Source organism: Arvicanthis niloticus, chromosome 5 (genome assembly GCF_011762505.2).
Source record: "Arvicanthis niloticus isolate mArvNil1 chromosome 5, mArvNil1.pat.X, whole genome shotgun sequence".
NCBI lineage: Eukaryota > Metazoa > Chordata > Mammalia > Rodentia > Muridae > Arvicanthis > Arvicanthis niloticus.
This window is the reverse complement of record NC_047662.1, coordinates 96879898-97017398: the sequence shown is the minus strand read 5'-3', so window position 1 is coordinate 97017398 and position 137501 is coordinate 96879898. Positions and strand designations below refer to the sequence as shown.

General features: G+C 42.8%; 2 protein-coding genes across 3 annotated transcripts in view; one reads left to right on the top strand and one right to left on the bottom strand.

Moving 5' to 3' along the window:
• Positions 1-26704: 26704 nt before the first annotated feature.
• On the top strand, positions 26705-82239 carry Tgfbr1 (transforming growth factor beta receptor 1). Of its 2 annotated transcripts, none has more exons than XM_034502329.1 (9): positions 26705-26963; positions 59457-59702; positions 60897-61127; positions 63845-64075; positions 70087-70254; positions 70648-70804; positions 72693-72817; positions 74104-74234; positions 77999-82239. In XM_034502329.1, exons 1-9 carry the CDS (start codon positions 26879-26881, stop codon positions 78122-78124), a joined length of 1500 nt encoding a protein of 499 aa, XP_034358220.1. In that variant the 5' UTR covers positions 26705-26878; the 3' UTR covers positions 78125-82239. The 2 variants fall into 2 exon arrangements, with proteins under 2 accessions (XP_034358220.1, XP_034358218.1); XM_034502327.3 differs by having other exon boundaries at positions 26784-26963; positions 60885-61127.
• A 51856-nt stretch (positions 82240-134095) lies between these two features.
• Alg2 (ALG2 alpha-1,3/1,6-mannosyltransferase) overlaps positions 134096-137501 on the bottom strand; it is a 4612-nt gene continuing 1206 nt past the window's right edge. Inside the window, exon 2 of the mRNA XM_034503568.2 lies at positions 134096-136756. Coding sequence (XP_034359459.1) covers positions 135857-136756 — 900 coding nt within the window. The 3' untranslated portion in view covers positions 134096-135856. The remainder of the gene's footprint in view (positions 136757-137501) is intronic.

The following is a 137501-nucleotide window of genomic DNA, read 5'->3' as shown; positions in this document are numbered from 1 at the left end:
AGGTGTAGAACACCCAGAACCTTCTCCAGCACCATGTCTGCCTGGATGCTGCCATGCTTCCTGCCATGATAATGGACTGAACCTCTGAAACTGTAAGTCAGTTTCAATTAAATGTTGTCCCTTACAAGAGTTGCTTTGGTCATGGTGTCTCTTCAAAGCAATGGAAACCCAAACTAAGACAGTGCATATGTTTGAATACTTTGTCCCCAGTTGGTGGAACAATTTAGTAAAGAAGGTGTGACCAGCCCTGTTGATGTGCCACTGGGAATGGTCTCTGAGGTTTCAAAAGTCCTTGTCATTCCAGTTATCTATCCCTCTCTCTGTCTCTGACTTGTGGATAAAATGTAAACTCTCAGCTACTGCTCCAGGGCCATGCCTGCCTGTCTGCCTGCTGCTGTGAAAGTCGTGGACTCTAACCCTCTAAAACTGTCAGCAACCCCCATTAAATGCTTTCTTTATAAATTGCCTTATAAAGGTCATGGAGTCTCTTCACAGGGATAGAAAAGTAACTGAGACAGGATCTTACCAAGAGTTGACGTCACGACGAGGGGTTGCACTTATCCAGAATCCTGAAGTAGTCTCAAGGCAAATGACCATGACTCTGTCTCTCTCCCTTTACTCCTGTCCCAGGTTTCTCATGAAGGTTGGACAATAAGCCCAGGGAGCTGTAGTGGGTGTTATGGTGGGCAGGTGTAGTCGTTATTTTTCTCAGAACTGTTTCATGTTGGTGTGAACAAATACCCAACAGAAACAAGCTAAAGGAGGAGAAAATTATTCTAGCTCATGGCTTCGGGGCATAGAGTCTATCATGGTGTCGAAAGTGCAAAGGTTTGAAAGATTCCATTGTGGTGGAGGGAGCACAGGAAGGCAGCGCCTCCAGCCTTGCCTTGCCACATCAGGAAGCAGGGTGCCATAGCTAGAAGCAGAAGCACATATCACCTTCAGAGCCTACCCTCAGTGACCTATTTCTGCTAGCTAGGCTAGACGACCCAAAGATTCCACAGCTTCCCCAAACAGCGTGACCATTGATTGGCTCACCATACATGATAGTCTTTCAAACACATGAGGGAAATTTCAGATCTAACCATGACAATAGATAGCTATCTTGAGAAGGCATTTTACTGACAGCCATTTTTTTTTTAGTGATTTTTAGATAGGATTTCCAGACAACAGGAGAGGATGGTGGAATATACCTACTTTTGAACAATGGAGAAGAGGAAGGTTCACAATGGTTTCTCTAAGAAGTGTTATTTATAGCTTTTATAATTAGACTTATTTTTTAAGTGTGTGTGGGCACTGTGTGTCTGTATGTTGGGGGAGTGTCCGGGTACCTGCAGAAGCTGGAAGAAAACTCCAGATCCCATGAAGTCAGAGTCACAGATGATTGCCAGTGCTCTGGTAACTAAACTAGGGTTTTCTGGAAGAACAGCATGAATCCTTAACCACTGAGCCATCATCTCTCTAGCTCCTGATTGGTTTTGAAGTGTTGAACATTAAACTAAGACCTTATGGTTGCTGGACAAGCACTCTTCCACTGGAATATATCTCTAGACACCCCTCTCTTTAATCTGAAATAGGGTTTTACTAATTTGCCCAGACTACCCTTGGACTCTATATACAGTCCAAGCAGAACTTGAGCTCATGAAACCTTTGCCTCAGCCTCTCAAGGGACTAGGATTATAGGAATATATCACCAGACACGGCTTTGTTTTATTTATTTAACTTTATTTGGGGCTTTGTCCTAGATAGGGTTACTATTGCTATGATGAAACGCCATGACCAAACAGCAAGTTGTGGAGGAAAAGATTTATTTGACCTACACTTCCAGATCATAATCCATCACTGAAGGAAGTCAGGACAGGAACTCAAACAGAGCAGGAAGCTGGAGGCAGGAGCTGATGTAGAGTCCACAGAGGGTTGCGTACTGGCTTGCTCCTCATGGCTTGCTCATCCTGCTTTCTTATGGAACCTAGGACCACCAGGTCATGGATGACACTATCCACAATGGACTGGGCTCTCCCCAACAATCACTAAAAAAACACCCTACAGACTCCCATACAGCATACAGCCCAATCTTATGGAGGCCTTTTTAAAATTGAGGTTTCCTCCTCTCCGATGATTTTTAGCTTATATCAGGTTGACATTAAACTTTCCAGCATTGTCTCTCTCCAGGGTCTCATGTAGCCCAAGATAGCCCTGAACTCCTGCCTTTGCTCTTCCTGCCTTGACTTAACAAGTGTTGTGATGACAAACCCACACCACCACGCCTAGCTCCTTATGCAATTTTCTATTGTGAGAAAAACAAAACTCTCCTTGGCGCTTTCACACCTGGAGACTGTCTCACAAGCCACACACCTTGAGTAACGTGAATTTTATTTCTGAGACAGATATGCCAATTTGGCTGTTAGATCTCAGCAGAGCTGTTGGGTTTAGTAGGACACGAACTGGTGTTTGTTTGGGGTGACCAGTGTGACTTCCCTGTGCTGCTGGGACTGTGGGGGAGAAATGGAACAACTGATTAACGGTTTCAATGATGCCCCTGAGAGCTTGTGAAGATATCTTAGGCTAGGATGAAGCAGAGGAGGTGGGAGAAACAGAGAGAGTCGGGTTAAATCAGAAAAGAAAACTTGCTGGAAAGTCTTGGTTACCATACAACAATCCTGGGCTTCAGGCCTGGCTAGCTGCCCGAATGAATAGTGATGCTATTTCCTGTGACTCCACGAGGGTGAAATTTGCTCATACTTCTGTTTTGTTTATTACCCTATCCCCGGGGTCTGGAAGAGTGTCTGCCAGTTAGTTGCTCAATAAATGAACGCTGAATAACGGAGAAGTCATTTGATCAGGACGTAGTCTGTTGGGCATATACATTTGCCACCTAACACCAAGGGCATGTTGAACCATTCCCTGTGTTTGCCAAATCCACTTGAAAGGTGGTGGGGGTGGGAGTGAATTTCAGTTGTTGTAACTGAAAACCACTCCAGGCCTTTTGAACAAGAACAACAAGACTCACTTTACTTGTGGGAGAGAAAGCTCTTCCTGTCTGCCTATCTGCCCCGACCCTGGGAATACTGGGAGAATCCACTGAACAACCAAAATCTTACTCGCATGCTTCTTAGTGTAACTCTTACTTTCCCCTATAGCTCCAGAGGAGGGCCCATTTCCCATCAGCTCGGCTTCCTGGCCTCCAGCGTTTCAGAGCTCCTAGTGACTACTGACCTAGGCCATGCTACCTTAAAACAAAGCACTCCTCCTTTGCTCCCTAGAAACATCACTTCCCCATCACAGAACATCAGTTTTGTAGTCTTGAAGGACAAAGATCCGCAATGTCCCTGCACTCAGAACCTTGCTGCAGGGAGGAGCCTCTTTATCCACCTACTGCTCCCTCCTGCTTTCAAACAGCCTCGCTTTGATCAGAGTCCTCATCCAATCTTGGTGCCTGAGTGTGATGTTGTATTTGGGTTTTGTCTATGGTTCCTGGCTCATAATCCTCTCCTTGAGACAGGCTATAGAAACTAGGATCTCTCTTCCTCAAAGTAAATCATATGCCCCCACCTTCATCTGAGCATCTGGCTTTGAGCATGATGGTATATACCCATAATGCCAAGCACTTCAGTAGTAGAAGCAGGAGGATCCTGAATTCCAGGCTATGAGGAGTGGATATGTGAAAGGAACTCTGATCTATCCTCCTCACAGCAGATCATAAGACCTGAACTTGAGAATGGGTCCTACTTCATAACCTTGAGCAAGAGATGCAATAGAATCTGACAGGCAGCTTCCTGAACTGCCTCACCCAGGCTAGTCATACCAGAACACAGCTTTGTTTTTACAGGTTTTTTTTTTTTTTTTTTCTGCTTCAATAGTACCCATGCAATAAAGTCTCCATGAAAACCCAACAGGACAGAGTCCAAAGAGCTCCCAGACAGCTAAAGAAGACACAGAATCCCGGAGGGTGGTGCTACCCATGGAAACTCTGCATCCCTCTCCCACTTCTTATTTAGGTTGCAAAGCAGTCCATATAACCAGAAAATAGCACAAATTGTACTAAGAAGGATTTCTGGTGGTCAAGTTAAAAGCCAACATTCCTCAGGAACTTGTGAAACAGGATTTTTTTTCTGTCCCTTCAAAGGAGTCTTTTCCTTTACCTCTGGCAGAAGGGCTATACAGTTCTCTGGTGGACACATACCTGTGGCGGCTATCAGCATATCAAAGCCCATGCTGTCCTCCAGGTATCCTCAACATCACAAGGACTTGGTACACATTTCAAAGTCCACCCTGGCATCCTTTCACTCCCCCCTCTTCACTCCCCTCCCTTCAGCCACTCATCCTTCTGATAACTCAGATAGCTGCGCTATTCTCTCTCTCTCTCTCTCTCTCTCTCTCTCTCTCTCTCTCTCTCTCTCTCTCTCTTTCTCTCTCTCTCTCTCAAACACACACACACACACACACACACACACACACACACACACACACAAACACAGAATGCTCTAGTTTCAATCTCTTGCTATTTGCTATCTTGATGCCTCCGCTCTTCTCCCCCTCTCTGCTCCTTCACATGCATCTGGTGCTAAACCCCTTAATGTCTTTTACCTACAGCCTTCAGAATGGTCTTTATAACAATCCCAAGCATTTCCTTGAGTTTTGTGAGATGCTCAAGCCAACTAATCAAAGCTGAGTAGGTGTCGGTGGAAATGTCACTTTATAGGGATGGGAAGAGAAGCACATCTTTCCTAGAGCTTGCAGCTGCCATCTGAAGGAGAGGTTGGGGTGTCAGTTTGAGAACCATCCTTCAACCTGTGAGGTGTAATGCTATTTTCAGATAGATAGTATGGGAATGATTGAATTAGAGGACACAAGTTGAAGGGTCTGATGAACAGTTCATTGCTTGCCTTCTGATTAGGAGAAATCCCACACCTTCTGGGCTCACAGAATGATCTGAGTGATAAGCATACAGTAAAAGAAACTGAGTCTTATCTTTTGGTTTGTCTCCTACCAGGTCTACAGAGCAGAACTGGCCATTGTCTTTGTAGCCTGGTATCCAGAATTTCTAATTGGCCACTGCACCTCCCCCAGCCTCTCACCAAAGAAGAGGGATGAAGGTAAGGGTGGTCCTAGGAAGAGAATGAGAGGCAGAGCAGGCAGGCAGCAGAAAGCCCTCTTAGAACAAGTCAGATAGAACATGGCATGTGGGAACAAGTGAGCAAGTTTTTGTTTTCTCCTCTAACTTAAAGAGAGCAAATTAGTGAGGAGGAAGTGACTGCTGACCCCTTCCTTTGAAGGGAGCTGCAGGAAGAGGGGGCAGGCCCTGCCTTTGTCACCAAGCACAGAGGCTCTTGGAGAAGGAATTCTTCTTCAGGTAGTGACTCAGCCTGGTGTGCCACGCCTTCCTCGGTCCTGCTCTGTCCAATTCTCCAAAGCCAAGCAAATAGGAAGTGTGGCAGACGGACCCATTTTAGCAGCGGTCCACTTGGGGTTGTTTTGATGGGCATGAGTCCACTGGAAAGCAGCTCTTTTCCCTTGCATCTCTGCTGCAGCAAGGAAGCACTTTTAAAGAGTGATTTTAAGAGAAGTGATATTGCTTGAACAAAACGGACCCACTCACTGCCAAGTTGGATGGGCTAAATGTCACGACTTGTTCTAATTGTGGGATTTAGTAGAGCCCTAGTGTGCCAGAATCAAAAGGTACCTCAAGACCAACCCTCTCACCCTCCAGGAAAAGAAACTGGATGCCAGATATGAGTCTGTGGTGACTTAAAGCATCAATGAGCTGGAGGTAGAGCAGAGGCTGACTCAGAGGTCTTTCAGATTGCTGCACCACTGTACTGCCATCTTGTCAGCCAGTGGTGCTTGCTAAGTAAATAATGGAAGGCTTGGGAATTTGCTTCCTTGAAAACATGGATGGAAAATTCCAACCTGATGCTACAAGTAAAATGGTTATGTGAGTTCAAGTCTTACATGCCAAAAATATCCCTCAAAGAAGCAGCAATATATAGATGTTGTTTGGATTTACACATTGAGCCCTTGAACTTAGCCGTCAAGGTCATGGCTTTGCTCAAAGTAACCTCGTTTCCATTGGAGTTTTCAGTTCCTAAATATCTGAGGTCTAAAGTTGTCTTGATAGGCAGACTTCTCTTTCTGTGTTTTCTACCATCTCTGATCTCCCCATGCTCACCACCATGTCCTAGGATGCTCAAGACTGGCCCTTGCAACTCCCCCGTTCCCTAACTGTGAGTCAGAGTGTAATTAGCTCTGCATCTCCAACTTGACCCCCACCCAATATAACAGAAGTCCATTGACTTTCATTTCAGTTCAGTCAACTGCCTAGAGGTGGAAGGGAGAAGAAATGAGTTCAGAATACATATTTTCCAGTTATCTGTGATCTGTCTGTGGGACCTTCAGGGATGGCTTGAGAAGAACACCTGTCAAGCAGCCTCACCTTGCCCAGAGTTCAGCCCCCCAAATCACAACAGCTCTCCCTTCTCTCCCTGTCCCAGCACTGGGAAGGGGGGGTGGAGTAAGACCTGCTGATGCTGGTACTTTAATGATCCCTTTTGGGTTCTGGGGTCTCCCCTGTGGCTTCTTCTCAACCTGTCATTCCTTTTTAAAACAACCCCTTTATTAAACTTGCCTCAAATTACCTGCCACCTGTTCAGCTGGATATTACTCCAACCTAGAGCATTTTCCCCCACCCTACTCTCTGGGACACAGTCAACCCAGAGAGAGAGAGAGAGAGAGAGAGAGAGAGAGAGAGAGAGAGAGAGAGAGAGAGAGAGACAGAGACAGACACAGAGAGAGACACAGAGAGAGACAGAGAGAGACAGAGAGACAGAGAGAGAGAGAGAGAAGAAAGAGGAGAGAGGAGGGGAGAGAAAGAGAGGAGAGAGAGAGAATGGTCTAGAGACCATTTTAAAGAGTCACAGTGACTAAAAAGCCCTTGAACTTGGACTCCTCATCTTCATCACAAGTTCCTATCTTACTCTTAAGAAGGATCCTCTAAAACTAAGATGGAGCCTTTGTATGGGTATGGCCAAAGGCCAGGAAATCAGACCCTGTCTGAGCCAGCATTAGGTGTCTCTTGCAGCAGAGGAGCAGACACTGAGTCTGGGGATGTGAAAGGAGTGTCTACCCTGTTAGCATCAGAGGTAGATTATTTTTTCCTTGGGTGAAGAGATCTGGGGAAAGAGCATGTGTGGTGTGGTGTGATGATACATGTCCAGAACTTGGGAACTAGAGGCAGGAGGATTAGAAATTCAATGTCCTCCATGGCTCTTTAATGAATTTGAGTCAGACCCAGACTACTAGAGACTCTGTCTCAAAACAAAAGCAACAGCAACATAAAGAACTGGGGAGGGAACCTTGGTTTGTGCTTAGGCCTAGGCACGAAGAGTGCAGGTGATAATGGTGAGGGCTGCTACCAGGACTGAAGGGCTCTTAACAAGGTGAATTATAGTCCTCTCCCCCATAATCTACCAGCTCAAACTCATCCCCTCTTGTCTGGCAGTCCCAAGTTCTCTTAAGCAGCAAGCCCCCATTTTGACAATGACAAGCTATTCAGCAATAGCCACGGTCTTTATTTCCATCCCTCATCGTGCTAGACACAAAATATGTTAGATTGAGAATAATTTATAGTCACTTACAACCTGCTTCCTTCCGACTGCCACTTGAGTATAAAACTGTGTGGATAGCAGTTTCACAGAAGAAATAGACAGTTAGCTGCAAAGCTACCCAGAGTGATAATATTATCTCACATTTTTTTACAGTGTTTCACAGTTTGTCAGACATTTTCTCATGCATTATGTATATTAGTTGATTCTCATAATAAACCTACTATATATGTGTGTATGTGTGTATTATATATGCATCTATGTAAATGATATACACATATACAGATATATGTATGCTATGCATAATGTGTCTAAAGAATAAGGCTTAAGAAAGAAAATTACTTACCCAAGGTCATGTAAGCAGGCAGAAGGAATTTCTCTGGATATACCTTATGGTCTCATTGTGTAATACAATAGCTATGATGATGTCTGTCTCCTGTATCTGTGAACTCATTAAGCATAAAGTCTGTGGAGGGGTTTTGTTGTTGTTTGGGTTTTTTTGTTTTTGTTTTTTTGCCATATACACTGATGTTCACGTCTATGTATGCCAGGAACTGTAAGTGATTATATACACTAAACTACACCCTATGGCCCACCTCTTAGATCAGGACATGAAAGTTTTCCTTTACTTCAAGACTCTTTTATTCCCTTCTATGTCTCTTGTTTTTACTCCTCTGAAACTCCCAGCCATTGTTGTGAATGTTGCCTTTATCCCATGAAAACACCATCAAAAATATGGCATTTGTTTGTGTGTGTCACTGAACTCTACATGAATGGGCACATGGCTCATTCATTCTTTTCCTCGGCCCCCATGCCTTCCATTTACACAGCTGTCTAACAAGGTCCTGGACTGCCTTGATCACTGTCACTTCCTAGATGTTGAAAATGTCTCGTCAAAGTGACAAAACATCTTTGAATGTTCAGTTGCGTTGCATGCCCAGTCTGCCAACAGAGAAAAATCCTTCATAGCCACAGAGCTGGTCTAAGCAAGGAAAGGCTCGACTGAAATGTTTCACTATTGGCCTCTGCAGTCCTGGTGAGGAATTTAGATGTCTTCTGTTGCAAGGTCTTCCTTCTGAGATTCCAGTGACAAGTACTGCCCACTCCTGTCCATTAACCCAACTTCCACATTTTTACACACTTCTCTTTCAAATTTCTGGAGTGTTTATGCTACATTTTTTTTACAACAATTTCAACAGCAAGCAGCTTTTGCAAAGGCAAAGAATAGTGTTAGGGGAGAAGCCACCTTGCTGAGCATCTCGGCTCGATCCCCAGAGATACATGGGATTGGAGAGAGGCATATTCAAATTGTGGGTCGTGACCCATTAGTGAGTTATGGAGTCTAGAATAGAATTCTTTTAAAGGGCATTACTTTCTGCAGCTGCCAAGACTACAAAAACATCAGAATGCATTTCCAATAGCAGGTGGCAAATAATACTTTGTGAAAATTTTGCTGTATGTGTATGTATGTGTCCCCATCCTAGGTCACAATGTAAGATGTTTCTGCTCCTGTGGGCCATGTTCAAAACATCTTCACAAGCCACTGCTCAAGAGGAACCTTGCAAGGACAGTGGCTACTTACTCACCTATACCATCTATCTCCTCTCTTCACCGTAGTAGCATGTTCTGTGGTTTGGATGGGCCCCAAGAGCAGCCATGGATGACCTAAACCAGCAACAATATTCTTAACTCAGTGAGAACCAAACCTCACCTAGACCAACAGGGTGAAAAATATATATGACCAATTAATCTAGATAGCCATCTTTTGGGGAAGCCAAGGAAATCCTTTCATGGGCCTGTGAATCTTATAAACATGTTCTTTAGAGAAGCCCTGTCTGGTTAGAGACACAGAAAGGCTGCTTACCACTTCCCAACTCCTACCTGAAAGCAGAGTTTCTGAGAGAAGTGACAAGAACAATAACAAACATGGCACAAAGTGACTTCCAAGTGACAGCATCAGAAACCCACTTATAAAGTCATAATTTTGCTTCTCCCCAAAGAGCTTTGTCAGCTGGGCATGGTGGCACACGCCTTTAATCTCAACACTTGAAAGGCAGAGGCAGGATGATCTCTGAGTTCAAAGCTAGCCTGGTCTACAAAGAGAGTTCCAGGACAGTCAAGGCTACACAGGGGAAAAAATATTAGGGAAACACAAACTGTTAGGGGAAGTATGCTTAGAAAAGAATAAATTACATTAAAAAAAGAAAGAGAGAGGGGGAAAGAGAAAGAGAGAGAACAAGCAAGCAAGCTTTGTCAGTGACCACGAGTCTTCCTCAGTCTCTGACCCCATAAAAAATAGTTCAAATATTGGAAAGTCTTACATACGTGGGAGGCTGAATTCCTAGGGAGAGAGCCAGAGACTTGGGAGTCATGCACTTGTCCATGCTGGTAGAAAGCAGGGAAGCATTCGATTGTTTAAGAGGAGGTATAGGACAGAGAGAGATGGCCTAGAACACATTGGTGAGGAGCAACAGTGCCCACCACCACCTCCAAGGGCAGAGGGAAGAACAGTTGAAGATTACTACATCTGAATTCTTGCCTCATGGTAGACACAACAGAGAAATCTCCCCACCTGCTCTTCTCTACTGAGCTGCCAAGATGGTCTCCACTCATCTGCTTGACTTCCAGAGCTTTCACAATGGAGCCCTGAGTGGTGGGGAGGTGAAGGGGGAAGGCCAGCCACAACACTTTCCTTACAGTGTCCTGAGGCCTCTCTAAAGGAAAGAGAAGGTACTGACCTAAACCACTCCTGGAGAGAAACCTTACATATAAACTCTTCGGGAACCACTAAAATTTGCGTCTTCATCAACTTAAGTGACTTCAGTGCTTGGGGTGAGTGAGACTGTCATTCTTTAACGAGTGAGCTAAGAGGGTGACTGGCTAGATTGGCGTTACAAGGTGAGACAAGTGATTGATTGTGTGTGGCCATCTGCCTTGAAAAAAAAAAAAGAGAGATGGGCTGAAAGGGAGATCTGCGGATGCTGAAGGGAGAAAGGAGGAAGACAAGAACAGGTGAGTTCTTTGATTTATTTGGTCCTATCTCTGCAGGGATATTGCCTTCCCTTCTCCCACGCTCTTGAAGACCAAGGAAGAGAGAAAAGCACACCCAGAGAACTAGCCTCCCCCACTTGCTATTTTTTTTAAGCAATTCATCTAAGAGAGATAAATAAATGGAACTCTAAAACAGGATGCAGAGCAGAACATTCTAGAAGTCTAGCCACTCATTCTATAAGGCCAGGGGACCTCTGGTAGTTTCTTCTAGTTCCTGTAGCATCAGGACTAAATTCCTTTGGAAAGTACCTAAAGTAAACGTCTCAACTATGTTATTGCAAATGAGGAAGGGCTTAGGGTTGGTTACTTGGGGGATTTGCGGGAGAGGAACACAAATGTTCTTTGGGGTTGCATAGGATGACTGAGGAGTGGAGTTAGAGGTACTGACATGAGCTGCCCCACCTGAGCAGTGTGGTCATTTCTCAGTGAGCTGCTCTGAAATCTATCCCAGGAAGGTATCCTGCCCAGACTTGGCGTTTGCTCTACTGCTGTGGGACTGCTACTCAGCTTAGCCTTAGTCCCATGAAGATGCTGGAGCTCTTCAACAGAAATCCCACCTTCCTCTCTTTTTTTTCCCTCCCCAGAATCCTAAGATGGCTAAGCTGCTGGCTTCTCAGCTCCTTCCTAAACATCCACATGACCTAGTTCTGATAGGCTTATGTGCCCCAGATACTGCATGCCCATATATATTGCCTTCTGACTTTAGCTTGGTCTAGCAAGGTTCTAAGTCTAAGGGCTGAGTCCCACATACAATGAACACATTGATACTCTTGGAGATTGTAGGGCATGGAGCACATGGAGGGTGTGTGTGTGTGTGTGTGTGTGTGTGTGTGTGTGTGTGTAAGAGAGAGAGAGAGAGAGAGAGAGAAAGAGAGAGAGAGAGAGAGAGAAAATCAAGGGACCCCTGTTGCCACAGTGGAATGGATGGTTTTCAGCTGGATGCAGGAATTAGTTGCTGAAGGTGATTGGTAGGAGGAGAGAGGAATAGTCTTTTTCTCTTGGGAGCATTTGCCTCCCCTCACCCCCCCCCCCAGAGTGTAGCAATCAGCAGCTGTCAGTATTTGTCTCTAGAGCATCCTTTCTGAAATAGGAACCCTGTGACAGTTCCTTTGGGAAGAACTTCAATTAACTCCTCAGCCACTGGTGCCACTGGGTCTGGAAAGTTACCAAACACAACACCCTATCTGTCCTGACTCCACCCAAGAGAAGGCAGACACCTGTGCTCAGCTAGTCACAAGGCCTCAAACCCCTGGCTTCAGTGGGAGTTTTCAATGAGAGGCAGTGTGGCACTCTACTCACTGGGCATTAGAAATGGGGAAGTGTTTTCATTTTGGGGTGTCTGTTGTCACAAGGGTGATAGATGTTTCTGGCATTTAGTGACGAGAAGTATCAAATACCAAACAACAACTAGCAGTAATCTACCCAATTCAAAAGATTATTAGCTTCTCCATGGAGCCACCCTATATCAAAAGATGAATACCCTGTCTTTGCTGGGCCAATCCATCTGTTCCTGGGATTTTTAAAATATCTGGCAAGGGCTGGAGGGATCTCCTGGTAGTTAAAAGGGCTTCTGGGCTCTTTAGAGGACTTGAGTTGGGCTCTCAGTAGCCACATCAGATAGCTTGAAATAATAACTTATATTTAATACCTTATATACTAGCTATATATTATATATAATTATTAATATAGTATTAAATTTTATTAATTTGTTTTAATAATGTATCATATTATACTTTATACTACTACATATTATAACAATACTTTATATACTAGCTCCACAAAATATAACACTCTCTTCTGGCCTCTGTGGGCACATGCACACATATAAGCATACTTTAACACACACACACACACACAAATAAACATAAACAGAAATTTAAAATAAATTTTAGAAAGAAACTTCTCTACTTCTGGGTTCACTAGTTAGAGTAAGTCTCAGACAGCTTGGCCACCTCCCACCTCCCAAATCAGGTAAGATGTCTGAAGGAGAGAACAAGGCTAGAACCCAGAAAAGGCTGAGATGAGCCATGAAGAGGGTATGGGTGAGGGAGTTTGTCAAACCATCTGTCCTTGTCCTTTTTGTTATGACCAACAATATTAATTTTTCAATTTTAAATTATAAATTTTGTTTATGCCCTTTTGATCTGGGTTCATTTCCAAAGACCCTTGTAACCCAAAAAATATTGACACTACTGATGCTTCAGAAATCAATGGCCCTCCTCCGTGGATGACAGATGGTGTGAATGTGGGGCTGAGAGATGGTTCGGTGATTAAGAGCACACTTTGCTATTGCAGAGGACCTAGGTTTGGTTCCCAGCACCCACATCAGGCAGTTCACAATCGGCTGTAACTGTGGCTCCAGGTGATTTCTTCTGGCCCCACAATACTTACACACATGAGGTATGCATACTTATATTCATGTAAACACAATAAAATAAATATTTTAAAGGCAGCTTCTATTTTTCTATTTCTAAATTTCTATTCCTCCCACCTCTCCCTTATAAGTATCTAAAAATAGAGAAAACAGTCCAGGGAAGGGTCACATATCAAATTAGGGACAGATGTAGGATCTCAGCACCATGTGCTTTAATAAGATAAAGCTGAAACTGCTGCATTCAGGTGGAGATGTGACTAGTCCTTACCACCCCACCTGGCACTCTGGAGAATGCCAAAAATCAGGTTCTCTGGGAACAGGTAGCTGGGATCACCACGGCTACATAGATTCCATTGCTTTGGCCTAAATAAAGACTGGGATGTCAACTGGAAATGGAAGTGCAAGAGATATGGATGAAAGGGCAGAGAGATGCTCGCCCGCTAGAGGGGGTTTTCACGTGGGATAAAAAGGAACCAGGCAGGGTTCTCTAGGGGAATATAAAGTGTGTGTGTGTGTGTGTGTGTGTGTGTGTGTGTGTGTGTGTGTGTAATAAAAGGAGATTTTACTGGAATGGATTGCATGATAGGGCGTGGGTAGTCCAACAATGACTGTCTGCATGCTAGAGAACCTAGGAACCTGGGAGCTGCCCAGTTCACAAAATCAGATCAGTGGACATCAGACTGACATCAGTTAACTCGCCTTAGCAGTCATGATCTGTTGCTAAAGACCTGGAATATTCCTGGAGAGTCACGGGTCTTCAATCCACCTTTATGTCTGCAGCAGCATTAGCAAAATGCATGCAGCAGCAAGGGGTGAAGGCGGGCAGGGGTTTTGCTTCAGACTTTTATCTGGGAATCTGTCAGAAGGTGCTGCAAACTCTGAGGGAGGGTCTTCACCCCTCAATTGACCTTTTCTAGAATGCCCTCACAGGTCTGCCCAGAAGGGTGTTGCTTAGTTCATTCTAAGTATCTGAAGTTGACAATCAAGATTAAGTGTCCTGTTGCTCTGTGGGGGCTTCCATTTCCCTCAGGAGGCAGCTGACATCTCTTTCCAGCCTACAGCATTCTTAGAGGCTCCTTGTGGCCAGATTCTACCTGGATGGACAGAGAGCTTTTGTCTTTTCTATTAGGCATGCAAGGCTGGGGCTTGCCTGACTTAGCTGTTAAAATGGGGAAACTGATCGCTTATAATTCACTTCAGTATTGAACTATTGGATGTATTTGCCCCTCTGCAATGCCCAGTGTTTATAACCCTGTCAACCAGCTCCCCATTTCCATTTCCCGGCTCCCTTCTCCCCTTCCTCCCTCTCCTTTTCCCTTCTCACTCCTCCCTACCCTTCCCCCTCTTCCCTTCCCCCTCTCCCTTCTTCCCTCTCTGTCTCCATCATACAGACCAGCTTCAAAGTCACTGTGGGTTTCTCTGCCAGAATGCGGTATTAACTGTAACAGATACGGGAGGGACTCACACAAAAAGCATTTGGTAACTACAATGCAAAGAAATTCTGATTCTGATTTGTCTAAAATTGCTCTCACTGTCTTCTCTTTCAAGCTGATTTCTCCAAATGATTTAGTTGCTGCAATCCTTGTCTCTGTGGTTTTTGACTATGCTGTTTTCTCTTAAACATGTATTACCCATACCCAACTTGAAACACGCCAGAGATAGAGGATTAGCCTCTCCTTTGGGGGCATTTCTTGGGGTTTGTTAATTTATGATTCCTTTTGTACATGTCCCATGCGTACTTGAAAACAGAAAAGGGCTCTGCTCTTGGATTCTCGTACTGGATCCTGGGAGTTATTTACCCTGCCTCATCTTTTTAGTTGCTCAAGTCACCAAGTTCAGCATGTCTCTGCAGATCTGCTGTGCTCCCGTTGAATTCTGTTAGCAAGCGTGGAAAACTACTGTGTGAGTGTAGAGTCATGAACACACGTGCGAACTGCATGTAATCTGTGTGTGTATGCATGTGCGTGTGTGCGTGCTTGCAAAATTAAACTTGTGCAGGGTCCCAACAAAGAGGCCACATGGGTATGTACCCCTCTGCCTTCTAGTCTGTTCTTTGTCTTTGTGCTTTCCAGGACGTGTGGTTAAAAGGGAATTTGAGCCAGAGAAAGGGATAGTGGCAGTCTCTATTGAAAACCTTTGGTTTGTTTTGACCACAGGAATACCTTCCTGATTAACCAGAAACGCCAGGCTCCACCAAGAACAATACAACTTGGATGTAGCAGAGTGATAAAGAGAAAGGGGCCAGGATTGAAGGGAGACAGAGTATGCCATCTAGGAGGCAGTAAATAAAGCAACAGTGGCAGATGACAAACAGGCAGTCAGTTTCGGAGATTCTAACAGGGATGTGAGGTGAGTGGAGGGCAGCAGTGGAATCTGAGATGCTAAAAGAGATAGACATTATGGAGGTGGACACAACCAGAGCACACACCCAGATCCTGGGCTAATCTCGGCTGTGATTTCTGCCTCGGAAAGAGGAATGGTAAGAGGCAGGCTGGGCCAGACTGGAAGGGCCTGACATTACAGAAGCTGAAAAGCTTCTGTAACAGCTTAGGTATGGACTTAAGGCAGGAGCTTGCCCATGAGCCCACTGAGGGCTGTGACCTGAGAGAGAGACTGCAACAGATGAATGCCCGGTGGTCTGAGGACAGGCCAATGCTGGGAGCCTCTGAAATCAGTCAAAAACCACTGTTTGGAAGCAGCTCTTGGAAGCATGAAGAAGCTACAACCTGCCAGCCCCCAGCCCTGGCTCAGAGGATCCCAGAGGTGCATATCCCACATTGGTCCTCAAGGGAGGGTGGTGAAGACAGAAGGCCTGTTTCCAGGGACACGGGGAAAGCAGCAGGGAGTAGGGTCAGCTTAATACATTTCTATTTTTGGCAGACCAAACAGTCAGAAAACAAGCAAGGATTAGCTACTAGTATTAAACACACACACACACACACACACACACACACACACACACACACACACACAAACTATACCCACAAATTCACATGCCCAGAAACCAAAGTTTACTCTTGTTTTCAGGTATTCATGGAGCATTTATGAAATCAATCATGAGCATAAAAAGAAATTCCTTGCCTAAATAAAAAAAAAATGTGTTGTTGGTCATAATTCTCTAACAATGTATTTTAAAATGAGACATTCGTAAGAAAAGTCTGAGCGAAAACAAAACAATACAAAACAAAATCAAACAAAACATTTTCCTAAAGTAACCCAAGCATTTGGGGAGCCAGCTTGAAAGCGGGGGGTGGGGATAGACAGCCTGTGAGCATATTTCTAATGTTAGAGAAGCAGAGAGGCAACGCCAGAAGCAGAATTTCTCTGGTACTCTATTGGCAAAATAGCTTTTGTTTCGATCCTCTTGGATCCCTAGAGTCGTCCCAACAGTATTCTGCTATAACGGGAAAACTGCTCGTGATGTTTAATTTGTCTGCGTGATGGGGGAGGTTGCACGGAAGAGATTTTGTTCCTCGTGGTTAATAGAGTGGCCCAGTCATGAGAAGGTAGCAAAACCCAAAATGAAACAGAAACCCCCAAACCACAAACAAAAATCACTGAACATTTGCAGGAAATGCATCTTCTCAGCTGCATTTATGAATTGGCCAAGAATAAGAGATTTTGAGACTAAAACACGAAGGAGAGGAAGGAGCTCGGTGGGACTGGAGGGTACAGCTGGCTGATACTCTGCGGGCCCATGCTGAATCATGTTGCCTTGAGCTTTGTGGTCTGCTCTCATAGGGCACAGAGACTAGGAGATGAAGTTCAAGGGACTACTCAAGGCCCCCGGATACTCCCCTCCCCCAGAGCTGAAACCCAAAAGGTGCACACCTCCAGTGGAAGGATAAGCCAGGCATAAAACTATTAACCCCATCAACCTTGAAAGTTTGAAGAACTGAGGGGCTGGATAAAATGACAAGATAATGAAAGCTCTGAGAATTTGAAGCCACAGACTGGTGTAGGTTTTTTTTTTTTTTTAAGTTATTTAATTCTTGTGTGTTTATCTGTACATGTGTATATGAAATGGGGTACACACGCTATGGCATCTCTCCACCCTCCAGTGAGTGTTGCCTGGAATTGAAGTTAAATTCAAGGACCAATAGAACCTGGGAACTCCAAGGCTGTGATGCTCCAGAGCCCTTGACTGGTATTCTATGACGCTTCGGTTCAGGACAGTGAAGAGTTCAAAGCAGGGACAGAGAAATAATGAAGGCCACACAGAATGTCTCTCATCTCTATAAGCAGATGTGCTCAGCGTACAGGAGGTCTCATGTGGGAATGGGGGCTGTTTGCACAGTGCCCTCGAGCATGCTAAGCTGCACTGAGAAGGAAGAGGGAGGAAACATCTTACCGGAGGCATTCCTTGGGCAGGCAGGGAGAAACATTCCTCTAGGAGAGTAAACAAGGTTCTATGGGAACAGTGTAGGAAAGTCCACTATATGCAGGTTACAATAGCAGTTGTGTCAGAGGTCAGAGGTCAGAGGAGGATCCATCAAAGATAATTCTTCCCTTCCACCATGTGAGTCCCAGGGATTAAACTCAGGCCGCCAAGATTTTTGACAGGAACCAACCATCTCTCCAGCCCCTTAAATTTTTCCTTTCTCCTTCCTTCATTTTTCCCTCCCTCCCTCCCTCCCTCCCTCCCTCCCTCCCTCCCTTCTTTCCTTCCTTCCTTCCTCCCTTCCTTCCTTTTGAGACAGGGTCTCATCCTGTAGGCCTGACTGACCTAGAATGAGCTATGAGGATCAGGTTAGCCTAGAACTCAAAGAGATCCGTCTGCCTCTGCTTTCTAAGTGCTGGAATTAAGGGTGTAAATCTTCCTTTCACATATGTTAATGACCAAATTCATACTACCAGTATGTTTCAAACAACAAATGAATAAAAAGAAAAATAACCCAATATCTTAATTTCCACTTATCATAGACTAGCAATTGTTCAGGTGCAAAAAAAAAAAAAAAAAAAAAAAAAAAAAAAGACTTGATATAAAGGCTGATCTTTGTATCAGATCTCAAAAGCCCAGGGAAAATGAGGAGTTCTTCATAAAAACAAAAACCTGATATAGTTGGGCTGTGACTGAAAAGCAATATACAGTAGAAATGATCAAGTTTAAAAATATACCCAAGAATTTCAGTGGAAAAACAAATATATTTGGAAAAGATCCATATAGAACTTGCATAAATTTGAAATATAGAATAATCAAAATTAAAACGTCTTGGAAACTGTAAGGAAAGAAAATTTAAAGATAAATCTTAAATAGATAGATCTTTAAATTTAAATTTCACTTTTCCAATATTTCTAGGTTAAGAACTTATCTAAGGATAAATTTGACACATTGTCATAAAAATCTCATGCTAATAGAAACTCCAAAACATTGTTGAGAAAAATTAGAGAACAGAAATATACCATATTCATGGAGGATCAGATTCAATACTGTAAAAAAAATCAGTCTTTTCTAGATTGATGCCCTGACTCCACCCACTGAGCTCTATAGGTATGGGTGGGCTTGGCAGCATACCCTGTACCAATGTAGGTACAGGAGATTCAAACTTTGGCCTTTGTACTTGTGTCACAAGTACTTGTCCACTGAGCCATCTTGTTAGCCCTATAAATGATTTTTGACAAAGGCACTTCTGTAGTTCACTGGTGGAAAACAGTATTCAATAAATCGTACTGGGAATAGAAAAAAACTTAATTATTCCTCACATTTTAGATATGCATTAGTTTAAGACAGCTTAAGGACTTAAATGTAAATTATAAACATCTAGAATACCATGTAGAAGGATGTCTTTGTGACTGTGTCTTGGACAGTTGAACGATTCTGTAAGAAACTATAGTGTGGGATACATGGGCTTGTACCTTTGTTAAAACCCAAGGAGTGTGCAAGTGTTGTAACAATTGTCTTCCTTAGAGAGATATAAACAATGTATACTCTTTCTCAGGAGGTCCCAATGGTAAAACAAAGTGCACCCTGGGAAACGACTTTCGGCTTCCTTACAGAGCATAAGTGAGGGATTACTTACAGGGGGAAGGGGGAAAACCCCAAATGCCACAATGTAAAGTCTTCACTCAGAAGGAATGATAGAGTCCCCATAGCCATACAGATGGAATTCCCTCCAGTTAATCTCCCTAATCTATACACTTCTGTACCCAGAGGCCATGTCTAACAGGACAGAATTGAATAGAGAGCTGGGAGGAGTGGCTGGAACCCAGTGACCTCCGCCAACTCCTACTCTGAAGAAATGTGCACAGCCAGAAGGCCAACGGCTATAGTCTCCTATAAGCAGGCGCAGCTGATCTGATGCAGTGGCTGTTTTGCTTAGAGGACCAGTTCTATAACATAAACCAAATGTAAACCGATGTGAATGTGTTTCCATTCAGGCTCACTGTTAGTAACAATGTACCCCACTCTATGTGGGGCACGGATAGTGAAGTCGGTTGTGTGTGGGTAGGGGCTGGAGATACATGGGAAGGAACTCCATGTAATTGCAAGTCAGCTTAGCTACAACCCAAAATATGCTCCAAAAAGTAAAGTCAAGGGCTGGGGATGTGGCTGGGGTGGTAGAGTGCTTGCTTAGCTTGTAGAGAGTCCTGAATCTCATCCCCAGAGCTGTACAAACCCTGAGTGGTGACAGAAGTCTGTAATCCCAGCACTTGGAAATTAGGAGCAGAAGGATGTTAAGTTCAAGTTCATCTTTGGCTACATAGTAAATTTGAGGCTAGTGTGGGCTACATGAGACCCTATCTCAATAGATAAATAAATAAATAGTTCATTGAAAATAAGAAACATAAAAACCAGCCAACCAAATGAACAAATAAAACCACACAGAAAAGAAAGCCAGGCTACCTACAAAGGAGAAACTATTTGACTGTTGTCTGATTTCACATCAGCAACAAGGGAAGGAAGAACCACTCCAGTATTCCAGTTGCTTAAAGAAAACAGTCCCCATAGCATTCTATTTTCAGTGAAAACATTATTTAACAATGAAAATAAAAAGAAAACATTTGTACCAAACCAGAGCTATGTGTTAGTTACCTTTCTATTGCTGTGACAAACATCACTGGCAAGCACTTTATAGAAGGAAGGTTTTATTTTGGACTTACAGTTCGAGAGGATTAGAGTCTATGATGGCAGCAGCTCAAAGTCATGACTGCAGGAGCAGCTGAGAGCTCATATCCCCAGCCAAGAGGAAGGCAAAGAGCATACTGGTGATAGGCTTTTCAAACCTCAAGCCAACTCCCAAGGCCACACCTCCTCAACAAGGCCACACCTCCTCCAACAAGGACACACCTACTCCACAAAGACCGCACCTCCTCCAACAAGGCCACACCTCCTCCAACAAGGACACTCCTTTCCAGACAGTTTTCACCATCTGGGAACCAAGTATTTAAATACCTAAGACTATTGGGTGACATCTAATTCAAAGCACCACAAATGGTTCCCTCCAAGGAAGCCCAAAAGAATATATTTTAGGCAGAATGGAAGTGATGAAAAATGGAAATCCAAAGATTAAAAAAAAAAATGAAGATCAGAAGAATTGTTTTACAGTGTAATGTTATGGGTTCTTTTATTTTAAAAGATGGAGTCTATTTCACCATTGAGTAGGGGGGAAAAGTCAGTGTTGGCTCAATTTCTCCTATTTTGTTTTTCAAAATGTTGGTCTTAAAAAAGAGATTTCTGATATTTTTAATTACATGTTTACATGTGTGTGCCTGTGTATGAGTATGAGCATGTGAGTGCAGGTGGCAAGGAGGCAGAAGCTGGAGTTGCAGGTATTGTTGCAGGTATTGTGTGAGGTTGGGTTCTGAGAATCAAATTGGGTTTCTAACCCTGCTGCCTCTCCAGCCCCATCTCCTGACCTTTCCTATGAGCATGTGCATTTCTACTTGACTTCCTCTTTTATGAGCCAGATGGATCAGGGCCCCACAATGACTTATGATATCTCCACAACATGGTTGCCTAAATAAGACCCACATACCCAACATGGAGAGGAAAATTTTTATATGGCTCTGCCCTTAGATCAAGAGCTATGTAGCTGCTGAAAGAGAATCCATTTTCTTCAGGGATGCACTCCATGATAGACTGACTATTCAATCCCGAGGGGCCAGTCCTAAACATATATACATATAAATGGACTAATGCTGATGTGTGTGTGTGTCCAAAGCATGAAACTTCCAAAAAAATAGTTAAAAATAAGGGAATAATAATATAATTCCTTTAACAAAACAAATAAATATAGCCTTGCAAGGTAATATATATATATATATATATATATATATATATATATATATATATATATGCTCTCTATGTGAGTTACATGTGTGTGAAGCAAATAACTTAAGGTTGAAAAAACTCTAGCATGACATAGAAATTGGCAAGATAAAAATCAGTTTGAGTTTGACCAGAAGTACTTCAATTTAGAAACTGAATAAAACCCAGGCTGTCATGTGGATTCAATTTGATGCCTCTGAGTCTTTGTGTTCTCAAATATGTAGGCCTGGGGTCAGTGTTTGTAAAATTTCCTTCAGGCCTCAGATGAGTTAAACCATATCCTTCTGATGTGAGTTTCAAGTCCCAGCTTGTTATACTTACGCCTCCGACCAACTGACTAAATTAGATTGCAAGAACAGCTCGCATCTGCAGAAAACACCTAGACTTACCAGCTGACTGTGAAGGATATTCCAAAAGCTGTGGACAAAGAGATACATAGGACCAGCTGTGGGAGAGGGGCCAGAGCATCCATGCCTTGGAAAGAGCATCACCTTCAAGGTTCCTCCATGTGTTCAACTATCCAGGAGTTTCCCATCCCAGCTTTGCATAGGCATGGTTGAAACATGGATAACCATATAAAACATGACTGGACAAGAGGGTGCGTTCTAGAGTGCCTAGCCTGTAGAGCAGTTTAGCAAGTCTGTCAGCCTGATTCTGCTGCATTCCTGGAGAGTACAGAATAGGACCCTTTCTTTGGTTTGGGTATTATGTCAAACAGGATGGGTAAGTTTCTTTATGTCCAGTGTCTCCAAGATAGAAAGGGAGTGGGGGTTCACTTCTATGACCAGCTTCAGGGAAGAGACATTCTAGTTATGTGGCTTATCTTAAGGATGAAAGGGGAGCTAAGAACCATAAATTGTGTGTGTGTGTGTGTATGTGTGTGTGTGTGTGTGTATTGTGTGTGTGTGTGTGTGATAATTTCACCTCTATGCTTTGACTTTGGTCTCTGCTCAGTTTTTGCACAAACCAGTGCCGTGGGGCAGAAGGGAGCCTAATGTGCTATCTCTAAACCTAAGAGTCAAGCATATTTTCTCTCATTATCTTAGATCTCTGCATTGCCATGGTAGCAAGTCCAGGCTAGCCTGCTGGAGGATGAAAAACCCCCTAGAGGGTCTGACTGGCCCTGACAGCATGCTCATGCCAGAGCTTAGCGGAGACCAGCTCACATTGGTCTAGACCAGAGAAGCCAACTGTGCCTGCCCACAATCTCATAGACAATGACATGTGGCTATGATTCCTAGCCACTAAGTCGTGAGGTACATTGTTAGTCAGTTAGGAGCACAAACAGTTGGCAACATCTAACAAGGACATAAATCAATAATGTTCTGCAGGTTAGAAAAAGAGAGAGAGAAAGCTAGGGCAGAATAAGCAGAAATGAAGTGTTCTAGGGTGTAAAACAAAGGCTTGTGTTTTTTCCTAGTGCAATGGGAAATAAGCTTTAGAGCTGATGTAGTTGATCTCCGAATTTACTGGGACCCCGTTTTCCTTCCTATTAAACTTAACATGAGCTATCACCATTATGCTTAGAAAAGGCTGCTGTGTCTCCAGAGGTTGCAACTCTGTTCCAGGAAGAAAGCAAGTGAGAATGATGTGTTTGCCGCATGTTGAATTGGTTTATTAGTCAGGGTTCTCTAAAGGAACCGAACAGATAGACTACATATGTAGGTTTATTAGAATGTCTTAGAGGATGTAGTTGGGGTGGTCCAACACTTGCTCCCTCACACTGGAGAGACGGAGATTCCAGGAGTTTCTCAGCCCATGAAGCTGGGTGTCTCAGCAGTTCCAGTCAGCTGTTGAAAGCCTAGAGGACTACTGGTCTTCAGTCTGCATCTGATGCCCAGAGAAGCTGTTTCTAAAGTTGGTGAAGGACCGAATGCTACAGTAATGGGATCCGTGGACTTGCTGGTGAAAGTGAGGGCAAGCAGGCAAAAGTTTCCGGGCCACCACCCCAGAAATGCCATTTAGAGTGAGTCTTCCCCTTGCAAATAATCTGTTCAAAACGACCCTTGCAGGAGTGGCTAGCAGCTTGGGTTTTAGTAGATTCCAAATCGAGTCAAGCTGACAGCCAAATTAGTCATCACAAGTAAAGGGAAACAAACTCAACTGGGAAGGAAAGACATTCCTGTTTGTGTTTCTCTGGGCTGAACTCCGCTGCGTGCTCACTCCAGTGTGGAGCTGGACAAGCTGAGCCCCTCCCCCTTTCTTCCTACCCTTCCCTCCTGGTGAATCGCTTTCCCTGAAGGAGTTAGGATTCTGTTACCAAGCAAGTCTAGGAATGGATAGAGAGAAGACAACTAGAACCTTTTGCTCTCTGCTTCAGAAAAAGTATCTCAGTTAAGAGAATCGCTCAAAGGAAAAACAACCAATGTACTCAGGGTAAAGACTGAGAGGGTTTACTGAGTAGAGGGTGAGGTGCTGAAGTACTTCTCTCAGACAGCTCCACAGCTGACTTGCTGTGATCCTCTTTCCCTTCCCCTTCAAATCAAGAAGGGAATGATCCTCTTTCCCTTCCCCTTCAAATCAAGACACTAGAGTGAATGTCCTACGAGCCTTTTGGGAATCTGTAGAGACTAAGATGTGAATGAACCTTTGTGATTGGCTCCCTATGGGCACCACTCAGTTAGGCCTCACAACAAAACTATGTATAGCTAAGATAATTCTTACTTTGCCACAGGGAAGTGAGGGGAGGTGTGGTGTGTGTGTGTGTGTGTGTGTGTGTGTGTGTGTGTGTGGCTGTGGGGTGGGGAAGGAGTGGCAGGAGGTGGAATGAGTATTGGCTTTAGGGAGTGAGTAGAAATCAGGCAGGTCTCAGACCCATATCTAGAAAATGCTAGGATCACTAGGGTCTTTAGGTCTCTAAGGCTGGTAGCTTCCTCCTGTGGCTCAACCTTTCAACACACATGGGCTCATTCATTTTATGGTATTCAAGCAAGTCAATGTCTTCTGAAGTGGCTGGGTGCCCTGTGTAGTAGAACCTCCTGAGAAGTTTATTAACAATGCAAATTCTTGGATGCCTTGCATAAGAGCAAGGAGCTTAAGTAGGCATTCCAGGTCCCAGACCCAGGCATCTTGCACTTGAAAAACTGCAGAGTCCCAAATTTAAACGGACAGTTTTTGTTCCATTCTAACACAGCTTATTTTCAGACCTGTAGTTCATGGAAATTTCCTCCTAATATCAGAAAGATATAATTGAAAAATAGTCTGTTTCTCCTTCCTGTTCCTCAGTTTCCTAGTGAACACACTTAGTTCCATGGAAAATGTCCTGGACTCGGAAGTGTGTCACAGAAAAAAATCCTCGTGTTGATCAGTTCAGGCGTCATAAGGCAAAGCATTGGGTTAGATTCACGGTTAACAACATGCAAAGGGGATGGGCAAAGTAAATGGCATTGACTAAATATTTACTAGGTCCCAGACACTGCTCCAGACACATTATGTCACCAAGGCAGCCTGGACTTGTGATTCAGTCCCATTTATAAGTGGGATGGGTGCTTTTAATATTTGCTACCCAATAAAGATAATCAGAGAAAAAACTCCCATGAGATTAATTATTCATGCATAGAATAAAAACCTCTTGAGATCTTATGCAAGGCACAGACTAGATTAGAAAAAGAAAAGTAGAGGGGGAGGGCCATCTTGGCATGTGGTTGTAACCCCAGCCCTGGGGGAGGGGAAGCGGGGGCCGGGGGGGGGGGTAAGGCAGGAGGATTCCAAGTTTCAGTCTAGCCTGGTTGGCATAGGGGGATCCTGTCTTTAAAAACCAAGGGCTGGGGGCGGAGCGATAGGTAAATAGTTAAGAGACTGCTGCTCTTGCACAGGAAGTGGTCCCGTTCTAGTATCCTTGTCAAGGTAGCTCACAACCACCTGTAACTCCAGTCCCAAGTGATTGGACGCCCTCTTCTGGACTCCACAAGCACTACATGCACATGATGCACATATGAGCAGGGACACTATCTTCAAAAAAAAAAAAAAAGAGCTGGGGATATAGCTTATTAGTAGAGTACTTGCCTGGGAAGTGCAAGGCTTTGGGGTGGGGGTGAGACGGGGGCAGGCACTGGAGATTCCAGGCGTGACAGCCTCTTTAAATCTCTCAGAAAGACTGCATTGGTTAAATTTAGTCTCTGTAGCCTCAGTGCACTTGGGCCAGGGTAGCCAGGAACTCATTGTTCTGGAGTCCCAGAGAGCAGGCCTGTTCAGGTTCTGGCAGGTTGAGGACTTGCTCAAGCATGTCCTAGCTGGAGCCAAGAAGCAGTCTCAGACCCCAGCTCTAACCCCCACGGTTTGCTTTCATAGCAAGATCAAATTCCTGGAGAATAGCTGTAGAGCAATTTTCCAACAGATACTAGAGGCCGGCTGAGTCCTACTACCGAGCTTTATTTAATTCTGAGTTCAAATCACACAGAAAATAACATTTTCTCCTTAAAAGGTTCTGCGGAAAAATGCTGTTGGTGCCATGCGGCCGCCTCCGTGACTGTTTGTGTCTGAAGAAAGGACTAGTCTGACAGGAAGAATTACAAATCTGGAGCTCATTTTGGCGTCCCAGAGGGAAGGTGGGTGGAGCGTCTCACAGTAAATTAGGAATTCAGAATGAAAGCCGAGCTGAGTTTATTTGGGTTTTTAGTGACACCTCGAAATTATTACACAGGCGTGTCGGAGACAGCTCAAAGTACCTATGACTGCTCCCGCTTCACCCCGGGGCGGGATGCTCGGTAGGGCAATCCCCCCTCCTTCGAAAGCCGTGGGCCTCTCCGCTTCCACGAGGGGTTAGGAAAGGTGGGAGGGAAGGAGGGCGGTGGGGACCCCTAGTCTGTGTCTGTTTAACGTGTTGAGAAACAGAGGCCACTCGGGGGTGTGTCTGAGCTCCGCCTCGGGATTCCGAATCTGGGCTCCGACTTTGGGAGTGGAATTTGGGGAGGAGACGACAAGGTCTGGGGCGGACGTGGAGTGCAGGAAGAAATCCGGTTGTCTTTGCGGGGAGGCTGGAAGTCGTGGGTCTAGGGAAGGGAAGTTGAACCGCGGACGGTATTGAGGGTCCGAGTGGCGAGAGTTGGGCTTTGCCGGTGCAGGACTGTGCAGGGGGAAGTCAGGGTGGGGTTGGAGTAGAAGAAAAGAGCGTGCAACGGTCACTCACAGTCTTTCCCTGAGCAACTCCCACGGGCACACCCTGCGCTTAGTCGGGACTGCGGGCTCCCTCGGGCGCGCAGACGGGACCCTGCCCCCACCCGGTGGAGCGCGAGCTACCGGGCTGTGGCTGGAGAAGAGGCGCCCAGCGGTGAGGGGCGTGGCCAGAGGTCCAGCAGTGAGGGGGCGTGGTTAGAGGCAGAAGCCTACGGCCGCTCATTGGCAGCCCAGGGGCCCCGCGGGCGGGGCTCTCGGCTGGGTCCCTCTAGGGCGCTCGCGGGCGGCGGGGGAGGCGGGGTCGGCGGGAGCCGGGCAGCCAATGGGCGTGCGCCCCTCGAGCAGTTACAAAGGGCCGGAGCGAGGCCGCGGCGGCGGCGGGGAGGTGGGGCGAGGAGAGAGGCGAGGCTTGCTGAGGAGAAGCAGCCGCCGGGGCCGGGCCGGGCCACAAACAGTGGCGGCGGGACCATGGAGGCGGCGGCCGCTGCTCCACGTCGCCGGCAGCTTCTCATCGTGTTGGTGGCGGCGGCGACGCTGCTCCCAGGGGCGAAGGGTGAGTGGCGGGCGGGTGGCTGCGGGGCGCGCGGGCCGGGCCCGGCCTCTGGCTCGCTCCAGCTCTTTCTCAAACATGGCGCGGGGCCGGGGGCGCAGGTGGCGGCGCCCGGCCGGCCGGGCTTTCCTGACCCGGCAGGCGCCACGCGAGCCGGGGCGGGGAGGAGAGGCGGGGCGGGGGCGGTGTCGAGCGCGGGTGGCCGAGCACGGAGCGGCGGCCGGCCCTCTTGGGCTCTTGGGGGCAGCGCTGGCGAGCCTGCCGGGGTCGGGGGCTGCCCTCAGGGGTGCGAGGCCGGCCCGGCCCGTGGCCCCCTGATTCCACTGCCTAAGTGCGCCCCGGCCTGAGGCTGTTGGGGCGTGGACGGGCACCGGCGTGCAGGCGCTTCGGGGCTCGGCGCGTGGAGGGCTCCCCGGAGGGTCGAAAGGGGCGCCGCGGGCAGAGACTCCGGGTGGGCCACACTGCCATTGAGTGTCGACGCCCGCCTAGGGCGACTTTTCTTCAGCCAGGGGCTTTGTGTGAGAAGCAGGCGCGAAGATGCGCGGAATGTTCTCCCTTCGTGAGTCTGGGAAGAGTTCAGAGTCCAGTAACCAGAAGGTTGCAGAGCGTCTTGCTAGTAGAAACTTGAACGTTTGCTCAGTCTGCAGATTTGGGAACGTTTGAATGGGGATGATTCTGTAGAATTGATCAAATGCTTCCTTTTCTCGAAAGGATCGTGGCTTTGGGTGTAACGTTTCCTTAAGCAGTAGTTTTAAAATCAGACCTCTGTGTAGCTGGGTTTTGAAGGGAAATGTTGTGTGGTTTTTCAAAATATTAAAGCCGGTCGTGATACTGGTGGTCACCCCTGAAGGGAAGATTGAAAAACTTTGTCAGGAACGGATTAAAATAGGAGAAAGCAAAATAATGAGGGTCAGCATTAGCAACTAAAATACGATGAAAATACATTTCTGTTGCTGAGATTGGATAGCAACATTTTCAAAAGCAAAACAACCCCAAACAAAAGTCTCTCCAGACTGTGGATGCCAACTATTATTAAACTTAATAGTTACTGTTTATTGCGAGTTGATTATAATGCAGATGTAAAAGGCACAGGATCGGAACCCTCGGGGCTACTAGGATTTGTCCTGTATATTGACAGGAAAACTGAGGTGCAGGAGATTAAGTTCTTAGTAAGTGCAGAAATTAGGATTTGTATTTAGGCCTTTCAGGGTTAAAAATCGGTGCACCTGCTACACCAAAGTAGCGCAGCTCATTTAAAGAACAACTGTTTGATACTTATAACTTAGCCATCAGTTTCTCAGTTTACTTAAACATTCTCTTCACATAGGTCTACATTAGAAGATACAGTGGGTTTTTGACATTAACTTAGGAAGGAAATAACAGTGGACAAAGTTGGAGAATTGTTATAATTATGTATCAACTATAAGTGACCATATCTCTACAGTTATTTGGATAAAGTAATTAATTCATTTTTACCTAAAACAAAGCAGGACGTATTGACGTGGATACTGAGAAGGTTGGTCCATGTCCTGGATGACTTTATAGCCTACTTAGGCAATAGTGTAATACAAAACTAGCCTAGATGCTTTTATTACTCAAAACCTAGACTTCATAAACTTTCCCTATTTGTCACCCTCTTTTCTCAAAAGATTATATGTGGCCTTGAATCACATACAAAATGTAGAAAGTAGGTATATAAATCAAATGTACTGATAATAGATCATCAATAAAATTATTTTAAAACAATTTATTAGCCGGGCAGTGGTGGCACATGCTTTTAATCCCAGCACTTGGGAGGCAGAGGCAGGTGGATTTCTGAGTTCGAGGCCAGCCTGATCTACAGAGTGAGTTCCAGGACAGCCATGGCTACACAGAGAAACCCTGTCTCGAAAAACCAAAACAATTTATTAGTACATACAGTTTTACCATTTATTAAAGATGAAAGCACATTTTCATAGTAATGAGATGGGGTATTTATTTTTACTTAAAGAATTAAATTATCCAGTGCCAGCGACTCCACATAATTACATATGTTTAGGTCCATTTCAGAAACTGTTGGAAATTCTTTCTTAATCACAATATGAAATTTAGTTAATAATTTTTAAAATGAAATTTAAGTCAACAACTTAAAGAGCAGTTTTTAAAGTTAGACATTCTAACACAATACAATAGATCAAGGATATACCACTTTGATATACATGAGGAATCAAAGTCTTTTCTGTAGTTAACTATGTTTCTGGAAGAATAGAAAACTTTGTATATTCAATAAAAACATTAAAACTCATAAAATAGTAGTCTGGACTGTGTTAGCACTGAGTAGCATGGCAGCGTGTGTGTTTAGAACCAAGGCTGTAGTGAAGTTGCATCTTACTACACAAGCATGCATTGCCAGAAACACCTCAGATTCATTACTCATTTGATTTTGAATTAATTTTGGGGTGTTATACATTCAGAAGTCCTTTACTGTTGCCAGATTCTTGTATGACCCAGCACCTCTCTATGGAATTAGGACTCAGTTTAAGAAGCTATGGCCTGCCGGGCACCTTGGCTCATGCCTTTAATCTCAGCACTCAGCAGATTCTGATCTACATAGTAAGTTCTAGGACATCCAGAACTACATAATATAGAGGCCTTATCTCAACCCTACCCCCAACCCCCCAAAAAGAAGAAGCTAGAACTAGATAAGTTCACCTTGTCTCATTGAGTTTGGTTGATGTTTCAGTGTAGCCTTTTATATACATTCTGAAGAAGTGCACATCTTTTCTTTTTAATTTAGCTTCTCTTAAAACTTAAAGTTTCTCTTTACTATCTGAATATTATTTATATTTCTTGGCTAGCTTCTGTTTTCTCCAATATAGATTTTTATAGGGAAATTGGTTCCTTATCTCTAGACAAGTATAAAATATTACTTATTTATATTTGTATCACGTGTTAGAATGCTGTTTGCTGCCTGCAATTTCAGGACTTTTTTGGAAAAAATGTCTAACATCCTCTTTCCTTGTCTCCTGCTGAGCAACTACCAGCTCAGTGCTGCCAGTTAACCCCTCAGTCTACATAGTTTTCTGTAGTGTTCTGTCATGGAGGATTTTGTATAAACAGATGCCAAACTATGATGGATTGTCCAGTGAGGTATGAAGGTTTCCTTATGTGAGGCTAAGAATTAGGATTGTTCCGCTAGAAGGATGTCTCAGGACTGCAAACTCTGAGTTCTGGTGATAGCTGCTTTCCCACTAGTCCTGCTGCTTTCTCACTAGTTCCTGACTGTTTGGTCTTTGCTGCATGCTTCATTTTATCTCTTATGGGAATTTGAGGTCAGAACTTCTCAGACCTGACATTCTAGATAGCCTTCATTTGGCTCTCTTTGAACTCCATCTCTTGGAGGTGCATAGCATTAAAAGTTTATGTTATCCATTGTTACCATTCTGCATTGTTAACTAACTGTATTTGAGTATATATTGTGTATTCAGGGATGAATTATGCTTTTATGTCCTCAGAACCTACATATATATTTTTTTTTTTTTGAGAAAGTTGCATGATGTGGCAAACAAAACAGTTATTTATTTTGTGATACTTGCTTTGTATAATTCATGAGACTTTAGAAATTAGATGAGAAAAGTATATGTATTTAAATTTGAAGTTGCAAATTCATTTCATTTTAACAATGAATAGGACTTGTGTATAACCACTACCCTCTAGGCTGCTTATGTTTTGATAGTTTAGATACTTTCTGATTGGCTAGTGCCCTTGTAGTGCCTGTTGTTAAGTGTTTTTAATAATCACCTTTTGTGAAGAAGCATATTAGTGTTTTGATGGGAAGTGGTAGTACAGGCTGGGGTCACTGAAGAGAGCTTCATGGATTCATTCTGACTAAATGATTTTGAAGGGTCTCTAGAATTTAGATAGTGAGAGGATGATGATTCTATGATTTTTAAAGTTCTTGTCTTTATGTTCCCAACAACCTCATGGCAAGCCAAATGATTCTTTACTTTCGTCTATATTGTGTGTTCGGATTATTAACTTGTATTATCTTTCCCCCAGTTCTAAGAACCCTGTAATGTGTGCCTAGAAATGAGACAGAATGGTAATGTAAGTAGGTGAAGTCAAGGAGAATAACATAATGGGGTGCTCTGGAGCACTGCCCTCCTCAGTGGTGAAGGTCATACGTGTGTCATCATTTCAGTTTACCATAGAGAATCCTGAGAGTAATTGAACTTCTCAGGGCTCCACTGCACCAAACTGAGAAAGGAAGGAACTTAGATTTCCTAATTTCAGATCTCTCTGTCATGTACTGTACTTTAAAAGTAAAGGTCTTGAAGATGAAGGAGGAACTGAATTAGTGGTGATTTCCTTAAGTGAAGTTGGTCTTGATGAACAGAATGTAAGAAAAGTGAGTTTTGCAGGAAGGAGGGGGGGTGACCAGAGATACATCCCCAGGGAAAAGTCACTTTTGAGAAATTTGTTCATTAAACGACTTGGTATTTAGTACTTACTGATTGAGAGAAGTGGGCTGACAGTAGTTTTGGATTTATCTTGATTAGCTCTAGTTGGATTAGATATAACTATGGCGGTGCAGTGAACATGTTTCAAACTGTAGCAAATTGTGAGTCCTTTGCTGCTCTTTTCTTGTCGTGGCTTACATAATGCAATGTTTTCTGAACAGATGGACTGTGGTTTAATATCATGTGATTGGGACACATTCTTACTTCCTGCTTCTGGAATTAATGGCAGATACTTGCATGTTTATCAGGGATGTTTTTGCTTTCCCTCATAAAACTGGCTCTAGGAAATGTTTGGAGTATTGTCAAGTGTATAGTAAGCTTGACCTGTCCTAACTGCAGTATTTAGGGCAACATTGAAGGCCCCCCCCACCCATTTTTTGAGAAAGAGTCTTATGTAGCCAAGTTAGCTTCAAATTTAGTTAAGAATGACCTTGAACTTCTGATCATACTGCTTCTACTTCCCTGAGTGCTGGGATAACAAGCCTGTACTGCACAGATTGATATATTTAGTTACTTATTTTTTGGGCAGTGTTTAGGATTGAATCCAGAGTTAAGCAATTGCTTGGCCCACTGAACCACATTCCTAGCACTGAATGCCTCTCTGAACTTTTTCATAGTAACACATCTGAACACCTTCCATAAGAATTAAAATCTGTTTTGCTGAAGTAGGTCCATTTTTTAACTGGTAGGCTAGCCTTCAGTTCAGACACTATAGGTTGCTCTAGTGTCTACTTCATTATGAATTTGTAATTGGTTGACTTATCAACTTTTTGTTTTTCCTTACATCCTTTTTTAAAATACCAATTAAGTTGATGATATGAGCCCAACTTTATTGACCTGATATGGTCTTTTATAAAACTGCTCCCCCATTTGGCAACCTGAAAGCAAGACATGCAAAATTAATTTCTAGCTTAAATACCAATAACTTGCAGACTATACAGATAGGCTGCATTAACATTCACTAGTAGAATATATTACAAGAGTGTGCCAGGCACTTACTTACCTTGTCTCATTTAACCTAGTAGCCAACTTTGGATGTTAGTTAGATAGTAGCACACAAAAGGAACAAATTCTTGTTTGCACACTGATTAATTACAAAAGAGACTATAGTGCTGCAAATCAAACCCAGGACCTGAACTTGCTGGGCAAGTCTTCTATCCTGAGCTACATCCTTGAGTCCACAGGATGACTCCATTTGTTCCAGGTCTGGAAAAACTAGTGCTCAGAAGATAACTGGATTTTGGCAACATGGATCCATTTCAGTGCTCGTTAATATTGACCAAAGATACTAAGGTTTTGTGTTTGACCCTCCAGTAATAAAGGCTTTTATAACAGTAAGATCCTACTTCAGTTAAAACAGCTATAGATTAACAATAGTCTACTACTGAGACTAAAATGTTACCATTAACCCCTTCTGTCTGGGAAGACAGGAGTTTGCTTAGATTGATACCTAGTTTGTTTATGAGGATGTACAAATGAGGAGCTTCTGGTTTCCATTTGACAGTCAAGGAAAGTCATATTGTTAATGAATGACGAAGCTTGCATTTGAAGTGCCTATATATTGTGCTACTTTTATATTCAGTGAGTATATTGTTAGAATTACTTTAGCAGCAAATCCTTTCATGAAAATACGAATCAAACTTTTTGTTTTTTATTTTTCTACTTTAAAAGATATTTATTTGTATCAGTATGAGTGTAAATTGTGTGCTTGTGTATAGACCAGAGATCAGAAGGGTTCATCGGGTGACCTTCTCTACCACTCTCTTGCTATTCCTTTGAGGCAGAATCTTTTCCTGAACCTGGGACTCATATTTTCTCAACTAGGCAGGATGCCAGTAAACTCCAGCAATTCCCCTTTCCCTGTTTTTCTTCTTTGTACCAAGCTACCCTAACTACTGAGTCATCTCTTCATACTCCTCCCCCCGCCACCATCCCCCCACACACAACACACCTTTTAGAAATAGTTTTGAGACTTGGTCTTGCTATAGAGCCTATGCTGGCTACTGTATAGTCCTAGGCTTTCTTGGGGCTTGAGGCCATCTTTCTGCCTTAGTTATTTGTGTGCTAGGATTACAGGCATGTACCACCATGCCTTGCTGCTTCAGCTTGTCTTAATTGCAGTTTGGTTCTGCAATTAAAATTGACTCAGTGTGTAATCTTTCCTTAAAGTTGTATTTTTAGGTAATTTGAGAATCATTTATGAGCCCAATGATAGTTGATCACTTTATATTAATTTGTATAGCCCATAGCAAACTCCTGCTTTTAAAAATAAGTACAGAAGTGAAAACAGATGAAAGTTTGGATTAGAGAAAAGAAAAACAAAATAGAGCTGTCAACCATCATTAAAACGGGTGCCTTTTGCATTCCTGAACATTAAAAAATACTTTTTTTTCAAATATTTTAAGTGTGTCTGTGTGTGTCTGTGTGTGCGTGTGTGTGTGTGTGTGTGTGTGTGCGCGCGCGCGCGCGCGCGCGCGCGCACAGGTCCATGGCTATGTATATTCACTTGTAGATGTGAGGTGTCTTCCTCTGTTGCTTTCTACCTTTTTAAAAAGGTCTCTTTGACAGAACCTAGAGTTTGCTATTTCTGCTAGACTGGCTGCTAGTGAAAATTCAGGAAGGACTCCACCTGTCTCTGCATCCCAACCCTACACTAAGTGCTGGGGTTACAGATGTGTACAGCTATGCTCAGTTTTCTCTGTGAGTGCTGGGAGGTCTTAATTCACCTCATCACGCTTGCACAGCAAGCACTTTACCAATGGAGTCCTCTGCCATCCCCTGAAAATGCTCTAACCATTGTGTTTAGAAGTTTATCAGTGCTAATAAAAATCTTTACACTTTACAGCTTGAAGAATTTTTCTTAGCAAATATTTGGTAATGACATTAAGATGGGAAATACAGGAAACTTAGCTGACAGGTTCTCATTTAGAAAGTACAGTTCTGAGAAACAGACTCAGGTATAGCAGCCACAACAGTACTTGCAGAGGCGATAGAACTTTAACTCCACCCTGCCCGGCAGTGGAGTGTAGAGGACTGAAAGAGAAGCAGTCCTGGATAGGGGAAGATGGCACTTCTGGATAGGACCATGATACAGTTATAAGAATTTTAAGTGAAGTAAAAGTTTGTCATAATGGGGTGGGTGGGTAAGAGAGATTGTGAAAATTGAACTGGCAGTTTTACTGTGGGAAAAGAACGTTGAACTACCACAGAGGCAGTGGAGCAGGACAGTGTCTAGGGAGACTTTGTAACTGGTTTGATGATACTGGGAATGGAGCGGAAGAGGAGCTCTGTGACATTTCAGCCTAGTCAGAATTATTCTTTCTCTGTTCCTGAATGGCCTCCTCCCACACCTCTCATCACTCTGATATCCCTTTTTTTCATTAAAGTTTTTCTGATCTGTTTTACAAATTGTTATATTCTACTTTTTCTTTCTGTAATACTTCCTTCCCACATATTTTATTTACTTATGTATTTTATTTACTTATGTATTATGTATTATGAATATGTACTTATATATTCATATATATAATATATATATATTTCATTTCTTTCACCTCTTTTCTACTAGGAGGTAAACTTGAAAGCAGTATCTTTTCGTTGGTTGGTGCATGGTAAATAATTTAAGTGGCAGAAGGTCTTACCTGTAAAAAGTAGAGTGTAGAAGTCAAGACGGACTCCATGAAAAAAGACTGACTGAGGTCTTGGCCCCTGAAAATGTCTTCTATAAGGAATCTGGAAAAAGAAAGATTGAAGAGAGATGAATTCTGACTTGAGCAGGTTGAATTAGGTAAAGGTATCCAAGAGCCATTAGTTGTTCAGTGGGGAATGAAGAAAAATGCCTTACCACTATTTTCCTTTCTGTCTGCTCTCTTTTTGGTTTCTGGTAGTCTGAAAAGCCTCCTTAAGAGGTGTCGTAATCCTGAAGTCCTAGCTTGGGTCTGGATCCTGCTCAGTTCAATGTTCCTCACTCCTGTGTTGGAGGGCCTTAATTTGTATATTTCCCATTTGACTAACAAAAGATATGTGCGTTCAGAATGTGATCTTTTAGTTATACTGAAATAAATAAAAATATTCAGTCTATTTAAGAATTTGCTTTGGTTCATGGCTGAGATAGAAGACAGGAAGCTCCTTTTGGAACTTAGGTCTCCACTACTGGTCTCCGGTCGCTGATATTACAGAAATCTTTCTTGGAGTTTCCTGATCCCTGTCCTGTTAAATGTTTTTGTTGTTTGTTTGTTTGTTTTCCTGCTACTCTTCTGTTTCATAAATCAAACACTGGTGCTGTGTATCTATGGACTGTTTCATTTTCTATTTGAATTTCTCTAACTGAAGTTTGTTTTCCTTGCAATTCTGAAAGATAGGTTCCCAGAAAATCAGTAGTATTTTTGTTTCTAAGAGTAGATAAACAAAGCCTGGTATACTTGTCTGTAATTATCTTTTAATGGGTGTGTTTCATTGGGGAACATTTTTCAAAGGTTAAATGCCTACTCCCATGGCCATTGGGAAGAGAGTAACACAGCAGTGTATGTAACAAGCCTCAGATGAGCCTGACATAGTAGGTATTGAGTAAATTATTACATATTTAAGTAAGTAGAGAAACAATTGATACACTGAAACAAATTTCAGCACAAGACACAAAAGAACTTTTTAAAAAATAGCTGTCAAAATATACCTATCACTGCAAAGAATGCAGGCAGAATGTGCAGGCAGGGCTGAAAAGCTACAGAAGAAATTTCTTGCATTATATGGAAGGTTGGAGTTGATTGTGTCTATACTGTTCTCCTGGAAAATTCTGTATATTTAGGTGTAACCCAAACTTTCTTGTTTCCTGTTGTTAGCTAATATGCCAGCTAAACCCCACTAGGGTTCATAGTTTGAAGATAAGCATTATCTTCATGAGGCTGGAAGTAAGGCTCAGCGGCTAAGAGTGCTTGCTACATTTTCAGAGGACCAAGAGTCTGGTTTCTAGCACCCACATCAGATAGCTTACTACCACTTGTAAGTAGTTTCAGAGGATCTTATTCCCTCTTCTGGCCTCTGAAGGCACCTGTGTACACACACACACACACACACACACACAGAGAGAGAGAGAGAGAGAGAGAGAGAGAGAGAGAGAGAGAGAGAGAGAGAGAGAGAGAGATAAAATTTTTTTCACAAAGATAAAATCTTTTTTGGATACTATCTTCTTGTAACTTTCTTATTGTACGAGAATAATTGACTTAGTGATTGTCTTGTACTCTGGTTATTCTTCAAAAGAGGATTTAGCTTGAAATAAAAAGAGACCCGAATGACTGGGAAAGATAAGAAGGAAACAGACACAGGACAGTTATCTATTCTGTAGCTGAGGAAGGCTTTGCATTTGAGCATGTAGTTATCGATTTATTTTCTAGCAGCAGTGGCAGATGAAGCTGAAGCTCCTGTTGCTTATCAGTAAGAATTCATGAACAACCTTCCCCCTCCATCCCACTCCACCCAAGCAGTAAGATTACAGTACTCAAAGAATTTCCAAGGAATAAAGTTATTGCTGGACTTGACATTTCTGATTTCTTGTTCTGAGGCTCAGTCTTTAACACTTTCCTAGGGTTCAGTTTAGAACTTATTAACACCATCTTTCCCTATTTAAGGGACAAGTGTGGACATATGAATGCCTAATACCAGTGGAACAGCTGATGTAAAGCTGGGACATTTGAATTAAGCTTTGCTAGAGGCTAGAGGATAATGGTTAGAAAACAATGTGAAACTATTTGAGCTGGCTTATAAAGACATTTTCCTAATGTTCTTAAATTGGCCAGTATCCATCTAGCAGACATCATCAAAGAATGGTCACCAAAGATGAACAGAACCAGACATGTTTTTCTTCTAACAAGTCAAGGTAGGCCAGATGCTGGAAGTGTCTTTGCTTTGTGTTTCCTGTTTGAAAAGTGATTTCTGGGTAATGAGTATTAAAAATGATTATTTTAGGAGAGATGACATGTACCCAGAATATGGTCTTCTGTTTTACCAGTTTTATAGTAACCCTGAGATATGCACATCTAAAATCTTCCTGCTTCTTAGCAGAATCTGTCTTTATGTATGCACCCTGGGAAATGAATGGTATGTTTGCTTACTCTTCACAACTTACAAGGATATTGTTCCCTTTTAAATTTTATGTATGTATGTATGTATGTATGTATGTATCTGTTTGTCATCTATCCTTTATTGATTGATTGATTGATTGATTGTAGTTGTTGGCTACTTTAAGTCCTTGTCAGAGTTTCCTTGATTTCACCAACAGGACAAACCTAAAACTCACCTTATTTTTGATTACTTGCTTTAGGATAACTGTTCTATCTAGATTTCTTAGGTGTGGACTTCACTGGTTACATAATGGTGTATTTATAGTTCTAGGACACCTTGTACAGGCATCCTGTTACATTTCTACAATATAAGATCCTTAAATATGTATTGAAATTCAAATAGATCCTATGACAAAAGCAAAAATAAAAGGCCTTTCTACTAGAAGCTAGGACTAAGAGACATATTTGAGAGCACTGAGCATGGAGGATATAGCCGGGCCTACTCAGAATATAGAGACAAAAGAACAGCAACTGTGGCTTTTCATTTGTGTGTGTGTATATGTATTTTTTGCTTGATTTATTCATTTCCAAATTGAACTATAATGTGCTCTAATTGAGTCTCTTTGTTTAGCACATGGCTGTTGATTTGAGTATTCTCCAATTGAGAAACTGACATTTTAATTTTGTTATTCAGTGTGTAACAGATTTAAATAAAACATCAAGATGGTCTATTGTAGATTTCCTTCAACAGTAATTATATATAATTATTTTTACCAAAATAAGCAAGTTAAAATAGTTTTGGTTATTTTATATAATTTTATATTTGGAAAAAAATTATAAACCAGGGGCCAATTTACTTGTGTTCCTCAGTGAGGAAAGATATTCTGATTGCAAGCTTCACACAGGTTCACAAAACAGGTCCTGCCTGGTACTGACAAATAACTAGAGACAAAGCATGGTGTGATGGCTTTCTTTCTTCTTTCTGTACTATTAATTGAACCTAGGGCCTCACTCATATAGGCAAGTACTCTATACTGAGCTTCATCTAGCCCCAGCTAAGATATATTTACTCTTAGCCCTTTTTAAAAAACTGTTTTGTTGTTGTTTGTTTGTTTGTTTAACTTTGGTAGAAACAGGGTCTTATTCAGTTGCCCATCCTGGCTTTGAACTTGTGGTCCTGCTATTTCAGTTTTTCAAGTAGCTGGAACCTATAAGCCACCAAGTCTGGCTTATGGATTGCTTTCTTATAAAGAAATACTCCCCCCCTCCCTTCTCTTCTATTATTTTGCTCTCTTTGTTCTATTTTCTTGTCTTTATCGTTTATTGTGCTCTCACACTCAGTGAATACTATTGTCTCTTCCATGGTATCTTTTTATTAAACAAAAAAAAAGGCCAATTAAATGGTTTAGTTAGGTCTCATCTATCACTTAACCTTTTTTGAGACAGGGTCTTACTGTGTAGCCCCAGTCAGTCTGGAACTCATTATATAGACCATGCTGGCCTTGAACTCACAGAGATCCACCTGCCTAAGCCTCTTGAGTGCTGGGATAGAGTCAAATCCAGCTTTCCTTTATTTTATAATGGGAAATGGAAAGAAGGAAATGAGGTTAGTGGGGAGTGAGTAGGCATCAGGCAGAAATATCCGAATTAGGAGTGCATTGCAAGTAATGTGCCCTGAGGTAAAAGTCTACCTAAGCAGCTAGATGCTTTCCTCTAATTTAGCGTGGAGTCCCTGGAACTGGGAAAACGAGTCTCACAGAACAGATGGGTGTAATCACCTATGATCTATGTATCGTAAAGCATAGCTAGAACTTAGTAATTAATTGTTGACTTGTATATAACTGTCACAGTTCTGTAAGAAGAATCTTTTATGCTGTATCTTTACTTCTCCAAGTGATACCAAGGCCTTCGTTTCTTTGACTCTAGCAGGTCTTTGTTTCTCCACTACTGCAGGCTTTCTTTAATAACCACTTGTTAGCAGCAGTTGGAAGTCTGTCATATTCTTGCCAAGTTTCTTGACATCTAGGTTTCTGGGTCTGAAAACTTCCTCTCATCCACATAGTTTAGGCTTAAGGGGCAAGTTTGTTCCTCAAAGGAATTCAGTTACCATGAAGTGGTTGCTTCCTTACCCTAATAGAGTCCATGATTCAGTGGTTAAGAGTATAGAACCTGTAAGCCAGCCCCAATTAAATGTTGTCCTTGTAAGAGTTGCCTTGGTCATGTTAATAGCAGTAAAGCCCTAAGTTATGTGGCTTAGTTTGTTATGTTCTTGGATGAGGAGCTGTAGCTGCTTGCTTTTACACTTTGTTTGCTGAGGGAGATGAACATTTCAGATGCGAGAAGGCAGGTGTAACTACTATGTGTTGTCATTTACTGAATTTTCAAGCTTTCTAACTACCATCTGTTTTTGCTAGGTTCAATAACATTTTCATTGCAAATAAATGGGAGTTAAGTAAAGCTAAAATACAGAGAAAACCAATCAAGGGTAGAATGAATTTGCTTCAGTAGAGCAGGGACTACGAAGAGTTGACTTTTTTATATTAAAAGTCTTGAAGAATTACTTAACACTATAAATTGTACATATGTACCTTAAAAAATCTAATTACAGGGCAAATTTAAGCCCATGAATACTTAATAAATCTGAAAGGTTATTTTCTTTTTGATAAATTTTTTAGATTCTATTAATGCACAAAGAGGACTGCAAATCTACCTGTTTTCTCCATCTCAAGAAATCCTTAAAATACCATCAAAATAATATAATAAATAAAAGGCAAATATGATAACAAGAAAAGGTAGCTAAAATAAGATTAATGCCAGACAAAGTAACAGTCAAGCTGCACAGCCTTAGGTAAGAGGTGTTTTGTGTTAAGAGACACCATTCCCTATGATGCATTATTAATACTTATATAGCTAGTAAAATATGTTATATGACTAAAACTGTTAACATGTAAGACACATAAAACAACTGTAGATGAAGAAAAGCAGGTTCAAATTAGAGAATAAAGAGTTAATGAATTCCAATTTTACAATCATAAATAGCATTCTTTCAGAATACTACTGGATTTTCCAGGAAGTTTACCATTCAGAGGTCTACAAAGAACACTCCGATTAGAAATTAACCATAACCAAAAATAAATAAATAAAAACCAAATAAATGTGTTTACTTGGAAATTTTATGTTTTCTCAATAATCCTTTGGTTAAGGAAAATTTAGTTACAGAAATCTAGAAATGAATGTGTACCCTCCATTCCAAAACTGGTAGTTCTGCCTAATAAAGTAATGCCTAAAGGAAAATTAGAAGGCAAGAAGTTAGAAGATCAGTCTGGACAGAACATTTTGGTACTGCAAAGAAAAAAAGAGATTTGATCAATAAACTACTAAATTGTTTTTGTTAAACATTAAAATAAATATTCAGTAAAATTTTTTAAAAAGATTAAATGAATAGAAAAAAGATAGGAGAATGGGATGGATAGATAGATAGATAGATAGATAGATAGATAGATATAAAAATTAATTTATTTTTATTTTATGTGCATTGGTGTTTTGCCTATATGTATGTCTATATGGGAGGATGTCAGACCTTGGAGTTACAGACAGTTTTGAGCCTCCATGTGGGTGTTAGGAATTGAACCCGGGTACTCTGGAAGAGTAGTCAGTGCTCTTAACCACTGAGCCATCCAGCCCCCAATATATTTTAACTTTAGTTCTAAGGTTGGCACATTTTATTTATTTACTTTAAACTTTTTATTATTCTTTGTAAGTACATGTACTCCAGTCCCACTAATCTCCCTGTCCCCTCATATCTGCCTTTACTCTTGCAATTTACCACCCCAAATAAAACATACACACACACCACCAACCACCATCACCACCACCACCAGTACCACCAACACCACCAACAAAAACAAGGCATAGAACGCATCTCACTGTGGAAGCTGTGGTATGTCACAGTGTGTCCCACAGTACACCCTCTGTCCACACATCTCTACTTGCAGATGTCCATTGTAATGAGTCATTGATCTGGTTTGATATCTCTGGCTTCTGTAATACCATCAATATTGGAACCTCATTGGGACTCCTCCTGGTTATCTTATTGTTCTGTGTCATGGAGATACTGAAGTTTTGGATCAGCAGGGTTCTTTCACTTATCCCAACCATTTGCAGATGATACAGATTTTAGAGTGGCCCATTTCCAGAGCCCTGATCTGAGCCTGGGTAGTAGCTAAGCTGGTCAGCCCAACAACTCTCTCGTATTTACACTACCAGGGCAAGCTCTCCAGCACTGCTCCAGCTAGGCCACCCATTGCTGCCATCAGCAGGAAGCAGGGTCAGTTCTCTGCTCTCATGCCCTTGGAGCCAGCTCACCCCTACCCAAGCTTCCAGCTCCAGCTCCACTGTGCTACCCCAGTCAAGCTGTGGGGCCTATTCTCCCAAGGGCAGCAGCCAGTGAACCAGACTCTCACCCTCTGGGACAGCTCACCTGTGCCCTCTCCACAGGTCTACTGTGATGTTCAGACAAGGTGCAGGGCCCACTCTGCTAAGTACTGTGGCCAGTGAGGGGCAAGGCCAACTCACCTGCTTTCATGACTTCAGGGCCAGTTCTCCTGATTGCCATAGGTGGTGAGAGTAGGGGAGGCCATCACCTCTGCCCCATGCAACCTCAGGACAGACAGTGAGTGACAGGGCCAACTCTCCTGAACTCTCACCCTCAGGGGCTGGCTTACCTGTGCCCCCTCTACTAGGGAGGGCCAGCTCTATGGTGCTGCCTAGGGGAGGTACAGGGAAGTTGGGGCATTCTAAATCAGTGTGGTTTATCTTTCTGTATCTAGATTGCCGCCTTTCCCCCACCCTCGGTTTTTAGAAGTTTCTTGTTTTACCTTTCTCAATTAGATGTATGGTGAGCTCCTGTATGTAATGCTAGGAACAGAACCCTGAGCTGCTTTTATGCTAGGCTTTACCCTACTGAGGGATATCGTTAACCCTTCCAAGTTTTATTATGCAATTTGCTAATAGCTTTTTAAAAATGAATGTGGTTTTATCTGTTTATTTGTTTGTGTATATTGTCTAAATTGTCCATTTGTTCTTGTATCATCTCTCCTAAGTGGTTTTCCTTTCTTTAACTTTCTTCATATTTAGTGTGGGCATCTTTTTTCAGAGAGCTTATCCTTTTCTATACTCTCTCTGCACTTCCCATGGCATTCACCAGTAGTGTGTTTTGTTCTCCATGTGGTAAAGTAGAAGGCAAGAGTCTTACCCTCTACATCCTCTGAACATTGTTTTCTCTCTGTGTGGGTTACACATGCTCTTGTTTTCTAGGGGAAAAGCTACTAACTACATGAAACTATTAGCTCATTTCTTCAGCAATGGGTCCCATAGGCTGTTAGGTGTTTGCTGGCCCAGGTGTTATTCCCTGTACCCTGAGTCAGAGACAGCTCTGGAAGGTGGTTACTACTTCCATCTTCTACCTCAGTTATATCTTATACCTCAGGCCTTTAGTCCAGGATGGTTTATTACATCACCACACAGCCAAGGCACGGTGACCCCTATAGCTGTTCTTGATTTCCAGAGAGAAAACATGGTACCCTTCATCTTATGCATCAGTGTTCAGTCAGAACACTGTAGGTTTTCTCATTCTTTTTGGTCTTCTTTTCTTTTCTAAAATAAATATGAATTTGTTGATATAACACTTAGGACTTTTCTGTATTGTCATCTGTAAAATAATGGACTAGAATCAGTGTAAACATTTCATGGCTAGCAAGTTCTGGTATGAACTTATTAGTCAGGAATGTTTTATATAAAGATAATCCCAGAACCTATTGTGAATTTGGGTTGTAAACAAAGCTGTATTTCCTGTAGATACCCTCTGTGCTTCCACAGTAAAGTTCTTTTGCCAGCTTGGTTCAGATGTTATTTAAAAAATTCCACAAATGGCAAGATAATAACTCTTGTAAATACCTATTGCTTTTGTGCATACAGTTTATATTGAGCTCTGTGTTAGTATTGTCTCTTAGAGCTGTTTAAAGATAAGTTCTGATTATTTTTGTAGCTTCTAAAATGGGTAGCATCATGAAGTAGATGCTCTAAAGAATATTTTTGAATGATTGTATACCAAATTTGGATTATTAAGTACTTTGAGCACTGTGCTAATATTTAACATCCAACTCTACATTTAACTCTCAGATCTTCTGTAATTAGTACTGTTACAGAGTATAAGTTGAAGAATTTAGGCTCAAAATAAATTAGTGACTTTTTTAGATTTACTTTGTGGCTGTCTGGTAGAATTAGGATTCAGTGTAAGTCTGATTTCTGTATGCTCAACAATTATGTTTTTATAAAGCCAATTAATCAAATTGAAATCTAAGTAAAAGTGGTTAGGAGAAAATAAGAAATTTAGATATTGTTTCATCACTCACCATCAGAAACAGAAGTTTCCTGTTTCTTCTTAGGCTCTAATGCAATGCTGGGTACACCAGCCTGCTTTATGCATACCCAGACTCAGAAGTGTAGAAAAAAAACTAATAAGAACTTGGCAGAACTGTCATTATGCCACATGGAGCTTTACTTCCTGTTCTCTTCCTGCAGTTATTAACATGATTATCTTAACATGACGTTTCCTGTCCTCAAACATGCTGGTAAAATTAGTCTTCTGTGTCTGACTGTGTCATACTTGAGGTTCTCATTGCACTGTCATTCACGCAGGTTTCTTAGTCATAAATACGGATGGACATGTATGTGTATACATTTTTGCTCTCATCTCCTTAGATTAAATTCTATAGGATGACATGAATGGATTAAAAGGTAACTGTTTAAAGGCTGTGTGTGTCGCGTGTGCAAATTACTTTGCAGAGTGAACAAAAGTTTGAAATTGGAATGAAGTAACTACTTCCAAAGGAGAATATGTTGATGTATAGTTGTGAAGGAAGTATAGAGAAAAGGATGGAACATAGAGAAGCATCTTAATTTTTTTTCAGCATCATTAAGTAGGTATAATATACTCATTCTTTTGGAAGTTCATACGTCTTTCAAATGTATATGTCTACTCATCTTCTAGTCACCCAGGCCTTTTCCTTGGAAACTGATGTTACTTATTTCTTCCTTTAAATTTATTTAGAGTGTGTGTGTGTGTGTGTGTGTGTGTGTGTGTGTGTGTGTGTGAGAGAGAGAGAGAGAGAGAGAGAGAGAGAGAGAGAGAGAGAGACAGACAGACAGACATGTATGCCACTGGTAGAAAGTTGTCTGTTGAGTGAAGGGTTTATTTTCATGGCCAGAGTAACTTTCTGTTCCTACTTGTTTTTTGATTCTGTGAGAGTTTATATTCAAGTGACTAATATGTTGTCACTTACTAATACAGTTCATTCTTTGAGAGCTGTTGTCAAATTTTCCAAACCTGATAAGTAGATCTTTATCCGCTCATTTTGAACTTAAAGGAAGGCCTTTGTATTACTTACTCCCTTCTAGTGTCTCCTCTTGTAATTGGATAGCCTGTTAGTGCTCCTTTCTCTGTTACCAATTAATACTGTGTTAGCTAATTTCATGAAGCCTTGAGGAAAATAAGTCTTACAGAAAAACAAATGGTTGAAAATTCTGTAATGAGATGTAACTTAAAATTATAAATAATGCTTAAGTTATTTGAAAGTGGTAGAAGTAAGTGGAATTTTTCTGGGAAAGCTAGATTTTTATTTAAAATCCCTACATTTGGAAGTAAAATATTTTGTAGATCAGAAATTTTATTTTACATTTATATGACTGCTTTTTTACCAAGCTCCCTTTGCCATTCTTGTTGCAGGGTGACCCTAAGGTGGTTCATTTGAAGAAGATTTAGGACCATAAAGAATAGCCCAAAAGGGGCTGGAAAGATGGCTCAGGGTTAAGAGCACTGGCTGCTTTTCCAGAGGTCCTGAGTTCAATTCTGTGAGTTCAATTCCCAGCAGCCACATGGTGCTCACAACTGTCTGTAATTGGATTGGATGCCCTCTTTTGTTGTTTCAGCAACAACATGCTCATATACATAAATAAATGAACCTTAAAAAAAAAGAAAAAAAAGAAAAGCCCTGAAGTTGGGTGTGATGCTTTAATCCAGTACTTAGAAGCTGGAAGCAGGCAGTTCTCTGTCACTTCATGGTCAGCCAGAGCTACACGGCAAGACCCTGTCTCAAAAAAAGAACAACTCAAGGCAATAACCTGGTCAGCCATGTAGTCTCATCTGTACTAAAAGCAGTATATTAAAAGGAGGAAGAGAATCTTGCTGGCATGCTGTACTTAGTGGTAGAAGATTGTTGAGAACTGCACTAGCCCCACTTTCGGGTGCCAAAAATGTCGTGGCCCAAGCAAAATGTTGAGGCCCGGGCTGCCCCGAGTTTGGTGGCCACTGTATCCTGGCCCAAACTGCCGATCCGGTCCGCGGGTCGGGGTTCAGCAAGAGAGAGAGAGAGAGTGAGGGCGGACTCGAAGAATGGAGACCAGACAGAGTGTGTTTCAAACCCGTTTATTCTTCAGTCTCTCTTCTTCTCTCCAAGTCCCAAGTCCTAAGTTCCTAGTCCCTAGTTCCTAGTCCCTAGTGCCTCCAAGTTCCAAGTTACTTCTTCCAAGTTCTCTTCCAAGTGCCTGCTACCTAATGCCTAATTCCTACTCCAAGTTGTACTCTCTGAAGTGTCTCCTAAAAGTGTCTTCTACCTAATGTCAGGTAATCTGTTTTCCTCCAAGTTGTACTGTTTCTCTGTCTTCTCTCTGCTATGTCTGATTCTCTGATCTCTGTCTCTGCCTTTTATATGTCTCACTTCTAAGCCATGCCTCTAAGTCACACCTATAATCATGCCCTTAGGTCTTGTCTCTAACTCTGATCTCTACACTTCTAAGTTACACACCTTTAATCTCACACACCTTTAATCTCATGCACCTTTAATCTCAAGGTATCTAAACCAAGATTATCAGAGTGTTCTCAGCTGTTGTAGGCTATTGTAATACAAGTCTCATGTCAGGGTATATGGCTCAAGATGGCTGCAAAGCTGATAGCTGCTTTCTGCTAAAAGTCGGCCCCCAACAGAAGATAGGAGAAGGAGAAAGGAGGGGAAAGGTCTGCTGTGAGATGGGAGGTGGTGTTGGGAATGGTGAGGGAAAAGTAGATGGCTCAGAAGAATTGGAGTAGAGGAATAGGTGGAAAGGAAAGAAAGGGCTGACTTTAGTGCCTCAAAGGATTTGTCAGGTATGGATAGGATTTATCACCCTCACACTGTACAGTAAAGAAAGATACCCAAGGGGACTGCTATCTTTTTATTTGAGTTACTTCATTTGACACATTAGGAGTTTGGTGTCTGATAATCCTTCATATCACATCAAGGTCTGAAAACTCCAACTTACTCTGGAATATTTGAAAACCTCACTGGAAGTAATTCTATTCTTGGTATCAGTCTGAGTAAAATTTTTTTGAACATAGTATTTTTCTTTTAGTGTGGAATCGAAGTGAAATTTATGTACAAACATTTTAATAACCATCAAAATTATAACAGCTGCAGGAAAGCAATCAGTGCAAATAATTAATGTGATGATTTAATGAACAGATGGTAATCTATGGTCATCTCTGTAAGTAAGGGTGCAGTGAAAACAGTGAACCGGACTACCACTCTATGGGTAGAAAGAAAGGTTGATTGGGAAATTAGAAACTTCTATGCCTATCTCTCTTGGGGGTTGCTGGAACAGCCTGAAATTAAGAGTAGTAGCAAGGTTTGCAGGCCAGAAGAGCCAGGAGCTATCCTGGGAACTTTGGTTTGTATTAGGTATGTGCTGATAAGGAGATTGTGGCTGTGGGGCAGATAAAGGAAATAATGGTTCTTCCTGACAAACAGATCTACATCACAAGTTTCTGAGGAATTCTGATAGGCTTTTGTTTATGTCTTAGCAATTCTTCAGTCTCAGACTGAGTTGTCATTTATGACATTGTCAGTGATGCTGCCATTTTGCGGGACCCATTTAGTTGGAATATCCATTCTATTTTACCTTTTCTGTCCAAGAGGTTGGATTATGAGGGTGTGTGTCCTGTTCCTTTCTCCCCATTGTTATTTTTATAACTTTGTGAAGTATATCTAGATTTCAGAATGTTGAAAGTTCAAGGAAATACACTTCTCAGAATTAAACCTTTGCATAATCCCAGAGATTAGGGGCTAGAAACCAGGTTGAACAGTATAGTAGGAAGGTACTAAACATTGAGTTTGTTTTTTTATCTTTACAATCAATAACAAAATATCAGGCTAAGGATCTAAATGTAGCTGTCCAGATGAGCCACAATTGAGTTTTGTGTGTGTGTGTGTGTGTGTGTGTGTGTGTGTGTGTGTGTGTGTGTGCGCGAGAGAGCACACATGCACCAGAGGTCAATATTGGGTATCCTCTTCAATTGTTTTTCACCTTTCTTTGAGACAGGGTCCCTCACTGAACTTCGACTGGCCTGCAAGTCCCAGAGATTTTTATGCTCTTCCTCCTCCTCCAAGTGTTAGGATTGCAGGCATGTGCCACCATACCAAGCTTTTACATGGGTACTGGTAATCTGAACTCATTCCTGTTCATGATGATTATCCAGAGGAAATTCATATCTATCTGTGTAACCACCATAGAATAATTGCTGTTAATCATTATGGGTCTCTTAACTTGATTTCTTTATAAATGATAGAACTGAATTACAATCTTTGAGTTTTATAAAGTTGTATCAATCTAGGATTCTTCAGTGTAAATTTAAGCACATCATTTGGAAAATATATTTTTTGTATTAATAAATGGAGTTGCTCTTAACATGTTTTTTTATTCACATTATGTGTTAGCCTACAGTGTCTGACTTGATGTTATTAAGATGAGCTAGGTTGGAAATGGAATTATGCTGACTTTGTTGTTAAACCATTGTGGTTAGTCTTGAACCATTAATGAATTTGATTATCTTAGAGTATTTGGGATTCAGCAACTAAAGATGAAATCCTGCCACTGAGGAAAACCCCATCAGTATACCTTTCACATCTTTACTGATACAGCACATTCTATACGTTCTCCAAGTTTTGACTTGCATATACTATAAAACTTTTCTTCCTATTTTCTATTTCATGGTGTACCTCAAAGTCTCAGTAGAACAGTCCAACCTAGAGGAGTAGACAGCAAGAAATAAAAAATATCAAAGCAGAAATTAATGAAATGGAAATTAAATGAGCACTGCATATAGTCCCTTGAAGAGATGGTTCTTTTGTTTGTTTTTAATTAACTATTTATTTATATTCCAGCCATTGCCTGCCCTCCCCCCCAAAAAAGCTGGGTTTTGATAAAAATAAAATTGACAAACTTGTAGCCAAACTAAATAAAAGAAGTAATGATCTGGGATGGAGAGATGGCTCAGTGGTTAAGATCACTGACTGCTCTTACAGAGGTCCTGAGTTCAATTCCCAGCAACCACATGGTGGCTCACAATCATCTGTAATGGGATCTCATGACCTCTTCAAGTGTGTCTGAAGACAGCTACAGTGTACTCATATAAATAAATAATCTTTAAAAAAAAAAAAAAGTAATGATCCAAATTAATAAAATTAGAGATGTAAAAGGGAGTATTATCCAGTGAAATCCAGAGGCTTACTAGGGGATACTTTTGAAAAATATATGCTTTAAAAATCTAGAAGAAATGGATATATGTTCATTGACATAAGGCCTGCAAAATTAAAAGGATATAAATAACGCAATGAGATCAAAGTAGCAATAAAGTCTCAGTAAAGAAGTCTAAGACTAGATAGTCACTATCAAATTCTAGCAGACCTCTAAAGAAGAGCTAATACCAATGCTTCTCAAACTTTTCCATAAGATAGAAATGGAAGGAACCTCAGCACACCCATTCTACGAAGCCAACATGACTCTGATACTAACACTGGACATGGATATAACCAATAAAAGAAAGTTATAGATTGATTTCTCTGATGAATATATGAAAAAACTTGGATAAATTCTTATAGACCCAAAGTTATAGATTGATTTCTCTGATGAAATATATGAAAAAAACTTGGATAAATTCTTATAGACCCAAATTAAGAATACATTAAGATCATATACCATGAATAACTTGACTTTTTTTCCCAGGAATGCAGTTATTAGTTTAACCTATGAAAATAAGTAAATATAATTCATGGATATAAGGACAGAAATCACATGATCTTTTCAATAGATACAGAAAAGGCCTGTAGAATTCAATATCCCTTCATGATAATAGCCTTGAAGAAACTGTAAATTGGAGCATACTAGAATATAACAAAGGCTATATAATAAAGACTATAGGCATATCCTCTAAAATCAGGAGCAAGACAAGAGTGTCTACTGTCTGCCCTTTTCAATATAGTGCTTGAAGTCTTAGCTAGAGCAGTAATACAAAAGAAAAGGGAAATAAGTAGGAAAAGATATCAAACTAACTTATTTTCATACCATATGATCTTTTATTTTAAAATACCCTGTAGATTCCACCAACACCTGATAAACACTTAACCAAGCAGCAGGGTGCAAAATTAACATACAACAAGAAGACAGTATCTTTTCTACATATCCATAACAATCATGTTGAGAAAGAAATCCAGGAAGAAGTTCCATTCATAATATCTTTAACAAACAAAAAACACATAAGAATAAACTTAACTAGAGAGATAAAATATTCAAAATAAAGAAAAGGAGAAAGACATCCCACACTAACTGATTAACAGAATTAATGTTGTGAAAATAACAATTTAACCAAAAGTGATGTACAAATTCAGAACAATCTCCATCAAGTGGTAGGCTCCCAATGGCATTTTTTTCTACAGCTATAAAAAAACTTTTTCATGTAGAAGCACAGAAGACTCCCACATAGCAAAAGCAGTCCTTAGCAGAAAGAGTAGTGCTGGAGATATCAGCGTCTGATGTAAAATACTGTGTAGCCATAATAGCAGGCTATATAGTACTGACAGGATCATGGGATGAGACCCTGGAGTAGAATAAGAGGACACAAGTAACATTTGTAAACAAAGGTTTACAAATATGAAAAAACTTTAACAAATGACACCTATAAAATCAGTTCAGACCAGAGATTGTAACTCCTGAAACTGTTAGAGGTATATTTCTCTTGCTGTAGTAAAATATCCTGACAGAAACAAGGGAGAAAAGGTTTAATTTGGTCCCCAACTTGACAGTGTAGTTTGTCATGTCAGGAATGTCATGGCACCTCAGGAGCTTGAGGCAGTCGGCCAAGTTGAATGCCTGTGTTCAGTTCCAGTTTGGGACCCCATGTGCCATTCACACTTAGGTTGGGTGTTCCCACCAAATTAGTCTGATATAGATAGTCCTTCGCAGACATTTATAGATAGTCCCTCATTAGCATACCCAGAGACTTGTCTCATAGGAGATACTAGATTCTGTCAAGTTGACAGTCAGTATTAACCATCACATACACATAGTCAGGAACTTTTTCTGTGATAGATTCCAGTAGCACAGTAAGTAATAAAAGAATTAATAAGTGGGAATACATGAAAGCAAAAGCTTCTGTACAACAAAGGCTACGATCAGCAGAGCAGAGAGAACCTACAAAATGGGGCAGGGGGGAACTATGTATCAAACAGTATCAGGAGTCTGATATTTAAAATACACAAAGCTTAAAAAAATCACCTAGTTAATAGGCAGGCTACTGAATGTCAAAAGAAAATATACAAGAGGCCAATAAATACTTAAGACAGTACTCAACATTTTTAGCTATATAATATAGGAAATGAACATTAAAACTGCTTTTTGAGATTATATCTCACCTCATTCAGAACCAAATGACAATAAATGGTGGCAAGTAAAGAAATGGGAACCCTTATCATTCACTGCTTTTCAGGTGTAGACTAGTGTAGCCATTATGGGAGTCAATGTGTAAGTTCCACAAACAAACAAACAAACACAGCCCCCCAAAAATCCCTGAAAATAGAACTACTGTATTATCCAGCCATACTACTCCTGGGTAAATGTACAAAGGACTTTGTATCTTAGCACAGATTTCCTGGTATACCCTCCAGAGAAGGTCACTACTGGTTTAGCAGACAATGAAGGATTAATTTCCTCAGTCAAATATGGAAAGGGCACTATTTTAGGAGGTGGAGATGAGAGAACGTCTTCTGCCAAGGGTGGAGAGACTACTTCCTCAGGTGAGATAGATCCTTGAGAATCTCAGAGTTAAGTTCAGCTTGAATAGGGTCCTCCCTCACATGCCCATCCCATTTTCAACCAATTAATGCTCTTTAACTGTTGACATCCTCTCAGTCTGGGGCTTGAATTTTCACTGTAATTTAGCCAACCTTTCAGTTTTGATTTTCTGCAACTTGAACATTGTGGCTGCTAGAGAGAAGTTTCTCTTCCAGGGCACACTTAGAAACCTTTACATTGTTTATGCACATCTGGAGCCCATCAATTTTATCAGAGTCCATTGCTGTCTTTCACTATTTTCTGATATGCTAGAAGAGGGTTAATTTTATCATGGAGCTCATTCTTTTCCTTTGCCAATTTAATCAAGAGATCCTAGGAACAATAATCCAACATCATAATTTTCCTTATTTTTTCGACAGTTTGTCAAAAGTTTTATATAAAGTCACCAAATCTGTTACTTCTCACAAATAGTGAATCAGGATAATCAAGTTTAAGTTTGTAAACTATTCATACCATGGGTTTTCAGTAAGAAGAGGAGGGAAGAAGGGACTTGCTACTACAAAGAAGTTTGGAGAGACACTATGGAAAAGAGAGACACTTTAGACACCTAAAGCCCAGAACCAGACCAATACTAAAATGCAAATATCTCAGGGATTTTGGCTGGGAGGTAACCAGATTAGTTTAGAGGATTAGAATAGACCAATGACTGCCAGGTTATTGTGTTGTAAAGCTAATTAAATAAATCTTGTAATGTTGGTTTATTTGGAAGCTAGTCAGGGATAAAGAAAAACTACCACTTTAAAAAATGCATTTACATACTTGAACATTTATGTTTATAGCTATATTGTTCATAACAGCCAGAGAATGTAACCCACTTAGATGTCCATCCACAGATAAATGCACAAAAACATAGTCTATGTATATAATGGAATTTTATTCAGCAGTATCCATTTAGGAAAATGTATAGGACTATAAATTGTGTTAAATGAAGTAAGCCAGACACATAATGACAGATGCTGTTTTCTCTCATGTGAGACCTGGATTTAACTGTGTGTGTGTGATACATCTAGAACAGGAAGTGTCAGAATGTGAAGGATCCTACTTAAGAATGTAATGGAATACATAAGACATAAAAAGAGACTATTAGTAAAGGGCAAGGCGATAAGGAGAGGACATGGGTGAATTGTGAGATAGGGTAATGATACATATATGCAACAATGCAGTAATAACATCCATTACTTTGTATACTAACTTAAAATATTTAAAAATGGAAACTAAGATGTAGTTTAATTAAAATATTTTAATTACATTTTTATTTGGGATGTGGTATTTATAAGAGAAAATGTACCACTGCACATGTGTGTCAGAGGACAACTTAAAAGAGTCAGTTTTCTTCATCTACCATGGGGGTTCTGGTGATTAAACTCAGGTCCCCAGGCTTGGTGAAAGTGGCAGAAAGCCGCTGAGCATTTTGCCAGCCCCACTTTTACTTAAAAAAAAAAAATATTTGTGTGTACTGTGGGGGTGTATAAGTATATGTGTATCACTGTGTGTGAGTAGAGGTCAAAAGACAAATTTGGGGAGTTGCCAGCCCAAAGCCCTGTTCCAAAGAGGAGAGAGGTGGAGGCTGGAAAGATGGCTCAGTGGTTAAAAACACATGCTATTCCTTCAGAGGACTGAGTTCTGTTCCCAGTATCCATATCAGGTATGCACAACAACCTATAACCCTCCTTCTGACCTCCCCAGGTACCCATATGTACATTTCATATACACACACAGGCACTGAAACATACACATGAAAGAAGAAAAACACTGAAATTAAAAAGGGGAATGTTATAATCCAGATCTATTTAATAATAAAGTCAGTTATAATTTACTGTGTATGAAACTCAGGCTATTTTGGAATTTTGGATCCTCTTGCCTCTGCCTTCTAAGCACTAGAATTACAAGTGTGCACTACCACACTTAGCTTACAGACTTCAACTTGTAAGAAATGAGAATTAAGATATATGTTCATGAGAATCTGTCTCTGTTTTAATTTACATACACTATTTTACTATGTCATATGTCTCAGTCAGGGTTTCTGTCACTGAGAAGAAACACAGGTTGGGGAGGAAAGGGTTTTATTTGGCTTACATTTCCAGTTGACAATCCATCACTGGAGGAAGTTAGAACAGGAACTCAAGCAGGGCTGGAACCTGGAGGCAGGAGCTGATGCAAGAGGCCTTGGAGGAGTGCTGCTTACTGGCTTGCTTCCTTCCCCTGGCTTGTTCTTATAGAACCGAGGACCACCAGCCCAGGGGTGGCACCACCCGAATGGGCTAGGCCCTTCTCCATCGATCACTAATTGAGAAAATGCCTTATAGCTGGATCTTATGGAGGCATTTCCTCAACTGAGGCTCCTTTCTCTGTGATGACTCTAGCTTGTGTCAAGTTGACACACAAAACCAGCCTGTACATCATATAATTGCAATCTTGTATTCAATAATCTGATTTAGACTGGAAAATGGAATTTTAAAATTCCCTCAAGAGATAAACCCTTGCCTGGATACGCATTGTGTTATATGATGTTTATATTGTCTAGTGAACTTTCTTGTTGAAAGACTAATAAGAAAAGCCCTTCAGCATTGGCTTTTTTCAAAATTTCATTGTATGTAGACCTCTTTGAAATAAAAGTACAAAACATATTTTTCACACTGTTCCTTAAATTGTAGACATGAAACTAGAAAACATAAAACTTAGTGTTTTGGGTTTATTTACAATTATAAATTAAATCTGTAAATTAGAATCAAAGACAACTACAAATAACATAATGCAAATTAATACAATTATTTGATGTGACAATGTTTGTTTTATTGTGGAAATAAGATGACCTTATGTCTGAATCTACTTTTATATCTGTTTTACTATTCTAACTGCAGTGATAATAAATGCTGCAAGTGGCTGCTCTTGTCAATAATGTTCAAGATAGTATTAATGACCTCAGGGCTTGTTGGGAAGTTCAGGATAATGGGATCTCATACCTAACCAAAACACTTGCTAGCAAGCAGTCCTCAAATGTTGGTTTTAAAGAGATATTTTGTTTACTCGAAGATGTGGCTTGAATTATACTATTATTGACGTCTTCACTAAATGATTTTCTAAACCAATTTTTGAAAGTTAGAACAGAAAGTGTTGTTGAGTATCACAGCCATATATACTGCTAGTGAATGTTTGCACAAAGAAAGGATTGTGTAAGGCTTGCATGGACTCAGGGCACTGGATATTTCAACTCTACCAGGTTCACATTGTGCTGTACTCCTGTGTTACTTGTATGTTTTTATTGTATACATATTGTGAAGCTGTCTGTATGTAAAGTGTGCCACAAGGACACTTGACCTGAATGAGCTTTTCACATAACTGTAGAAACAGCAGTGAAAGCTTTGTAATGCTTGTGAAGATAGATGGTGGTTACTCAGGATCTAGAATGTTTATCATTGTTGATAGATTATCTTTGGACTGAAAATGTATATGTAACTCATAGACTGCATTTTTCTCCTTGATGTTTGTGACCTCTTGTTGGGGCAACCAATTAGCAGACATATTTTTCTGATACTATCTAGAGGTCCAGAATAAAACAAAACAGCTAAACACAGCCCTTCCTAAAGTAAGGAGAGACACTAACAAACTATATAGACATATTTGCATGCATCTTCAAGGCATGCAGAGGTATGTGGGAACAAATGAAACAAACCCCAGTAATCTGAAGGGGGGGGGGGCTCAGATCACTTGTGGAAAGGATCTTTGTCTGAATAGGATCTTGAAGGATAATCTTGAAGGAGGAAGAGGTGGAATTTGACTAGACAGAAAGAACTAAATCTCTTTGACAAAACACCATACTTATCTCTTTTTAACAGTGTTCTGTCTTTTTACTTTTCTTGAATTCCCTTCATACTTGAGTAAAGTTAAGTCAAATGAACTCCAGGAAGAAAGAAAATATTCTTTCAATTTACTATTCTTATTTATGTATGAGGAAGAGAACATAGTGGAGGTCAGAAGACAACTTTTTGGGGTTCTTTCTGTCTTTCATTTAAGTATTTGAGATTGAGGTCAAGTCAGCAGGTTATATGGCAAGTGCATCTCATTGGCTCTGAAGATTTTTTTTATAATAGTCAAAATAAAACTTTGTTAATCTGTTAAGATAATAGGCAAGTGAGCTGGTTGCAGCAGAAACCTTTTTAAGCATGCTTGAAAAGAACCTGGTGTTCCTGAGTTAAGAGTTTAGCTATCAAGTCAGTTCAGGGTCCCCAAACACCACACCCTTAGCTATGATGGTTTGGTAGAAAGACTCACAGTGAGACTGGGTCGGAAGACAGAAAAAAGTAAAATGTTGTGGGAAGGGAACGAAATAAAAAACATGATTTGATAAACTCAGAATAGTTACAGAGTGTTGGGGGCCGACTTTTAGCAGAAAGCAGCTATCAGCTTTGCAGCCATCTTGAGCCATATACCCTGACATGTGACTTGGATTACAATAGCCTACAACAGCTGAGCACACTCTGATAATCTTGGTTTAGATACCTTGAGATTAAAGGTGTGTGAGATTAAAGGTGTGTGAGATTAAAGGTGTGTAACTTAAGAGTATGATTTAGAAGTGTAGAGATCAAATTTAGAGACAAGACCTAAGGGCATAATTAAAGGTGTAACTTTTAGAGGCGTGGCTTAGAAGTGAGACATATAAAAGGCAGAGACAGAACAGATCAGACTCAGACACATCAGACATTAGGTAGAAGACACTTGGCTTTAGAGAGAATCAGACGAATCAGACATTAGGGAGACACAGAAGAGAGAATCAGACACATTAGATATTAGGGAGACACAGAGGAGAGAACCAGACACAGCAGAGAGAAGACAGGTAGCAGGCACTTGTAAGAGAACTTGGAAGAAGTAACTTGGAACTTGGAGGGACTAGGAGCTAGGGATTAGGCACTAGGAACTCAAGACTTAGGACTTAGACTGAAGAATAAACGGGATTGAATCACACTCTGTCTGGTCTGCATTCTTCGAGTCAGTCCTCACTCTCGCTCTTGCTGAACCCTGACCCGCAGACCGGAGCGGCAGCTTGGGCCGGGATACAGTGGTCGCCCAAACGTGGGTCGGCACGAGCCTCAACATTTTTCTTGGGCCGCAACATTTTTTGGCTGCCCCAACGTGGGCTAGTGTGGACCCTAACAACAGAGTACTTTTTTCCTAAAATCATCTTAAGCAAGATGCTTCGGATAATAAACTATGCTTACTTAGAGCTTAGATGTTTCTATATCTAATAAACCACCTTATGATTTCACTTAGAGAAGGGAATTCTTAGCCTGCTCTCATGATTCTCTGTGGAGTGGGGTGGTGGTAGGTTGTATAGGCCTATAATACCACTATACCACTACACTAGGAGGCTGAGGCAGGAAGACAGCAAATTGGAGGCTTACCTGGGCCACTTAACTGAGCCTGTGTCTCAAGGGTTTGAAAAATGCAAAAAAGCTCCAGGATATGTAGTTCAGTACTTAGTGGTACTGTGTTTGCCAAACATAATAAGGCCAAAAATTCAAAAAGGTAGTTCCCTAAGTTAATAGAAAGATGTAATCTAGCTCATATATTTATTTGATTTTTTTTTAAACTTAAGTTTTAAGATTTGCTTAATCTTTATGCCTTGTAGATTTCATCATATGAACAATAAAAATACCACAAGAAGCTCATATTTATAATTTTGGAGGCATACTGTTCTTTTCCCAGATGAATTTCTGCCTGAATAAACTTTCTGCTTTTGATTCACTCTTGCTCATCTTGAGATTCATTCCTTTTTGCCTTCCCTAAGGGGAGGGGAACTCCAGGCCTTTGGTGGGAGTGCTAGGCCATGTTTCCCTTTTGCCACTAAGAAGACTCAAAGCTGTTGCAGTCATGGATACAAGGTACTACAGTGAAAAGGTAGAGCTTAAGTTTGACAAAGCTGCAAGGTATCTGGGCTGTAGTTTGGCAGAGAACAGGTGCAGTTTTCTAGATAGTCTCTCCCAGTGGAGCAGGACTTTTCATTCTCTTAGCATATGACAGTATGTACAAAGCGCTGTCAACCAGTGAAGCCCACTTGAGCCTTGGTTGGTGTCCAGGGTTTTACTGAGGATCAGTCACCAGCCATTATATTAGTTAGATTCTTTCATTGCTGTGACAAAGTATCTGACAGAAACAAATTAAGGATTGCTATCAGTCTTTAAGGAAGGGCTTAGTCTACTGAGTTTTAGAGGTTTCATTTATCAAGTTGGGAAGGGCATGGCAGAGCATCTTAAATGGGTCTTTCAGTCTGTCTCTGGCTCTCTGTCTTTCTCAGGATGGTAACCTTCAGGGCAGGCCTCCACACCTCAACCCAAAACCTCCCCAGAAGTGCCTTCAGAGGAGTACTTTACAAATCTCCTAGGTAGTTCTCAACCCGATCGAGTTGATGATCTAGATTAGCTATCACAATCCATAGGGTAATAGTGTGCATAACAGCTGAGCTAAGTAAGGACTTAACTGCCTCTATTCCAACAAACAAAAAATAGATCTTTTCTGTGAATCACATTGTTAGTACAAACTATCTGGTCAAATTGGTACTGTGTGACCCAAAGCCATATACATACAGAAACATTCTTATCAGAGAGCATATCCCAGAGGCTCTGCACTCACATCCAGTCAAGGACAGTTCTGAAGATAGGCTATTCTTGTGAATATGCTGGGTTGTTTAACTCAGGCCTGCTAAGTAAACTTCCTTGCACAAGCCATTTAGGAAGATAGCTTTCTTCTGGGTTGTTGTCTGCCTCACCACTCCTTTTCTGTATATAATGAACCTTCCTGGTCTCATCATTGTTGGCCATTCCTCCTCACTGGCTTTTCCCTTGCCAGTGAGTAATTAGATTACCTATGTTCATTCAGCAAGAAGTTTTGAATATTGCCCTCAGGCATAGAACCATGTATGGTGGATTTCCAGGATGAATATGAGTCTCTGAATTCAAAGAACTTATATTTTCTTAGGGGAGGAAATAATGAAGTCAGCATTTCTGGTAAGCTGTGTGCACTTTAAGGAAGCACTTAACCCCATTAGAGGATATGGCTGTGTATGACAGAAGATGTTGGTGACAGCAGACATTTCCATAAAGGGGTCATTCCTAGAGTTGAGTCACAAGATCTAATAGATACAGTGGGCATCTAATAGATAACTAGGTTCCATGTGGCTAGAATATATAAATTGTTGCTGGAATAATCTTCCCTATACCAGCTGGAAGTACATGTCGTAGGGGTTGCACAGGATGAATAGAAAACCTGTGGTTCCATATGAATCTATTACTTCATTACCACAAATCTACTGAAATGGGGTTTCCAGCCTGTAATGAGTTTGTGGCACTATTTTCAGGCATTGCTCTGCAATCACTTGTGAGGGGTATTGTGTGTCTGTGTGTGATTGTGTAATTTAGTACTAGGAACAAGTGTAACTGTACTGTGTTTCAAATGGGAGGGCAAATGAGGCTTTATCTAGATGAAATTTTGTGGAATTTTTTCTAGGAAGCAAATTTTGGTGGTGGGGGAAGGGCTAGGTTAAAATTTCACTAAATTACCTTGACCTCTATGTGTGTGTAATTCTTGGACATTCTAAGAGTAATAAAGTTTGATATTTGAACAGTGTATAAATTTTTATAGTAAATATAGCAGTAGTGTAAATGTTGAACTTTTAAACTTAACCTTGGTACTCTTTTTTTCTAATAAAAATCTTTCTTTTTCTCTAGCATTACAGTGTTTCTGCCACCTCTGTACAAAGGATAATTTTACCTGTGAGACGGATGGTCTTTGCTTTGTCTCAGTCACTGAGACCACAGACAAAGTTATACACAATAGTATGTGTATAGCTGAAATTGACCTAATTCCTCGAGACAGGCCATTTGTTTGTGCACCGTCTTCAAAAACAGGGGCAGTTACTACAACGTATTGCTGCAATCAGGACCACTGCAATAAAATAGAACTCCCAACTACAGGTAAGTTGTATTAACACCCTTCCCTTCCTTCCTCCAAGATACTAAAAGAAAAGCTTCTAGACTGCCTACAAATTTAGAACTGCAAGCGTTTACAGAAATCATCAAGCCTGGTTTGTTGAGGGTAGAGGCAGAGTTACCTGCCCATAGTTGTAAATTTATGAGTAGCCAGGAGCCTGACTCCTGGGTGTGTGTTAGAGAAAGCAGTGCCAGGAGACTCTCAGTGAGACCTGCTATGCCTGCCAGGGTAGCCTCTTCAAAGTGAATTCTAAAATCTCATAGGGCAACATATTGTTAGGGTTTTTCTTGCCTTGTCCTCGGTGAATATCTCACTTTTTTTATGGTGTACCTATATCTTACAGCAATCCAATCAACAAACAGCCTTTTAATGGGTAGAAATTGGTGCACCAAACAGTCTAAATGTTTTCATTTTGTAATATTTTACCTTGTTTATGATCTGTAAGTGTAAATTACTTGTATATGATGTCTAGTGGCACCATGTATTTAATACTTTTAAAAAGATCCTAGAAGGACTACAAAAATGGCATAGTGGTTTGTGATTCTTTCAGAGGACCCAGGTTCAATTCCCAGCATCCATGTGGTGGCTCACAACTGAGACTCCAGTTCATGGGATCTGATGCCCACTTCTGACCTCAAGCACTAGTCATGGATATGGTGCACAAACATACATATAGGCAAAACACCCATACACATATATAGGCATGAGCCTTTGAAGGTTCGCAAGGAAGTTGATAATTTGTAAAAACTTTATTAACTATATTTATATATTTTTCTCTACTGTAAGCCTGCAGTAGATTTGGAATAAGAAGAAAAGACCAAAGTGCTTTATAAAAAATGAGTTATCAGAAGTTGTTTCAAATAATTGGTTCCTTTTCTAGTTTCCCTGAGGTGACAAGTGGAGAAGGAAGTCTAGGATGGTGGTTAGCTGATGAACTCCAGGATGAATTAGAGGTGGGCTGGGGATGCTCAGGAAGAGTGAGAGGTTACTGACAGCTGATGGTCAGAAAAGGGAGTCCAGAGAGAGAAGACAGAGGAGCTTGATCCTGCCTTGAGCCCTGTGTGACTAAGTGATAGTAGTGGACACTTGGGAAAATATGGAGGGTTTGGGAAATGTGAATGCTACCTACAGTGTTTTGTTTTCTCTTGATGTTTATTTCATTTGAGGACCTTTTTCAGAAAAGCAGTCAGCTGGCCTCGGTCCTGTGGAGCTGGCAGCTGTCATTGCTGGTCCAGTCTGCTTCGTCTGCATTGCACTTATGCTGATGGTCTATATCTGCCATAACCGCACTGTCATTCACCATCGAGTGCCAAACGAAGAGGATCCATCACTAGATCGTCCTTTTATTTCAGAGGGCACCACCTTAAAAGATTTAATTTATGATATGACAACATCAGGGTCTGGATCAGGTAATGTTATTATTTACCTTTTTCTTAATAAGTTACTTTTGCTATTTTATTTAATTAGTTGTTGGTTGGGGCATTTGGCTTAATTTGTAAAAACTTTGGAATCATATGAATACTATACCAGATTGCAGCCTAATGAAAGTTGTTGAGCTTGCTGTCTATCTGCCTGGATAGTTTAGTATAGATAAATTGGAGCTTAGTTTTACCATTGAAACAAGTAAGTCACTTCCACAGTTGTATAGATTTCCAAGCATTCTCCCCTATAGAGATAGAGCTGTGGTTAAGAGATGTAGCTACTGCTCTGCAGCTCTGAGACTGTTAGCTTGGAATTTGGAAGCTGATTAGCCTCTTTAATGTGATACAAAATTGCTGTCTTAACAAAAATGTGTGTGTGTGTGTGTGTGTGTGTGTGTGTGTGTGTGTGTGTGTTTGTATTTGCACACACATGCCTGCCAACCACAGTATACATGGGGAAGTCAGAGGACAACTTGTAGGAGTCAGTTCTCTCTTTCTACTGTATGGATCCTGGAAAACAAACTCATGTTATCAGGTTTGGTGGCAAACTCCTTCACCCACTGAGTGATCAGACCAGTCCAGTTTATTGTTTAAAATTAAAACTATTGCATTTTTAGTAACTTTTTACATTTAAAAGCACATTTCAAACTAAGAAACAAACAAAAGTAGTAGTCATGTTAGTGAATGTGCTATGATATATGTTTTTTCTCAGTTTTGTTTGTTGATTTTTGTGGACTCAGAAATAGACTGGCTAATTGTTAAGATCATCCTGAGATAGATTTTAGCATAATAGTATTTTGCATTTAGACTAAAGAGAAAAATACCTTTTTTTTTTCTTTTGGAAGAAGACTAAGAGAAGTGTGCCTGCTTTACAGTTTTGGACTTTGGGGACTGGAGAGGTGGCCCGGTGGTTAAGAGTTCTGAGTTCAATTCAAAACACCCACATGTTGGCTCACATTATCTGTAACTAGTCTCAGGATCCAATGCCCTCTTCTGGTGTGTAGATGTACATATAGACAAAAATACCCATATGCATAAAATACATAAATAATTATAAGAAAAACAATTTTGAATTTGATGTGTGGCTAGCAATCAACAGGTCTAGCCTCTAACAAATGCTCTATGACTTTGGTCAGTCCATAGCTCCTCTTTGGACTTATGTTGTTTTTTATAGAAATATATAACAGGTACTTTGAGTAAAAATACTTAAATGTGGTTTACTGAGGTCTTAAATGGCTTAGTATCCTTTGAAAACTATTAATCAGTTTCACATAAGGGCTAAATTTATAGCCATAATGAAGATTAGGAAACAAAAATCTGACTGATAATAGTAAAGTAGTGTCAGAACAGGAATTGTGACTGAGGAATAGTGTAGCTCTGAAGCATAAAGCCACATTAATGCATGGAACACTTATGTAATAGTGGACATCTTTGTTTTAAGGAAATTATAATATATTGGTGTATTTGCATACACATACTGTCATTTAAGTGCATAAGGAAACTGATTTTTCTATGATTTGAAGCCTTTAGTAAAATGAGGCAATGAATACTCAGTATTATATTCTTTCTCTAACTGCTAGAACACATGATGGCTTGCACACTAAGCCAGGACTCCCAAGGCAGCCATAGGGACTCCTTAGTCCAGAATGAGAGTGAGGCAGTAAGAGGTTGGGCTGGGCAGGAGCAGTCTGAGTACTAGAGAGATAACAGAAAGTATGTTAGGACTTTCCTGGTTCCTCCATTGATTCTGAGTTAGTGCAAATGAGTCTCAAAGAAAAATCTTCTCACAAATGATCCTGGTCTGTGATAAGTAGGGCCCAAAGTTATAGAGAAGTAGGGTGAGTTACAGACTATTTGGAATGAGTCCTTTGGGTCTGTTCTCTTATTGCCAAACTTATATACCCAGGGAAATGACAAAGCTGACATTCACAGAGCCCACTGAAAGGATTCAAGACATTGCCACGTAGATGATAGTTGAGTTCTAACATAGGCTTATTTATTTGCCTTTGAAATGTAGCCGTATGAATTGGAGCGTGGAGTTACTCTTTCTCTTTCCTCTTACCCATGCACTTGTAGGGCCATCAGGAGTTGTTCTGTTGCCTCAGAGCTTCCCTCTCCTTTCAGACCTCTCACTTCAAATGCTTATAGGTCAGAGCTCACTTGTGTTTGTGTCCATATTCTCCTCCTCCTGTAAGTAATGCAGTTACTAGATTCATCTTTCTAAAAATCAGACTTTGCAGTCATTTGACCTATTTATGGTTGTGTTTCAGCCTCCCATTGGTCATCGAGGGACCTTGTCTTTAGAACTGTTTATCATCTGGTGACAACTTACCTTTTCTTCCACTGACATTCATATCCTCATTAATAAGACTAGTACCCAAAAGATACCTTGCTTCTTTCTTTCATCTGCCTTTGCTGAATCTCTTCTCCACAACCATTTCTTCATTCTCTCCCCTTTTGTCCCGACCCTTAAAGGAAAAGTTCAGTTTACATCCCCAAATCTCTAGGCAGGTGCCTCTGGATTCTTTTTTAGTCTTTACTTTTTTTTTTCTTCCCACTTTTGGGATTGGACAGGCAAAAGTTGTCTGTCTTTCCAACAAGGCAAAGGTTAAGGAGCAGTACCTGCCTCTGGGTCTCCATTGCAGACTGTCAGGGGTGAGATACAGACTGTTGATGGTTTATGCTGTGCTTATTTCTGTATTTAGGTTTACCACTGCTTGTTCAAAGAACAATTGCCAGGACCATCGTGTTACAAGAAAGCATTGGCAAAGGTCGGTTTGGAGAAGTTTGGCGAGGCAAATGGCGGGGAGAAGAAGTTGCTGTGAAGATATTCTCATCTAGAGAAGAACGTTCATGGTTCCGAGAGGCAGAGATTTATCAGACGGTAATGTTACGCCATGAAAATATCCTGGGATTTATAGCAGCAGACAACAAAGGTCAGTGATGTTTTCTTTCATGTGTGTGTACGTGTGTGTGTGTGTGTGTGTGTGTGTGTGTGTGTACATGCCCACGCACACACTTGTGCAAGGGTATGTGCATGTGGAGGATGTTGGTTATCTTCTACATTCACTCTCCACCTAATTTTTGAGATAGGTTCCCAGTGAACCTGGAACGCATCTGTTTGTCTAGACTGATTTGCTAGAAACCTCAAGATCCACCTGCCCAACACTGGGATTACAGGTGTGTACTACCACATCTGGATTTTACATGAGTGCTAGAAATCTGAACTTAGGTGCTCATGCCTTCATGACAGGCATGCCACCAGTTAAGCCATCTTACCAGCCCCATTTCCTTACTCTTAGTGGAATATGTCAAAGCCTGGAAGAGCTTTGTTTTTACAGAGATGACTACTATGTGCTGTCAGATTTGGTGAGAAACATATATTTGTAATCTAGTAAGATGAATTATGTCAAATACAATCTTTAGACATATGACATTGTTAAGATTTTCTTCATGACAGTATATTTGAAATATTATCTTGTGTGGCACTGTGCACATGCAGAAGTCAGAGGATAACTTGTGGAGTGTTCCTTCTACCATGTGGGTTCCAGGGGTTACACTGGCAGCAAGTATCTTAACCCACTGAGCCATCTCGCAGGCCTATGCAGTGGATTTCTATCTTTTATTAATTTGTAAATTAGAAAAGACCTATAAAAGTGTCCTATACCTTTGCTATTTTAAATCTGGCTAATAGTTGAGTATAGTCATAAGATAGAAGGAAAATACTATAAACTTTGGTCGCTCAGAATTTGAGGTTAGAACAGGAAGACATCTTAGTATAGACCAGCTTCCCTCCACACTAGGACATTTCAGCAGCATAGATTAGTTCTTCCTTTCCTCCCCGAGTACTGGGGTTAGTAGGACATGTCAGTATAGGCATGGTGCTGTGTTAGTAGGACACGTCAGTATAGACCAGCCTTCCCCAATTCAGTTCTGTAGTTTCAAGCCCAGGGCCTGCCTTGCACATTCTAGACAGGTGCTTTACAACTATGCTGCATATTATTTATTTTTTTTTTTTATTAACGTTATGTCCCAATATCAGCTCTCCTTCTCCCAGTACTTCCTCATGCAGAACCCGCCCCCCATTCCTCCCTCCCTTTTCTTTTGAGAAGGGAGAGCTCCCCTCTAGATAACAACCTCCCAACCCTCTCCATCATAAGGTCGCCACAGGACTAGGCATATCCTCTTCCAGTGAGGCCAGACAAGGCAGTAGATTTAGGGGAAAGGGATCCACAGTCAAGCAAGCAGCATATTCAGAGAGCCCTCGCTCCTGTTGTTGGAGACCAAGCTGCTCTTCTGTTGCGTATGTTCAGTGGGCCTATATCCAGCCTATGTTCACTCTTTGGTGACTTAGTGTCTGGAAGTCCCCAAGGTTCCAGGTTAGTTGACTCTGTTGGTCTTCCTGTGGAGTCCCTGTCCCCTTTGGGTCCTTCAGTCCTTCTCCCAACTCTTCCATAAGACTCCCTGAGCTCCATCTAATGTTCAGCTGTTGGTCTCTGAATCTCTTCCCATTAGCTGCTTGGTGGAACCTCTCAGAGGACAGTTATGCTAGGTTCCTGTCTGCAAGCATAACAGAGTATCATTGACAAATAACCTTATTTTTGAGGAGAGTAAAAATAACTTGTCAATGTATTCTGTTCTGACCTGGCAGGGGTTAAATACTTGCTCAGTTCTGTAAGGAAGCTCAAGTAAACCTGAGAAGTGGTTTCTCCTATATTGCCTTGCTGCTGGAGCAAGAACACTACAGACAATGTAGTGAAAGTGTGAGATGGGGTCAGGGCACAACATGCTGAAGATGCAAAGACCTTAGACCCTGCTTCTTCATGCTTCTCTTAATACCTTAATGCCACATTTCCTCTTCTGGCATCTGTTGGGGACTTATATTGTGACACAACTTTAGCCATCCTAAACAAATAAATATATCTCCTGCTTTCCTATTAAAAACAAACAGCGAGGGGCTGGAGAGATGGCTCAGAGGTTAAGAGCACTGGCTGTCCTTCCAGAGGACCTGGGTTCAGTTTCTAGCACCCATGTGGCAGCTCACCACTGTTTGTAATGCTAGCGCCAGCACCTTCACCCACACATACATGCAGGGCAAAGCACCAATGCACATCAAATAAAAATAAATAAATTATTAAAGGAACAGCAACAAAAATCACAACAACTGTCATTTGTGGCTTGGTGAGAGAGACTTGTAGTGGCCATCCTTCCCTTTTTCTAATGTCAGGTGGTACTATGAGGGGTTTTACTTTTTTGGCTTCTCTGTATTTTCAAGTTTATAGCATGCCATTAGATGTAGAGGCTCTATTAGTTAACTTATCACTATGACAAAATACCTTTGGGAAGGAAGGGTTTCTTTTGGTTCCTATCTGAAGGGATCATGGGAAGGCATGATGACAGACTGTAGCCTGAGGTGGCTGATCACACTGTGTCTGCAATCAGGAAGAGGGGGCAGGATGCGGCCATGGGATAGTGCTATTCATCTTAAGGATGAGTTTTTTCACCTCTTTTAATCTTTCACCTCTTTTTTTAATCTTCTCTGAAACTACCCTCGCAGTCAGACCTAGAGTTTTGTCTCTGAAGCATCCTAGATTACAGTCAAGTTAACAGTTAAGATTATCCATTACAGAGGCTGAGGCTGCAGCTCATCAGTTTTGTTGGTTTCATAAAGTAGACACTAGCTGTATTGTGAACTTCTTAGGCTGTCACCTCAGGACACTTATGTGTGATTGTGGTAGAAACCGTAATGGATGGGAGGTAGTGCTTATCAGTGGGTCCTAACATTCAGTAGCTAATTGAAAAACAAGCCAAGTATAATCAGTCTGTATTCTATTTTGGCACTATTTAGCTCCCTCTTCCAACTCTTAAAATAACATTTTTCTTACTATATTTTTGTTTTCTGTCTTTCTTTCTTTTTGATTTGGTTTGGGTTTTGTTGTTGTTGTTTGTTTGTTTAGTCTCTCTTTTTAAAAGATGGCCACAGCTGCCTTTGAACTCATAATCTTCTAGCTCCATGCCCCAGTTTTGAGATTACAGCCACTGTACTAGCCTATTCTTATTTCTTACTATTTGCTTATTTTCTCAATCTTATTCTGATTGATTTGTAAGAAGGCTCTGATTCTATGAATAGTAATTGTTTCCTTAGAGGGCTTATCCAAATTTGTGATTCCAAATTCTACTATGTCAGTGACTCATTTGCATTTGAAGCTTAAACTTCTTTCAGGCTTCTATTAGGCATGTTTCAAGTTACAACCACAAGTGCAAACCACTAAACCTGTTGTGCCCTGAAGTGTCATTTGTTCATGTTGCAGTCAAGTGGATGCTGTCATCTGGTGGTCATGATGGGAACTAACTGACCCTACTACTGTTTTCTTTACTAGGTATACCAGGTAGAACCTAGGCTTTCCCTCCCCCTTCTCTTTTTTCTTCATCTTCATCCTCTTGATTCGTTTACTTTTGCCTAGGCCAGTCTTAAACAAAAGAAAATAAAAAGATTTATTTTTAATTATATGTCTGTGAGTATATCTGTGTGATTGAGTACCGGTGCCCAAGGAGTCCAGATGCATAAGTTCTCCTGGGCTGCTGTTAGAGGCAGTTGTGAGCCTGATACCAGTTCTGGGAACTGAACTCTGGTCTCCTCAAGAACCAGTATTGGTTCTTAAATACTGAGTCATCTCTTCAGCCTGTTGTACAGCTCTCTTTGTATGAGCAGTCTCTTCTTTCTTCCTCTCCGGTTAGATACTTCAGGAAATCTCCCTTTCCTGTTGTGTTCTCTATCTGTTGTGTTTTTGAGTCTTTGAGAACACTGTCATGGTTAACAGACATACACATGAGCTAGTGGTGTACCCATACCAAGAAAAAGACTTGAGGGAATGTATGAAGAACAGGTGAGAGAAGAAAAGAAAAAAAAAAAACAGCAAAAGTAAACAAACAAACAAAACTAGAATCACTAATCTCTTGAGCTCTTTTGGCAGTAACAAGAAGTACTTTGCATGGAGCTAAAGAGAAGACTAGACGACTAAGAACACTGAATGTTCTTCTAGAAAGCCCAGGTTCAACTCTAAGCACCTTTATGGTGGCTCTCAACTATCTTTATGTAACTCCAATTACAGGGGATCCATTGCTCTTTTCTGGCCTCCATGAACACCAAACACACATGTGGTAATTTTGCCATACACGCAGGCAAAATACTCAAACAAACACAAGATAAAATTAAAAAGAAAGAAAGGAATCTCCTCCAGATTATGAAACCCTATCATTTTTGACAATCCCCCCCCCCCCATTGTTTTTTGTTGGTTTGGTTTGGCTTTGGGGTTTTGCTTTTCTTCCAAGACAGGGTTTCTCTATGTAGCTCTGGCTGCCCTGTAATTCACTCTGTAGACTAGGCTGCCTCCTTCCTCTGTCTCCCAAGTGTTAATTAAAGGCAAGTGCCTACAAAATATAGATCTCAATTATGTTTCTTTTTTCCTTGGTTTATAGCTAGTAGGGAACAGCACATTTTAAATTCTCATGTGACAAACATTGTACTACCTACTTTAAAAAGAAACCTAGTTCTGTATTCTCTTTAGACGTCTTAAGAGTCTTCAAAGTTCAAAGTAAGTTGTTAACTCTTCTATAAAAGAAGAAACAGTCCCATTGAGAAACTTACCTGAGGCCATGTAATCAATAGCACACAGAACCTGGGTTTCTGCCTGGGTCAGTATAACTCGTTTTAGTTATGTTTTTCTATTACTGGGTTAAAATACCATGACTAAAAGCAAATTGGGACACAAACATTTATTTCAGCTTACATATCACAATCACAGTTTGCTTCAAAGGAAGTCAAAGCAGGAACTGGAGGCAGGAACTAAAGCAGAGGTCACAGAGGGACATTTCTTACTGACTTGCCTCCCATGGCTGGCTCAGGTTGCTTTATTTTAGCACTCAGGACCACCAGTGTAGAGGTGGAACTTCCCACAATGAGTGCCCCCCCCCCACCATGGTTTATTAATCAAAAATAGTGCATCCCAGGCATGTCCATAGGCCAATTTAGTGGGAACATTTTTTTGTTGTTGTTGAATTTCTTGGTCCCAAATGACTCTAGCTTGTGTCAGACTAACATAAAACTAGCCAGTACATGACTTAGGATATATATTTTACTGACTTGTGTTGTTTCTTGTTTTCCCATCTACTTGTAGGTTAAATAGCATTTACTGGACAAGTGTAGCCTAGGAGCCTAACTGTCGCCCTTAGTGTTATGTTTCAGATGCATACATCAGTTTACCAAGAAACTCTTAGCACCCACATTTCAAGTTGTTTAGGTTCCAAATCACCTTGTACAATGGAGTTCAGTCCTAGACTCTTTAGCCTTCTCTTCCAACACTTCAGTTCCTGTCTCAACATCAGAGGTACTGTTGTTTTTGTTTTATTGAGATAGCAGCATTGAAATTATGATCATCTTGTCTAGCATCTTTGAGAACTGTACAGTCTGTCACCAAAGCTTGTCAGTTCTCACCAAAGCTCACTTCAGTTCTGTTACATGCTATTGCAGCCATACTTGGCTCCCCAGGTGTTTCTCATCTTCACTTGCTGCTGCCCTTCTTCCTCCAGAACAGCACTGATTGTGAACTAATCTGGCCCCGGTGCCTTCTTAGGCACTGAGGAGTCCCAGCTCTGCCATTGTCTCTGTAGGATGAGGAAATGAACATTGTTGGAATAGGATTTTTTTTCTCTTAAATTGAGTTACTTTTCATTGCTTTATCTCACAAATAGGGGGTATACTCTGAGGATCTGAAATATATGCACATAAAAGTGTAGAAAAACTAAATATAAGAAAATGGAAGGAATTTATGCAAAGTTAAGGTGGCATCATGTTGCAGGTGTGTGTTCAAGAGTGGTAGTGCTGACAGCTCAAGTAAGCTGCCAGTGTTCAGCAGCCCGACTGAAATGTGTGTGTTCTCATGTGCAGACAATGGAACGTGGACTCAGCTGTGGTTGGTGTCAGATTATCATGAGCATGGATCCCTTTTCGATTACTTGAATAGATACACTGTTACTGTGGAAGGAATGATCAAACTTGCTCTGTCCACAGCAAGTGGTCTTGCCCATCTTCACATGGAGATTGTTGGTACCCAAGGTAACAGTTTCTACAGTTCTGTTATTTAAGCATATGTTCCTGTGAGTATAATGTATATTCAAAATGTGAAACCTAACTGAGATACGTAGCTGTTTAAATTTCAGTGTTTTTCCCAATGAAAATATAAGAAATCTGAAAGTTTACTTAGAGATCAACAAACAAACCAACAACTTTTTCACCTTGGTTTTTTAGTTCTTAGCTTTATGTTGTCTGAAGATTTAAACTATTTCGTCTCTTTTGACACAGTGGTTTGCTGAGTTTAGTAGTAGTCTAGTTGTTATAAGTAATGTAGCTCAAGCGCTTTCACACTGGGACTAGTGAGGCTTTTGGACCTAAAAGTGAATTGTGAATGTGTCTCTTGTTTGTAGTCATGTCTAACTTCTGGTTTTCTAGGAAAACCGGCTATTGCCCATAGAGATTTGAAATCAAAGAATATCTTGGTGAAGAAAAATGGAACCTGTTGTATTGCAGACTTGGGACTTGCTGTGAGACATGATTCTGCCACAGATACAATTGATATTGCTCCAAACCACAGAGTAGGCACTAAAAGGTACACTTAGGAATCAATGGTTTTTAATAGTAGTTGATGTTAACTTCATTCCTCCCCACCCCACCCCCGCCCATTTTTATATCTGTATCTCTTCTGAAACTCAAACTTGGTCCTTTGTTAGACTGTTCACAAGCTTTTAGGGTCTTTGCTACTCTGAAGCCTAATTGCTTAACTTTAAAACAAGCCTTTTGATGGACAGCCCTTCCAGAAAGTATTATCATTAATTAAGTTAATTGTAAGAACAACAATAACTAATAGTAGTCTAAATTCTTCCTGTTTCTGTACTATAGCAAGCCTGTTTTTGTATTTTCTGTTGTCTTTCTTCCTTAGAACATTTGTGTATTCTGTCCTAAAACATACATCTCTTAACATACTGTTCCCTTAACATCCTTCTATACCTCAAGGAAGCCTTTTCTGATCCTTGGGATCTTTACATCTTCCTGGTACAGCAAAATAAGTGACTTTTTGAGTCATTTATTGTAACTGTGTTCTCACATATTTTAACTGTCCTTTCGTATGTCTGGGTTTATGTAGTCCATTGGCTTGCAGGAAGCTTCAGATGCCTGTGTTCCAGGTACTTATTGAAGTGCCTAATCCACTTTCATAAATATTTGTTTCATGCATTCATTCTCCAAAGAACCTCTGTAGATAGATGTCATTACTATTAATTCAGAAGAGGGAAAAAAAAAAAAAACCTCTTATTAAGGTTTAGTAATGTGACCTACTTCATGTGACTGGCAAGCTGAGATGTTGGACTCAAAATCTTACTGTGTTTAAAAATTGCATCACAATATTTCTTCAAAACTAATGCCTTGAACTTGGAAAAGGCAAACAAGTTTAGTCAATCTAAATTGTATTTATAGTTTCTGGGTTGCTGGAAAATTGGAGAACTCATGACTGGCAGAGTGAGCCTCAGTAGTGGTCTGTAGGACCTGTAACTATAGCAGACTTCAGAGCTGGGCAGTGGTGGTGCACACTTCTACTTTCAGTACTTGGGAGGCAGAGGCAAGTAGATCTCCTGAGTTTAAGGCCAGCCTGGTCTACAGAGCAACAGGACAGCCAGGGCTACACAGAGAATCTGTGTCGAGAGAGAGAGAGAGAGAGAGAGAGAGAGAGGAGAGAGAGAGAAAGAGAAAGGGGGAAGGAGGGAGGGATGGAGAAAAGAGAAAGGAAGAGGGAGGGGAGAAAGAGAGTTGTAGGGAGGGGGAAGGAGGGAGAAAGAGAAGAAAGGAAGGAAGAAAGAAAGAAAGAATCTAACTTACTCACTTACTTCAAAACCCAGTGCCTTTCCTCTTTCCTTTTTCATACTGTTTTGGTGAGAAGGCTTCCAGATCAAATATGTGGTCCCTGAATAGTCCATGAGGGTGGTGTACATTAGGGTATTTGTAACAGCCACAGCTGTTCACTGTGTGTCTTTCATAAACCATGATCAGAAGACAGATGGCATGGAACTGCCATTTCAGTAGTTCATGGGATTTAGTCAACATCATTAATTTGCAAACCAATTTAGATACTTAATATTTTCTGTGCATTTGATATGATCTCAGTCATGTGATATTTTATGTGTGCCTGTGTATAGGGAGGTGTCTGAAAGGACTGACCCATGTGTTGACACGGTAAGGGGGCTTTTTTTTTTTTTTCCACTTCGTTCCTTATGTACTTGGGAAATATTTTTGTAGGAAGTGTGAATCATATTCTAAAACAGCAAAACCACAATAAAAAGAGAAAAACAATCCTGTGTTTGGTAGTATACATTTCTAATCCAGGTGCACTATGCCAGCCTCGTCTATATACTGACTCAGACTGTGTATCTGTTTTTTCCAGAAGGAAAAGAGTATGAAATAGTTCAAAACTAATGTTGACTACAATGTTGACTTCTTTTTTTTAGGTACATGGCCCCTGAAGTTCTAGATGATTCCATAAATATGAAACATTTTGAATCCTTCAAACGTGCTGACATCTATGCAATGGGCTTAGTGTTCTGGGAAATTGCTCGACGCTGTTCCATTGGTGGTAAATCACTGTCTTTCCCCAATAGTTTGTCATGAGAAGTTAGGCAAGAGTTGTTTTTTTTTTTTTTTTTCCTTGACTGAAACTATAGTGGGCAGCCTGTCAGGTGACCACTGAGAATGCCACAGGGAACAAAAGATCAGTCCTGCCAACACACAGCTTATCCAGCTTCTTCTCCTGCTGCTGTTTTAGTCTCAGACAGTGTCAGAACCCAGCCGCTTGCTATTTGCTTGCTTATTTGAAAGGCCACCTGAGAAGCTGTTTCTAGTATGGACTTGGTTAAAATGACTTAAAACAAAAACAAAACAAAAAAACAACAAAAAACTTTTTTAAAAGGGACTATGATGGTTTTTCTACAGCTTGATTATTGAACATCTGTGTAATGATAATTGCATTAACATTGTGTGCTTTTTAGATTGTTTGTTTTAACTTTTGGCTTTATATTAGGCTGAGAACTTACTTGTCAGTGTGTGCTCAAAACACTGTTTCTTAAGCTTAGGCATCCTGGCTAGGACTTAGGACTTCAAAATTTTTAGACAGTGAGAGATAGGACATGGTTTTTATAGACACAAGCAGAAGGAAGAGATTTGTATCTTAAGCTAACCTTGTCGGTTTCACATCGCCTTATAAGAATATTTCCATGCATCCAGTGAGAGACTGCATCACAATAAGATCTCATCTTCTGCCTACTAGAGTTATAGTCAAAATCTCAACCTGGTCATCATAGCACACAAGGCTCAAAGTTGTCCTAGTTTCTTTTTCTGTTGCTATGATACAATACTCTGACAAAAGTAGTATCAGGGAGAAAGGGTTTATTGTGACTCACAGTTCCAAGTTACAGTCTATCATGCAGGGAAGTCACAGTGGCGGGAGCTTGAGGGACCTAGTCATATCACATCTATAGTCAAGAGCAGAGATCAAGGAATGCATGTGTGCTCAGCTTGCTTTCTCTATTTTATACACTCCAGTATCCCTTGCCCAAGGGATAAGACCTCCTCTGTCAGTTCTGGTAATCAAAAATAATTCCTCATAGGTATGTCCAGAGGCCTGTCTCTCAGGTGATTCTAGATTTTGTCAAGTTGACACCACTATCCTTCACAAAAATGCAGACATGGAGATGACTCAAGTGGATGGGTTATTGCTGCAGATGTAGGTTAGATACAGAAAGCTCTGAGCCTTACTGCTCTACCTGATGAATTATGAATTATGAACCACTGTAATGAGTTCCAGTGACAAGTAATCCTTCCATGGCAACAGCAGATTAAATTGGACTTTTTAAACCAATACAGGAATCCATGAAGACTACCAGTTGCCTTACTATGATCTTGTACCTTCTGATCCATCGGTTGAAGAAATGAGAAAAGTAGTTTGTGAACAGAAGTTAAGGCCAAATATTCCAAACAGATGGCAGAGCTGTGAGGTAAGTGTTTCCTGTTGATACAAGGCTCTTTGCTAAATTGTTTCTACTTAGTAGGCAGAAATTTGTTACTTCTCTGTAAGGAAAAATGCAAAAGTTCTTTTTTTTTTTTTCATAAACTAATAATAAGTATTAGTAAAAATATTAAAAAGACCATGAAACATTTGCAGTGGTCAGTGGCATGTCTGAACATTGTTAGATATGCCAAATGAAGTAAAATGTGTGTGGTTGGAATGAATGCCTCCCTCCACCCAGTGCAGCCCAGAATAATATGACAGGCACTGGGCAGGAATAAGGAGGCCTGTCAGTACTAGCTTGGCTCCCATTTCAGACTTGGACATGAACAGGTTGCATCAGTTCTCTGGAACTTAGCACCCCTTTGTAAGATGAGGAGCTTGGGTATGATCATTGCAGGGAACTTCAGATATATGACCTGTATTCCTAGGGCTGGGAAGGCCTGCTCCTCAGAAGGGAGAGGGTGCTTTCCAACAGAATCTGGGTATGTCATCCTCAGCTTTCATAGAATGCTGTAGGAATTCATTCTTAACTGTAAAGTCAAAGAAGTCATAAAACAAATTTTATTAACAACTGTTACTGTTAGATATTAGTGTACCAAGGTGTGCCTTCCAGATTGGAAATTTCATAGTTTAGGTGGACTTTCAAAAAAAAAGAAAGAGCTAGACATCTTAGTGTCACTTCTGACATCACTGTGCTCTCTAGCTGGCGCATGGCTGAGTTTGTAGAGCTCATGCTTCATACACCAGCGGCAGGGACTGCTCCTCAGCACCGCTTTAAGCCAGGGTGGTGCTACCCAGGTCTGTCCTCCCAGGATCCCCAAGGTAAAAGCAGGGAATTCAAGAGTTTAAGCTCAACTTCAGCCAGTTCCAGGCCAACCTGGGCTACAGGAGATCCTATCTCAAAATAACAACAAAGTTAGATCTCTTAATGAGGCCCCAAGGAATTATACTAAGGGAGTATTTTGTGATTTTAGGGAAGTCCCTCTTATAGTTGGTAATTTCTACAAAGTTCTTCTCTGCTTTGTTGGGAAAGTGCCAAACATGCATTCCTAGAAAAAACATCCAGGTAGGACACATACCCAAATGTTAACAACAGATTATGGGAGAGACAAACTTAAAGAAAAAGTATGTCTTCTTAAAGAGATGTCTTTTCTCTTAAGGAGAAAAATGTCTTAAGAAATTTTTTAAAGTTTTAAAAAAAATGTATGACACCTTAAGCAAAATACAATGTGCAGACCCAGAGGAGACAACTCAATGTGCCCAGAGTGTTCATGTGACAGAATTCAACATACAAGGGTGTGCTTTAAAATTGTCTCTGGGTACTTGATAGCACAGACATGAAATACTCACATGCATTTAATATGGAAGCAGTTTAAAGACAGACGTCTTTTAAGCAGGAAGACGTTGGTTACTGTTAAGAATATATGTGGTTCATAGTTACTGTTATGGAAAGCTAATTAATGCCATCACTGCTGTGTTAGTTTCTCAATTTGATGAGATTAGTTTTGTGTACTTACTGCTATTTCAAGTTTCTACTTTTCTAGGGTTTTAAATTCTCTCAGTTGAAACACATGAGAGTATGGAACTGGCTGAGCTTGCTGGCACAGGCCAATAATCACAGCTGCTCAGGAGGCTGAGGCAGAAATGTCACAAGCTCAAGCCTGCCTGCACTATAGAGCTCTAATGTTAAGCAGCCTTGGTAACGAACATAGTAAAACCTAAGAGTAAAACTAAAAAATACTTTAAATGGTTCAACATGTAGCTTAGTGCTAGTGTGCCCGCCAAGTGTGTGTGAGGCCCTAGGTTCAGTCTGCAATAACACATTCATAAATGCACACACAAACCCCAAACCGCTCAGTACATAAATGTGTCTTCCAGGGCTTTCTGCTGGTTCCAGTCTGGACTGGTTGTTTTGAGAGCCACTGTGTGGCTTCTGTCCTGGAATTCCTTTTGCTTTTGTGTCCTTTCTGAACCTTCACCTCCCTCTTTGTTTACTCCTCCGTCTTCCTGTTTGTGTGCTCCTCTCTTTCAGGACTGTTCGAATTAGTCATTTCCCTTCCCACTGAGAATATGCTTTCCCTTGGCATGCTTTATCCTCTCTAAATTGTGTTTCTTTTTGGCATTTATGACCTAAAGGTCTGTATTTCACAGTAATTTATTAATTTATTTTGAAATGGAAACTTTTTGAGGACAGAGATTTTATGTTTGTTCCCTGGTATATCTATATCTATATCTATATCTATATCTATATCTATATCTATATCTATATCTATCTAGCACCTACAGACATGTGTGTTAAATGATAGGCCTTCAAAAATAGTTGTTTATATATATATATATATATATATATATATATATATATATATACACACACACACACACACACACACATTGGTACATGGGCCTTTAAATCTAGAAACATATTTTCTAGGAAATACTTCTGAAGTAGTTTCCCACTTCCTTTGTTGTTTTTCTTTACCTTTGGTTACCTGACTATAAGCCTACCCACCCTCCATGTTTTGCTCCACATATTAGAAGATTTATCAGCTTCGTAGTTCAGTTTTTTTATGTATCTCCTCATTCTCCCTCCCCTTGCCCTCCTCCCCGTATTCCCCACCTGACCTCTCTCTCAAGTAGTTATTTTAATTACCTCTGAATGTTCCTCCTAGTCACTGCTTACAGAACCTTATTAGTCAATCAGTAGACATTTGAGAAGTTCTATAGTATATAAAATACAGAGACTGAAGGGAATGTTGGAAAGAATAAAGTAACTTTGAGTATAAAGACTACACAGAAAGAATAAACTTAAAACACATAAACCAGTGATGAATCCCAGGGGTTTGGTGGTGGTGGTGGTGGTATGGCAGCCTGAACACAGTATGCATACTGTGCAAACACTGTACCAAGGAGCAATATCCTGCCTACTAACAGTAGAGCTTTGATACAGTGTTCTCTGTCTACATCTTCTGTTGGTTTCAGTTTCTTCATTTCATGTTACTTTTTTCAAATGTCCGATCAGACACTTTCCACTTTTAATGAAGGTGTTAGGTGCATGTGATCGAAGTTTACGTGCGTATCCTTTAGGTGATCTCTCTGAGTTATTTGATTGATTCTCTGGTCACTGTTGATAATCTGTCAGGCTTATTCTCTTGGACTGCCCAGGTCTCCAGGGGAGATTCCTTCAGACTCCACAAAGAAGAGTGTGCACAGGTTCTACTGCTGTGTTCTAGGAGAAGGCTTACAGTCAGGGTTCAACGTGCTGCCAGTGTGTGAGATGTCTGCCCTTTTACTCTGGAACCAGGGATCAGTCTTTCTTTCCTTGGACAAAAACCCTTAAACCTTCTGCTGGGCTGGAGAGGTGGCTTGGTTCCTAGCTGGGACAAGTTGGAGTGGTCAGAACCTGGAATCCAGCACTTTGAGCTCTTCTCCCTGCTTTCTAGCCTAAGCTTTGCTCTAAAGGACTTCAAAGTGCGGTTGTGCACCCAGTGTCTCGGGTGGCATAGTGGGTGCATCCTTTCAGTGCTGAATCAGGAGTCAACTTTTTGAGGTCTCCTGAAAAAACTCCCCTGTCTACAGCCTTTCCAGCAGGTGGCACCAGGATCTTGATGGAGACTAAAGTTCTCATTTGGTACTACAAAGAATCTAAAAAAGGAAATAGAATAGAATAGAATAGAATCTAGAATTTTAAAGTCACAGATCAATAACAAGTAGTATGTGTGCATTAATTATTTTTCTTATGTTTTCTTGTAGGCCTTGAGAGTGATGGCTAAAATTATGAGAGAATGTTGGTATGCCAATGGAGCAGCTAGGCTGACAGCTTTGCGAATTAAAAAGACATTGTCACAACTCAGCCAGCAGGAAGGCATCAAAATGTAACTGTGAAACTTCGTGGGAACTCTGCTCTCTTCGTATCTGCTCCTGGGTGTTTAGGAGGCCGGTTGTTCTACCTCACTGAGAGAATGGAGGGCTCTGCTTCCTCTTGCTGCAGTGGAATATGGTCAATTGAAAGTTTCCCAGGGTTTTTCTGGGCCCAGAGGTAGCCATGGGGATCCTTTCTGTGCACTATGGATACTTCTTCCAGACAGTTACAGAATGTTGTGTAGTCTACTTTTGTTTTATTAACAAAGCTTGTTTTTAAAGACAACTGCCAGCCCTTAGGGAGCTGCTGCACTATTGATCATCTGTAAGGGTGAAGGAGCTGGAGCGTGGAGTTAGGAAAAGCACTTGTGGTTTTCACTCCTAGCAGTACATTCTCAGAGGATTCTGGACCACTAGCGTTTCCCTGAGTCACTTTGAATGTACTGTTCTGTAATTTTTCAAGATCTTAAACTAGCACTTAAAACTCTGTAGTCTAAAAAATATGACCTCATGTAGGCGTGGGACACAGCTGATTAGTTGTATTTGTGTGCAACTCCTGCTCCTTCACACTCCAAACACAACATACCTTCAAAGTAGGGTTGTGCTACACCAGTAAGTGCCACTTCTGCGTCTTTCTAAATGGAAACGAACAGAACTGCTTAAAGTCTGTGTTAAGTCCTGTATCATTTTCATTCAAAAAGTTTATTTTTCTGAGTAACCTAAACCTTTTCTGGGTTTGTTTTTGTTTTTAAGAGTTTTTGTGGTAGATGTCATTCAGTATTTATGCCTTTCTCCTACCCAGATGTGCTTGAACCACTGAGGCAATGCTGTCGCATTAGTAAGCAGTGACTGTCATGCAGAACATCCCCACACGGAGCTCTGCAGCTCTGCAGTTGAGATGTTTAACCTGAGTTTATTTTAAGAAGTGAAGTGGCACTTCAGACATGTACAGTGCTTTATGGATTTAGTCATTATGGTATACAGACTCCTTCTGAAAGAGGAGGCTTGTCTATTGCAGAAGGAAAAGTTGTGTGATGTTCTGTAAGCCATTTCTTTTTTTCTTAATCTGATCAAAGACAGTGTTCTGTTGTGTTTTGTTTTCTTTATTGGAAAGAATTGCATTTAAAATTCAAATGTGGATAATGTTAAATAATAGGCCTTTTTCTAGGAAGGCAGAGATAGCTCATTTGAATATACAAGTGTAGGTGACTTTCACACGTACGTAACTGTAAGTATTTGTGGATTCTATCTTGAGAAGGGTAGAATTATTGGAGTTTTGAGGTCTCTACACTTTGAGGAAGGCAGCTTTTAATTCAGTCTTTTTATCTCATAGGTGCAGATCTTGCAATGGCTTGATTTACGTGGTAGCACTGAATTCAGTGCCACCCTTGATACTAGGGGAAGCAGCAGCTGATAGCTGTTCTGAGTAGAGGCTCTCTTCATATATTCTTGGTCATATGAAATGTCAAAGCAGCCCGTTGGGTCTTCTCGCTGGTGCTGGGAGTTAGGTGGTTAAGCCTGGGTTTTACTTCAGTGCTGTCAAGTCTTTGCAGGGCTTGCATGGCTTTTAAAGTCCTTTTTATCACTGCGATCATATTCTAGGGGGATGTTATCATCATCACTTAGACGAGATGTTGAACATAGTGATACCAATTCCCAGATAAAAAGGTCAAAGTAACCTTTAGTGTTTAGCCAAGAAGAGATTGTGACTGTTGATCTGAAGCAGCTGGGCTCTGTTAATGTCTTATCTCAAACCTACCATAAATTTGAAGACTATTTGGTCTTAAACCAAAGTAACTGTAGAATGAATGACATGTTACCTAGGCATTAATGTCAGTTTTGTACATTTAAAAACATCATGGGAAAAAGTACTTAGAGATTAGTATTTTTAATACAAATATGAGTTTTTTCTGTAATTATGATGATTTCATAATGTAAGTAAGGGTTTGTTGTTACACTTGTATCACCTGCTTAAGCTCTTGTGCTGTCATCAGGTACTTTTGGGGCCTTTGTTTTCTGTTTTCTCCATTTCTAACCCTTCGAGGTCTGCTTTATAGAAATCCAGGGACCAATGCATTTTATCACTAGAACTGTTTTTATATAATTTTAAGACCATACCAAAAGTTGTCTGAGTTAAAGTTGTAGTACGTTTCTTACTTTCTTACAAGGAAATGGGTTTTTGCTGAAGACACTTCTTATGACATCTGAGGTTGCAGAATCATTATGTCTTTTTGTACCTAATTGGATAAAATGTGCTTTGATGAATCAGGGAATTTTTTAAAGTTGGAATTTAGTTCTAAATTGAGTTTACATGTTTACAGCTATTTTTTTTTTTAAGGGATAGTTTGATAATCTCTAGGTGGCCAATACTGAATATGAAAACTTAAAGGTCATGGTTACTGTGGCTGAGACTGTAGATACATCTAGTTAGAGAAGTACTTCTATGTCATTTTGTAGTACAGTCTGTTGTTTCTATTGCTGATCAAAGATCCCCTCCCCACCCCCAAGATGTAGTCTGGCTAAGGCATGTCTTCTGACAAATTACGTATCATCTTGTCAGTATCCTGGCTGAGCTAGCATGAAGGAAGTATGACTTAACTGAGGCTTAGACAGCTTGAGTCCCTTATGTCTTCAGCTCTGTTTTCCCACTCTGCCTTTCTGCTGCCCCCTGGCTCAGAGGCTTATTGTTTCTGACCCTGCCTCCAACCTTTGGACCTGAGAGCTGCTTTTGAGACCTAAAATGAAGTGGTTGATGGAAGGAAGCTGTGTGACACTTTTCCACTTTGTTGAGTCACTGGGCGTCATGGGGAGTGATCTGCACACTGGGCTGGGGATGCTCCTGCGGTAGCCCTGCTTTGATGTCAGCTCTGGGCAAAGGTTAGGGTAACAGTTGAGTGGCACTGGGAGTTGGCCTTAGAAGCAGTGGCCAGCTGTGTCCCTAGTAGGACAGTAGAGGCGTGAAGAGCTGAGCCTGTAACCCTGCTACTATAGTCTTACTCAAGAAGTGCCTTGAGGCCCTGCGTGGTGCCATGGCCATCAAAAATTCCAGACTTGGTTCTCACTGCAGACTTGAGTGGCCATTGACCATTTTTGTAATCCGTACATGTTTGACTCTTTCCTCTGCAAATTGTCAGATACATAGAACCAGTGACAAACTACTAAACATGCACACCAAAATCTGCCCAGAAGACGTTGTGATTTCACTCCATGCACTGAAGGAAGGATTGTAAATCATTTCTTTGTTCCTTGATCATGGGCGAGTTCTGGCTCCACATTGTGGAGACTCCAGATGTTGCTCTGTTGCAGCCCAACAGACATGTCAATGTGTTGAGATTCTGAAGAGTAGGTTAAGAATGCAGAGCAGCTTCATGTGCTGGATGTTGAAACTTTCGTGGGCCCTCTCTAGGAGAGCTGAGGGCTGTCAGCACATTATTTTCAATCCTGTTACGCACTCTTACTTATGAACATTTAAAAAATATTGTCAGTAACATTCAGTTTCTTTCTTAAAGTGAATTTGCTTTTATTTTTCAATGAGATTTGTGAGTTTAATATTATGAACTGTGTTTTGATAATCCCTTTTTCACATTGTGCCAATGGAATGGAATATTTGATATTTCTTTATATGTCAAGGAGATGCTTCAATATGTCATTTGCTTTAAACTTAAATTACCTCTCAAGAGACCAAGGTACATTTACCTCATTGTGTATATAATGTTTAATATTTGTCACGCCAGGTTTGCAGTTTTATTTCTATAAAGTGTGAATATTATGTTGCTAAGTTACTCAGATGGTACTGTATTGTTTATATTTGTACCCAAATAACATCATCTATACTTTGTTTTCTGTATTTTATTGTATTTGTGCAAAAGTCTTTTAACTCTGTTGGTGTCATCTCTGCCCTTTCAGATATGTACAGGTGTCCATAGAAATTTTCATTTAAGCTGAATGGTTTTGAGAAGCCTGTGAAGACAGAAAAAACATATACTGTGTTTCCCCTCAGTTTTTAAATGTACATTGTATGTGTAGTAATATTCCAGATGAATTGTAAATAAAAACTAGGGAGATGCTTAAGTTTCATCCTAACACTACAGTAGAAAATGGAAGCAATGCAAATAAACAACTTTTTCCCACCAGTGTCTGTCAATGACAACATTCTTACCTGGAAAGCAAAGTTAAATCAGCTCTCAGGCTCAGGTCACCATAGAGTTCACTGTTTCATGAGTTTGTAGAGCTGTGTATCTAGAAGTAGCTACCCACTCTCCTTGGCTGGTGGCTTCTTTCCATTGCCCAAGCCAGCCACAGCTACAGATCCTGTACACATGGCCTCTGCCCTCCTCACCTCTGTTAGATGTCACGTTGCATCTGTTACTTCTGCTTCACTCCTGTGTCTCCTGCTCTCCCTGGTTAGTAATTCCCATGTTATCATAGTTCTTCCACTTCAGCACCAGGGTTCGTACTGGATTAAACAACCAGATAGCACTGTGGAGAGATGCTGGGCTGTCACAGTAAACATGTTCTTTTTATTAGGTTGTATAAAGCAGCACTTACAGCACTGTGCTGTTGGGTCTGCATCTTAGGCACAGGATAGGATACCAGCGCACGAGAGATTAGGAAATAGAACAGTAATGGAACAACTTGTGTTTTATTGGAATTACACCCTCAATCCAAAAATTGTAATTGGCATGCATATTATTGCAGCCTAGAGCAACCTCTTAACAGCACTCAAATTTGGTTGGAATAACAGCAAAAACAAGAATAGTATATTAAAACTATTTAACAAAAGAAAGAACAGAAACCAAAGGGCCCCAGACTTTAATAGCATTAAATAAAATTTAATAGCTGCAAAATAGCAGCATGAGTTAACCAATAATTTCATTCAGTGAGCTGGGTGTGATGGTGCATGCCAATAATTTTAACCTGCAGGAGGCAGAGATCTAACAATCCCAAGGTTAGGGATAACCTGTGCTTACATGCCTCAAGCTACAAAGCACTAAACAAAATCCAGAAGCCATAATTGACAGAATTGTTAAAATAGCATCAACTGAAGTACCCACAGAGGCACTGTTTAGATTGAGATGTACCTAGTTTGGGTGTGAAATCATGGGAAGAATACACGTATCAACAATAAAGATACTGGGAGTCCTCTATTACAAAGTGGGCTTTAAGGTCAAACTGGAAATGAGTTGAACAGGCTGAATAAAGTGTCATGCTAGCAGGGAAGTGTGGGGCTGAGCTCAATGGTAGAGTGCTCACCTAGCAGGTACAAGGCCCTCAGTGTCACCAGGGAAAGGATTGTGAGAGTGTCAGGGCTGAAGAGATGGCTTAGCAGTTAAACAGGCACACTGTTTTTGTGACGTGCCTGAGTTCAGTTCTTGGAACCCATACTGGTGCCTGACAACTGCCTGTAACTCTTACCTTCAAGGGATCTGACACCCTCTTCTGGAGTGTTTGTTGGCATAAGGGTAGACATAGCTGTGGAACAAATGTTCAGGAGATGCACCCTTATAAGTACACCATAACATATTGAGGTGACCCAGTGGGAGAAAGGATAGCATTCAACAGATGGTGCTGGAGATGGCCAGATTTCAAAAGAAAAGCGACACAAGAGGATTAGGAAGTCCTTATAGACTTTCCGGTTCTGCTAGACAATTTCTAGAAGGAAATATGAAACCACATGAAAGACTTAAACAAAACCCATTTGATAAATTGGACTTTGGCAAAATTCAAAATCTTTTAGGGCAAACAAAAGTACAATTAAGAGTATAGGGACAAAGTTGACTGAAAGCAACTGCAGATTACATACCTGAGAAGATTTGCATTCAGGATATATAAAGAACATTAAAATTACATTGTGTGTGTGAGCCAGGCAGTGGTGGTGCACGCCTTTAATCCCAGCACTTGGGAGGCAGAGGCAGGTGGATTTCTGAGTTCAAGGCCAGCCTAGTCTACAGAGTGAGTTCCAGGACAGCACAGCCAGGGCTACACAGAGAAACCCTGTCTCCCAAAAACGTGTGTGTGTGTGTGTGTGTGTGTGTGTGTGTGTGTGTGTGTGTGCATCTTAGTGCACAGAACAACTTGGATTAGGTTCCACCATGTAGGCTTGTGAGGAATCAAACTCAAGAGTGTTAGGTTGGAGGCAAACACCCTTTAAGCCATCCCATGGTGCACATATATGAAGAACTCATAAAAATGAATAACCCAATCTTAAAATGGCTGAGAGTTTGGTAGGCTCTTTCCTAAGAAGTCACATTAATGAATATTCTTTATAGAGACTACTGATGACAGGTGTGGTGACACATGTTTGTAATCCCAACACTTGGGAGACCAAAGCAGAACTCAAAAGTTCAAGGCCTGCCTGGGCTACATAGCAAGACTGTCTTTCAAAAAACAAAAACAACATAAAACAATATACATCAAGTGGTAACACCTTCCTTGGCAAAGTCCTTTGCTTATTACTGGGATATAAAGTGGCAGAGTCTGTTTAAAAACAAACTTCTTAACTAAATATAATTCTGTCTAGTGACCCAGCAATCCATTTCCATATATATATAATATATATGTGTGTGTGTGTGTGTGTGTGTGTGTGTTAAATAGGCTTGTCAGATAAGATAGAATATTTTCAATGAAATTGAAATACCAGATAAACAGAAAAAAATGTTTATCGTAAGAATATCTTAATATTGAATATAATGTGTATGTTGTTGTTTTATCTAACACTGAAATGCAGCTGGCCATCCTGGATTGTCACTTGCTAAGTCTAGCAAATGAAAACCTCCCCACACAGTGACTTACATGTGGATCCCTCCAGTGTCATTATGTATAACAAAGTGATTTTCTGTGTTAACACACTCACTGGTGAAAGAGACAGTTGTCACCTCAAAGGAACAAAAGAGATGGTTTATTCACTTCTACTGAAATAGAATACAGTGGGGTGTGACATCTAACTGGTGTTGACAGATTTCAGTCTTCATTTTGAATTTAGTTCCTGAAAGCTCAGGGATAGAAATAATTGTTGTTGCCTGTGGTTTTGGACTTCAGGCAGTCGGAGAGGTCAGGAAAGCTGGTTTTAGCACACATTGTCCACTGCATTCATTTAATTAGAACAATCAGCATACCCTAGTAGCAAGCATATTTGGTGATGGATCTTAGCATCTTTTTCTGTTGCCGTGATAAAACACCACAGTAGGTTCAACTTAATGGGGTTGGTTTTGCCCGAGGTTCAAAGTGCAGGCCAACATGACAAAGTCAAGGCAATGGGGGCTTACAGCAGCCACTGGTCACAGCACAGTCAGGAAGCAGAGAATGAGGAAGACATGATGCTGTCAGCTCCTCTCCTCCATTTCACTTACACAGCCCGGGATCCCAGCCAGGGATTGTACTGCCTACAATGAGCCTGTCTTCTGACCTCAGTCGGGACCAACAAGACAATCCCCCACAGGCCATGGAGGCAGAGGCCCATCTCCCAGGTGGTTCTAGTGTCTGTCAGTTGACAACACTTAACCCTCACAGGATGATAACCCTGCATTTGTTTCCCATCATCATAAATGAAAGAAGCAGAACAAAAGGACTTTATATTATAGGCCTGAGGGAATTTTGGACCGGCCAGGATGTTCTAAGACTATTTTTGGTGAGTTCACACCCCTGCAAACATACCTCATTTACTGTGCACATACAGTGGGTACGTTTTGTGATGTTTTCTTACTCTTTGATACTATGTTAAGAACAACGCTCTCTGATTGTCATCGTTCTCACACACTATTCTGTGTGTTTACTTACCATCTTGAATGACCGTCGTGCATGCTGCTTCTTGCGATTCTGTTTCTGCTCAGTTTGAGGCTGGAGCCATGCTTACCCCTGCCCTCTGCTCTGACTCATCTTAGTCACCTCAAGGCTCAGCTCCCAGGCTGTTCCTTCCACAGCTCTTCTGATCCTGCTTATGGTAGATCATCCGTCTTCTGGGGGCCCACCATGACTGTACTTTTCTCCTACTTTCACCTCTGTTCCCCCTAAAGAAGTAGGTGTTTCTTCACATCTAGGAATTAACAAAGTATTCTAACTTAGATGCTAACTCCCTTGTATTCTCAGGGAGCTTGGCCTATCTGGGGTGCTCTTCCAGTGCAGCTCTGCTTCTAAAGAGTCTCTGAATGGCTCCACAGTTCTCTCTGCTTCTACTCTCCCTGGCTTCCTTCTAAACCAGTACTGTTGCTGAAACCAGAAGTGAGCACCCCAAGAACAAGGATCATATCCTCCACAATCCTCTCACCTGCCTGATGGATGGGCTCAGAACAGACCCAAAATGCTTGTTAATAGGAGCTCAGGGCTTGCCACGGTCTGGGCTTTACAAAGCCTTACCATGTTAAGTATTTTGATTCCTCCTGGACTCTCTGCAGTCATGGCTGTGTTTGAAGTATTCCAAAACCCAGTCTTTGTGACTTGGGAGCCTTGCACTAACCTAACAGAGTAGATACCAAAAATACTTGTGAAATAGTATGTGGGTATATGCAGAGACCCTGCAGGATAACTTCCTCCAACATGCAAACATCTTTGCTGTGACATATGGGGTGGCAAGGCTCCATTGCAGTCACCAGGGTGAATTCATTGCTTTCACTAAGTATTATTTATGGAAAGTAAGACTTATTTTAAAAATCTGACCAGTATAGCAAAATACCTTACCCTGTCAGTTCTGCCGGTGTATCTTCCTGGACCCATGCCAGGCCTCTGCCCTAGTAAAGGCACGTTAGAGATTTGACGCTATGTCCTATAGGGCTCCCCACGGGCCAGGATGCTGTACACTTTTCATCTCACCACTGGGGAAACAGGGACAGGCATATCTCTGTGAGCTTGAGGTCAGTCTAGTCTACTTAGAGACTTCCAGGCCTGCAAGGGCTACATAGTGAGACCAAATCTCCCCAAACAAAATACTCCCTCTTCCCCCAAACCTGCTCGACATTTTCCCATGCCTTGCCAGGCTCCTCTCTGTAAGCATCCCGCCCCAGCTACACATACACACACCTGTTGTTTACCTAGATCATTACGCATGCTGAAGGTGGAAGATAGGCAGGTTTTCAACTACCCATAAGTCTCAAAAGATAATAATAGGCAACACTCCCTCCAAAAAACAAAGCAACTCAGAGAAAAAGGCCTCATTTGCAAATTCCTCCACATCTCCACCAGGGGGCAGTGCTGCTCTTTCATATTTTTTAAATTTAGGTTGGGGGGGGGGGTTTTGTTTGTTTTGGTGGGGGTTTTTGTTTGTTTGTTTGTTTGTTTTTGTTATTGTTTTGAATGGATTAGAATTGCTGAGGGCTTAAACAAGGTCTTTACTACGCAGTTTAATTTATTTCACTAGCAGGCTTCCCAAGAGCAGTACATCCCCCTGGGCTGCTGGCAAATTAAGTAGATCTTTAATACTTCATCATTTTCCAGTTTTTGATTAAAAACATTGTACATGCTTCTAAAAAAATTCATGGAACTGTAGGAAGAAAACCACAAGATTCCCAGGCATGTTGCCATGCATATAACATGGATACGCATCCATAAAACGCAGGGCTTATGAATCTGCCCTCATTTGCGCGTGCAGGTTCAAAGCATCGCTCCTTTTCTGCAATTCCTAGTTGCATCTGCGCAGCTTGATTTCCGCATCAGTACAAAAGAGCCCCGTGCTCCTCACTCGTGGGGTTTGTAACAAACTTTCCATTTGGCTCTGGAAACATCACCAAGTCTTTTCTGACTGGAACTTCTGAATACTTAAACCCAAGAAAACTCGGGTGGTTGTGTTTACCTACGCATCTCTACAGAATAGGATCTGATCTACAGAGGAAGGAAAGTTGTGCCTACCCAAGGCCTGCGTCTCCTTTGCCAGGGCTCAAAGCTTCCCTCTTTATTTTTTGTTTGTCAGAAGTTGCCAGCGCCTCCCTGGGATGGAGCCCAGTGCCTTTCCTACCCCGGAGCCACACCCCCAACCTCTGTTCTCACTTTTGAAACTGCATTCTTAGGTTCCTTCTGTTTTCCTTATGTACTTCCTGGAATAAATTCTGAGTTTGACTACCCAAGGGACAGATGTCCTACAAATATAGTTGATGGCTGGTTGAATCTGGAGTGTAAATTGGACCCCAATTCACTTTTTATTGGGCCTTTAAGGGCCTGGCTTTAAAGCTTTTTCTGTTGGGAAGTCTTAGAGGATTCTTTTGTGGATAAATATTTTAATTCTGGAAGTTTGGAAAGCTTTCTCCTCACCCCCACCCCCAGGCTCCCAAAGTACCTACTCCCCAAGTGTCTACATAAGGGCCTTGATTTCCATCTACACGGTTGGCACCTGGAGGCCTTGTAAAAAAGAATGTGTCTTTCCCCAGCTCAGCAGGGGTCTCTCCTATGCATTTGATTCCCTCTCTTGTCTGTCCCCCCAACCCCTTTCCATTGATTAATTCCTATTGAATCAAGAGACACTGATATCTGTATCTTTTCTAAAAGTCAGCTCTTTGCTTCCCGTTACCTGTGCTCTCAGACTTCTTGATGTCTGGCCTGTCTTTCAGCCATTTCCAGTATCGTTTTCTTATTTATTGTGTTTGCTGCACTTGGGGGTGGGGGGTGGTGGAAGGAAAGACTGTCATTTAAAATTTCTAAAACCTGCTTTTTGTTTTGATGGCAATTAGCTGTCCCCATCAGAGCTTGCCCACTCACTCAAGTCTCTCCAAAGATTCGAGTTAAAAGAGCTTCCTTCTCTTTTTGTATCTCACTTCCTGCGGCATGGTCTTCTTTCTTCTTGTTCCCTCGTGACGGTGTGATGACTCGTGGCTGGATGAACGTGTTCATAAGTGAAGCCATCCATAAGGACAGCGTCTGTGGTCTGTTCCCCTAACGGACATGGCTAGCTTCAGTTTCCACAGCGGTGGCGCTGTATCCCAAGCAGGCTCGTACCCGTGCTTGCCAGTGTAAGCAGGAGCTTGAACAATGAGGAGTTTTCTGCTGTGGTTTCTCCTTGGGGAGAGTAGTTTCTACACCACCACTCCCACCCCATGCCCTACACCTCAAGCCCTGCTCTGCGTCTCTGGAGTTCCAGCATCCACAGTTAATATCCTTTCCTGGGTAGGTCATGCACTGCTGGTTGCTTCTGATTGCAGATTTGCGGAAAGAGGCAGTCTAATTGGCTGTCAGAGAAGACAGGTTTTTGACTCTAGGATTCCCATGGCTGACGGGGGCTCTTGCTTTCTTCCTGATTCTGAATTCAGCATTTCTTTGTGGCTCCATTGAGAAGGAAGGTCCTCTGTCCTGCTTGGGGCTCACCTCGGCTAGCCCTCTTTTGTAGCTCAGTTCCCAGTGTGCTCTCAGGCTCTCTGCTCCGCTGTTTCTTACCTTGTTTTCTAACTCTGAAAAGATTCCATTGCTCTAATAATCCCCTGTATTTTACACCAGTAGCCCTATGGTTTGGTGGAGAGTCATTGAGTGACAGTTGATAACTTCAAGTTGAATGTAATTTGGGGATTTTTTTTTTTTAATTCAAGTAATGCCTTAGTTACTTTTCTATTGCTGTGAGAAACTCTGTGACCAGGGCAACTTACAAAAGAAAACATTTAATGTGGGGCTAACAGTTCCAGAAGGTTAGAGTCCATGACTGTCGTGAGGGAACATGGCAGTCGGTAGGCATGGCGCTGGAGCAGCAGCTGAGAGCTTACATCCTGATCCACAAGCATGAAGCAGGAAGAACGAGCTGGGGAAGGGTGTGGGCTTCTGAAACCTCAAAGCTAGTCCCCAGTGACACACCTCCTCCAACAAGGCCACACCGCCTAATCCTTCTCAAACAGTTCTACTATCTGGGGACCAAGAATTCAAATACATGAGCCTATGAGGGCCATTCTCATTCAAACCATCACAGAAAACTCTAAAACTATACAACAGAGACTGTCAGTACAGTTCCCCTGGTAGACCAGAGAGAGGACTGGGGTGAAGCTCAGTTGGCAGAGAGATTGTCTTTCCAGCACCATGTAGAAATTAGAGGCCTGCTTGGCTCTAATCCCCAGTATTGTCTTTGTTTTGAATTTTAAAAAAGGTATGGAAAGAATATTTTTTAAATGAAACATCTGTTTTATCCTTTCCCAGATAAAGATTGCTCACTGCCCTCTTCCTCTGAGCTGGGCCCAGAGCCGCTTAGTTAGGGAAGGCTTTGCTAGGGCGGGCTAGCGTGGAATGTGGGTGAGTGGGAGCCATGCGTTTGAGCCGCTCTCTTCTTTGTCCGTCTCCCTACTGCACCGTGTGGAAGGGCCAGGCACAGGAGGATGACTGTGAGGATGAAGGGCAACAGAGCTCTTTGCTCCATGCTTGCCCGTACATGCCCTGGGGTCTTTCTTATGAGAGGATCATAAGCAGGAACCTGTGTGGTCAAGCTTGAGATTCCTGATTTACTCCAGTCCTGGCTTGCTCAAAGCCCATCTCCTCACCTCTAGCCAGGCTGCTGCTCTATGGTGTCAATGACTCTGTCTAGACTCAGTCTGTCTGTCCTGTCTCCCAATCAACCAGCCCCTCTGCTTTTTACACACACACACACACACACACACACACACACACGCAAACACACATATGCACACAGCTTCTAAATCATCTCTTTGTTCCCATAGTCCATCACAGGGGCACTCAGGACCTTCTTGAAGAGCCAGTATCCTTAAATAATTTTTATTTTTTGAGTAGAGAATGCACCAGCAATTCAAGACTGCCTTCTAGTGAGCTGTCTTGTTCTCACCCCCATTGTATCCCACCCTGCTGCCAGCCACACCACTAGTTATGTGCTCCCTTCCCCTCTATGGTGACAGGAACATATTTGTGTTTTCCCCTCATGTACACGGGTGTCTAATACTCTGCTTTTATTATTTCAGACAGTAACCTGGAGGTTTTCAATTGACAGAAAACTCCGTTTTTCTCTTTCTCGATAAAGCAAGGATAGCCACAATCCCTGCCTACCACAATAATTTATGTTTTTGAGAGAAAAAGTATCATTCTATGACCTCTTCCTAAGAGGGAGGCTCCATGGGGGGACTTGCCTCAGTGAAGACAGAGTGCATAAACCAGGAACTGGGCTTGGGAAACAGAGGGACCCACAGGAAGGTAGAGAAACTTTCCTACCAGTGGGCCTGAGAACTGGGAGACAGCCAGGCTAGATTTCCTTTGTAAGACCAGCTGGCAGAACCGAGTCCAACAAGGGAACAAACATCCTCCGGTCCTGAGTGACTTTGGGGTTGTAAATCTCTCTGAGGGACTGGCTTGAAACACCAGATACTATCTGAGGTATACTCTAAAAGATCTGCAAGGAATTGGTTTAATACAGCTTCAGGGCTGACTATGAGAGTCCAAACGTTGAAAGCCATAGGAAAGAAGGCTGGGACTCTGGGAGGGATGAGAAGCCAGACCCACAGGGAAGACTTCCTCCACAAGGAAATCAGCCCCTGAGACCTCCCCACAGTCCATCCAGGCCCACTAGGCCTATTGGGGACACTCTCCCTTACCAGGGCCACCAGGGCCGGCTGCAAACTAGACCACTATTTTGGTCATGATTCAACTGCTTAGTCCTTCTACCTATGGTGTGAGGTGACTGGGCTGAACTTGGCAAAAACCAACTTTGGAAATGCATGACAAGAAGCAACCCCATGAGAACACACCACCAGGGTCCCCGCTGGTCTCCCAGTGGGTGCCTCTGCTTCTTTCTCTCTCTCTCTCTCTCTCTCTCTCTCTCTCTTTCTCTCTCCATTCTGGTAACTGAAGGGTTAAAGCTAGACAGCCTCCACCGGCCTCAGGGGTTTCTCTTGTACTCAGAGGCCATTAATCATCCAGGCCGAGGGCTGCAGGAACGACACTTACCAGCAATTAACCTGCAGTAAGGCAGCATTCACTCCCGCCCCTCATCAGCACACCCAATTACTCTAAATTAACATTTACCAAGCAAAGTGCCTGTTAATTGGAAGGGCAGTGGAAAGAAAGGCCACACACCTACCCAGTCTAACTTAATAACCTCAAAGGCAGCCATTAATTAAGGGGGAAATGTTTCTGTTTAGATCTTGTTTAGAAGACCTGCAGTTAACTTTGTCTGAGTTTCAGAGCTCAGCTCAGCACCCGCCTTTCTTTCTGACCCCCATGTTAGCAGCTAGATGATGAAAACAACAACCACTCATTAGTAAAATTTCCCTTTGAAGAACATTTCCCCAGGACAATCTTATTGTCTAGGAGGGGGACTGAGGCCAAGGAAGAGGACGAGAAGGGACCAGAGTCAAGGGTCTCAAACCTGCCTCTGCTTGACAGGCTGTGCCCCCTCTGCTCTCTGCCAGTCCAGTCAGGTTTGACAGCTTTGGTGAAGTGAAGAACTGGAGGGACAAGAAGAAACAGGGAGGAAGGGATACCCTCCCTAAAGGAAACGTTCTAGAAGGTCTTCCGTCAGCCTCCCGACTGCCCTCCTAACGTCTGCTAGTGGATTCTCTGGCTCCTTCATCCGCAGTGCAGAACGGGAGGTCCTGACAGGCTGATGGACAGCTCTTCTCCTGTACATTAATGTCAGACCCAAGTTCTGCCCACTTTTTGGCATCCTTTGAGTCTGGCTTTATTTTCTTTGCATACTCTTTTAGGCACAGCAAGACCTTCCCTGGTCCATTGTCCATGTGTCGCTGGTCGGCAGCCTGTGTGCTCCTGGTCTATGGCCCGTCCCAAATTTGAAATTTTAAAAAGACTGTTTCTCCAGGCTGCTTCTAGTCAATGCTCTGGAACATGCATTGCAGGCCATACGGCTTCCGGTCTTAATCTTTCCATCTGCTCAGATCCCTGCCCTCCTCTGTGCCCTCACATGGGGCTGCTCTTTGGGCTCCTCCCGGAAAGAGTTGGCTCTGCAGTTGGTCGCTAAAACAGGCAGAGTTCCCTACCTGGACCAAGCCCCTACTCCCTCTCTCTTTCTCTGTCTCCATCAGCTCTAGTGTGTCTCATCCGGTCAATCCGGGTAGCCAGGTGTGGTGGGGCACCTGCCGTAACGCTTACTTGGGAAGCTGAACTGGGAGGCTCTTTTGAGTTCAGGAGTTTGGGGCCAGCCTGGGCAATATAAGAACTCAGCTCAATCAAGGCCCCTAAAGAAAACATCCCAGCTTTCCCTATACCCCCAGCCACCCTCTCTCCTCCCTGGGGCTGAGCTTTTCCAAGCAGCGCACTCTTGCTCACTTCGCATTGCGCTCACTCCTCGCCCGTCCTCAAACCCCAGCCATCGAACTTTTGCCTGAACTCACTCTCAGATGCAGTTCTGCTCATCCTTGTCACAGAATCCAAGAGCAGTTGTTCTAGGGTTTTAGTTTGGGCCTTTAAATAACAGTGCCTGGTGTCATTTCCTGACGCTGGCCATTCCCTCCCTTTCTCCTCCCTCCACCTTTCCCCTAAGCTTCTGGACCACACTTCATCTCTTTCTGCCTGCCCCGCCCACATCTCTGTGCCCCCATCTCATCACAGTTCATAGGAGTCTCTTCTGCTCTGTGGATTCCTTTACCAATGGGAGGAGACCGACAAAAATCACCAAGGTGATAATCGACAATCATCTGGTCGTCTCTGCACTGAGTTCAGATCTGATCCCTGGCGTTTGACGCATGTCCAGTCACCCGGTGGAGGTGACTCTCTAAGCCTTACAAGCATCTCTCATTGCTTTCAAAACAAGCGCCTTACCTTCTCTTGGAACTCCTCTCCTCCAGGCTTATCTTTCTGACGGCATCTGGGGTGTGAGGGAAGGAGAGACTCTGCTCTGTCTCCATCTTTCATATCACAGTCCAATCAGTTAGCTTCAAGTTCTATACACAAACTGGAACCAACTGTGAGTAGTTCCAGGCTCACTTCCTTCCAGACAGAGCCATCTGAAACGCCTACATTTTATGGACACTCAATGCTGAGTGGCACAGCACGCCACAGGGACAAGGACAAACCCTAGGACTTCACATACCAGCCTGCGTTTGGCCAGGTTCGTCAGGCTCCTGATATCACCAGCTAGCATTGGAGAGATTACTGTGTGGTACTAGGGGGCGAAGCTTCATCTTGATTTTCTCTTTTAAAAAAAATAAAAATAAAAAGATTTCTGGAGAGGTGGTTTGGTTTAGAGATGGTTAAGAGAGCATGTTGCTTTTGCAGAGAACCCAAGTTCAGTTCCCAGCACTTACATTGGGTGACTTGCAACCTTCTGTAATTCCATCTCCAGGGCATCTAATACCCTCTTCTGAGCTCTGTGAGCTCACTGTTCCCACATAGACGAATACACACACACACACACACACACACATAATACACACAAAATTTTAAAAGTAAAAAAAAAAAATCAAATAAAAAGTAAAAAAAAATCAAATAAAATGAACTTCTAGCCAATGATATTGGTTCTCCGAACTCTGGTGTCTGGTTTCTTCTTAAGATGGGGTCTCTCTGTGTAGCCTTGGCTGTCCTGGAACTTGCTTTCTCACTTTGTAGACTATACTGACTTTGAACTAAGAGATCCACCTGCCTCTACTTTCCCAGGGCTGGAATTAAAGGTGTGTGCCACCACCACCTGGCAGTATCTTATATCTCCTAACACTGTAAGATATGTATTACTGTGGATGAAAAAAAGTTGAGCGTTACAGGATTCAGCTCATGAACAGGGACCACGAATGACATTGCCTTCAATGACAGACCACACACATGAGTGTTCCCTTAAGGTTATAGGGCCCAGTGACATTTGGTCAGCTTCCTTTGTGGATGTGCACTCTCTAATGGTCGTATAATAATGACATCACCTAATAAAGCATTTCTTGGAATGAATCCCCATCCTTAAGCAATAGATGATATAATTAAAGCAGGAGTTGAACTTAAGTCTCACACTTCCTATGTCCTTTCCATGAATCTACAAGGAAGCAAAATGGAGACCGACCGTCCTGAGCAGGCTACAGACTAGAGAGTCCCTTTGAAAGTCTGTGACTGCTGTGTACCTGGAACCTGAACCCCCCCCCCACCTGAGTTGGTGGGGTCTCAGGGTGAGAGACAGCGCTCTCCTACACCTTACCTCAGATGGGATATGGATGACAGCCTGGCAAAGGATCAATAGCCATCTGCCTGGGCTCCCCTTGACAAGCTAATCTTTACAGTAAACATTTCATTATCCCCTGCTAGCTGCTGCACCTGCTGATGTGAGAGTGAGTGGAGTGGGGGAGGGGTCCTCTGCTTTAAGGAAGAGCTCCCACATCAATGGGGGTCTTGGGGTCCTCTGGAAACCAGCTAAGCTCGGCTAGAGTCCCTTTGTTGTGGAGGAGTCTGTTTCCTCTAGCTGTGCTCAGGACGGTGGTCACTCGCACTGTTCTGTGGTCAGTTCTCATAGCTTTTGCCTTGCTCTCATTCTGCCGTTACACCTGGTGCCTCCTCTACGATGCCTTCTGTCTGAATATTCACAATAGCCAGCCCTACTGAGCACTCTCTATATGTCCTATGCTAAGGACCCTGGGTTAAGCATCCTGTGTGCAGTACTCTGCAAAGCCCACTGCAGGTCTACTGGTCTACTCAGACCTCCCCATTTTGCAGATGAGCAGAGTGGAGGGGCAGAGGCTGAGTTGTCTCACCCCAAAGCCCAACTTCTTAGACAGTTTGTTGGCTGACTTCCCAACACTGTGTCAAACTATCTGAGGTAACTGGGTGCTTGAGTCCTGCTGGGCCAGTGTATAAGGGATGGCACGACATGGTTCCTGCCCCTGGGACAGAGCCCGCAGGGCGTGGGCCTCCACATGTGTTGATGGTGCTATGGGTGTATGGCCTGTTTGTATAATAGTGTGAGTATTTTCATGTTCCTCCTTTGAGGAATGCCTTCTCTGCCAAGGTAAATGACTCCATGCTAATCAGAGACAGCATGAGTCTGGGAGGTGAGAACATGTCTATGTCTCAGCAAAATGGTAGAATGCTGTGACCTTCAGGACAGCCTTTAAGGCTGTGGGGAAAAATACTGAAAACATGAGTTTGAAAAATATGTAATTTCTCAACTACGCAAAATATAAGGATGCAGTATAACTTGTATAAGGAGCTTCACAGATCTAAATGAACAGAAGCAGCTGTGTTGTGGGCCAATACATCAGAAAAATTAAAAAAAAAAAAAAAAAAAAAGACAGGCAGATACAAATACAGGTAGATTCCTGAGTTCAAGGTCAGCCTAGGATAGAGCTAATGTAGGTCCAGGTGTGGTTGCAATGGTAATTCCAGGGCAGGGTCTCACCCAGCTATCTCATTGTCTGTACTTGTGCTTGCTGTCATTTCCTAAGAGTCAAGGGACCAGGGTCATGGGATGCTGATTCATGGGTTGATGAAAAGGGAACTTTTGATTTGATATGAAAACAAAACAAAACAAAAAAAAAAAACAAAAAACAGCTGGGCTTTTGATCTGCAAGAGATGAGCTTCCCAGAGAGAGGTTTTAGAGTGGCAAGAGAAAACAGCTAGCAGAGAGCTGTCTGGAGCTTCCCAGAGGGCAGAACAGCAAGCAGTCTCAAGCAGAACGAAGGCCATCTTCTGGCAAACCACGATTTGACTTCCAGTCATTTGTTTCACCGCTCTCAAACACCTCTTCTCTCAGAACCCGTCTCCAAGCCCAAGCTGGTTCTTGGTAACTGGGGACTGAGCTGGGGAAGAGTTATTCTTAGTCACAGTTTCAGATATGCCCATCCAGCCTCACTTAGCCTGTTGCAAGTCAGAACATCATGGTGTGTGGTAGAGCAAGGCGTCTCATCTCCAAGCGGCTTAGAAGCAGACGGGGGAGAAGGTCAATAGCCCTTTTGTGAGGATGTCCCCAGATACCCAACTTCCTCACTAGGCTCCACCTATTCAGAAGGTTGGACCACTTTACAGAAGTGTCCAGCTTGGATCCAAGTCATTTAAAAATGTTTATGTTTGTTTGTTTACTTAAATTGTGTGTGTGTGTGTGTGTGTACACACGTAAATATTTCCACTTGCACATGGACAAATGTTTGCCTATTAGAGAACACCTTGCAGGAGTCCGTTCTTTCCTTCTGCCATGTGTATTCCTGGGTGCAACCTTGTCAGGCTTGACATCGAGAACCTTTACCTACTGAGCTATCTAGATCTCCTCTCTTCCTCTTCCCTCTCCTCTCTCCCTGTTTTTCTTGAGCCAGGCCAGCAGGCTTTGGATTCATGATAACCGTGCTTTGGCCCCACAGTGCTGAGACTGCCTGTGCCACCATAGCTGGCTGAGAACCAAGTCTTTATCTCTTGGGCCTCTGAGGACCATTTCAGATCCAAGATTAGCATCTACCACAGTCACATCTGCAGTCTGTGAGATTATCTCACTGACGTCTGGCACCTCCAGGCATTTTGAAAGGGGAGCTCACCACAGTGTCCTCTTGTCATGGTTTAAATCTCAATGGCCTCCCACCACCACCCCCAGTCTATGTTCTGACTCCCAGTCCTAAGCTTGTGACACTATTCTGAAGTCTTTGGAGGCAGCAGTTGGTTGACAGGAGTAAATCGGTGAAGAAGAACCTTCGAGTTACAGTGGGCCTGTTACACCTGAGCTCTTTGCTTCCTGGTCTGCTCTCATCTGAGAAGTCTCTGCCACCTCTGGCCATAGCCATGAACTCTGCCCTGCCTTCCCTCTGTGATGAACTGCAACTCTCTGAAACCATGAGCCAAAGTTAACTTTACCTCTGAAGATTAAGTTTTTTCATCTGTTGGCTGTTCTGTCACAGCAATGGAAAAGAGATTAACATACTCCAGCACAGTGTTTTGGTTTGGTTTGGTTTGGTTTTTACTGCAGTGCTCCCACCCAAGCCAGTGGAAACAAGAAGTTGGTGTTTGTCACTGTGGTACTAGAAACATCTTCTCCAACACTTCCTTAACTACCTGGGGGAGTCTGCAGCCTTGTTACCATGGACACGGTTGATTCTGGATGAGTTTCAGGGAGCTATGGGGAAGGAAAAAGAATGACATCCTGGCTTCCCAGGAATTGGGGTGAATCAAGAAAGGAGGGACTGCAGCCGCCGGCCACCCTGCACCTGTGAAGGCTTGCTGGCTCTATTCCCATATTGCTGGGAAATGACCCACTGGACCTCTCCAGGTTAGACCTTAATGTTCCAGGTTTGGAAAAGTGCACACAAAGATTCTCACCAGCCCAGCAGATGGAAGCCGAGCAACAAACACTGACAATTAGAAAGTCAAGACATCCATGATTTTTATTTACCCAGAATTAATTATGGGAAAAAGTGTGGCGTTGAAAGCTTTCAGAGTTTCTACCAGCTGTATACAATTCACGGACACAAAGAAATATAGTCAAACACGGCACATGGTTCTGTAGTCAGTTTCTCTTACACAGCCATACCCGGATCACTGCTATCCAGTGCCCACAGGAGTATTCCTGGCTCTGGAGTGAACAAAGCACACGTAACTTATAATCCCTAGCCTTAGCTGACTAGTACCTGTGATGGCTAAAGTTATGCTTCAAGTTTAGATCACTATGCTTAAGAGATCTATAAAACAAAAATGCCTCTAACCTATAAGCCCCATGTGCCCAAGGACAGATAACTTCTTGGAATTCTGGAGGCTGTTGTTTAGGTAAGACAACAAGCCATGTGTCTCCTCTTCTGTAAATAAGCTTGGTTGCCCCAATTACACAGGATATGATTGATCACAAATGGGTGGAAGGTAAGAAAGCAGGATGTATGTCAAGATGTATGCTTGCACCCAATTGGATAAAGACAGGAAATACATCACCTTGAAGGTTTTGCCTTTATAAGTCCCTGACTAACGTAATTGCTGCCGTACTCTGGGAATCCTTGGCCGGTGTGTCCATAGTCCTGACCAGTATTTAATAAAGCTTGCTTCAAATGTGACTCAAAAATTGTAGTAGTGGACTTATTCTTGCCTGGTGAGATTAGCATATTCTTTCTTAACCATGCTTCCTAGTGACCCAGATAAGCACACATATCCCTGTGAGCTTACCTGAAGTTTCCCCAGAAGGCAGGATGTCTCAGCAGGAACCACAGTGACTCTTATTCTCGGGACTGTCCAGTGCATGGTAGGCTGTTTAGTGACATCTGGGACCTCTACCAGATGCCAGTAACACACCTCCCTCTAATGTGGTGACCACGAATGTCTCCAGACTTCTTGTAGGTAACAGAATTATCCCTGCACCAGAACTTCTGCCTTGAGGGCAAGGAGCTCAAGGCACAAGAAATTTTAAATTTTAAATTTTAAATTTTAAATTTTAAATTTTAGTATTTACTTGACAAATTACTTGTAGAGACAAGAAGACCAAAAATTAAAAGTATGTTTAACTAAAAATGACAACAGAAAAGACATTCTGATAATCTGTTGGGCAGTAAGTTATCTCACTGTTGGATTTTTTAAATTACCAGAGTGATGTAGGGGTGGTGCTGATGCTGAGGTCCTGCTCCCCAATTGATAGATCAGTAAAGATGCCACCTTTCTTCTTTCCCTGCTATCTTTATACCTGTGGCCTCATCAGCTTTACAATCCTGACAGTGTTCCAGGCTGGGAGAGAATTGTAGAAGCACAGCTGCCTTCCACCAAGAAGCCCTCACTGGTTCACCTTGCTTCCCACTGGCCCCTGGCTCCTCATGCTCTCTGACATTAGAACCTGTGGATGCTGCTAGTGTCTTGTGATGCTCTGAGGCAAACATTCCAGCCCCAAGAACAGTTGTGGGCTCTGCCAATAATTAGTTCAGGTTAATTATTACCAATCGCTAGATGTGTAGCTCAGGAGCCACATCCCCCAAGCTAGGGCCTCTGGAGCTTTCCTTTATGAGCCTACCCCCTACCCCCAGGGAGGTCTTAGTGTAATGAATTTTGCTACAATCACATTTAAGGATCTGGTCCCTGAGCCATGCAGTCAATTTCGGAATCGAGCACCATCCGGTTAGTTTGGTCACAGGATGGGAAGATAAGGCCTAAGGCCTCAGGTGAGTGTATTGAAAAGTAGCTGCTTCTGCTTTTAGGGGCGTGGTTCTATAACCAAGGGGAGAGGACATCTGGGAGCTGTTTCGAAAAGAATAGGCTGGCCCTCAGAGTGTGGGAGCCCTCTCAGTCTTGATAGGAACCTCAGCTTCACTTTGTGCTTCAGCTCCCTAAAAGGGCAGCACGATTGGAACATGTTCAAATTTAATTTGTTCATATTTAGCATATATTGTCTGTTGATTCGTTCATTCATTCATCAATCAAACCCCCAACCCAGTAAGGCAAAGGCTGGGACTCCAATATGCCCCATGACTGAGTGGGAACCCTGGTTTGTCTGGCTCCGCATTATGCAAATCAGGGGCTCCTGGGATTTAGTGAGCCTGTAGGTGGGCAGGGAAGGAGTGCAAAGAACTGCAGACAGGAAGAGCCCACCCATCTCTGAGAGACAGCCCTAGTCCATGTTTCTCAACATGGTGGCCCACAGCTTTCAGATTTTCAAGAAATGTCAGAAATCCAGATGTGGGGGGTGGTCTACTGAAGATACATATCCACCTTAAAATCGGTCTACTTGAGATACATATCCACCTTAAAATCGGGGCTCGTATTTTTATTGAGCATCTGCTTGGCAAAACAAAACATTGAAGTGCACCCGGGTCGGGTCGTGGCACAGACAGCTAGATGTACCAGTCATACCCTAACTGAGCACTGGCCCACCTATAAAGAAGACGGAATGAACTCTTCCTACGTCAGAAACCAAATAAAGGGAAGGATATTTGGAACTGAGGGGGGAGATATCCACACTAGAAACCTGGGCTCAGTGGCTATCACCTGCTTAAGCAGAAGTGCTCTGAAAGCCTCCTGGAAGCTAAGGTAAAGAAGAAAGGGACACTCGGTTCCCCTGAGAGGGTTTGGATGAATAAAAGAAAAGCCCTGTTCTCTCCAGGCCAGGGTCATAGGCTTTTATGAGGTGATACTTGAAGCTAAGACCCAGCATAGGTTTAACTTGCTTTCCTCAGCTCAACAGTTTCTTCCCAGGGGATTGTGGGAAACAAGAGTGGGCACCTTAAGTGATGCTGTGCAAATAAGTGAAAGAACCCAGGACCGAGGGGGCTGATGGGTAAGCGGCGCTGGAAGGAGTTCAGCTGCCCTTGAGGTCCCACAGACATGCAGAACACAGAAGGGAAGGGTGGGGTGGGGTGTGGGAGGAGGCGTCCAGATCAAAGCAGTTGGGAAACTCTAGACTGGACCAGATTGAAAGTTGGTTCAATCGAAGCAAAATTTGGACTCAATACTACGCTCGCTTGCCTTGTTAATTTATTTTCTTCTAAAGAGATTATCTTCAAGCTTATCCAATGCTAGAACTCAGAGAATCCCTGAGGGTAGGCATCACAGCAAGGAAACCATGGGAGACCGTGATGGAGTCAGGAGCTTTCTGCCATCTTGCTTTCCCAAAAGCATCATCCCTGGTCCACCTACGCCACAATCTCCTCCTGGATCCAGAGGCGCTGAGTCACTGTCTCAGGCAAAGCTTTGATCTTCCCATTTTGCTAAGCTCTCTGAGTCACTTTCCATCTCTGTAAAGTTTGGGGTCCATTGCGTGGCAGAGCCCAGCCTCCACCTTACCAATACCATGATGGATCGATCAATTTCCACCCAGGCTCTTCCTCCCGGCCCCCTCAAAACTCATTTCTCTCTCCACCACTTGCTTGCTGATCATTTCTTCAGCTCCGTTCACACAGCTGGCATTTATCTTTATTGCCGCTCTGTTTATTGATTTAGGGCCATCTCTGCAATTCGTCAAGCTTGGATCCCATTTTAATCTGGGCCTCCGAAGTGGCAAAGATCCCTCCCAGCTTCAGCGCTTGCAGAAATGTGATTAGCTGGGTCTCCCTTCCATCCTTCAAGCCATTAATGGAAATATTAAATGGTCCTGGTTTGGCACGAAGGTCTTCTGGGTCTCCGGGGATATATGACTCCCTAGCCTGTCACTAGTTCTGCCTGTACGGTGGAGAGACCACGCACATTTCAGTGAGGGGTTGTTGCTTCGGTAACACGAATCTATGCAGAATTCCTATTTATTTTATTCACTCCTTCAGTATAAACACTCAAGGAAAAATAGCCTGAAGACATGTCATTTTTCCTTTCATGAGTCATTTGATGACCTCAGGGAGAGGAAGTGTATGTGAAGGACGTGAAGCAGAAAACCCTGCTTTGACTCATACCTGTAATTCCAGCACTAGGGAAACTGAGGCAGAAGGACCACTGAGAGTTCCAGGTTGGTTGAGGTCACAGCGTGAGACTGTCTCTAGTATCTCCTCCCTCCTAAGTAGTTTACATAGACTGGAGCTTGGCTTCTGTGAAGCAAACGTGACAATCAATGCTCACTTCTCAGGTTTTCCTCGATGAAGGCCAGAAACTAATTGTGCCACTCACTTTATTCTTTCTTTTTTATTAACTTATTTATTCATTTTACATCCTGATCAATCCCCCTTCCTCCACTCCTCCGAGTCTCACCCTTACAAATCCCTCCCCCCATTACTCCCTTCTTAGAGAAAGTAAAGCCCCCTTGGGTATCACCCCACCCTGGGACATCCAGTCTCAGAAGAACTAAGCACCCCTTCTTCTACTGAAGCCCAACCAGACAGTCCAAGTAGAGGTAGGGGATCCAATGGCAGGCAACAGAGTCAGAGACAGCCCCACTCCAATTGTTAGGGGACCCACATGAAGACCAAGCTGCACATCTGCTACAAATATGTAGGGAATCTAGGTCCAGCCCATGTGTGTTCTTTGGTTGGTGGTTCAGTCTCTGTAGACCCTGGTCAGTTGTGGTGTCCTTGACCATTCTGGCTCGCTCAATTCTATCCCCTTCTGTTCCACAGGACTCCCCAGATCTCCAACTGATGTTTGCATCTGCTTCCATCCGCTGCTAGATGAAGCCTCTCAGGAGATATACTTCCCCCTTTCTATAGAGCAGTATGAAATACAGAGAAAGTCTATGTGAGGCGCCTAGGGGGCAGGGCTGAGGGAGGATGTCAGTGAGTGTTCTCACTCGGGCAGGCTGACCCTGTCCTTAAAGGATCCCTGTATTGCCGTGGCTGTTTCTGGATGTGCCTTTTGCCAGGGAGCTTCCCCAGGGCTGATTCTCTAGGATGCCCAGTCCTAGAGAAGACATGCTGAATTGATGTTTCCCATAATACTCCTGGGAGAGGGGGAAATTGGACAGGCAGGTAGAGAAGCAAGATCTGGAGTCGGCGCCCAGCCCACCTGTGGTCGCATCCATACACCTGCAACACAGTGCCAGGAGACCTGGTGCTTACAGAGCCACCTCTCTCAAAGGAACTTGTTCTACCTGGAGATTGAGGCTGTTCTGAAAATGTAGTGGGCGTGGCCATCCTCTCCGTGACACACCCTTTGACCATTTTGCTTACTACTTGAACTACTTGGAGCTGGCCAGTGCCCAGAGCTGAGAACACTCACTTGTATATTCCAACAGTATAAGAAGCTGCAGCCCCGGCTCATTCAGACATAACAGAGATGAACCAGAGGCTCCCATCTCCAGCAAGGGCGGGACAAGCCAACTGCCTGGAGGAGGGGCATAAAAGTCAGTTCCCCACGGACGACTTCCTTGACAGCTGAAGGGTGAGGTGGAGCGACAGGGAGACACACGCTCACCCTTCACCCCTCATGAGTGCGGGGGCAGCGCTGCTGGCTGGTCATTTCCCAAAAGCTTGCCAAAGCAAGCAAGCGACATAAATCAAATTTTCATTTCATTCCTTCAGGCTCGACCCTTCCGACAGGCACTCAACAGCTGCCTCCTGCGCAGATGTACAGCTCATTAGTCCACCGTGCCGCTAGAGCCAAGTCCAGGACCCCAACCCCCATTCCTGGGCCCTGGGGGAGGGAAGGATGCTAGCAGCCTTTGTTCTTCCACCGCCGAGCACTTTGCATATCAGCCACAAGAGGGCGAAAGCAGCACGCGCATCGTTGATTCCCAGAGCGAGAGCTGGCGTTTGGAAGGTGATCATGGAGGAAGGGATGGTGAGACTGTCCTCTCTACCTCCAGAGCTTTTCAAGCCTTTAACGTGTAAGAGTAGCTTGTTTGGTGCGAGGGTGCTTGGTTTATGAGGACAGAACTGGATTCAGATGCCTGGTCTGACGCTCTCAGCCTTAGGGCCTTCATGTATGAAGTGTGATGGTATCGCTTGCCTGGGACCCCACCCAGTGATCCTGAAGCTAAAACGGGACAAATGAAGTGAGGAGCACCTAAGCGTCGGGATAGATGAAGGAGTCATCTAAGGACACGGAGTGCATGCAAACTCTCATGTCTTTATTTCCTCTTACTATGTCTGGGGGAGCACTCATTAACCACACATTTAAACCTTTTATTTAATATAGATGAACAGAATCATATTCAGAATCTCTCTGTGTCTCTCTGTTTCTGTCTCCCTGTCTCTCTGTCTGTCTCCCTCTCTCTCTCTCTCTCTCTCTCTCTCTCTCTCTCTCTCTCTCTCACACACACACACACACACACACACACACACACACACACACACACAGATGCCTCTGTCTCTCCATAGCTGGGGATAAAAGCCAGGGCCTTGCACCTGTGCTCCACCACTGAGCTATGTTCTCAGGATAGTCTTTCTTCTCTATAACAAACCAAGCCAAGAAGCAGGTTTGTCTGTAAATCAACATGTCTATAAGTCAACGATTCTGTTGTCTCCATCCTTAAGTGTGGGGTCCAAGAAGCAGCAGTAGGCTGGAGAGTGAAACTGTTTCTGCTGTGTCTGTGGTTCACCCCATTCTCCCCCTTGTGGACCTGTGATCCTCTCCCTACTCGATCCAGGATTCTCACCCCTCACATGTGTCCCCTCCTTTGCCCCCTCGATCCCCACAATTCTGACATTAGCAACCTGCCCCAGGTGCCTTTCCAAAGTGAGGTGGGTTCCTGCCATGATCTTCCTTGTAGGCATCACGGCTGCCTTTTGCCTGTGGACAAAGCTTGCCAGGTGTCAGGGCCCTTAGAGCAGCATGTGCTGGCTTCAAAGCCTGCTCCAGGTTCTTGGCTAAGTGCTGTGCACTCACAGGGCTGTAACCACCTTCATAGCTATCTTGAGACATGGGGTCATATTATCACCTTCAATTTATAGATAGAACTGGGCACTGAGAAGTGACCCTCTTGGTCACCTAGCAAGGAAGAGAAGGCACGGCAATCTGAGTCCTGCTTTCAGAGACTTCCTCGACCCACAGGACTATGTAATGACATGCCTAGCGTCACTTTGATAGACATACTGAGGCTCTTCCTAAGCAGCAGAATTCATGGTTCCTTTCCCCATGGTTTCCAGGTGCCCTGGTTATGTGTAAGACACTTTACCAGGTGCTGCTCTGCCTCTGTTACTAGAATGGAATGAATTCAAGCACAGAACAGGGCAGGAACACTTAGAAAATTCTGACTAAATCAAATCCTCCTTATTCTAGTAGTTTTACTGAACAGTGCCTCCCACCCAACACCCTATACCTACCACTGTCGCTATACAGCTGGGTCACTATGATTTGAATTTTGAATGCACCCCAAAGGTCCCATGTGTTGAAAGTCCCTTGGTCCCTAGTGTGGTTCTATTGGGAGATGTTGGAACCTTTGGGGAGGGGGGGAGGTTTGAACCTAATGAGAGATCTGCGGGTCACTGGGCTTCCTGGCCACAAGGAGGTGGTTTTGTAGCACCATTGTGCTCCTGTTGTGATGTGCTGCTTGTCACAGGACCAAAGGACTGGGTTTAGAACCTCTAAGCTGTGAACCAAAATAAAGTTGGTTATCTCAGGCTGTTTGCTATTGCGCTAGAGAGTTGACAACCTCATGGTCTCTGCACATGCCACAACCAGTTCAAGCTAAATCTGCTGGGACAGAGCTCTTTGTGGATAGATCCACTGTCCATCCCAGGCCCTACTGTGGCCTCCTTCTCTAGGCCAAAACTCTCTCCGTGTACTGGCCTGGCTAATCATTTTGCTTCTGACAACCCCTTACCTTCTGCCGCCATCCATAACCTTCTTACCCCAGGCAGGGAGCTAGCTGTCCTCAGCTTTGTCCTCACTGTCTGCCCCCATTGCACAGCCCACCTTCAGCCCCAGAGTGGGTATAGAAGCTGCTCTGTAAGCAGAGGCAGATACATATTCAAAAGCATGGAGGACGGTAACAACTTACATGGTGCTGTAATGATCCACACGGAAATATTCCCTCGTCTCCTGGTGAAATTATCATTCCGAACCACGGAATACATTAGGTTTCATGATCTCCTCGCTTCTTTGGGGAATATAAATCTGGAAACATCATCTTCATATGACAGGGCAAAGAGTCCCTGGGGACTCAAGATGTTTGAGGATGTTAACTGAGAATCAGAAATAGTTGGCGATTAATATTGGGATTTTGTTTATGGGCACAAATAAATCCCGGGCCTAAGGCTGACCTGTAAAAATCTGCCTATGATGAAAACTCTGAAGGCAAACAATGGGGCAGGAAACTACCTGAATTTAAAGAAGGGATGGGGGGCGGGGCTGGGCGGCAGGGGGAGGGGGATGGGGGCGGGGGGGGGGCAGGGGGGAGGGGGAGGGGGGGCGGGGCTGGGCAGCAGTGCTCAGAAGCTCCTCTTTTCTGACCGTACATTTGAATTCTGTGCACACCACCATCGTCACTGGCTGAAATAAAGATGATAGAAGGTAGGAATTTATATCAGTGGTCTGTAGTCAGGCAAGCTCTGTAACTCCATGGAGTGAAACAGGGAGTACTCCTTTCAAGTCTCGTCGAAGGGGGCTCCTCACTCTTCTTGCGCTATTAAAATGAAGAACCAGAGATCATCTGGGCAGTGAGGGGACACAGGAGGATATGCTGGCACCCTGAGCCTTACCGAACCTTACACCCTGAAACAGAGGTGGGGAGTCTTCATGGAATGAGTCTGCTTTTCGTGTGAAAACATCCTTTCTGTCTCTTTCTTTCTGTGTGTACTCCTGCTTTCAGTCCTCCAGCTCTTGTCTAACCAGAACTGGCCAGGCTCTTCCTGGGTCTGGACCCCATGACTTCTAGAATGATGACGATTACTGCCTAAGCTGGATATGGGGGTGCACACCTATAACCACAGCACTTGGGAGGCTGGAGGACTGAGTTCCAGGTCAGCCTGGCCAACCAGGAGACCACGTCAACAAAGAGGCAACAAACAAACAAGAACAACTTTAGAGAAATATGAGGGTGGAGAATAAGCATCAGAACCGGCAAGTGTGGCTCGTTCTTGCGTTTCTCTTCCCTCACCCACCACGCCCCTCCACAGCCTTTCTCTAACTTGCCTGACACAGCTGGAGACACAGAACGACCACTGAATTAATAGTAAAGATAAAATCAAATCTCTCCACCTACTAATATCTGTGTGAGGAAGTGAAGACACAATTTTACTTTTAAGTCACCCGACGAAACAAACAAAACAAACAAACAAAACAAACAAACAAAACAAAAGATACCACCGCTGACTACTTTGTAAGGAAACACACTTTGCTTATCATCGTGATTTAACCTTGACTTTTCTTTTTAGAGTTTGGCATCTAACAAGAGTGAGCTGTTCTCGGTCCTGAGATGGCCCTGACGTGCCTTTCATCCTCTGGAAGACCTGGGTCCTTGTACCTTCAATATCCTTTCCCAGTCTGGTTGCCTGCAGCTCATGCTGTGAGCCTCTATCTTAGAGCAGACCTCGTGGACAAGAGCGATTTGATGGGAGAAACACATATGCTCTAAGCTTGAAAAGCTATGTAAGAGAGCTGACACTGTAAAACTCATGTTTGCAGTTAATGTGTGAAACCTGGAGTAATGAAAACGTAACCAGGACCACTAGTGTCTGGCTTGACATTGAAGTACACACAGACACACAGACACAGACACACAGACACACAGACACACACAGAGAGAGAGAGAGAGAGAGAGAGAGAGAGAGAGAGAGAGAGAGAGAGACCACTCCAATCCAAGCCATCCAGACAAACAAACAAACTGCTAAGCACAGGACTGAAGAGATGCCTCAGCAGTTAAAGAGCACTGGCTACTTTTCCAGGGACCTGGGGTAGATTCCCAGCATGCACATGGTAACTAATAAACATCTGTAATTCCAGTTCCAGGGGATCTGATTTTCTCACACAGGTATGTAGGAAAAAATTGTTTTTTAAAGCCTTAAAAATTTTTTAAAAAAATTCTCTGAGTACTTCCAGGTCTTTAATGATTTGAATGCAACTGGCATAGCTCATTGTCCTATGCTAAAGCAAAGTACAGTTTAGAGAATGAGGACAGAACAGTAAAGCCATCCTTGTGTCAAAGGACAGCCACGTTGCTGTACGACAGTTCAGAGGGGTTTCTAAGAAAATAAAGATTGTGTAGCTGTTCTTAGTGAGTGGTTCCTGAGTCCCTGGAATAGTCAAGATCTTATGATTCAGGGTATAAAGGAAGAACCCCATTTTACAGTTGATGAAACTGAGGCTTTGAGAATCTAAAGGTGGGATCAAAGTTGGAACCTACCTCAAAAGCCCAAACTCTTCACTGCTGCTTGCCTCACCTCCCACCTTCACAAGCTTCTGTATCACAACCTCCTATTGGACTAATGGAGGCTGCCTTCCATGTCTGTTGTAACAATGTTAGCATGGCTTCTTGGCTTAAAACAACAGACCTATTCTCCTACAGCTGTGGATGTTGCGAGTCTAAAATGAGTCTCCTGGGGCTACAATCACGATGTGGACGGTCGGCAGCTGACCCCCTCCTTCTTCCCACCTCTCTAAGCGCCATACTCTCAGAAAAGATGAGCTTCCTGAGGTTCCTAAAGGACTAACTCACAACCTTATTGACTCACAAAGACACACAAAGCCTCACTCCGCAGCGGCTCCTTCTATGTAAACATAAAGTGTTTTATAAGTTTGAGACAGCCTTATTTATGATGGCAGTGACTTGAGGGCAGATCTCAGCTGTCACACAGCACCAAGCGGTGAATTCGAAATAGAGGACACCACCATGTGCATGGCCCCATCTTCATTCTATCATCTCTCCACTGGTCTTTTCTCCTTACAGACTGTGACCACCCGGGGTCCGCCCAGACACCCGAGAGGACCTTTCCTTCTCACAAGCAGCAGCTTAGTTACACTTACAAAGCCTCTTTCCCCATTGAACTAGCGTATTCACGGGTGTCAGGTAATGGACTATGGACGTCTCTGGGAACTATCATTTAGCTCACCCTATGGCTTTCCTACCCAAAGATCACTTTTAGGGTGAGCCAAACTCATATTTTATGAGACATCAAGGATAACCTCCCGTCTTCCCTGACACACCACAGGAACCTCATCTTTTCTGAGAGTATGGCGCTTAGAGAGGTGGGAAGAAGGAGGGGTTAGATGCTCAGCTGCCGACCATCCACATCTTGATTGTAGCCCCAGGAGACTCATTTTAGACTCGCAACATCCACAGCTGTAGGAGAATAGGTCTGTTGTTTTAAAAGCCATGCTAACATTGTTACAACAGAGATGGAAGGCAGCCTCCATTAGTCCAATAGGAGGCTGTGATACAGAAGCTTGTGAAGGTGGGAGGTGACTCTGTGACCACCTGGGGTCAACTGAGCAAACTAAGCAACCCCATTGTCTGCTGCTTTCCTCCAAAGCCCTCCATTCAGTTCCAGGTTTACTCTCTTCAGACTCTCTGGGACACCACATACCCCTCCTTTTTTCACTTTATTTCAGAGTGAAGGGGTACTCCAGCATCAGCACCCCAGCTGTCCCCTGGTCCATCTGCTGCCGTATATGACCTTCATATTTAAGTAGCGTGATTCTGACCACCATAGGTGATGGGAAAAAGAGACTTTCCCCTTGGGTGCAAGGTTTCCAGTCCTCTTAGTTACTCCATGGTTGGTTTTGCTTTTCAGTAAGTTGCAACATCTTCTGTTTCCCACACTGTAGCTGCCATCAGGAAGCAGCGTGTCAGCAAGGTGCAGGTCCGTTCCTGCTGCTCCACAGTATACTTGAGAATAAGGAATTGTCCTGATTTGATTTCTATTGCTATGATAATATCCCATGACCAAAAGCAGCTTAGGGAGGAAAGGGCCTATTCCAGCTTACCATGGCAGTCCGTTGTGAAAGGAAGTCGGGACAGGAACTCAAAGCAGGAGCATGGAGGCAGGAACTAAAGCGGAGACCACTGATTATGGTCTACAGCATGGAGAAAGGCTGCTTTCTGGCTTTTGTTCTCAGCCTGCTTCCTTTTATACACTCTAGGATCATCTGCCACGATGGCACTACCTACTGTGAACTGGGCCTTCCCACATCCATCACTAATCAAGAAAATGCTCCACAGACTTGCCTACAGGCCAACAGGAGGGAGACAGTTCCTCAAGGGAGGAACTCCCCCAGATGCCAGACATCCCAGTCCTGAGCCCGAGGGATAAAGACTTGATCTCCTCCCTGAATGGGGTGGCCCTTTCTCATGTGGTGGGGTACCGAGGGCAAGGAGGAAGCCAGCTGCACACGTGTGCTCATTTCTCTCCTTGCTTCCTGACTACAGATGCAGTGTGAGCAGGTGCTTCACACCCCTGCTGCTACAGCTAGCTCTGTCTCACCTCCTCACCTTCTGTTCCCCTATGGCCTGTATCTCAAACAGTGAGTCAAAATCAAACTTCCTTCCTGAAGATGTCCCTGTCAGGTTTTGTGAGTTTGTTTGCTTTTATGTCACAGCGACTATAAAAGTAAGCAACACACCATGTTTTATGAGAAAACCACGATCCTCTCTACTCTTAGCTCCAGGGTCATCTGGTCTTCTTTAGTATGATATGAAGGAATGCTAGAAACTGGGGTCTGTGCTGAACAGTTTTATGTCAACTTGACATAAGCTGGAGTCATTTGGGAAGAGGGGACCTCAACTGAGAAAATGCCTCCCCTAGACTGGAGGCCTCTAGGCAAGCCTGGGATGCATTCTTTTGGATTATTGATCAGTGTGTGTAGGCTCAACCCACTGCACCCAAGGATCTGCCTGCCTCTGCCTCCAGAGTGCTGGCATTAAAGGTGTATGTCACCAGGCCCGTCTTCATAAAAGGGCTGTCTTCATAAAGGTTTTTCAACAAGCAATCCCAGCAGTGCCTTAACACTGGCAACAGGGAGAGTCTATGCACTTACAGGTTTGCGGTCTGTACTTGGATGATGCAGTGGTTACTTACTGATGGTACCAAATACCTTATGAAAGCCATTTAATGTATGGCAGCCTCACCTGGGCTCACAGTCATGACGGTGGGATAGACAGGGTAACAGGAGCTTGAGACAGCTGGCCACTCTGAATCTCCAGCGAGGACAGAGGGGAGGGTCATGCTGGTGCGCTCTCTCTCTCTCTCTCTCTCTCTCTCTCTCTCTCTCTCTCTCTCTCCTTCATTTTGTCTTGAGACAGGCTCTCACTGTGTAGCCCTGGCTGGCCTGGAAATCCCTCTGTAGATCCAGCTGACCTCAAATTTACAGAGATCCTCTTGCTTCTGCCTCCCAAGTGCTGGTAATAAAGAGGTGTGTCACCATGCCCATCCTAGATAGTTCTATGACAACTTGACACAAGCTAGAGTCATCTGAAAATGCTTCCATAAGACCCAGCTGTAGGGTATTTTCTTAATTATGTGGCTTAATTGTTTTCTTAATTATATGTAAGAGAAAGAAACACCTATTTCTCTCTTTTTTTATTCTGTCCAGTAGAGGCTCACCTACAGAATGCTACAGAGTGGCATCTTTTGACTCTGATTGATTGGGGAGAACCTAGCCCATTGGGAGTGGTGCCATCCCTGGGATGGTAGTCTCATCTTCTTTAAGAAAGCAGGCTGAGCAAGTCATGGGGAGCAAGCCAGTAAGCAGCACCCCTCCCCGGGCTCTCTATCAACTCCTGCCTCCAGGTTGCTGTGTTGTGCCCGTTCTCAAACTCTGAATGACCACCAAGGATCTGAGTCTGATGCGGTTGTAGCAGGGTCTTTTTATTCAAGTTCGAGCTTGGGCTCCCCACCGACCCTGACTCAGCAGGACAGGAGGATGAAGCCCCAAGCCCAGTTTCATGTAAGCATTTATAGAGACAAGCAAACCAGGAAAAGGGTTTCTAGCCTGACACACATCTGATTGAGGGGCTATTATGGAATTTTGTTGCCCTTTAAAATAATTGGCTGGGGCTGGGAGCCAAACCATAAACTTAACTTCTGCTTTCCTCCTGATTGGTGGTTCTTAGGAAGTGAAGTATCAGGAGTGGGCTTGTAACTTGGGGGTGCAGATATATTGGGGAGTAACCTGGAAACTAGTGCTAGACATAGGTTTGTTGGGGAGTAACTCGAGTTCGACCGTAGGTCAGGTTCTCTAAGATGGAGTCTGAACCCAAGATCTGGTCTCTCACCTGCCCTGTTGGAGTTCCTGTCTACAGGCTGTACTACAATGAGGAAGTGTAAGTCAAATAAATCATTTCTTCGATGTTTTGATCACAGCAACAGAGGCTTTCACAGAGACAATGCCCAAGCCTCTCTTTCTCCTTTTTATTCTGTCTGGGGACCCGGTCAGTAGAGGCTCACCTGCAGAGACATTAGTTACCTCATCTAGAAGCTTTCTTTCAGATTTGCCCAGAGGCTAGTCTCTTAGGTGATTCTAGGTCCTGTCAAGTTAATAAATATTAATCAGCTCAGATGGAATTCTTTCTTTGTTCTTCGAGTACCCTCTCAATCTGGAGTAAATAGATTAAAAAAAAAATGTCTCCCCCATTTGGAGCAAGCAACTCTATCACCTAAGCCTCAGTTTGAGGTGATTGGTGGTTTTCTTTCTAGTAATAGCACAGAGTGCTGTCGCTGAAAAAAAACACAAGTACTGTGGTCTCCATAGTGATTGCCCTGATCACTCGATCACTAAGGTGGCTCAGCAGGGGCAGACAGCCATATAAATAGTGGCATGGATCTCCTAGGGGTATCCAATTGCTCCCTGGTTGGATCTCTGAGGCCTGCCCTGGGAAGAACATATGCTGTCACTACAGACCTGTCAAAACTGGATGACTAGGGAGGTTGCAGGTCCTACGGGAGAATCCACAATGGATGTTTTGTCAAATGAACATGTAGACAGAATGCCTTCTCAATATATATATATGTTTATACCCATTCTTTACGGTAGCTCTCAGCTTTGGCCAGAGACGGCTCTCTCTGCTGTGGCTATCAGTCAAAGCAGGGCCGCACAACTAGGCAAAGTGCTAGGAATAAGTGCTTGCTAGGTGTTTAGTCTCAAGAGCATCATGAAAGGAAGTGTGTAGAAGGATCGTGGGAACCAAAATATGAGGAGGAGAGTGGTAGGACACGGTCTTCTCCATATGACACAAACCACCGCAGGCATGACTATGTAGCTGTCGTAACAGCTGTAGCAGCCTTGACTGCCTGCCTAGGACTGAGAGAGGGGGTGGGAGAGAGGAAAGAAACTACTTGAGTCTGGAAGAGGGACCCCTTGAGAAGAAGGAGGTTAGCAGGAAGGGGTGAGAGAGGGTAGGTAAAGAAGTGAACTCTGCATTGTTGTGTATGATATATTGTCAAAATTTAAAAACTTTATTTACAAAAACCATTACGCCTCTCTAAAGATATTAATTTTTCCCTAGTTGTGCCAGTTATTCATGTTGCCATCGCTCTCCACCTGGCTTTGCAGTATCCGCAGGTTGGATGTGAGAGGAATCTCAGTTTCCCATGACTTGGAGGAATATCCAGCCAGCTCACGGCTGGCTCTCCCCATCCTCCACCACAAACGATGCAAATGGCAGCTCCTCATATCTCCCTTGGGTCCAGGGAGCCATAAGCAATAAGCAGACTTTCTGCCCTGACTAAAGGATGCTGGCAGGGCTGCTGGCAGCTATGAGAGACCCAGCCATGTTCTTAGGTGGCAGGTATAGTGGCTGATCTGAATCTGACATCAGAAGGCTAGCAATGCCAGTTGTGGGATCTCCTGGGCACCAGCATGATCTCAGCTACAAAGCTACCATAGCTGCTTTTAGGTCCCCTCATAAACTGTGTGTGGCCCAATATTCTGCAATAAGTTTCTTGCTCATAAATAAGTCAAGAGTAGGTGTCTACTGCTTACAAATGGGGATTCTGGTTAAAACCGGCAAATCCCCAGAAAGTCATGGAGTCATGGAAGCAAATTCTGTTAAAAAAAAAAAAAAAAAAAAAACAAACTAACTACCGGCTTCTGCTGAACGTGAAAGATATGCCCGACTCTCTTTTCTAAATAAGCCAATAATTTTATAAATCATTTTGACATATAAAGATTTACAAAAATAGTGTGCTGCTAATTTTATGTCAGTTGACAAGGGCTAGGGTCATCTGAGAGGAGGGAACACCAACTGAAAAAAAAAATGCCATCATAAAATCAGGCTATAAGGAAGCTTATAGAACATTTTCTTAATTAGTAGCTGATGGAGGAGGGCCCAGCCCATTGTGGGTGATTCCATTCATGGGCTGGTGGCCCTGGGTCCTATAAGAAAGCTGTCTGAGCAAGCCAGCAAGCAGCAACCCCTCTACTGTCCCTGCATTGCCTCATGGTTCTTGCCCTGACTTCCTTTGATAATGAACAGTAATGAGGAAGTGTAAGCTGAATAAACCCTTTCTTCCCCAAGTTGCTTTGGCCATGGTGTTTCATCACAGCAATAGTGACCCTGACTAGGACAGATAGCATGGCGTGTTCGTGGGTACTCCACACTCTGATTTCTTGTTGCTGACATCACACACTGCTATACCATTGCTGTTACAGTCAAGGAAACATTACTGGTCATTATTATTAATCAGTGTTCAAGCATGTTCAGGTTTCCTTAGTGTTTATCTATCTCCCCACTGTCCTTTTGATGTCCCTAGCATCTGTCATGGGGTTGAACCTTCCACGAGGTCATCCTCTGCTTTCTTTGTTTACCTAACTTATTTGGAATTCTTTGTAAGGGAGGCTATTCTATTCTGTAGCACTTATTTACATGTTTATTCCATCATTTGTGTGTACCAGTGTGGACTCTTGGGTGTTTGTTTTATTCATTGTGGGACACATACTCTTGTTTTTGTCTTTGTTGGACCTGTGTCTCTTTGATACTCTTCAATTCCATCATGAATGTAGGCTTGTATTTTTCAAAGAACTGTCTTACTCTCTAGTCTTATGATGTTTAGGGTTTCTCCCTTGTAGCTCTGTGTCAACCTAGGATCGGCCCTAAGATCAGCTGTTTCTCTAAGGAGCTTGGTACTCTTATTGAAGAATGATAAAAGTTCAGTCAGGTGAGACAGTACATGCTTAAAATTCTAGCACTGGGCAAGCTGAACTAGGAAGATTGCCATAAGTGTGAGACCACCCAGGGAGACCTTATTTCTAAAACAGAAAATCTGAGTTCTAACTGAAGACAGGGAACGCAACCATGGCTAAAAGAATGGAGGAAACCACCATGATGGCATGCTGCAAACCTGGGCTCTGCCATGCCATATGTGTGCAGAATTTACATTTCCCCAAACCAAGTTCTCCATGGTAGCAAAATTTTAGTTGTTTTGAAATTGTTCTTCAAATTACATTTATTAAAATACAACACGAAATGGAGCTTAATAAAATACTTTGAGAAATCACCCACTGCCCCCCTGAAAGGTGATCTAAATAACACTTGGGTTCTCATAATTATCCCAGTGGCTCTGAGGTCTGAAGTGACCTCCCTCATCAATCCAGTCCCCGGGGATTCAGAGCTCGTCTGACAGTTCCTTGCCTTTGATAAGCACCTTTCTTATTCTAATGACACCTTTCCCCAACTTAACTCGGTGCCTGCCTCCCCTCCACACCTGACCCTTGGCTCCATTTGAAAGGAGCTCACAGAGGCAGCTGGTGGACAATGGTGCTTAGGGATGGCTTAATCGGGAAAGGAAACCTGTAGAGAGCCTTATCTGGGGTGAGGTCTCAAGCATCCAAGATTATGTCCCTGTCACCCGGTGACCCATCTTCTTCATGCCACCTTTTAATTTTGGTAGCAATTACGGTGTATATGGATAATGCCCATTAGCATATTCATAGTCATCTCTTCATATTTATTGTCCACACAACTCATTAATCTTCATCTACTTTGTGTGCTTGACAGCTCAATCTATTTTGCAATCTCTGGGAAGCCGCCATAGCCCTCCAAAGCCTTTGTTTTCCTGTAAATAAACTGTGTTGGGGACCAGAGGACAATGGTGCATCCTGTGGTGATTGACACCAGCCATGGCTAGTAATCAGGATGGGACTTCATTGCCAGCTGAGTCGAGTGCATTATGGGGCCATTGTTCCGACGCTGCCAGGGCAAGAACACACACAGCCAGTCACCTTCGCAAGATGGGCTGATTGTTCTTCAAGATTAGCTCGAGTTGCCTTATTATCCGTCCTAGACAACAAGGCATCTCACCCAAACAGATGCGTTTTCAGGGATGGCCGGTGCCGCCGTCAGATTTGAATTGCTAATGTATAATCTGCCCACACAGATGTGCAGTGCATATTTGGATGTTGTTTTGCCCGTCAGTTGAGGAGGATGAATTGATGAGATGAGGAGTAGTCTGAGATGGGTCCTGGATGTTGGCCAACAGCAGAGCCCAGGCACCCACTGGGGGATAATCAGGTCACTCTAAAAGTGCCTTTGCCACAAAGCAGCAGCCAGGCTGTGACTGCCCAGCAGGGTGCTTTTCTGGTGATGAAAACTCCCCTTACTATTCTTGGGCAATTAGAAGTTTTTCTGACCTGAAGAAGGGAAAAGTTGCCTTGTTTTCCCTTATGGGACATTCTTTGGCTACAAAGAAGGGGGGGGGGGAACAAAATCAAACGGTAGGTATGGAATCAACTGCTTGGGTTTAAACATGGCTCTGTGATTTCCTAGCTTTATTAAGGCTCTCATATCTCAACTTCTTCCTCTGTTAAAACAGATTTATTTTTACCAATCCCATAGAGCTAATGTGAGGACCGAGCCAATTGCTGAACCCAGGCTAAGTCTCACAACACCTTGCAACATAGTAAGAAGAATTCAATGCGTTACCATCCCCATATTTTTGGCCATTTCTCTTCTCTTCTCTCTCTCCCCCAGCCCCGCCCCATTTTTTGTTTGTTTGTTTTGTTTTTTGTTTTTGACAAAGTTTCTCTGTGTAACAACCAGCCCTGGCTGTCTTGGAACTTGCTTTGTAGACTGGGCTGGCCTTGAACTCACAGAGATCTATCTGCCTCTGCCTCCTGAGTGCTAGGATTAAAGTGATGCACCAGACCAAATATTTGTGGATATGCTGAAAATAAATTCAAACTATCTTGATGGCTTCAGTGTTCTCTGGACCTTCCCTTAGCTACTTTGACACATTTCTGATTGAATAGACTATCCTACACCTAAATAATCATGGAACCTCTTTTTTCAGAAGTGGGTTTTTTTGTTTTGTTTTGTTTTTCAGATTAGTTCCTCAATATTTTACTTTATAGGAAAACTTGACCTGGATGATAGTAGAACATTTACAGAGTTTTGAAAGAATGTGATTCAAGAATTTTATGTACAGTGCGAAGACAATGGGAACTTCGAACATGCATGTTGTACACTCTCTAGTGGGGCAAACAACTCAAGTGTTCAGTGGGCAGGGAGTAGTGGAGCTACGGTGTGGACTCAGTGTCTGAGGACAACTACTGCAGATCGTGGAATCAACCGACTGCGCTGAAACAAATCCAAACAGTCATGGAAAATGCATGCTCATGCTCGAAACCAAATGATTCAAATCTTTCTTCTTGCTGGGCATCTCTCATCAAGCTGGAAGGTGGGGGCTGCTGTTAGGAGGTGGAGGTGAAGAGCTCCAAACTCCGGAGACCCTTCCTCAAGTCTTAGGACATTGCAGCCACCCAAAATCACAAGAAACCATACCTGGATGCAATCAGCAGAGGTTTATTAGGGGAGAAGCCGGCGGTCAAAAACGACAAACTCTTTAGCTCCAAGAGCAGGGTTTTTGGCCCCGTGTGGTGGGTTGAAGGGTCTTTTATAGCATGGGGTGGGGGGAGGAAGGCATTTTCGCACGCTTACACATGATTGGTTGTTTTACAAATTTTGAACATAGCACTGGGAAGACCAAGGGAGGGGTAACCAAGAACAGTGGAACATTTCAGAGAATCTAGCCCAAATGATCTAGAGTCATGTGAGATCACTCTGCACACTCATTCTTCTCAAAAATGTGGTTTTCACCATGCTATTGTGTCCTATTCTGCCATTTCAGATTACTATCTTTACTTTTTCCGGCTATAGGGCTATGGCCCCACCTAGGTGGTAGCATCTTTATCTGTAGTCAGGAATGCCTTCCTGCCTTAGGCGAGGCTTGGGGAATGTAATCCAGCAAGTGTCCTTCACCTGGAATGTGAAGGCCTGAAATCTTATTTTCAGTTCCGAGTTCTGTAAGGCGAAAAATCTACACATATTTCATAAAATGGCCTTTATAATTTTTCACTCTACAGAGGGACTATAGATGACGCTGGTGTTTTGCTAAATAGGCATAGCAAGTTCATTCTCAGACCTGGGCAGAGATGCGCCTTTCTGCAGTGGTTACTATAGAGAGATATCTGGTCAAAGTGCTGAGAATGAGTGAACACAGAGTGTTCACCCAAACAGCACAACTATATTAGACATCTCTACTGCCTGCTCCAAGGCCCAGGGAACATCTTACAAGTTGGGGTATAGAGAACTAAGAGAGTGAAGAGCAGTGCTTTGAAAACTGCTAACTAGGACACCTTCACAAAGGATCCTTCCTATCCATGAGAAAAGATCCCCTTAACATTCCATCATGGCTGGAGAAATGAGAGGCCATGAGAGGCCCTGCTCCTTCCTGAGATGTTAGCAGTTAAGATTGGTAGGAGGGTGGTATCAATCTTCCTCCTCTTCTTCCTCCTTTTCCTCTTCCTCATCCTCTTCTTCCTCCTCCTCTTTTTCTCCTCCTCCTCTCCCCCTCCTTCTTCCTTTCCCTCACCTTCTTTTTAGTGGAACAGTGGCTGGTAGACTGCCCATGCTCCAGAAAATAACCCCTTGGGATCAGTTGGTAATACAGTGTTCAGAGTGAGAGGGAGGGGGTTACAGAGGGTGACAGAGAGTGAATATTATCACAGACTACATGTGTGTGGAGTAGTCAAACATTAGAAAAAAATCAGAAATAAAGTGTTTCCATTGAATTATGAGATAACTCCATTCATGGAGACAAAAAAACAAGGAAAGGAAATCAAGTGTCCTTCAGAAGGAAAATAGAGAGGATCAGATCCATCTGTCTATCTACAGATACAGCGAGAAAACACAGCAGTCTTTAGCAAGCAGTCAAGGCAAACCCAAACTCAAACAAACCCACACCTCCAAAACTGATCACTTAAAGCCACGTGACTCCTAAACCCAACGTTTCTCTGCTTGTTAGACAAATAAACAAACACAAACCAAGACTGAGGTTCCCCTCTGTCTCCCAGATCCAATCAGCCAATCTCCCCAGCTCTGCAATAGAACACCAGCTGCAACCTTCCTTCTCCCCGCCCCCATTTCCTGTGGCTCCCACAGTCACCCAGCAGGCACCCCCAGCTATCCCAAGGGCGGCTCCTGCCAGGACAACAAGTGGGCTGAAGGCAGAGCCACACCTCTTCTTCTGCTCCTCCAGATCCACTTACTCCAGTCTTAGCATCAGCTGTGCAGCAGAAAGCCTGCTGCAGCCTCCCCTTCCTCTCCGACCCTATCTCCAATGGATCACAAAGGTCTTCCTTCCCAGCACCCCAGCACCCCCACAACAGCTCCCGGTACCCCAGCTTTCAACAGCAGCAGGCGTTCCTAGGGAACAGACTAGCTGATCATGTGAAGACCTTTACCATGCCTCCCTCTCCTGCAAACTGGATCCCTCAGTCCCATCCTTATCTCTGCAACAGAACACCCGCTGCAGCCTGCCTTCCCCCTCTGCCCACATCTGTGGATCCCACAGACCTTTACCTCCTAGCATCCCTCTCCCAGCTTGTTGCTTTATCCCAGCCCCAAATCCAGCAGGTACTCTGTGCTAACCCATATAGACAACACCTTCCAGGGAAGCAGGTAGGCTGTCTGTCAATCTTTCCTTCTCTTTCTGTTCCTCTAGATCCAGAATGCCACCACCCCCAGTCTTATCCCTAGGACTATAATAGACCCTCTGGGGTGACCTCTCTGTCTGCCCCATCCCAAGGAAACAAAATAAGCAGACCCTGGTGAAACATCTGCTCTCTTCCCTCTTATGAACTCCCTCAGGCCCTTGCCTAGCACCATCCCTAAGTGTCAGTGTTGGGATTCAGACTTGGGGCCAGTGACTGGGGTACACATTTTATATACCAAATTGGACCTGGGTTCCAGGTTCTATCAGCATACCTCAGTCCCTACCTGTTACAGGGTATGACTGGCATACCCCACTCTCTGTCCTGAACTTTCCAGCCTAGGGACTGGGCTTCCTTTCTCCCAGAAGCTCCTTCCTATATAATCCAGACATTTTGGTCTCCCCCCTCTGCATTTTCTCTCTCCCTGCATGTTTCTCTCTTTCTCTTACCCCTTCCCTCTATCTCCTTCCCCATGGGGGGACTTCCATAGCCTTGTTCCTTGGAACCAGTGAACCATCTTGAGAGCAGCTTCCCATTAAACCTGCCTTTATATTCTTTAATTTGGCTTGAATTGGCTCATTTCATTGACAGAGAATAACTTATAAGTCAGCTCCCAATACCCAGAAACACATTTTACCTGGAACCCCCTGTGATGGTTTGTATATGCTTGGTCCAGGGAGTGGCACTATTAGGAGGTGTGGTCTTGTTGGAGTAGGTGTGTCTCTGTGGGTGTGGGCTTAAGACCCTCATGCTAGCTGACTGGAAGTCAGTCTTCCACTAGCAGCCTTCAGATGAAGATGTAGAACTCTCAGCTCTGCCTGCACCATGCCTGCCTGGACGCTGTCCTGCTCCCACCTTGATGATAATGGACTGAACTACTGAACCTGTAAGCCAGCCCCAATTAAATATTGTCCTTTATGAGATTTGTCTTGGTCATGGTTCACAGCAGTAAAACCCTAACTGAGACACCCTCAGTGGACACAACTGTCAGGCCTAAAGAAAATTTCTTATCAGTGCCACACGGCCATCACACTGTCTGAAAATCCAAAGAGAAAACAGAAACCAAGGAACAAAACACCCACCTAACAAAGACAAATGTAGAAACCAGCACCAAGACCTATAATCATCCTAATCTCAAATGTGTAGACTCCAGTGTAAGAATACAATCAATAACAGCCATGGCAATATGTCTCCTACCTAGTTATCCTTCCAGCAGGCCCTGAATATTCCAACATAGCTGAAGCACAAAATAAGGACCTTAAAACCACTCTATGAAGATGATAGAGGTGCTTAAAGAGGAGATGTAGGTCAACAGAGACAGTGGGAGGAAATGGATGGAACAGTTCAACACCTGAAAATGGAAATACAATCAATAAAGAAAACATAGATGGAAGGGATTCTGAAAGTGAAAAAGTTAGGAATTCAAGCAGGAACTGCAGAGGCAAGCTTCACCAACAGAAGACAGCAGATGGAAGAGAGAATCTCAGAAGCTGGAGACACAGTAGAAGAAACGGTATATTGGTCAAAAAAAAAATGTTAAGTCTAAAAGACTCCTGACACAAAACAGCCAGGAAATCAGGGACACCAAGCCTAAGAGTAATAGGAATAGAAGGAGAAGATTCCCAGCTCAAAGACCTGGACAATATTTTCAACAAAAATCATAAAAGAAAATTTTCCTAATGTAATGTAGGCAATGCCTATCAAAGTACGAGAAGCTACAAATCTACCAAAGTCCAGAACATCAAATAGATGAGAAAGTCCCCTCACTATACAGTAAAACACTCAACACACAGGACAAAGAAAGGATATTAAAAGCAGCAAGGGAAAAAGATGAAGTAACATAAAACAGACTGATTAGAATTACATTTGACTTCTCAATGGAGACTCTAAAAGACAGAAGGTCCTGAACTGTGGGGCTGTGAGAGGCATCTGGGTACCTGGTCGAGCAGGCATTGAACCCTGGAGACCCTCAGGGATGGTAGGAGTTTGGCCTTGATCCTGGGTCCCTGGCTCCTTTCACATAGCTACAGCCTCCCACAGAGAGGTTCGTGGGCATCTGTCATGTAGCACAGGCAGAGGACAAGACTACAGGCCACAGAGTCTCAAGACAGATCTCCATATTCATGAGATACCTAAAGGCTAGAGGGTGTAGTCAATTAAGCATTCTTTCCCAGACCTTCCTCCTTGCAAAAGATATTTAACCTCAGGACCACCCTGAGAATACTGGGGGTATAGCTTCATCCATTTTTTGCCATGACAATAAATATCTCAAGACCATATCTTGAGACCATGAACTATCTCTCTTCTTTAGGGCCCCAAAGAACTTGAATATCTTGGTTTTCCATCTATGATGATTGAAAGGTATCATAGGGAATGGGGACGGGGAACTGTGGAGAAGGTCTTCAAGTACAGAGCTGCAGTCTAATCTCCCGCCAGCAGAGACCCAGCAAAGCCGTGGCCAAGAGCCCACTGGACAAAGCCAGATCTTCTTCCCCTCCCCCCTTTCAGCTGAGGGTTGATCCAGCTCATTCGTCCCACCTCGGTCCTTCTGTGGCCTCTCAGCAGTGCCCGAGAGCCCAAGGGCCTGAGACCAGTTGGTTCCTGACTGCCTCCTGGCCTGGGACCCCCAACCCAAGAGCTTCGGCCTCCACAGGACCCCAGACTGTGTTCCCTCACCCCTGAAATGGAGTCCTGTAGCTTCTTACAGCCTGATGTCCGCCCAGCGTGGAGTGAACACAGTCAAATTCCCCCGCCTCTGCTTCTCTGAGCCTCAGTCCCAGCCCCTTGGAGACAACAGATTTGGGACCCACAGCTCAACAAAACAGGACCCATGCCCATTCGAGCCACAGCCCAAGATTGGACTGATGTGTTGCAAAGTCTAAGAGACCACAGATGTCAGCCAAGACTACTATACTAAGCAAACTTTCAATCATCATAGATGGAAAACCAATATATTCAATTGTAAAGCCAAAATTAAACAATATATATTTAGAAGGTGCTAGAAGGAAAACGCCAACATAAGAGGCTAACTGCATTTATGATAACATAGACAATAAATATTAGGCTAGCAGATTCAAAAGAAAGGAAACATACTTACTCACACACCACTAGCACCACCACCACCACCACCACCACCACCACCACCATCACCACCACTAAAATAACAGGAATCAACAATTCTGGTCATTGATAGCTCTCAATGTCAATGGTCTCAATGCCCCCTCCCCCCAAAAAGACACAGACTAGATATGGAACAGAATCTGACCTGCTGCTGCATCCAAGAAACACACTTCAACATCAAGGATAGACATTTAGAGTAAAAAATTGGAAAAAGATATTCTAAGCAAACAGACCTAAGAAGCAAGCTGGTGTATTTTCATACTATCAAAATAGACTCCAAAAAAGTCCAATAAGATAGGGAAGAATACTGCATACTCATAAAGGAAAAATCCACCAAGATGACATTTTAATTGTTAACATCTATGCAGCAAACACAAAAGCACTCAAGTTTGTAAAATAAACACATCTTAAATCACATATTGATTCACATGTTTAGACACAAAGCAAGTCTCAACAGACATCAGAATACTGAAATAACTCCCTGTATCCTATTAGACCACCACTGATGATTAAAGCTACATATCAACAACAACTCATGAACATGGAACAACTCCCTACTGAATCAAAAATGGGTCAAGACAGAAAGAGAGAAACTAAAGACTTTCTAGAATTCAATTAAAATGAATAAAGAGTATACCCAATTTTATGGGACACATTGAAAGTGGTTCTTTTTATAAACCTAAGAGTCAGGTTTATAGCACTAAGAGTCTACCTAAAACCAACCAACCAACCAACCAACCAACCAACCAACCAACTACCAACCAACCAACCAACCACCAACCAACCAACCACCAACCAACCAACTAACCAACCAACCAGACAAACAAAACAAAACTGGAGAGATCACTTATTAGCAACTTAATTGAACACCTGAAAGCTCTCAAACAGAAAGAAGTAATCATTCCCAAGAGGAGTAGTTGTCAAGAAGCAATCAAACTGAGGGTCAGGATCTGTAAAATAGAAACAAAGAGAACATACAAAGAGTTAATGAAACAAAGAGCTGGTTCTTTGAGAAAATCAACAAGATAGACAAACCCTTATCCAACTGATCTAAAAGGTGGTGAGAGAATATCCTAATTAGCAAATTAAATTAGAAATGAAAAGGGAGACATCACAGCAGATACAGAGGAAATCCAGAGACTCATAAGACATACTTTAGAAGACTGTACTCCACCAAATTGAAAATTCTAAAAGAAATGGATAATTTTCTCAATAGGTACCACTTACAGAAGTTAAATCAAGACCAGACAAGCGACTTAAATAGACCTATAATACTTAGTGAAATAGAATCAGTCATTAAAAGTCTCCCAATCAAAAAAATCAAGGGCCAGATGGTTTTAGTACAGAATTCTAGTAGACTTTCAAAGAAGCACTAATACCCAAACTCATCAAATTATTTCACAAAATAAAAACATTGAATGTAATGAGGCCACAGTTACCCTGATACTCAAACCACACAAAGACCCAACAAAGAAAGAATTGCAGACCAATTTCCCTTATTAATATAAGTGCAAAAATACTCAATAAAATACTTGCAAACTGAATTCAAGAGCACATCAAAAAGATCACTCACCGTAATCAAATAGACTTCATTCTAGAGATGCAGAGATGGTTCAATATAAAAAAATCAATAAATGTAATCCACCATGTAAACCAACTGAAAGAAACACACACAGAGATTCTCTCTCTCTCTCTCTCTCTCTCTCTCTCTCTCTCTCTCTCTCTCTCTAACACACACACACACACACACACACACACTGATAATTTTGTTAGTGAAAGGGCCTTTGACAAATTCAACACCCCTTCATGTTCAAAGTCCTGGAGAAATTAGTGGAGAGGAACATACCTAAACATAATATAGGAAAATTACAGCAAGTTTGTAGACAATACCATCTTAAATGGAGAGAAACTCAAAGCAATTCCACAAAAATCGGGAACAAGACAAGGTTGCACACTCTCCATATTTATTCAATATAACACTTGAAGTCTTAGCGTGAAGCAATAAGACAACTGAAAGAGATTAAAGGGGATACAAATTGGAAAGCAAGAAGTCAAAATATCTTTATTTGCAGATGATATGATAGTATACATAAATGACCTTAAAAATTCTACTGAGAGACTCCTACAGCTGATAAACACTTTCAGTGAAGTGGCTGGATACAAGATTAACTCATAAAAATCAGTAGCCCTTCTACATACTAGTGACAGACTTAGAAAGAATCAGGCAAACAACACCTTTCACAGTAGCTTCAAATAATATAATATATCTTGGGGTAACTCTAGCCAAGCAAGTGAAAGACTTGTATGACAAAAGCTTCAAGTCTTTGATGAAAAAAATTGAAGAAGATACTGGAAGCTTGAAAGAGCTCCCATGCTCATGAATCAGTAGAACGAATATAGTAAAAATGGCCATCCTACCAAAAGCAGTCTGCAGACTCAATGCAATTCCCATCAAAATTCCAACACTTCTTTTTACAGAACTTGAAAGAACAAGTCTCAACTTCTTATGGGAAACAAAACAAAACAAACAAACAAACAGAATAGTTAAACAGTCCTATACAATGACAGAACTGCTGGAGGTCCCCACATTCCTGATTTCAAGTCGTACGACAGAACTTTAGCAATAAAAACCACATAGAGTTGGCATAAAAACAGACAAATTGACCAATGGAATTGAGTTGAAGACCCAAACACCTATTGAAATCCACACACCGATGGACATCTGATTTTTTTTTTATAAAGAAGCCAGAAATACACGCTGGGAAAAAAAAAAAAAGCATCTTCTATAAAACTGGGTGTCTGCATGTAGAAAAATGCAAACAGATCCATACTGATTACTCTACACAAAACTCAAGTCCAAATGGATCAAAGATCTCACCATAAAATGGATCAAAGATCTCAACATAAAACCAGATAGATACATTGAACATGAGAGAAGAGAAAGTACAGAAGAGCCTTGAACTCATTGGCACAGAAGACAAGGACAGGCATTTGGAAAAAGTGGCAGCCTACAGAATGAGAAAAATTTTTTTTTACCAACTCTACATCTAATAGAGGACTAATATCCAAATATACAAAGAACTCAATAAACTAGAAATCAAAAAACCAAATAATCCAATTAAAAATGGGATACAGATCCAACAAAGAATTTTCTTTTAAAAAAATTGGTTATTTTATTTATTTACATTTCAAATGTTGTCCCCCTTCCCGGTTTCCCCTCCAAAGCCCCCTATCCCATCCCCCCTCCCCTGCCTCTATGAGGGTGCTCCCCTAACCACTCACCTACTCCCACCTCACTGCCCTAGCATCTCTCTACCCCCTTATGCCGGGGCATCGAGCATCCAAAGGATCAAGGGCCTCCCTTCCCAATGATGCCAGATAAGGCATCCTCTGCTACATATGCAGCTGGAGCCATGAGTCCCTCCATGTGTACTCTTTGGTTGGTGGTTTAGTCCCTGGGAGCTGTAGGGGATCTGGTTAGTTGATACTGTGGGTTTTCCTATGAGGTTGCAATCCCCTTTAGCTCCTTCAGTCCTCCCCCTAACTCCTCCATTGAGGTCCCCGTGCTTAGTCCAATGGTTGACTGTAAGTATCTGCATCTGTCTTGGTCAGGCTCTGGCAGAGCCTCTCAGGGCACAGCTATACCAGGCTCTTGTCAACAAGTGTTTCTTGGCATCAGAAGTAGTGTCTGGGTTTGGTCTCTACAGATGGGATGGATCCCTAGGTGGGTCAGTCTCTGGATGGCCTTTCCTTCAGTCTCTGCTCCACACTCTGTCCCTGCATTTCCTTTTGACAGGAGGAATTCTGGATTAATATTTTTGAGGTGGGTGGGTGGCCCCATCCCTCGACCGGGTGTTGTGCCTATCTACTGGATATGGTCTCTACAGGTTCTATTTCCCCTTTGTTGGGTATTTCAGCTAGTGCCATTCCTGTGGGGTCCTGGGACCGTTTTGCTTTCCTGGCATCTGGGACTCTCTAGTGGCTATTCCCAGTTCCCACCCCCCACTGCTACAAACCTACGTTCAATTTTCTGACCTTCTGTACTTCTTTCTGTCTCCTCCCACACCTGATCCTGGCCCCCTTTTCCCTCCCTCTCCTCTCTTCCTCCCAGGTCCCTCCCTCCCTCTACCTCTCATGATTATTTTGTTCCCTCCTCTAAGTACAACTGAAGCATCCACACGTTGGTCTTCCTTCTTCTTGAGTTTCATATGGTCTGTGAGGAAACCCAAATGACTGAGAAATACTTAGATGCTCAACATCCTCAGTCATCAGAGAAATGTAAATCAAGTTACTTTGAGATCCCATCTTAGACCTGTCAGGATGGCGAAGATTAATAACCCAGAGGACAACTTATGCTGGTGAGGATGTAGGATAAAGGGAAACACTTCTCCACTGCTGACAGGAGTCTGAACTTGTACAGCCACTATGGAAATCAGTATGGTAATTCCTTAGAACGCTGGCAATTGATGTACCTCAAGATCAGCTACTACTCTTGGGCCTCTATACCCAAAGGAAGTTTCATCCTATCATAAGTACATAAGCAAGTACAAAAGTACATAAGCAAGCAAATAGATGGAAGTAGAAAAAATTATTCTGAATGAGGTAATCCAGACTCATAAAGTTAAATACAGTATGTTTATATTACATGTGGATATTGACCATTAAATAAATGATATAACCAAGGTGCAATCTGCAGACCCAGGCAGGTAAGGTATAGAGGAGCAGGGGCACATGGATCTCCCTGAGAGCGGGAAATAGAATAAATGATATGGGTGGACTGGGGACAGGTGGGGATAGGAACAGGAGGATTATATGAGGAAGGGGAAAGGAGATAGGGTTGAGGGATGGAATGTGGGGAGAGACAGCTGGAATTGAGGGGCATTTGAGGAATGCTATGGAGACCTAATGCCGTAGAAACTTCCTCAACTATATGGAAGACAGTATTCATCAGTTCTCCTCATAATAGGGATAGAGAGTTGCAATTGGCCATTTCTTGTCACCAAAGAAGCTTCCAGTAGAGGGACTGGGTTGCATTCAATTAAGTTGTTAACCAAGGGAGTCCTATGGAAATCCCCAAACAACCCAGGCTGTTGCTAAGACAATGGGTTACTCTCCACAAACTGATCCATTACCAGAGACAACACACACACACACACACACACACACACACACACAACTCATTAAACATGGAGAAGTTGAGCTGGTGACTACTGAATGGAGCCTTCAACTCTATGTTCTAGTGACTTTGATATGGAAATACACTCTGAAGGCTACCAGAAAAGAAAAGTAAACACCAACTTAGCCACAAACCTTTTGACCTATGATATGTTGGTCCAGAACTTGGGGAGTAGTCAACCAACATCTATGTAAACTTAAAGCCCACTTCAGGAGAAGGAACCCATAACAGTCACTGCTTCGGTGACCAAGAACAAGAGACTAAATATAACCCAGAGACTTAGGGTAAATCCAAACACTACTTACTGGTCTACAGTATCAATAACTGTAATAACTGACTCCTAATGAAATTCTGCTATACTCATAGATTGGTGTCTTAGTCGACTGTCATCAGAGAAGCTTCCTGCTGTACTAGATGGGAAGAGACCCACAGCCAGACATTATGAAGTCCTCGGAACACAAAGCTCTAAATTGAAGAACTTCATCAAATCCCTTCCCTCAGAGCACAAGGAACCTCAAAGAAGAGGAGGCAGAAAGAGTAAAGATCCTGAGGAGATGGAAGACACCAGGAGAACAAGGCCCTCTAAACCAACTAAGAAAGGCTCATATGAACTCAGAGATGGAAGCAGCAGGCACAGGGCTTGTATGGATCTGCACCAGGCTCTCCACACATATGTTATTACTTTCAGTTTAGTGTGTTTGAAGGACTGAATGTGTGAACAAGGAGTCCTCTGCTTCCTGTGCCTGCTCATGGGGTTCTTTTCCATGTTGCCTTGCCCAGCCTCAATGTGATGGTTTTGGCTTTATCTTATTATTTTTTATTTTGTCATGTTTGTTATCTCTCAGAAGCCTGTTCTTTTCAAATGAGAGTCAGAAAGGGAGTGGATCTCGAGGGGAGAGAAGATGAGGGGGAGGAATTGGGAGTAGAGGGTTGGGAAACTGTTATTAGGATATATTGTATGAGAAAAGAATCTATTCCCAATAAAAGGAAAACAAATTGGAAAAATTGTCAAAACTAAGATCTAGGGGCTGGAGAGATGACTAAACCAAGCCTGACAGGCTGCCATCAAGGCCTGGAATCCACATGGTGGAAGGAGAGGACTGATTTTCTCAAGTTGTCCTCTGACTTCCACATGTGTGACATGGCATGTGTGCATGCACTGCCAAACACAAAATAAACGTGTAAAAACTTACAGAAATTAAGATACAGGTAAAATATGATCCCAAAATGTGAGCAAAGAAACAGTCACGTCTCAGTAAAACTGTGAAGTGCTGCAGAATTACAGAGGTCTAAGTGTCTGAAGCTGGTAACATCGTTTCTTTCCTCCAGTCTCCTGCACATGGCAGGTCCTATGTACACACTGGTGAGATAGGTCATGGGAACAATGGATACAGAGTAAGTGGGAAGTGCTGGATGGCTGTCAGAGCCCCTTGGGGTGTTTTTAAGGGTTGTCACACTAAGCACTGGGGAGCCACCTGCTCTGTCTGCCTAGCTCTCCTGGGGACAGTTTGCTTGTCCTTCCCTGCTTATTCCTTGCTCTGTTCCCAGCTGGATAAGTTGTGCTTTTAGGTGGCCTGGGGTTCTGGCCTTAGCTGATGGACTTCAAGGTAGCTCATTAGATGAGCTGAGCTGGGAGAACATCTCTCACTTGCCTTTGGGACTCCTTTGCTGAAGCAAGGGAAGTCCCGTGAACCAAGAGTGTCCAGCAGTCCTTCTCTGACATCTTTTCTGAGAGAGTGCTGGCTCCCTTCTGGTGAGCCAGTAGGATCCATTAAGTGGATCACTTAAAATGCCAAGCTTAGTGACATTCCCACATATGCCCAATTTTCCTTGGATTATATGATCTATCCCAGTAGCTTCTTGAAATCCTCTCTTCTTCTTAGAGCTCACATTTCAGCCACTTGCAAGCATTAGGACCACACTGCTCTGTGTTCCAGAAGATGGCTCCCAGGACCACACATGTTTACTCTATGAACTGAAATATCCTTAGATTTCTGTATTCCACAATGCAAAGTAAACCCACAGTTCGGCTGGATCTGAGTTGGTTAGTGTGGTAACTTGGTTCTAAAACCATCACTGAGGGCAAGGAATTTTCAGTGTTTGAGACCTGCATCCTTAGATGTGCGTGTGATGCCAGGCAGTTGCTGCAATCTTCTTTTCATGTCTTTCGTTTTTTTTTTTTTTTTTTTTTTTTTTTTTTTTTTCATATTTTTGCCTTCCAATTTTTGCTGTTCAAAATTTTAAATATTTGCTTTTAGAATTTAAATCTGTCATCATTCCACTGAGATGCTTATGGTAGCAAAAAGTTGAAGCAATCTCAATATATAACAATAAGAAATTATTATAGAGTAATGTACATTTCAGGGCATTAGTTGGACACATTGATGTCCAATACTACGCTGTAAAAACAAATGACCAGGAGGATTGTTTCTACAGTTCCTTTTTTTAAAGGCAAGATTCTTTTAAAATATTTAGATATCTAGGCAGGGTCTCACTGTGGAACACTGGCTGGCCTGGAACTTGCTCTGTAGACCAGGCTATTCTGGAACTCAGATCCACCCAGCTCTGTTTCTCCCAAGTGTTGGGGTTAAAGTCATACATCACTGTATCCAACTAAAAATCTGTTTCATAATTTAAATTTTTTCCTTTTTAACATGTATTCGTGTATGGGTGTATAAGTCAGAAGACAACTTGTGGGAATCAGTTCTCTTTCTACCATGGGGATCTCAGGGACTGAATTTAGGATGTCAGGCTTGGTGGCAAGCATTTTTACCCACTGACTTTTCTCATGGGCCCTATTCTTCCCCCCTTCCCACCCCCCGTCTCCTGAAGTGCTGGTATTCAAGCCATTATACCTAGCTTAAAAATTTTTAGTTGACCCATGTTAGTTGCACATATTTATGGCATAGCAAGATTTCAGTACAAGTATACACTGAAATAAATAAGGACTCTGAGCTTTTCCATTAAGACTAAATAATCAAAACAGACAATTCACAAAACAAAACAAAACAAAAAAACCCAACCAACCCCATAACAACAACAACAAAACTCCAATCAACCAACCAACAAAACCCAACAAAACAAAATAAAAAAAGCTCAAACAAATCTACAAAACAAAACATCCTGGCCTGGTCCCCCTTTACTGTAGACTTTGTTCCTTCTTGACCCTGGTCTATGGATCCCTGGGGAGCACCTTTGGCTCCAGGTAGCTTGGAATGTGCCCCCACTCCCCCTAATCTCTTCCCATTCATCTTTGGCTGTATAACCAGCTTGTTTAGTCACCTGCCATTAGGAAAGCTGGTGGTCCTCCATGGGGCACAGAGCGGCAGGGGGTTGGGCTGGGGTTAGGAATGAAGGAGGAAATTCAGAGTGGCATGAGATAAGTGAGTACAGGTATGGTGGACATGCTGGAAGGGGGTTGCACAAAGACAAAGGAGGGCTCCGGCTGTCCCTTCAGACAGGTGGCTTCAGGCTGATCCCTCTCTCTTATGTTTGTTATTCACCTGCATAAGAACAAATTAGGTTGGGTGACCTATGGAATCTGTCAGATTCTGGGAGCTGAACTGCAGAGAAAGGAAGTCTCAGGGCAGTTAGTGACAGGTGTGAAGCAACTAGCTGCCAGCAGTTAAGACTTGGGACAACAGACTGGGTGTGTGAGTGAAGGCTGGCAACAGTGTTTGATGCAGAGCAAGCGGAGTGGAACCTGCAGCAGCTTAGAAGGTGGTGAAGAGGCATTGGCAGAGCTGAGGAACTCTTGTCCTAGGCTGTTCTGAAACCCAGGTGTGGTGTTTGCATTAGGTATGGCCATATAGATTCTTGTGTTTGAATGCCTGGCCTATAGGGAGTGGCATTTTAGGAGGTGTGGCCTTGTTGGAGTAGGTGTGGCCTTGTTGAAGGAAATGTGTATGTTCAGGCTATGCCCAGTGTGGTATACAGTCTCCTGCTCTCTTCAGCTCAACTCTCAGCTCCCTTTACTCTATGCCTGTCTGTGTGGCACCATGTTTCCCACCATAACTATAATGGACTAAATCTCTGAACTGTAAGCCAGCCCCAACTAAATGTTTTCTTTTATAAGAGTCATGGTTGTCTCTTTACAGCAATAAAACCCAAATTAAGACCAAGACACCAGGCTTCAATTACGGTATCGATACTTCCCAGATGTACATCTGATTTCCCACCTCAAAGGTGCCTGTAGTTACCTTTGAAGGATGCTGTGAAGAAGCATGGTAACCCAGGGTGAGCTCTACAAGCTTTTAGACCACATGGAAAGGTTCAGAGGCCATGGGAACATCTCGAGGAAGAACCCCAATAATACAGCCTGCCACTGAACAAGTTCATACCTTCTGTATACAAGGCCATCCTCACTCCAACTGGGTGTGCATGTATGAGGGACATGGTAGTTGTGTCTCAGGGGAGCAAACTGAGAAATCCTGGCCAGTCTGAGGTCTAGAGGCAAGATGGGTTGAACCCTGGCTCTGACATTTTTCAACTGTGTACACTTGGTTATGGCTTTCATTTGTCTGGGCCTTTCCAAGATGATGGAGAATCACACCAACCTCAGACCACCCAAGGATCAAGTGGTAACAGTGAAGCCTTTCTGAGCCCAGGGCCCAAGCAAGCACCATAGCAGTGCTGTGGTGAGAGGTTCGAGGCAGACAAGCATGGAGCTTGATGACTGAAGCAGGTAGGGTGGGGCTCCAGGCTGTGATGAAGCAAATAGTTTACCTTCACTCATCTGCAAAGGGACATTGGATTTCATAAGAGGATTAAATGAATGTCTATTGTGCATCTCTGATAGCATTCAAGAAGGGCTGGTTCCCTAATGCTAGAATTATTACTGATGAGGCCAAAAGTCAGTTCCAGTGGTCCATGTTATTTTACCACTGAATGCAATTTTGCAAGTTCTGGACACCCTGTGGGGAAAGCTCCACCCTCAGCTGTTCATCCAGGAGCCCAGAGTCAAGACAGCGCAGGTAGAACTCTGCAGTCTGTCTAGGCCTGGGAAGTTTTCTGTCATCCACGGGCTCAGGACAAGGAAGACAAGTACCAGGAACCCAGAGTTCATTTTGGAATGATAAACACTCAAAAGAAGCAATAGATTTTGTGCTTGCAGTGAGTAAGCTGTCGACACAGATCATGTGACCAAATCCACCAGTCTTGAATCAAACGGTCAGAGCTGTCAGGTTTTCCCCGAAAGGCTATATTCTCAAACGTATGAACCAAACCACAAAATTGGGAAGACCTACTTTACTGGATCTTCCAAAACACTAGGGAAACCAAATTCCATAGAACCAGGTGTGACATCCTTATTTGGGGAAGCTCCTTTTTGGTATTGGACCTGGAAAAAAATACTCCCGAGATACAGATTTAAACTAAAACTGGGGAGATTTAAACTAATTTCTATGGAGCCTCAACAAAGTGGTCTCTGACTGTGGCCTGAGTTCATATGAGACTTCTAGTCCTTTTAAACCTCCAGATACTCTACTGTTGAAATCTGTCACAATCACCCTTCCAGGGAAGAATGACAGGACAATTACCCTACTTCAAAGATGAAGAAGTTGAGGTGTTAGGCAGAGATTACTTCCCTCTAAGTCAGGCAGGCTCTTTGGCTCTGTGCTCGCAACCATAAACTAGACCATTTGATTATAGGTATTTATTATATTCTTACAGGTGAATTTACCTTTAAAATTGCTTTAATACTTGCACTTACAAGCAACAGGTAAACAACAACGAACAGTTATTACTGGGCAGTGTCAAAGGGATAAGGACGTTGAGAGGTGAGTGGTGGGTCAAGCAAGCTTCACACAAAGGTATTTACGTGAAGGACAGGAAACACTGGCATGCTAAAATCTGCAGAGAATACGATACAAACACTACGCGGGCTGGAGACACCAATGACATTAAGAAACATGTCTGGAATATGAAGCTTGGTATACAGTTCAGATGCGGAGTATCCCCGGTGGTGGCCATTCTTGGTTGTCAACTTGACTCCATCTGGAATGAACTAAAATCTAACAATGGAGTGCACGCCTGGGAGGGACTTTTGCTTAATTTGGAGTTGGTAGCTCTTCCTTCAATCTGGATCTTCAGGTGGGAAGACACACCTCTAGTCTGTGCCATGCCTTCTGTTGGCAGCCTATGTGAGGACATGGAAGGAGGAAGCTTTTGCTCTTTGCTTGCTTGTCCTTACCTTGCAGGCAAGTCCATTCCTTCAACGGCAATGCAGCCTACTCCACTGGGACTCCAGTGTATACTGAAGACCAGCTGAGACATCCAGCCTCATGGATTGAACAACTACTGAATTTCTGGACTTTCTGTTTATTGTTGGATTAGCCTGTAAGTCATTCTTCTGGGAATTTATTCTGTAGGTGCTGTTTGCTAATCTAGAGAACTCTGACACAGCTCCCAAAGGCCTGTGCCCTGAGGCTTGGGCCCAGCCCACATTGTTACTGAGAGGTGATAGGACTTTTGTAGCGAGGGCCAGTGGAAGAGAATCAGGTCACCAAAGGACATTTTCTAGAAAGGGATATTGGACCCCTTTTGCCTTTGCTTCCTGCCTCAATACACTGTTCTGTCACAGGCTCAAAGACATAAGGCCAAGCGTGTGTAGTTCTGACACGGTAAGCCAAAACGTGTGATGTGTGGTATTCCTTCATGTCAACTATCTTGTTTATCCTACTTTTCCAACTACAGGTTTAATTATTTAACAAGACGAAGTCAGAGCTCCAGGCCCAGACCTAATGTTCTAGTCACTTCTGATGCTAAATATCTTTTATTGTCAAGTTGCAGTAAAAAAAAAAAAAAAAAAAAAAATGAAACAAAAAACCAAAACAATAAATAATACTGAGCACTCTTGCTATGGATCCAGCCAAAATTTCAACAAAAACTTCCTAGCAGCTACTAGAGAACACTTTAAGTAAACTGAGCATGAGAACCACAGTGGCCCCGTCCCCATCCCACTCTGAAGTCAAATCAACTGATTGTGACGATGTAAGACCTAAACTACTAAAGCCAATTAAGGCACTGGATGATTAAACCTTTATATATAAAGGAACAATAACCCAGAAGAATAGAATTAAAGTAGTCTTTGCTACCATACTGTCAACAATACTGATGAGGTTTGGAATGATTACAGCACTAAGAATATTTTCAGAAAATGACAGTTAGGTGTAGTGGACAGGTGGCTCACACTCAAGACTCAAGTCTACTTAAAAAAAATTATCTCACTAGCACTAGATTCTAGCTCCTTTTTGTATTTTTTTCCTCCTCTTTTGGTTTCAAAGGCGCTTCTACAACCCATAAGAGGGATTGCAGTGCACGTAGCCTACAGACCCTACATTATGCTCTCCTGACTACTGCAGTGCACGTAGCATCCAGACCCTACATCATGCTCTCCTGGCTACACCAGTTTGGTGACGTACTGGTACAGCTGATCTGCAAATGCATCAGCGGAAAACTTCTCGGCCACCCTGGCTTTCCCAGCCAGGCCCATCGTTGCTTTCAAGGATGGTTTGTGGATGAACTTCTCCATGGCTTCTGAGAAGTGCACTGGGTCAGGCTCACACAGAAACCCCGTGACCTTGTGGACTATAGACTCCAAGGGCCCACCGGAATTAACGGCGATGACTGGACACTGCATGTACATGGCCTCCAGAGGGACGATGCCAAAGTGCTCATTGCTCGGAGTGTAGAGCACACACAGGCAGCCGTGGAGGAGGGAGATCTTCTGTCTGTCAGAGAAGGACCGCAGGAAGGTCACGTGCCGCTCAAGGTCTGTCTCTTGGACTATTTGCTTCAGCTCCTTATAGTGTTCCACGTTCTCCGGGATCCTGTCGTCATAACCACCAGCCATGAAAAGATGAACCTTCTCCCACTCTTGAGATGGCAACCGAGCACGAAGGTGGACTAGGGACCTCAGTGCCAAGGGCAGATTTTTCTTCCTTTCGTATCGGTTGATAGAGAGGAACAGGAATTGTTTCCCCTTGGGGACGAGGTCGTCTATCTTTTCAGGGATGGCCAAGTCAAAGCTGCCGATATTCAGAGATGGGTAGAGTACATCAGGATTTCTGTGAGACAGGGTCTTGAAGGTTTCCTTAAAGACGGAAGCTGTGTACTGGCTGTTGACCAAGATGCGATCGGCCATGCCTGTGGTGTATTCCTCGATCCAGTCGATGGGCGCCCTGTAGAACTTCTTCAGAGCTGAATTCCTCTGAGCAAGCAGCAGATCTGGGAAGTGACAGTAAAACAGGACCCTCTTACGCCGTCTGGCCAGTTTGAACACGGGGATACAGGCAGACACCTAATGAAGGTAAAACAGTAGGTAAGTGACTGGTCGCCTCAACCGCCATGGCCACAATTCTTTTCCTGTTATAGCCTAGCCGCCTGGTATTACTGAATCCATAGGATTTGGGTAAATGTCTACATTAACCATGAATACACAGCTTCCTCAGGGTGGTTCAGTGCAACTCAGGATCATAATTAAAGAATCTCTGGAGCATCTGTGGCTATTTCTACCTGTTTGCTTGCTTAGAGTACAGAGGTATCCATTGTGGGTAAAAGCACTGGGTGGCCGAGTACAGCTCGTGAGAGAATAAGGTGACACCGCTGGAAGTAAAAGCTGGAGAAACTGCTACTGACATTTACAGTGAGCTACTCCATGACCCATAACTGCCTCCCGCCTCTCAGGAGTTTCCTCAGAGGGCTGTGTAAGAAGTGAGATAAGTGCAGTCAGTATGAGGATGTCACATCTAGTGTCACATCTCCTGTCACACCTAGGATCACACATACACACATACACACACACACACACACACACACACACCCCAAACCTGGTTACAATGTGAGTGTCTTTTAGGGAAGACTGGAGTATTTACAAGATATTTCAATAAGGGGACTTTCCAGCCACTCAAGAGATTGATATGGTTCTTGAATATCAATAAAGATGTCTCAAATTTTTGCAGAACAAAAGTAAAGTTTCCAACAGCAGGTAAACCGAATCTCAGTTATGTACAAATAAGACGTATCAGGAAGCAGGCACATATACT

Excerpts from the sequence above, each read along its gene's own strand:
- Tgfbr1 (XM_034502327.3), top strand. The coding sequence starts at position 26,879 with ATGGAGGCGGCGGCCGCTGCTCCACGTCGCCGGCAGCTTCTCATCGTG. Across the intron at positions 26,964-59,456 it reads GCTGCTCCCAGGGGCGAAGG|CATTACAGTGTTTCTGCCAC; the intron begins GTGAGTGGCGGG and ends CTTTTTCTCTAG. Across the intron at positions 64,076-70,086 it reads TATAGCAGCAGACAACAAAG|ACAATGGAACGTGGACTCAG; the intron begins GTCAGTGATGTT and ends TCTCATGTGCAG.